At 44.9% G+C, this 125,290-nt stretch overlaps 6 protein-coding genes across 8 annotated transcripts; 2 read left to right on the forward strand and 4 right to left on the reverse strand.

Annotated features, from left to right (window-relative positions):
* Positions 1-20,398: 20,398 nt before the first annotated feature.
* LOC136493949 (peroxidase 16-like) lies at positions 20,399-24,401 on the reverse strand. Its single transcript, XM_066490076.1, has 4 exons — positions 23,972-24,401; positions 23,660-23,857; positions 22,146-22,311; positions 20,399-21,057 (listed from the first exon to the last, which is right to left on the reverse strand). The coding sequence occupies exons 1-4, from the start codon at positions 24,215-24,217 to the stop codon at positions 20,651-20,653; spliced, it is 1,017 nt and encodes a 338-aa protein (XP_066346173.1). The 5' UTR covers positions 24,218-24,401; the 3' UTR covers positions 20,399-20,650.
* A 21,617-nt stretch (positions 24,402-46,018) lies between these two features.
* Positions 46,019-53,476, reverse strand: LOC136493950 (probable phosphoribosylformylglycinamidine synthase, chloroplastic/mitochondrial). Its single transcript, XM_066490077.1, has 3 exons — positions 53,322-53,476; positions 50,291-50,399; positions 46,019-50,209 (listed from the first exon to the last, which is right to left on the reverse strand). Exons 2-3 carry the CDS (start codon positions 50,354-50,356, stop codon positions 46,019-46,021), a joined length of 4,257 nt encoding a protein of 1,418 aa, XP_066346174.1. The 5' UTR covers positions 50,357-50,399; positions 53,322-53,476.
* Positions 53,477-56,372: 2,896 nt separating this feature from the next.
* LOC136493951 (farnesyl pyrophosphate synthase-like) lies at positions 56,373-59,966 on the reverse strand. The gene is made up of 12 exons (XM_066490078.1): positions 59,640-59,966; positions 59,013-59,037; positions 58,657-58,772; positions 58,481-58,567; positions 58,248-58,364; positions 58,068-58,156; positions 57,947-57,998; positions 57,423-57,518; positions 57,302-57,346; positions 57,130-57,219; positions 56,989-57,060; positions 56,373-56,784 (listed from the first exon to the last, which is right to left on the reverse strand). Exons 1-12 carry the CDS (start codon positions 59,928-59,930, stop codon positions 56,656-56,658), a joined length of 1,209 nt encoding a protein of 402 aa, XP_066346175.1. The 5' UTR covers positions 59,931-59,966; the 3' UTR covers positions 56,373-56,655.
* A 13,137-nt stretch (positions 59,967-73,103) lies between these two features.
* On the reverse strand, positions 73,104-73,409 carry LOC136492457 (uncharacterized). The gene has a single exon (XM_066488466.1). The coding sequence runs from the start codon at positions 73,407-73,409 to the stop codon at positions 73,104-73,106; it is 306 nt and encodes a 101-aa protein (XP_066344563.1).
* Positions 73,410-100,191: 26,782 nt separating this feature from the next.
* LOC136492628 (putative glucose-6-phosphate 1-epimerase) lies at positions 100,192-106,009 on the forward strand. Of its 3 annotated transcripts, none has more exons than XM_066488614.1 (9): positions 100,197-100,521; positions 102,549-102,623; positions 103,245-103,301; positions 103,378-103,538; positions 103,684-103,824; positions 104,030-104,132; positions 104,214-104,313; positions 104,420-104,681; positions 105,247-105,569. In XM_066488614.1, the coding sequence occupies exons 1-8, from the start codon at positions 100,390-100,392 to the stop codon at positions 104,656-104,658; spliced, it is 1,008 nt and encodes a 335-aa protein (XP_066344711.1). In that variant the 5' UTR covers positions 100,197-100,389; the 3' UTR covers positions 104,659-104,681; positions 105,247-105,569. The 3 variants fall into 3 exon arrangements, with proteins under 3 accessions (XP_066344712.1, XP_066344711.1, XP_066344710.1); XM_066488613.1 differs by lacking the exon at positions 105,247-105,569 and adding an exon at positions 105,589-106,009 and having other exon boundaries at positions 100,200-100,521; XM_066488615.1 differs by lacking the exon at positions 105,247-105,569 and having other exon boundaries at positions 100,192-100,521; positions 104,214-104,318; positions 104,420-104,650.
* A 3,382-nt stretch (positions 106,010-109,391) lies between these two features.
* Positions 109,392-111,975, forward strand: LOC136493952 (uncharacterized). Its single transcript, XM_066490079.1, has one exon. It carries the CDS (start codon positions 110,072-110,074, stop codon positions 111,344-111,346), a length of 1,275 nt encoding a protein of 424 aa, XP_066346176.1. The 5' UTR covers positions 109,392-110,071; the 3' UTR covers positions 111,347-111,975.
* Positions 111,976-125,290: the final 13,315 nt, after the last annotated feature.

Consider the following 125,290-nt stretch of genomic DNA (forward strand, 5'->3'; position numbering starts at 1 on the left):
CATAGAAGACATACAAGGTCTAGCAAAGTCCAAGCACGAAGATTGAAACCAAGCCGGACACACGATCGTGAAGAAACGAGCCCGACAGAGGTGGCCGGACGTGGCCCTATGAGTGACTAGACGCTCTGATCAAGTGCCAGGCAACACCAGGTGTCGGCAACTATGACCGGACGCTGAGCAGTACTGACCGGACACAAAGCAAAGCAGTGACCAGATGCACCGGTGACACTATTCATTGTCATGGCAGTGTTTTTAGCGTGATCGGACGCATCAGACTAGACGACTGGACGCACGAAGTGCAGCTTCCGATTGAGTCCAGAGAGGTTCTAGAGCGGTGCCAGCGTGACCGGTCATGTCTGGTAGACGATGACCGGACTCTGAGTAGAGTCCGATCAACGCACGCGCTTCAACGGTCAGGACGACCGGACACATCCAGTCAGGAAGTGATCAGCATTCGGTCAGTAGCAGAAAGTTCGGTTTCATCCCCAACGGCTACTTTCCCCATTTGCTTGGAGGAATTTTGGAGGAATCTAGATGAATCTAGAGAAATTTATGAGAGGAAAACACTGTTACGGATGAAAAAAGTGGATCAAGCCAAGTTTAAGGACACGCGAACGGGGCCTTAGTGGGGCTTATAAATAGACCCCCCAACTGGCCATTTGAGTAGAGTGGGGCTGAGGAAACATACCAAGAGTGTTGATACACCATTTTAGTGTTCTCCACTTGCATAGTGCTTAGTGATTCATTAGGTGATTATCATAGGTGCTTTATGAAGTGCTTAGGTTGATTAGACCACCGCTCATGCGCTTGCTCTAGGTTTGGGTCTAGTGTTTAGTGAGGTTTGCATACCTCTTACCACTCGGTGCTTACATGCACCATTGTTGTACATCGGAGGGGCTTGTAGTCTTGCGAGATCACACCAACCGCGTTTGTGGTGTGGCCATCACCGTGTACCGAAGGGAACAAGGCCCGCGGTGGTTTGGCTAGAAGCCTGATAGTGAAGACGACGGGGAGCGGTATGGGAGAGGCTTGTCGGAAGGCACACCGGAGACCCACTTGCGTGTGGGGAAGGCCCAGGGCTATCCACGGAGTTACCCGACCGGGAGCTTGGCCCTTGCGAGAGATTCCTTGCGAGGGGCTCCAACGAGGACTAGGGGGAAGCTTGCGCGCTTCTCGATACCTCGGTAAAAATACCGAAGTCGTCGATGAGAGTTTTCATATCTCTACCTTACTCTTTAGCTTCTGCAATTACATTATTTGCATAACTCCTTTTGCGGTAGAGATAGCAATACACCAGCAAAACCGTAGTTGCATATTTAGATAGTTTATCTTTTTTGTATAGGTTTTGCTAAGGTTAGAAAAAGAGGCCATAGTTTAGAGTTAGACTTTTAAGTTGCCTAATTCAACCCCCTCCCCTCTTAGGCATCATGGTCCCCTTTCAACTATCTTGTCGAAACTGACGTGGTTGAGCTTGCTAGTCTTCTGCCTATGAACCCGGTTGACCATAGCGACGAACTCACTATCGTGGCGCCTCCATGAAGGGACCTAGGATGCCGCCTAGAGGGGGGTGAATAGGCATTTCTGAAAATTGACACCTTTAAATGTGAAAAAGATTAGTAAAGAGAGTTTTCAAAATGGAAACTCCAAATTAAGTGTAGTACCACCCCTTACAAGTTTGCCACAGTGTAAACAAGGTTTAAAGAATATATATAGAAGTTACAACCCTGCAATACAAAGATAGAACAGAGAATAAATATTTTCAGTACTGGGCTCTAATACCGGACGTGTCTGGTATGACTACCGGACGTGTCCGGTATGCACGATTTCTGCAGATCAGCCCCAAACTTGCTCATTTTGATTTCTATCTTCAAACCAAACTACAGGCACCTACTAGAGATGACAATATACACAGAGAGCTTGCACAAGAGCTGGAGCAACACAAATATCAAATGAAATGCGAATTGAGACACGATATTTGTTTTACCGAAGTTCGGACTCGTTCGAGTCCTACTCTTCGTTGAGGGGGCTGCGGTTAACCTAGCGAAGGTCAGCCCTAGAGGATACCACAAAGGTCACTCTAGCCAGTGTCTTTTCCAACTCCTTTTCGTCCTTCCACTAGTTGATTCTGAGGCAGCGAAATTGACCGTTACAAACTTTCCGTGGCACACTATAATCTCTCGAGTGCTCTCCAGCGACGTCCAACCGTCTAGGACCGAAGAGTCCAAGAGTAACAAATGCGAATCATGAAATAGACAATATGCACAAGTGCTTAAGTGGTGGCTTGCTCTCTTTTTCAAATTCTCCCTTAACCCACAAATGGATTTTGCTATTTGGATCACACACTCACTAAGAGAGGGTTTGGGAGAGTTGGCAAGGCTCAAAAACGTGTAGAAACCAGCAGAATCAGTAGCCTCCAAAGGTGGAGGCTTGGGAGTATTTATAACCCCCTTGGAAAAACTAGCCGTTTTATAGTCGTTGCCATATCGGACACGTCTGGTATGACTTACACTGCGCCAACGGTAACTAAGTTACAGTGATGTTGTGAGGCGTCGGAACTCCCGATGAATGCCGAAACTCCCGACCGTCGGAACTCTCGACTCACGTCAGAACTCCCGACCCTCAGCATATTTGAAAGCCATGTAACTAAGTTAAAGTATGTGAGGTGTCAGAACTCCTGACTCATGCCGGAACTTCCGACCGTCGAAACTCCTGACTCTCAAGGCATTTGAAAACTAGCCGTTGACCTCTGGTCGTCCATACCGGACATGTCCGGTATGACCACCACAGTGAAGTCTCCAAGTTAGTTAAAGCGCGAGACATTAGAACTCACGACTATTGCCGGAACTCCCGATGAACCAACCCGAGAACAACAATTTCACCATTGCTGGGCAAATACCGGACACGTCTGGTATGAATACCGGACACGTCTGGTATGAATACTAGACACGTCTGGTATGAATACCGGACACGTCCGGTATTGCCAGACCAGCAAGAAATCAGTTAGCTCTTTTGTCTCTCAAATACTCAAAACTCACATGGGTTGGCTTGAGCACTTATGAAACATTATCTATCAATATGATGCATCCCTCTTAATAGTACGCCATACCTATTAAACTCAAGATTAAAGGACAAATGAATTTATACCGCTTGAGTTGACCTCTTTTGAATTAATGCGTCTCTTTCAATCTTCATCAAGCAAGGGTGCCAACATGTTGATATTGATCTTGTCACTTGAGCATAGCCATCTTGAGCACATGACTTGATTCCATTCATCAAATATGAATAGCTCCAAATGCATCAAGTCACTTCAAACACTTTGTCCAATATAGATTTGATCCTCCACATCAATATGACCATCGTAGCTTGATTAGTACCTCAACTAAATGCAAGTACTTCCTTCTTCACCCTAGCTAGGTTCTTTGGCCGCCAAGCCGTCGCTTTCAATTCACCCTTGCTTAGTACCTCGAAGCCTTTCCTTGCTATCTTCACCATCTCAAGCCATCAAGTCACATCTTGTGTTGAATCAACCATTCATTTGTATTGCTATCTTTTTCATTTCAATTTAGCAAGCTTCAAATATGAGACCATTCTATATGCAATCCATCATGTCTCATTAATTAATTCTTATGAGCTTGCTTTCACATAGAACATGGAAATCCCACAATAAATAAGCCTTTGCATGAATTCCATTTGCATTGTTGTCTTGTGCTTGAACTAGATTGTTTTATACAACAACGCATCATTTTGGCTTTCATTAAGTACATGTGAGATAACCCATTACCTGTCCACACTTAGCAAATGGGTTAGACCTTTAAACACGCTGTCATTCAACCATCCAAAACCCACTAAAGGGCTAGATGCACTTTCAATCTCCCCCTTTTTGTTAATTGATGACAACTTGATTAAAGCTTATAAAAGAATATAAACATTTAAACTTTTGGGTTCAATGATTTATGAGAGGCTCCCCCTTAATATGTGCTTGTGATTAGAATTCATGAAATGACCTCAAATATCAATTGCACATACTAAAACATATAGGAGACTCCCCCTAAATCATTGCATCTGTGGAGTGCATGTGTGTGTGACAAAGTAAAACCATGGTGCATATGTCAAGATATATCACACAAGAATAAATATAAAGGCATCACATCAAATATTTTCATTCTAGCATGCATGGTCCTTATGGAAATAAATACAATACATGTATGTCACACAAAGCACTCATTACACATTTTTTCAAGTCCACAAGCCACTAATATATAAATAAAGATCATGTCTCAAGAGATACATAGATAAAGCATAAATGAGTCTCATCTCTCATAGGATACAATCTATCTCAAATCCAAGATACATCAACCCATAAATGATTCTCAAAAACAAAAACTACAGCCTGCAGTACATATCTTCAGGTACAAAGATAAGCAAATGAAACAAATATTCTAAAGCTTTAATCAGTCTCTCTCCCCCTTTGTCATCTATCACCACAAAGGTCTAAAAATGACATACTAAGGACAAAGGGGCTGCAAGCTGTAATCACTCATCATCATCTTCATCTCTACCAACATCCTCATCATGGGAGCGTGTAGCACTGGCTGGACAAGAACCACCCACACTAGACGGGTCATAGAAACTACTCGTGAGGTCACTCCACCAATCTGAAGCATACTCGTCTACAGCACTAGGACATGGCTGAGAGTAAGTAGGCACCCGACCTATAGTGGTAAAGTGTTAGGGGGCTCTGGTGCCTACTGCTACTGTTGCTGTCGCTGAAGGAACTCAGCAAACTCTATGTCGTACCTACCCTACTGCTGCTCCTCAGTCTTAGGCTCACTAGCTGCCTCATCTAATAGTGGATACCTAGGAGGATCAAGCTCAAGTCTAGAAGCAATCTACTTTAAAGTCTAAGTATCCTTCCTCCTAGCCTCCCTCTCCTTCTGCTGATAGGTCCATATGTCCTTGCACATCCTAAAGATAGCAGTGAACATCTTGCAAATAGGAGAAGGAGGACTGTGGTGGTGTGAAGAAGAATGTGAAGGAGCATGTGGTAGAGGAGAAGCTCGTCCCGCTGCTGCACCACCTATAGGTGCATCTACCTCTGGTGCTGATGCTCCTCCTCCTGGTCCTGCTAGAGGTACCCCAACCTCAGGCAAGTCTACAACAATCTTCAGGGCCTTATGTACCATGTCATACTCAAAGGTATGCCCTATGACCTGCTCAATCATGTGCATGATGTAGGGAGCAAAACCACAGCCCTTGAGGGGCCTCTCACCGACACTCCTGATCTCGCACCAAATGAAGTCAAATACACTGAAGGGTCGTGCATCAGGTGTCATCCTGTGGAGCAGGTTCCTGGAGTAATCTACAATGTTTCCTTATCTCCACCATTGTAATCAATGGTCTTCCTGAACATCCCGTCCAGGTATCTGTAAGTAGAGTGAAGACCTAGAACCTTCCCCACTGCTCCTCTCTCACCCCCTGGTGGGTACATGTAGGCAAGCTACTCTAGAGGCAACACCTACTCTGTGTGGATCCTATCTTTCTGAAGATCATCATCTAAGAAGCCAAGTAGTGCTACAAAAGCATCATAATCAACACTGTACCACTGGCCCTCAAGCATCCAGTGCATATGCCTCTCATCCTCCTCAACATACAGGGTGGCATAGAACTGAGCTACCACCTCTGTGTTCCAGTCATGCTGGAACTCCATAATCTCATAAACCCCTATATGCTCACAAATGGCAATAGTGTGATCAATGGAGGCCTTCTGCAAATCTCTGACATACTACCAGTCAATCCACTTAGACCTAGCAATCACTGGGTTCCTAGCGAGGATCACATTGGTGTAGAAGTCCATATGAAAGGCTATCTGAAATCAATGGTCAAATTGAATCCTTGACAAGGCCCTTGGATCAATTCTTCTTTCATCTCTGGCCCTTCTGGTCATGCCTTTCCCCTGATAGTCAACTCTGGCAACATAAGAGGGTACACTAGGTGGATGTGGCTCAAGTAAACCATAGTGCATACCCTGACCTAGCTGGTGCTGAGCTAGAGGTACTGTCTGCTCCTCCTCAATCTCTTGCAAATCATCTGAGCTGCCACCATCTGAATCTCTATCAGTGCTTTTCCTCTTCCTGGTACTAGGCTCCCCTCTATACTCTTCTGTATCTGTATCAGAGGAAGAATTGTTGTCTCCCTCTTTATACTATGGAGCACCCCTAATAGCCCTAGAGAGTCCTCTGCTGCTGCCCTGCTCCTACTGACTAAATCTGGGATGCATTTCTTGTCTTGCCTTCTTGTGTTTTTCTAGTGCTGGATCATGCCTATGCTTGGACCTAGGCTCCTGTCTTCCACTCATAGATGTTGTCCTGTATCCAAAGATTTACAATGAATTTTAGATACGTGCCCAAACAATAGCTTATTTTAGTTGAAATATAGAAATAAGAATAATTATCCTATGCTTTGTAATCACCTTAACTAACCTAGGTCAAAAGGTTCACAAAACACAATAGACAATTAGACTTAGTCCTAAGAATCAACCACTGAGAGGATTGAAATATGGAGCAAAATTTGCTCTGCTGTCCCATACCGAACACGTTCGGTATGCATACCGAACATGTTCGGTATGAGTGGACAGCAACCCTAGCCGGGGTCCGTGGCTCAATCTTCAACCAATCCAATCCAAACTCTAGGCATTGCTTCTAGATAGGTAATGTAGCATCTCTACCAAAGGGATTTCAAAATCATGCCCTAACCGCTTAGATCGGATGAGGTCTGGGATTAGGGTACCTTGTGAGAGTGAATGAGGATACGATTGGAAATCCCAGAGTCTTCAATCTTAATGCAAATCTCCTCCGATCCAATCTCCCTCTCTTCCTTTTCATGGTGGAATCACTCGATCGCCAATATGGTGGAATAGAGGTGGCGGCATTGGCTTGGAGGAGAGAAAAGAGATATAGAGCATCAGGGTCGAACGTCCGGTAGGCATACCGGACACGTCCGATATTTGCGGGCTGGCTGATCTTTTTCCAAATTTCATTCACTTAATTCCAATCCCCTTCTCTATCATTTCTTGATCTAAAAACATGTATGTCCTTGATCCAAATTAGGTGTAATTACTTTTCTTATCCAAATGCCATGAGTATTATTTCTCTTTTCCAATTATTTGGCATATACAGATTTTGATTACTTGAGAGAGATAATGTGAGACATAGTAGATTATGGACTTAAGAAAGCCATGTCATGTGTAATTAGCCAATCAAACAATCAAGGGGAGCTATAATTATCACATCACAAGGCTAGGTCACAAAGACCAAGATTCAAATAGTTTTTCAAATTCACACCACCTACACATGTTAGTTTTGGATTTTTAAAAACATCTATTCTATGTCACACAAATGCACATTCTAACATATAAAGGGCCTTAGATGCACTTACAATGCATGTATGTAAAGACATACCTTTGCCTTGAGGCCACAAGAATACCACTAAGAAGATATATAGCATGATAGTCTTTATGTTGACCTTAGTTGCCAAATAATCATGCTAGACACTAAATCAATTTTTCATCCAAATGACTACAAATAATGCTAGATAAGTTTGTTAGTCCACAAGGTGCAAAATAGAAACTGAGCTCCCCCTAAATAAGCGCTTTAAGTAATTTAAATGACTTTCAACTAACACTTCATTCTATTAAGAATTTGGGAGTCAATTTTCTATTTTGAACCATAACCAAATAATTTGTCATATTTAAATTTGAGTTCAAGAGATGCTCACAATCTACTTAGATTTGATAAACCACAAGCTTTTGAGTAAATTGAGGATATATGAAAATATATGGATTAAAGACTCAGTTGCAATCCAATTAGTGTTCTGGTTCCTGCAATACTGGACACGTCCAGTAGGTATACCGGACACGTCCAGAATACGCAGAACAGAAATACTTTCTTTCTGTCCCTGGCCATACCAGACACGTCCGATAATAATACTAGACACGTCCGATAGGTGCATGACAGAAACAAATAATTCGTTGCTTGTGATTCTTCGTTTAGCTCTATTATTTATTGTATACTTGCATCTCAACAAATGAATTGCTCTACTGGAGAGCTATTAAAAACATCATATGGCAAAATAAAATATTTTTCAATTAGGGACTTTCAATATTTCACAAATATGCCTATTTGTGAACTATTGAACACAAAATGAACAATGTGGCTATCCTATAAGGTTTAGGCACTTGTTACCAATGGCGCAGATGAAATATATGATATATTCATTGAATTATCTTCGGGTCAACCATATAAGAGATTATGATAAGAATTGGTTGATAGATTGAGTGAATATTATCAAATTGCTCGCTCAACCACTCCAAAGCCTTTATCTCATCACCAAGTACCTACATCATTAACCTAAGCACACTTTGATACCCAACTCTTGTTGGATCCTTTTCGGTTAGTCAATAAGTGCTTAGGCACCCAAATGGCTTTAGCACTAGTTTGTGGTGAACACATCACCTTGCTAGTGCTAACTCTATTTGTGGTCTTCATAAGATTATCATCATAAACAAATGTGTTCGGCTTAGGAGCGTTACCATTTGGGCATTCATAGCTTAGATGCCCCTTTCTTCTACAAGCATAGCATATGCGACCTTTGTTTGCTCTATGCTTGTTTTGCTTATATGGACATCTATCAACCTTGTGGCCCATCTCATTGCATCCATAGCATCTTCTTGTTGCAACTTGGGCTTCCTTTCTTGACTCTTTGTACATTGGGTATTTCTTTGTAGGATGCTCCAATTTCTTGCTCATGAGACAAGCGCTTTGTCCATCACTTTTCTTTTGGTTGGCCAACTTGTTTGAGGCCTTTTGTTCAGCCACTTCACACTTGTCGGACCAACTCTTATGTGGACACATTGCCCACTCATGTCCATATAATCCACAACCATAGCATAACCTTTTTTCATGTTTCTTGCTCTTGGTTGTGTTGGCCTTACTTGAAATGGGATTCTTTTGTTGGGCTTTGGAGGAAGCAAGGTTTGAACCCTTCTCAAGCTTCTTCACCATGTTATCACGGTTATCTTGAGAAGGTTGTGCTTTCTTCTTACCCTTCAACCGAATCACATCTTTCTTTAATCTTTTCACCTCTTCTTTGAGCTCTATGTTTTCTATGAGATTTAGCTCAATCGAAGATTGGCTTGCTTGAGTAGCACACTCATTAGTACAAGAAATATTTAATTGAGATGGTGTACTACTGAGTGAATGTGTAAGAGGTTGAGAAAATTTTACCGATGTCATCACAACCTCATGAGCTACCTCAAGCATGATGCTTGATTCTACTACTTCCTCATGAGAGCACTTTAGATGAACATAGTTTCCATGTGAGATGCCCCAATTTCTTGCTCATGAGACAAGTGCTTTGTCCATCACTTTTCTTTTGGTTGGCTAACTTGTTTGAGGCCTTTTATTCAGCCACTTCACACTTATCGGACCAACTCTTATGTGGACACATTGCCCACTCATGTCCATATAATCCACAACCATAGCATAACCTTTTTTCATGTTTCTTGCTCTTGGTTGTGTTGGCCTTACTTGAAATGGGATTCTTTTGTTGGGCTTTGGAGGAAGCAAGGTTTGAACTCTTCTCAAGCTTCTTCACCATGTTATAACGGTTATCTTGAGAAGGTTGTGCTTTCTCCTTACCCTTCAACCGAATCACATCTTTCTTTAATCTTCTTTGAGCTCTATGTTTTCTATGAGATTTAGCTCAATCGAAGATTGACTTACTTGAGTAGCACACTCATTAGTACAAGAAATATTTAATTAAGATGGTGTACTAGTGAGTGAATATGTAAGAGGTTGAGAAAATTTTACCGATATCATCACAACCTCATGAGCTACCTCAAGCATGATGCTTGATTCTACTACTTCCTCATGAGAGCACTTTAGATGAACATAGTTTGCTTGTAGCACAATATACTTGCTTGATAGTTCATCTAGCCTTGCTTTGAGCTCAAAGTTTTCCTTCTCTAGTTGTGAAACACTAGAAGAGGAGTTAGTAACTAAAGTATGCTCAATTGATAATTTTTCATACCTTTCACTTAGAGCCTTTAGTTCTTCCATCTTGCAGATGAGAAACAATTCTTGCTTTTATAGTGATTGCTCTTGCTTCTTAATCTCTTCTTTAAGCTCATCATTCTTTTCAACTATCTTCATGATGATGAACTTGTCTTTGCGGTTGAGATGATCAAGGTTGTAGTTGTCTTCAACTTCAACATCACTCTCATCTTGATCATCTACTCGTACTTTCTCCTTTTCTTGATCTTTCTTGTTACTCTTTTTCTTGCTTTTCTTGGCCATGAGACACAAATGATGAGTATCATAAGATACTAAGGTTGACTCATCACTTGGTCTCCACTAGGCTTGAGCATCGTTGCAAATAGCTGCTTGATGGTCTGCTGCCTCAGGCCATACCATACCGGACACATCCGGTATGTGCAAGCAGACAGCAAGTCATGCATTGCTTGCACTTCTTGCTCTGGCTCGGTGCTCTTGAGGTTTTGTGAGGCTTCTTCGCTGCATGAAGACACAACGGACATACTTTCCATTGACACGATCTCAAGTGCATCATCACATTTGGATTTTTCATATAAATCAAAAAGTCTAGTCCAAATGAGATGAGCACTCTCCGAAGGTGGTTGTCCATTGAAGATTGCCTCATCTTGAACCTCTACACTCAATATACTCAACATGACATTAATAGCTTGAGCATTGAGTTGCACGTATATCTCTTCCTCTTTTGATAATTTTTTGTAGTTGCTCCAATCAACTATAGGAAGAGGTATGCTTGCATCCACAATATGCTCAACAAAAGGACTAATATCCCTAAAAGCATTGAGTACATGAATTGACCAAGATAGAAAGTTTGAACCATCATTTTGGAGAAGCACCGGCTCCAACTCGATAGGCGTCGACATCCTTTTCTCATGGTGGTGAAGCTTTGGGTGAGAACCTTGCTCTGATACCAATTGAAGGGACGGGTGCCGCCTAGAGGGGGGGGGTGAATAGGTGTTTCTAAAAATTGACACCTTTAAATACGGAAACGATTAGTAAAGAGAGTTTCCAAAATGGAAACTCCAAATTAAGTGTAGTACCACCCCTCACAAGTTTGTCATAGAGTAAACAAGATATAAAGAATATATATAGAAGTTACAACCCTACAATACAAAGATAGAACAGAGAATAAATATTTTTAGTACTGAGCTCTAATACCGGACGTGTCCGGTATGACTACCAGACGTGTCCGGTATGCACGATTTCTACAGATCAGGCCCAAACTTGCTCCTTTTGATTTCAATCTTCAAACCAAACTGCAGATACCTACTAGATATGATAATATACACAGGTAACCTGCACAAGAGCTAGAGCAACACAATTATCGAATGAAATGCGAATTGAGACACGATATTTATTTTACCGAAGCTCGGACTCGTGCGAGTCCTACTCTTCGTTGAGGGGGCTACGGGCGACCTAGTGAAGGTCAGTCCTAGAGGATACCATGAAGGTCACTCTAGCCAGAGTCTTTTCCAACTCCTTTTCTTCCTTCCACTAGTTGATTCCGAGGCGGCAGAATCGACCGTTACAAACTTTTCGTGGCACACCACAATCTCTCGGGTGCTCTCCGGCGATGCCTAACCATCTAGGACCGAAGAGTCCAAGAGTAACAAATGCGAATCACGAAATAGACAATATGCACAAGTGCTCAAGTGGTGGCTTGCTCTCTTTTTCAAATTCTCCCTTAACCCACAAATGGATTTTGCTATTTGGATCACACACTCACTAAGAGAGGGTTTGGGAGAGTTAGCAAGGCTCAAAAACGTGTAGAAACCAGCAGAATCAGCAGCCTCCAAAGGTGGAGGCTTGGGGGTATTTATAACCTTCTTGGAAAAACTAGCCGTTTTATAGCCGTTGCCATATCGGACACGTCCGGTATGACTTACACTGCGTCAACGGTAACTAAGTTACAGTGATGTTGTGAGGCGTCAGAACTCCCGATGAATGCCGGAACTCCCGACTGTCGGAACTCCCGGCCCTCAGCATATTTGAAAACTATGTAACTGAGTTAAAGTATGTGAGGTGTCAGAACTCCTGACTCATGCCAGAACTTCCGACCGTCGGAACTCCTGACTCTCAAGGCATTTGAAAACTAGCCGTTGGCCTCTAGTCGTCCATACCGGACACGTCCGGTATGAATATCGGACACGTCCGGTATGACCACCACAGTGAACTCTTCAAGTTAGTTAAAGCGCGAGACGTCGAAACTCACGACCATTACCGGAACTCCCGATGAACCAACCCGAGAACAACAATTTTACCATTGCTGGGCAAATACCGGATACGTCCGGTATTGCCAGACCAGCAAGAAATCAATTAGGTCTTTTGTCTCTCAAATACTCAAAACTCACATGGGTTGGCTTGAGCACTTATGAAACATTATCTATCAACATGATGCATCCCTCTTAATAGTACGGCATACCTATTAAACTCAAGATTAAAGGAAAAATAAATTTATACCGCTTGAGTTGACCTCTTTTGAATTAATGTCGTCTCTTTCAATCTTCATCAAGTAAGGGTGCCAACATGTTGATACTGATCTTGTCACTTGAGCATAGCCATCTTGAGCACGTGACTTGATTCCATTCATCAAATATGAATAACTCCAAATGCATCAAGTCACTTCAAACACTTTGTCCAATATAGATTTGATCCTCCACATCAATATGACCATCGTAGCTTGATTAGTACCTCAACTAAATGCAAGTACTTCGTTCTTCACCCTAGCTAGGTTCTTCGGCCACCAAGCCGTCGCTTGCCCTTCACCCTTTCTTAGTACCTCGAAGCCTTTCCTTGCTATCTTTACCATCTCAAGCTATCAAGTCACATCTTGTGTTGAATCAACCATTCATTTGTATTGTTATCTTTTTCATTTCAATTTAGCTAGCTTCAAATATGAGACCATTCCATATGCAATCCCTCATGTCTCATTAATTAATTCTTACGAACTTGCTTTCACATAGAACATGGAAATCCCACAATAAATAAGCATTTGCATGAATTCTATTTGCATTGTTGTCTTGTGCTTGAACTAGATTGTTTTATACAACAACGCATCATTTTGGCTTTCATTAAGTACCTGTGAGATAACCTATTACATATCCACACTTAGCAAATGGGTTAGACCTTTAATCACGTTGCCATTCAACCATCCAAAACCCACTAAAGGGCTAGATGCACTTTCACTCCAACTATCTTTCTTGCCCTTTGCCCGTCGATTGCAGTCTTTAGCCTTGTCCGCGGGTTCGGCTTGAGCCTTACCCTTGTATTTGCAGAAGATTGCACGAACGGCCTCCTCACCGGAGGTGTGGATTTTCGTGAGGTCGAGCAACTCTCGCATTGTCCGTAGTTTGCAGCGTTCGAGATCGTGAATGAGTGCTTCGTTGGTCATGCTGGAGATGAACGCTCCGATCACATCCGCATCCGCAATATCGAGAAGCTCATTGCACTGCTTGGAAAAGCGATGGATGTACTCGCGTAGAGTCTCTCCCACTTTTTGTTTGTAGGCTTTGAGATCCTAGAAATTTCCTCGGGGGTGCCACACGCTGAGGAGATATGTACGAGGCTGGCCTTGGGATGCCGCCTCTCCGCAGAGCTTTGAGTCTACTGTATCGCTACGGTTTCTAGCAGGTCTCGTAGCACTTGATGGATGTGCTTTCCCTTGTTGGTCGAGGGTTCAGGGGGCATCTGCATGATCATGGAAGCTATCGCGACATTCTAGCTGGCTCAAGGGAAGACGAGCGTCTCCCTCTTGCCTTGCTGGATTTGATCATACACACGGCGCGCCCGTGCTCCCTTGGCATCAAGGTGTTGCGGGGTAGGGCATCCATCATCATAGCACTCGTTGGCCTGATCGGCTTCATGGGCCCTGGCTTATTCTAGGCATTCCTTGTCATACACTGCCTGTTCTCTGGGGGTGCATAGAATTGGATAAGCGTTATCCTTTGCGTCTCTCGTCGGCACTACCCAATCCTTCGAGAGGTGCAACATGTTGCATTCCCTCAACGGATGGTAGCTCCCTTCAAAATCAAACTCGGACTCCATACCCTCGAGGGTCACCAGCAAGAGACCCTAGATAGACTTCGGATCTTGTACCATCATCCCCATAAACCTGGAGGATGCTAGCGTCATCGTATGGCCGTTGTGCTTGGCCAGCTCTTGCTCGAAGAGTGCAATCGCGTCCCTCATTTTGGAGGGTAGTGTGGTGTTGGGGTTCTAGAATTTGGCCTCTGGCGGTAGGGACCTGCTCCTAGAGAGCTAGGCGAAAGCGTCCGCCAACATGTAGAAAATGTGTCGGCTGATCTATGCATGCTAGCGCATCAGAGTCCATGATCGTGGGACCAGCGTGGGCCGGTCTATGATCAAGCATCGAGATGTGTGGTGGATCCGCATTCTCTTCACTAAGCCGCACCTGACCCAGGTGGTCGGCTATGAAGTCCAAGTCCTCAAAGCGCAGACCTTGATCGGGGATAAGACCATCAACGGGAGCTGGTCCATTGATGTCGCGAACTCGAGGCTTCTGAAGCAGATGCGGCCGCCGGGGGCCACGCCAAGAGCAAGTCCGATGTAGGTGCAGGGAACCATCTCTTCCTTCTCAACAACGAGAGTACGCGACTGTCCCCTACCTGGTGCGCCAACTATTGGTGTTTTATAAACCAGACTAGTGAATTTATACGATTGTCGCACTGCTGTAGAAAGACGATGGTAGCATCCAAAAGACATGAGGATTTATACTGGTTTAGGCCGGAGCCCTAAGTCCAGTCTCAAAGATGATTGAGTGCGTGTTCCTCACCTAAATGCTATAAAGTTCTTACAATTGGGGGTGCAAGAATGGTGGAAGAGGTAGGAGAGCTAGAGCTAGGAGACGGGCTGCCTAAAGGGAAGCTTCAGGAGCTCTTCTACGATGTAAGAATGAGTGAATGAGAGTCAGATCCCCAAGATGGGTGCCTTGGCTACCCTTATATAGAGTTCGGGGCCAGGGTGTGTACAAAAGAAGAAGGTTCTCCTGACCAAAGGGTCATGAGCCTGAGGGAGGACCTAGCTAACTTGGCTTGCAAGCTACGCCATCTTGTGGTGCACGTGTAACACCCCGGGTGTTTAAATATTAAAAACGGGACATGTCATCATATGCATTGCAAGGCATTTGGTCATATTGCAAACTTTGATATACATTCACTAAAACAAGTTTACATTTGTGTTATGAGTGTTGAATTGAATTGTTTGAATCAAGTCAAAATTTGGTTTGGATTTGAATTTTCATGAAAACCCTGATTTTCAGTATTTAAATCCTACCCTGAAAACTCATTTAAAAATCTAAGCATATTTTGGGGTTGAGCCCAAAAGCAAAAGTGTAGAGCTTGTCAAGTTATACAAAGTTTGTTTTTGGAGTTTTCAAAGTTGTTATGAAAAATTTGGAGTAATTCAAAAAGGCGTAATTCGTTAAATATTCCCTATTTGAATTCAAAAGTTCATTTCAAAATGTAGACTGAATTAGGGGTTGGTTATAAAAGTAAAGTTGTAGAACTTTTGATTTTGAACAACTTTTATTTTTGGAGATTTTTGAGTTGTTATACAAATTTGGGAGTAATTTGAATTTGAAAATGAATGGCAATTCTGTAATATTGATGAACAGTGTTCACCGCCTTAGCTACACCGCCGACGACCTTCGGTTTGCTTCCAGGCGCGGTCGTGGCCGTCTTTGGCGTCGCACTGGCGCGGTGAAGGCCACAGCGTAGCTTCCTTGCGCTTCTGAGCCGCTCTATTTAGCCTTGGCCGTCGCCGTTTGCCCCGCTCTCTTCCTCTGTTTTCTTCCGTCGCCACCGTCCATCTCCGGTGAGCTTGTGCCGTTGTCTCAGCGCATTCCAGTCACCGCAAAATCTTGCTACAGCTCCGCCTTATCCTTACGCGCCCAGCCAACCCACCAATTTAGCTTGATTTCGTCGGGAAATTGCTATGCGCGCTCTTCTTCCTCGTGGCCGGCAGCGTCGCCGTCGCGTTCGCCTCGCCGTGGCCAGAGCTCCACGGTGCGCCTCTGCCCCTGCTGAGTCTTGCTTCAGCTTCGCCACGATGCCGTGGTACTCTATGACCCATTGATTTCTCATTTTGACCACCACAGCTACCGGAGCATCGCCACCGACGACGGTCTGCTCCGCCGTGCCTGCTCGGAACGTCGACCCACCTCTCCGTTGCTCCTCCGGTCTTGGTCTTTGCTCCAACGTATTCGGGGTGAGCTGCTGATACTTCTCGTGCACTTTGTTCAATCGCTACCGGGCTCCTGTCGCCAGCGTAGCACAGCCATGCCACCACGTCCGCCATGGCCGGCGTTGAGTTAGGGTAGAGCCGTAATCAGTGCGACTAAGGACGTCTGTAGGTGCGCATAGTCGTGGGGAGCACGTTGGTGCGTTCGCCTTCGCCGGTAACCTCATCGTCGGCGAGTTATCGCCGGTCAGAACCGTCGCCACCGTGGTCAACGTCAAAGGTTGGGGATGACAAGTGGGGTCCCTTTGTCAGTGACTCAGCATTCAAATGGAATTTTTTTTCTATTTTCAGATTTGAATGAATAGTGATGTAATTTGTTATTTTTGTGTAGATTTATTTAGAGCTCCAAAAATTATGAAAAGTTTTGTGTGACTTCTCTGTGATGTATAGTATTTAAGAAAAATATGAAATAATGTTTTTTAGTACTTTTAAATGTGATGAAAATTGCTCAATTAATTAATAAATCAATTTCCATGATTTTTCTAAGCTTATTTATTTATCTAAAAATTATGAAAATTGTTTTGCCACTTAGTTATCATGTGATAAACATTTACAAAAATTTTGAGGTCAATTGGAACAAGTTGATTTATTTCATAATTCTTAATTAGTTAATTAATTCATAAAAGCAAATAGTAACCTTTAGCAATTTAGGTTTTGTTTGAATTTTTGATTGAGTGATGTCCTTGGGTCATTAGTTGGTAATGATATTTGGCAATTGATGTTAGTATTCTGGAAAGGTTTAATTAGTTTGACTTGTAACTATACCGCGAAGGAAAGTTGTATTCCAGTTGTTAACTTTTGCATCCATCATCAAGCACCATGTTTCGTATTCTGCATCATGTTAAACATGGTATTGCTACTACGTGTAGTGAACGAAGGTGAACACGTGATAGTTAACCAAGTTGCTGAGGAAGTTAGTCCATCTGTTGAGGTCGGATCGAATACTTGTGGAACATCGCAGGAATCGGACTTTTCCATCAACGAAGGCAAGCCCCGGATGCATTTAACCTACCTTGTGATTTACAAATTGATTTCGCTTTTGCTTTTCTTTACTGCATTAAGTGATTAGGAGTTGAGTGCAAACCTAATTGGTGCATTACCAACCTTGTTTTTCCATATCTACCTTGTTACCAGTTTTAATTCGTATATGCCTAGTTATGCTTAGCTATGCTTAGAACGATGAAAGTAGGGTGATTACCTGTCACCTGCAAGTTTCAAATGGATCTTTGGTTACTTATGTTATCATGTGATATGAGCATGTGGAGTAATAAATCTAGACCAGACGGACTCAGTGTGTGTGAGCCACAAGACATGGAGGTCTTGTGAGCGGATTCTTTCCATCTATGTCGGTTAAGGTCCATACCATTGTTGAACTGTGTGTGGTGAGACTTTGTAGTACTAACCACATACTCTGGTAAGCCTTAACTTGGCGATTCTATTACGAGAATGGCTACTCACGCACTAGGAGTGGAGAGATGGCGGGAATAGCGTGTACCCACGTGGCAACGGGCTGGATTGGTGGAGTACTGTATTCTCGGGTGGTGTGGACCCGTTCTTATTTTAGAGGATCCGAGAGTAGGTTGATATATGTAGGTCGGGGACCTGCATATGTCGTGTGGTCTGGAATCCCCAGCTGGGTCATAATCGGTTCGAATCGTCGTTGCTCCTCGGTTATGGAGACTCACTTCTCTGTTCATCATCGTAGTTTAATAACTGGAACTTGAATAAGGTTTGAGAAAGAGATTGATATGAAGTTCATGATCTCATTACGGATCATGGCAGATTCATATGTGTTACTTATAAAGTTTTACCTTTGAAGTAAAGAATTTTGTTAAAGAGCTTTTACGCAAAAGAACTTTGATTATTGTTAAAGCCATACCTTGAATCCTAGAGCCTGCATTCCTGAGTTCTATCAGTTTTATTTCGGTTAAGTCTTGTTGAGTACTTTTGTACTCAGGGTTCGTTGACCCTTGTTGCGGGTGAGGCTCATGAGCAGATCTGTTTTGGATCGTGCTGCATGACGGTTGTTCCTTGTGATGACGATGAGAAGTAAATGTGTGGCCCTTGGGCAGGGCAGTTTCATTGTGTGTTTTGTATAATATTATAATGCCACTCCACTATTTCGTTGTGTAATAATCATCGAACTTAGTTGTGAGGTTTAAAACTACTGTTTTGTAAATTATGTTATTGTAAGACTTCCACTGTTTTTACTCTGGTGTAGATATTTGAATAAATGTTGTAATACTGCAATGACTCTGTAATGTGATCCTGCTCGGAAATCGTGGATGATTTGGGGTTCCCCGAGGACACCCGACAGTCTTCTTAAGTTAACGGAAACATATGCATAGATGTCAAAGGTCGTCGGACAGTGACAGGTGCATGTGGGCCCTATAATTTAGGAGGTTCTACCACAGCACGTCTGGGTGTGGTTGTCGTCACCGTCCTGTGGCCACGATGTGGCATGGTGTGACGTGGTGCTACTGTGTCGGTCGTGGCGGCACTGTAGGCACGATGGTGGTTCACCTACCGTCCTATGTGACGTGGTCTCCGCCGTGGTCTTCATTATCGCCTCCTGGTTTCCTAGGACGTGGTACAGGAGTTGGTAGCCCGCCCTCAGGTCGTCGATCACCCAGTTAGCTTGTGGAGCTGAAGGCCATGATCTCGAGCATCGGGTCGTGGCTCCCGCCGATCTGGATGGCCTCTAAGTCAAGGCCTCCATCGTGTATCCCATCCCATAGTGGGTAGAATTGTACATGTGTCTTGTTGGTCCGTATTTGAACGGTGGATCGCCGTACTGACAGCTACCGCCGTGCGGTGTTGTCTTTGTCCGTGCTGCGTGGCGCAAGGATGACGTCTGACCGGACCGAGGTGACTGTTGTCCCCTCGATCCTTGCGGGGTCAATGTGGCGTGCCTACTCTTGTCAGAGCGGGCACGTTTGGCTGTGCTTGACCTCTCCCCGTTCCTCCCTAGGGTCAGGACGACGGAGAGGTCATGAGTCTCTCGCGTGTCATGCGGCTAAGGCAGAAGGAGGGGTCGCGGCTGACCCTAGCCTTGGCGTTAGGCCTGTTGTGCTTAGCTTAGCTGGGCCTCGGTCGTTCGGGCCTTTGCTAGCTGATGTGTCGTGGGCCGCTCGGCCTGCTAATTAATCGGTGCCTTGAGACACCCGGGAGATTATAACTCCGACAGTACTGGGCGTATATAAATAGCGAGAGATATATATCTAGAAAATCAATAGTTTATAATTTAAAATAAATGGAGTAATAGATACTTCCTCCATCAAAACATCTCAAGTTTCACCAAATTTATATAATAAAATAATATTAACATTTATGATACCAAATAATTATCGTTATATTCTTCATTAATTATATTTTTATAGTATTTCTATTTGATGTCATAAGTCTTTATATAATTCTCTCTATAATTTTGGTTAAACTCGAGCTCTTAAAAAAATTAAAACGGCTTATAATTTGGAATTGAGTGAGTATTATATACGGTGGGTGGCTGTTGTGGGAAACACCATGTCCTGCATGATGAGGGTGGGTTTCGACGGTGACCATGAGGCGAGAGAACTAGCTAGAGAAGAGAGTGCAGCACTGCGCAGTTGGTGTTTTCAGGATGGGGAAGTGTTATACAATACGAAACAGCGTTGCACTGGCTGATTTTGCCTGAGGTTCAGGAAGAAGGGAATAGCAACCATCAGCATGTACAGAGTTGAATCATGCGCCGCTACTTCTGCTAGTGGTAAAAAAACTGCTGCATTTGCTAGTGTTGCCTACTACTGTTATTGGATCACAACCAACTACCAGTGAAACTTTTGCACGTGTAAAGCTTGTTCAGTCAATCCTGTTCCTAAGAGGATTAGAGGGAATGAACGGGACCTACTTCCCTTATTTTTTTTAATCCCACTCCAATAGTATAATCCCATCGAACAGAACGAACTGATTCAATTGGAGTACATATCCTAGAAAGGATTAGACTTAGACATGCATTTGACCTGATCCAAGCGCGCTTAGGCGTAACCATGTCAATGGAAACATCCATTAGAATCAGAATTTGGAACATCTGCATCAATTTCTATCCATCGGGCAGCTAGCTCAGAAGAAGAATCTCATCTCATTGCTAACAAAATCCATCCCACAACGCCAAACGTACGTATATAAACAAAAGAAAGAAGAAATGAACCCACGCACGTCTACGCCATCGAATGGAAGGAACCCCCAATGCAAGCTACAGTGCCAGCAACCAGCTAGCCTACTACTGATCAACTGATGAAATACAACGGCTAGTTGACGGCGGTGCAGACGCGGCGTATCTCGCCGTCGCTGCCGGTCTTGACCCCGATCCTGCCGAGCTTTGCCATGGCAGCGACGAATGCCTCGTTGAAGGCGGTGCTGTTGGCGGCGAAGAGGTTGACGGTGGGGCGGGATCGGCGGTCGGTGAAGAGCACCTGGTCGGACGCCAGCAAGCCCTTGTTGTAGCGGAGGTTGTTGAAGTAGGCGTTGTCGAAGACCTTGGGCGTGGTGACGTCCAGCATCGCGAACGCCGTGGGGCTGTAGTTGATGGGGCACACCCGCCGCAGCGACCGCAGGAAGTCGAGGTTCATCGGCGGGTTCCACGCCAGCCGCTGCTTGAACGTGTAGATCCGCCGCACGAACTTGTCGCAGTGCGTCACCCCGATCGTGTGCGCGCCTGCAGTGTAGTATATGGCAGTGCATTGCTTGCTTGGGTTAGAACATGATGATCCATTGCCTCACAAATCACAATGCATGTCTTATTTTTCGTGTTCAAAAGCCTGTGGAATTAAAGACCGGAGCTGGCTTTTCTTGTCATCCATTCTTTGTAGTCTAGCAGTAGTAGTCCTACTTTGCATGGACAACATTGGGTGGTTCAGTCAAAAGTAACTGCTGCTCGTTTGGATTTTGTCGCTGGGGAGAAGGCTTCGTGTGTTCAAATCTGAATCAAGAGGTTATTTTACTACTGCTAAACACTAGGATCTGACAGGAACCAAAAACATTCAGACAAAGGTGTCCCCTGTTCTCATGTACTATAAACGTCGTTTTTTTTATCATTCCCAACACCGAATCAAAAGATAAAACAAAACCAAAACATGGTAGCCTAAACAATGTAAACCCCAACGGTCAGTAAACAACACACTAAAACCCCTCAAAAGTTCACAAGGAATAATCTTTGTTTATACGAACCAATCAACCAACCTCCCTAGAAATGAGCCAGAAGCCAGCAGGGTTAACTTTTTGCAAAGCTGTAGGCCGGCGTCTGTTATTGCGGGATTACTTTACCACTTTAAAGTGTTGGCTTCTCACCTCTCTCTTTCTTGCAGCACCAGCACAGAGTACTCTGCACTCGTGTTTTTTCTATTGTGTACGTACGTGATGGTTTTCCCAAATCACACAAGACGGGGGAAAGTTTTCTGGCTTTTTACGAAAAGCACAGAGCGGTTGCAGTATAGAACAGCGAACCACTTTGTCTTGGTGCCGCAAACAGAGGATAAAGTCACGTGAGCCACAGAGAGCACGAGAAAGATGCTTCGTACTGCGATCAACCAACCTTGTTACGGTAGCTGTTGCTACAACCAAAAGAAAACAGTAACGAGGAGGCTCACTCCCACGGTTAATTTAATTTGGTTTTTTTAATCTAATTGACAGCCTAGGTTGTCTTGTGAACTCAGGATTCGTAGACGCCCAATGGTCTCGACGGACTAGACCTGACAGCGCTGTGGAGAGGAATACAGATACAGGGTGAGCAGGGCAGAGACGAACCTGAGAGGGCGATCATGTCCGTCTGGGTGAGGCCGTTCTGGGCGAAGAGGGAGTTGAGCTGGTCCAGGTTGAAGCCGGGGCCCGGGAGGACGTGCTTCACGATGGCCCTGTTGAACGTCTTGCCGTCCAGCCGCCCCAGCTCCACCGCGTAGTTTGGCCCGCCCAACTGCAAACGCAAGTACAGGGTGAATTTCTCTGGTCTTTCAGGGAAGGTACCGTCTGTATACAGGCACGGAGCTAGCGGTGGGGCTAGGGGGGCTTCAGCCCCCTCCTACCGCTCGCGAGCGAGCGAAGCCCCGTAGAACCGTCGTCTGAAATTTCAGCTGTAGATGTACAAGTAAGAGGGGCTGAGATTTGCTGAACTTCTTTTCTTGCTAATTGCCGTTGTTTAGTTTCTCATAAATTTTTTCCTAGCTTCGTCTCTGTCTGTATACCATAGCAGCTCTTGGCCGAACTAGTAGCTAGTAGTAGTGGTGTGGTAGGAGTAGTGTGCATGCATGCATGGTCGACACTGTTTTTTTTTTTTTTGGGGGGTGGGGGGGGGGGGGGGCGGCGGCTGTAGTAGAGGAGTACTGGATGAGTGGTAGTATAATAATAGCCTGCATACAATTGTCCGCATCCCGTGGCTACAGTCTACGGAGTGGAAATTTTTGTCCCCTGCTGGCCTCTCTGTCGAGACGCTTGCAAGAGCGGACATCGCGTCTCGCCGTCGTCAGTGCGTCACGGACCTACACCTACGCTAGCACCGGGCGTCACGGGCAGGATTAGGAATAGGAACACCCCAGACACGGCCTACGTACACGGCTGCTACCGTACTAGTAGGAAACTCTTTGCTGTTATCCATATTCTACTGTACAGTACTCTCTAATGTCTCATGTGATGTCATGTCACTGTCTCAAGCCAGCGAAGCCGTTGCCCAAAGCCCCGGTGCCCGCGCATGCTCTCGCCCCGTACGCGGAACGGCGCGGCAACAGGCAGGCACTGCGTCAGCGCGGGGCGCGGGTGCCTTTCCGCCTTGGCGTCCGCGTCCGCGGACCGCGGGCCAGCGGCGGCTGACACGCAGCACATGTCCCTCTGGGCGAATCGGGGTGGTGCGCCGCGCTGTGCAGGCCCCCCGGCGCCCGGTGCTACGGGACCGCGAATCCGCGACCGGCTGGCTGCGGCCGTCGAGGAAAAAAAAGTCACTGGCACGCAGGCTTGGAACAGTGCCGGTGCGTACCACGGGGCCCGCCTGCCATCAGACGGACCGGCGTGGTGGCGGGCCTTGCCGCGACTACTCTGGGTCACACAGCTTCACAGGTCACTGGGATATACGTACGTACTAGTAGAATGGTAGTAATGCACGGGACGGTGAACTGAACCGACCAGCACGGCGAAAGCTTGGCGTGGGCCCGTGCGTGCCTGGCCGCGGACACTGACACCGGTGTGGCCCCCTACGTGACGCGGTGAAGCCGGTAGGATGGCTGGTGGTGGAACAGGCTAGAGCCAAGAAAGAGCAGGATAGGAAGGTTTACCAGGGAGACGACGTCACGTGCGGCCATGGCGAGGATGTCCGCGCACGAGACCTTGCCGGCACACCCGGGGAGCGCCTCCACGGCCGCCTTCGCCTTGTTGATGGCGTCCACGGCGTCCGGCGACAGCGTCGCGTCCGCGCCGCTGTGGCTCTCGTCGTCCCCGTTGGGCGACATCAGCATCACCGACGCGTCGCATCCCTGCAATATAATGCAATACCCCCACGGCACAAGGCATGCAAAAGCTCGGTCAGGCTGAGAGACGAACAGGCACGGACCAAGCGGCAATACCCCGAAGCTGCCTTAGTGCCTTACTCTGACGAAGCAGTCGTGGAAGAAGAGGCGGAGCGTGCCGGGCCCGACGGCGAAGCTCTGCTGGAGGCGCTGCGAGATGACGGAGCGCACCGTGGACTCCGCGCTGGGGCACGAGCTGCCGTAGTAGTTCTGCCGCAGCTGCGCCCTCGCGGCGCCCACCATGCCGCCCAGCAGCACGGCCACCACCGTCACCAGCGCCGCGCCGCGCAGGAGGAGGAGGAGGCCGCCGGCTCGAGCTCTCGCCATTGCCGCCTGCCCCTGGCCTTGGCCTCGCTAGCTAGCTCGGTCGCCTCGCCGCCCTCGGTGCGCGCGGCTGCGTGCCACTGACACTAGCGTGCGTGCGTGGGCAGGGGCTCTGACGCGAGGAGAAAAGTGCGGGAGCTGCCGTGGATATATAGGAGAGAGGACGGCTGTTGGTGGTGGTTACAAACGACGCGCGTGCAGGCCAGGGGAAAAGGGGGCTAGAGGGAGCGGGGGTGGCGCCGGGCGCGGCGCTATGGGCTGCTGCGGCCTGCGGCAGTGCGAGTGCGTCGTGAGGGATCAGCCTCGGCCTCGTCAGTCGTCACGGCGGAGATCAAGAGAGAGGCTACACAAACACAATCTCGGCGCGGCTTTTCCGGTTACCGATGCCCCTTTTTTTATAGTGTTGTTAATTTTACGCAGGGATGAGACGATGGCGCAGGACGGTTCATCAGCAGCAGCTCAGCTCATGTACTGCTGCTTAGGGGAGAGCTAGTCACTTCCTCTAAGCCAATTTATTCAATAGTAATAATTTTTAGTATATAATTTTTAATAGTACGTGTAAGAGTTTTGCTCTTATCAAGAGCTAGCTTTTCTACCTCTTCTATTAAAATATAAGAAAAATGATAAAAGCTAATTGTTGGAAAATCCCTAAGAGCAAGGCTAAGAATATCGGAAGGATTAGCGCCCGCAAGGCTCGTCCAGACGCCATGGTTTAGGACGGTCCGAATTTTTTACATTTTAGCTCTTTTTTGAAAGTTTCTCATAAATAGACCCCTGATGGAAAGAATTAAGAAAATGGATCTTTAGCTCGACGCCATTGATGCTGGCGCCGAGCTAACACATCTCGGCGCCAGTGTCTCTGGCGCCGAGCTCGGTAGATGACATGGCAGTGAGCTCGGTGCCGTAGATCTTGACGCCGAGCTCGGCGCCAGAGTGACTGGCGCCGAGCCTTTAATACCTATGGGCCCCGCGCCTCTCTTCCTCTCCCTCTCTCGCCCGCGCCCTTGCCTCCACCGGCCACCCTCGTCCGCGCCGCGCCACCGCGCCCGCTCGCGCGCCCCAAGCCCCGTGGCCGCCCCACGCCGCGCCCCGCGGCCACGCCGTTGCCCGTTGCTGGCCGCCCACGCCGCGGCCAGCGGCCCTCCTCCGCCCTCCACCGCCGGCCTCGCCTTAGCCTCGTCTTGGCCTCCACTGCCGGCCTCGACCGCGGCCGCCGTGCCTCCCGCGCCCGTCGAGCCAGACTCGCCACACGGAGCCCAGGGCATCCCGTGCCCGTCGCGCACCACCGCCGACCCCGCCACCTGCAGCGGCCGACCGTACCACCGTCAACCCGGATCGTCGGCCTGACCCTCGCCCATCGTCCGCTGCAACTCCGTCGACGTTCGCGGATCAGTCGTTGGAAAAGGTAAAAATTATGAATATGCAATGTACCTACTTAGTTGATATTTGTTATTTACAAGTTAATGTGATGACTCAGGTAGTTGATTTAGTTAGTGATCTAGTGAGATATATATGTCGATAGATAGAAACATAGATACATAGGTACATAGATATAGTTAGATAGCTACTTAGATATGTAGTTACATATTTAGTTAACTACATATGATCTAGCTATTTAGTGAGTATACTGTATATATATACGTAGTTATTATCTTATTTACTTAGTTTGTAGTTAGAAAATACTTGTAAGGTACTATCTATCGTCTAATTTGGACTAAATGACATGCGTTTCGTTACGTGTTTGAACTAGATGGACAACCTAGTCACCATATATCATGGAGGCACCGTTGAAAATGATCGCTATGGATATGTTGAGTTTGTTGACATACAAAGCGTGCCTGTGCTATTCAATGATAGGCCTTCATTTAGTGAGATAGTTGCAAGGGCTCGGGAGGAGCTGCATTGCCTTAGAGATGATGGCATTGCAGTTGATGGTGTACTGCACCTAGGTTCTCCTCCCAACATATTCAGGCGAATGATCTCAATTGGTTGTGCGGATCAGTGGGAGAACTATGTGAGATCGGCTATAAAGAGCTATCTACAATGTTTGGACGTGGTTGTGCATCGGATGTTAGTTGATCCCATCCCTCATGGGTTTACCCCAGCAATGAATCATCAGGCAAACATCGACCCTCCCGTTCCAGAACCTTATCTGCATGTACAGATTGCACCTACGGTTCCCGATGCTCAATCTGCACCCAATGCGATAGTTGGAGATGGTTGTCAGACTCATGTTTCTGTGGTAGATCCTCCTTATGAGATCCCTTTGACACAGAATCATCCGAGTAAGTGTCTTAACTGCATGGTTTTTGGGAGCTTACCCCATTCCTTACATCTATTTCTTTTATTCTTTCCTCATTTCTCTACTGATGTTGTAGGAGACATTCCTGAGAATGTAGATGTGCCCCCTGTTGCTGCGCAAGTGCACTTTGAAGATGGATTCCGTGGCTCCAATAGTGTTGAAATTATGCATGATTCGGAGCCATATGAGATGGCTAGGGCTCTTGATTCTGATGATGATCGCCCTGTTGGAGAGCTGATGGAGAGTGATGTTGAGATGATGAGGCGTATCTTTCCCGACCGCCGTGATCCTAGAGTTCACGAGTTCAGCGATCTTGCTCATTCCGATCAGACGTTTGTAGAAGGACGTGATGATAAGCTCCTAGAAGCTCCTGAGGCCAGTCCTTACATGGTAATTGAGAATGGGAGGGTGTTCAATGACCTCACTGCTTTGAAGAGGTGGTTGCAGGCTTTTGCAGTGATACGAAAGAGGCCTTACAGGGTATTGCATTCATATACGGAGCATCGTTACATAGTTGTGTGTGACAAAGAACATTGTCCATGGAGAGTTTGTGCAAGGAAGCAACAGGTAACCAGAAAATGGAAGATCACAATAGTTGTTGGGCCACACAATTATGCTGACTATGAGCTGACACTGAGGCATCGGCAGTTGACATCTACCCTCATTGCCAAGCGGTTGATGGGAATTTTGCAGGGAGAACCCAACATGAAGGTGAGGACAATTATCAGGACCGTTGAGGCGTTGTATGGAGGATATGTGATAACTTATGGTAAAGCATGGAGGGCTAAGCAGTGAGCGTGGAAAATGATATATGGGGACTGGGAGGATGGCTATGAGCAGCTGCCGGTTCTTTTCAATGCAATCAAAGCAGTGAATCCAGGTATGCATTATGAGTACATCCCAAAACCTAATGCATGGAAGGATGGGAGGCAGATATTCTTTCGTGCCTTCTGGTGCTTCCCTTAGTGTGTCGAGGCCTTTTGAAAGCTCTAGTTTGGTTTTGGTTAATTGATGAAACCCTAAGTGCTAACCTAGTTTATCATAGTAATCATGAGATAGGTAGCACTATTCCAAGTGATGAAGCAATGATGAAGATCATGACAATGGTGATGGCATGGTTATGATCAAAGGCTTGAACTTAGAAAAGAAGAAAGAGAAAAACAAAAGGCTCAAGGCAAAGGTATAAAATATAGGAGCCATTTTGTTTTAGTGATCAAGACACTTAGTGAGTGTGATCACATTTAGGATAGATAGTCGTACTATTAAGAGGAGTGAAACTAGTATCAAAATGCGGTTATCAAAGTGCCACTAGATGCTCTAATTCATTGCATATGCATTTAGGATCTAGTGGAGTACTAACACCCTTGAAAATATTTGTGAAAATATGCTAACACATGTGCACAAGGTGATACACTTGGTGGTTGGCACATTCGAGCAAGGGTGAAGGAGATAGAGATGATAGAGAGTCAGTCTTGTTGTTTTACAACTGACCGGATGCTGGTCTCGGGGGGACCGGCGCGTCCAGTCAAGCGTGGCAGTAATGACCTGGCGTCGGTCATGTGACCGGACGCTGGGCCTCTGACTAATCGGACACTGGAAGGATGTGTCCGGTCAGAGCTGACGTAGCTGCACAGATGTCAGGGTAACTGACCGGACGTTGGATGTGTCCGGTCAAGGTCGACTAGACGCGTCCGGTCAAGTTTTGCCGTCTTTGGGAGCTTATTGGAAATGACCAGACTCTGGGTGTTCGGTGTTCGGTCACTTATGACAGAGTGTCCGGTCATGTCATGACTGTTGAGATCAGACGACTCCTATTGAACACAGGATGACACGTGGCCGCCATCGGGCGACCGGACGCTGAGGCATGCGTCCGGTTAGTAGGACCAAAGCATCCGGTCACCCCGACCAGTTCTCAGTGAAGGGTACAACGGCTCTATTTTGTGGGGGCTTCTATTTAACCCCATGGCCGGCTCAAGCTCACTCTCTTGCACATTTGCATTGATATAGCAACCTTGTCAGCTTAACCAAAGCACTCTCACTCATCTCCATCATTGATCCATCATCTTTATAAGATTGGGAGAGAATCCAAGTGCATTGCTTGATTGATTGCATCTAGAGGCACTTAGTTTTTGTGTTGCGCTGTGGATTTCGCTTGTTACTCTTGGTGGTTGCCACCACCTCAACGGCTTGGTGCAGCGGTGGAGGATCAGCACGAGTTGGTAATTGTTCGTGGCCGCCTTCGGTGATTGTGAGGGGAGTTGTACCTATAACACCTCGGTGTTAAGCATGCATTAACATTTTGCAAATCATGAGCATAATCATTATTATGCATTCATAAGCATGACATGAAATATAGAATTGAAACATACTAATGAAACATGTATGTTGCATAGTTCTGTTTTAATAGATTGGATGTTATGTTTGTTTTGCCATGTGTGTACCTTGGTTGATCACTTAGACCACTTAGAAGTAATTAGGATGCAATTTGGAGCAAGGTGTATATTCAAAGTTTTCTCAAATTTTGCTTTTAAAAATAATCTTCTAAAATAGGGTTTTTGATTTAAATTAACATTAAATCTATAGTTCAAAATCTAATTGGGTTTTGACCTTACTCCTTTTGGCAAAGTTGTAGAGTATATTTTTCTGAACAACTTTTATTTTGGGTCCAACTTTTGAAATTACTTTGAAAAGGTTTAAAAATTCATTTGAATGAATTTGGGGAAGAAAATAAAAAGGAAAGATCACATTTTCACTTAATAGGCCGCCGCCTCCCTTCTGGCCCGCTCGCGGATTTGGCCCGCGTGCTCCCACGCCGTGCCACGCCCCGCGTCTGGCCCAGCGTCGCTTCGCCGGCCTAGGCCCACGCCGTGTTGCTCCCGCGCGCGGACGCGCCGCGCCCGCCTTCCCCGCCTGCCCGGCCGCCACGCGGCGTCCGTACACCAGCGGCAAAGGGCGATGCTCCGACCAGCGCTCGGCTCAAGAGCCGACTAGACGCGCGCTCCACCCCATGCTCCTCTCACTTGCTGCCTTGTCCCCCTGCCTCTCGCTCAGCAGCAGCAGTGCAATGGCCGTCTGCCACCGCACGCGCCCGCTCCCTCACTGGAGTTGGCTCGTCCAGCCACTAAAGCTCGCCGTCGACCACTCCATCTCGCCCTGAGCTCCTCCTCCACCTCGCGCACCCCGTGCTCGCCTCGGTAAGTCATGGGAAGCTTCCCTTCCTCAGGAATCCCTCGCCGGAGTGCTCCGCTCCATGGACATCTCCTCTCCGCTTCGCATCCCGCTCTCTTTTCTCGCGCACGAGCACCACACCACGTCACTGAGGCTTCCGAGCGCCTCCACTCACTGTGCCGTGGCCGGGGACGCCCCACCGGCGACGACCCGCGCCACCGCTCCGCCATGCACGGCAGCGGCCGGCTTCCCGAGCTCCTCTGGCCCCGATAGATGCACCGGTAGGTCCGCCTTGGCCCGGTGGTCACGTGGGTGGTGACCTCGTCGCCGGCCACCTCGCCGGTCAGCGCTGCCTCCCCTGCAGCGGGTGGCTGGCAGTTGGGGCCGGCTGACCCGTGGGGGCCCGCTGTCAGCACCTCGGCGTGAACCTGGGTGCACTGCACCGGGTGCACCCAGCGTTTTCAACGGCTGGATTTTCGTTTTAAAAGAAAAAGATTTCTGGAAAATGCTTTTAAAGGATTCTAAAATACATAGTTGCTGCTGTGGTGCCCCAATTTTGGTGAAACAAATTTCTATATGCTTCTTATTCTTAGATCTACAGTAGAAAAATATTGCATGTGGTTTTTGTGATACTTTTGTATAGGGTTTTATTTAATTCTTGTATTTGCTGTTATCTTAGAAAATGTCTAGTAAATAGAATAATTATCAGAAAAATATGGTTCTAGTTTTGTTAATCTCCTTTAGTGATGTACTTTGTAGGAAAAATATATGTCATGCATGTTCTATAGAGGAATATTGATGTGTAGTTCAAGTGCCTTTAATTGATGATTTTTTTGTTATTTTGATAGAGAGCAAAAATTGTATAAAACATGTGTATGATAATTTTTGTGCAGTGATTGTTTACTGTGTAGAACATAGGAAAAATATTAAATCTGTTGTTTGATACTTTTCATAATACAAAGTATTTTCATGCTCATATTTATGCCATAGCTTGTCATTTTTGTGTAGGCTATTTTACTTATCCAAATGCCATCAAAATTTTATGGTAGTCTACTTAGAGTAGTACTATGCTACTGTAATTTTCTCAGATTTTTTTGTACTACCAAAATAGGTGTTGCTGTTCAAACCTAGTTTCAATTAGGGTTTAATTAACCTTTTTAATGCATGTTTAGTTAATAATGTTTGCTTTGGTGTATCTTTGAAGCATCTTAGCTTGCTATGGTGACTTGGCATGTTAGTACAGTGGTTGTAGTAGTAGTATAGTAGTACATGTTCTTGGATGATGTTGGCTACCTTGTATAAGAGCTTTACTTCTACGATGTCCAATAAAGTTAAACATGTTCATCTACATTCCATGCATCATGATCATTACATATCATCTCTCCGATGCACCTATGTATGAGCACTTATACATCTGCATCATATAGGATCATAGGAGGAGTTGCTAGTAGCAGTTCAGGAAGAGCAGACCAGGACAGATCCATAAGAAATTCAGGCACAGGAGGTGCCAGAGGAAGAGGAGCAAGGATAGGACTTGCCCGAGTGCGTGGATCATCAACCTAGTTCGTTCGAACGAGGCAAGCCCCAGAGTATTCTAAGTCTCCTACTTTATAAAAACAATTCTTTCTATATATGAGTTTATATATTATTGCATTAAGTTGGAGTTGATTGAAACTGTTGATGCATTTATTACTATCCTTGCCTACCTTATTACCTTTTTACCCTGTTAGGTCAGGATCGAATAACTACTTAGCCTTGCTTAGACCGGTAGCGATCAGTGATTTCCGGTCACGTACATTTTATAGGAGGTTACTGGAAGAATTTAGCTATGGAAAGAATGATATCCTGGAATTAACCATGTGTGATGGATAATTGGAGACCGGACGGAAAAGTTGGAGGCAACCAGATAGGGTTCTGAGGTGCTGTTAGTTTTCTGTCTGTGTCGATTAAGGACCGATCGTTGCTCGTCCCTCTTGTCATGTTGAACGTATGCCTCACATTTAGCTGGCCGAATAAAGTACCTTTCGACCGCGAAGCTAGTGACACTATTCGAGCCGGGATAAACTCGGATTGGCAGACTGGTGCTGAAGGGGGTATGACGGGGACGCGAAGAGTGAGCCTAAGGTGCGTCCTGGCTGTCGGGCGGTCCCTGGGTAGTGCGGTCCATGACTGTTATCCCGCGGCTACTTGGAAAGTATCAATAGTGATCTGTAGCTCACTTAATCGGTGAGTGTGGTTTGTGTGAGGAATAAATCACTAGCTGGTTAGGAATCGATTCGAATCGCCATCGCTCCTAGATAGTGAGCACTTGACTCGAGCTACAACATCGTAGTAATTATGATGGAACACTGATGGTTATCTGGATGGTATGGGAGATGCTAAATCTAAGTTGGTAACTGGATGTTATTGGTTAATCAAGTGATTGCTATAGTATAGGTGCTTACCTAGATGGATAGGTCATAATTAAGATGATGCAAAGTACTTTAAATGGTTTCTTCATGATAGCTTATGCTTTTCGCAAACGAGTCAGCTAGCCCACTAAAGAAAGCCTTGCATAATCCTTGGTGTCACTTTATTTTAGTTTAAGACGGGTAAGTCTAGCTGAGTACCTTCTCGTACTCAGGGCGTTGTTCCCATTGTTGTTGCAGATGGTCAAATGTACTACGGCTATTGCATTAACCGTCTATACCCGGCGATGGGCGACAACTAGGACCAAGGGCAATGGTCACTCCGTATCTCTCATCTGATGCTTTTGTTGGAGATGACTACCTACTGGCACTGTATCTGAACCAAAAGCGTGTGTGTGGCTTTAAAACTATTTGCTTCCGCTATTTCAGTTTGAACTTGGGTTGTAATAACTTTATGTTCTAAACTCTAATGTATCCAACTGTCATCGCGAACTTTATGTAACATGTGACGGTGATTGCTAAACTTGTACGATCTTGGTTTGTATGTCGATTGGTTTGAAATCCTTCATGGTTTCACGAACTACCGGGTTATACGGGCTTAAGTTTGCTAAATTATCTGCTTCGGCGGAAGATTTCCTTACTTAATCTCGTATAATTGGTTGGTTCTGTTACAGTACCTTCCCTGGCGGAGTGCCAAAAGGTAACTCTAGTGAATTGCTCGTGTCATTGAGTTACCTCACTTATGAGTAGGTTCTTACGGTGTCCAATTGTGTGGACGAGGTTTGTGAAACACCTCTTAGTCGCCGAACCACCAAGTGTTGGTCGACACAACAGGAACTAGCGTGTTGGCAAGCACGTGAACCTCGGGAGAAAATCGGTTGTCTCTTGTCATTTGTATTCTCCCGGTGATTGGCATAATCTTCATCTTGTGATTGATTTATTCGTCTACACGGCGGTATAATCATCCTACTCACTCACTCACATTCTTGCAAACTAATTGTAGCAAGCTCTTTAGTATAATTAGAATTGAGAGCTTGCATTGTTATTCTAGTTCCTCTAGCTAGTAGGATTGCAAGTTGTGTGACAAGTGATCATTGCTACTAGAGTTGTTGGATAGGTGGCTTGCGACCCTTGTAGAGCTAGAGCAAGTTTGTATTTCACCATTTGCCATACTAATCAAATTGTTCTAGTTGATTTGTAGAATTTAAATAGGCTATTCACCCCCCCTCTAGCCATATTAGGACCTTTCACCTTTAGGCAGTGTCGTCACGTCTTCTCCATTGATGGTACGTTCTTGATTGGCAAATACCAGGGCACACTTCTTATAGCCATATCCTGTGACACGAACAATAAGTTGGTTCCTTTGGCATTTGCTTTGGTTGAGAAGGAGAACAATGATAGTTGGGGATGGTTCTTGAGGCAAGTCTGGATACACGTGGTTGGGCCTGGCAGGGAGGTTGGCATCATATCTGATAGGCACCAGGGCATACTTAATGCCATGCGAGAGTAGATGGATGGGTATACACCTTTGCATCATTATTGGTGTACTCGGCACCTTGTCGAGAATCTACTCCGGAAGGATGGTGTGAAGGGTAACTTTGATTTGTTCTAGGAGGCTGCTCGACAGCTTGAGGACAAGTACTTTCAGAAAAAATTGGACCAGGTCAGAACCGCATCAAATGCAGAAGGTAGACAATGGATCATAGGTTTGATGGGGGATTTGGAGAAATGGACGAGAGCTCACGATGCTGGTGGATGGAGGTATGAGTTTCAGTGCAGCAACATGGCAAAGTCATTCAATAAGTTGCTACTGGGGATACGTGGTATGCTCGTGAATGCAATCGTTCAATTCACCTTCTATAAGCTTGTTGCCTGGTTCAACGATAGACATGCTCATACATTGCAGTTGCGGAGTGATGAAGAGATATGGGCTCCAAAACCAAAGGCACACCTAGAGAAGGCAAGAGAAAGGGCTGGCACACATGAGGTTACATGCTTTGACCACGCCACAGTGACTTATCAGGTCGAGCATAGGGTGGTACAACGTCCGACGGTGAGGTCCGAGAGTCGAGGATACATGTGGTTGTCCTCCAAGATTTCAAGTGCACTTGTGGTAAACCAAGGCAGTACCACTTTCTATGTTCTCATTTGGTGGCAGTAGTTAGGCATCACAACTATAATATCGAGAGGAGGATACCTCACGAGTTCAGTGTCGACACGCTTGTGCACACATGGAGCCCCCCCCCCCCTTCATGCCTTTCTAGGACCCTAGAGAGTGGCCTCCATATGATGGGCCGAACTACATTGCGGATCCAGCTTACCGTTGGAACAAGCGTGGATTAAGGTAGAGGACGAGGTGCTTCTCCTTAGCCGTCATTGGCGGAGGGTTAGGAGGGGGGTGGAACCCATCGCTTGAAGTGCTCACATGGATGTCTCCCTCTAAACCAATTGTCAAAAAGGAGGTACCTAGGATCAAACTTGTCTGCACCATCGATCCACTGAAAGAAAAAGCACCTCTCATGGTCCTACACAACGAGATTCCAACAAAATATTAGTAGCATACTTGCACAAATAAAGAAAAAGAATAGTGGAAACAATTTCTTACATTAAAACGACTGCATGTGTAGAAGCAACGCGCCGCTGTGTCCGGATGTTTCGATTGAAAAACATGGTCCGGGAAACCACAGTCATAGTTAGGGACAGGGAGGTCAGGAGGGACGGGGGCATCTTTGCTAGACACGTTGGGGTATAATTCTTAAGGATGACCCCGTTTTCACCAAAACTCCTCCCAAAACATTTCTTGCATCTAACAAAACGGATGTAATTTAACAAACATAAATCAAAACATCACAAATAAATGTCAATGAGAACCATAAATACAATACCACCAATTTCGTTCTATGAACCCAAAGCAGTTAATATTAAACCATAAACCTAGGGTTTTTCATTTGATGCACAACAATGAACCAATAACATAACTACATGCGCCTAGGTTTGCTAGTTTTTTCACGCCTTGGCATCATCCTACGGTTGTATAATACATATATTGATGGATACAATGAAACCCTAAGTGATGACGATTATTACGTTCAAAAATCCGACTAATACATACCGAATCGATGCGAAAAAAACTAGGAGGAGAGCGAGGATACCTTGCTCTCGAAGATCTACGGATCAAATTAAAGTTTCTAAGGTTCAATATGTCGATTCATGAGGTAGGGTGAAGTGGGGAGAGAAAAAACCCGAGAGGGAGGAGAAAGAAGAGGAAGAACGCTCAGACAGTAAGGTTGCCCAGGGTTAAATGGCAATGAGCTCAGCACCAATCACTCTAGCGCCGAGCTCGGCGACAGAGTGACTGGTGCCGAGCTCACTACCATGTCATCTACCGTGCCCAGGAGCTCGACGACAGAGACGCTGACACCAAGACGTGTTAGCTCGGCGCCAGCACCAATGGCGCCGAGCTAAGGGTTCATTTTTTGAATTCTTTCCGCCAAGGATCTATTTATGAAAAACTTAAAAAAAGAGCTAAAATGTAAAAAATTCGGTAGGACAGTTCATCAGCAGCAGCTCAATTCATGAACTACTGTTAAGAGCAAAGCTAAGGCTCTGTTTGGTTCTCTTCTCAGGTGGGCTGCATCGTATTTAGGCGCCCAGGCCAGTATTAGGTGGTGTTTGGTTGTCCCTCCTAAATTTTAGTCGTTGTCTCATCGAATATTTGGACACATGAAGTATTAAATATAGACTAATTATAAAACTAATTGCATAGTTTATGACTAATTTGCGAGACGAATCTTTTAAGCCTAATTAGTCCATGATTTGACGAGGTGGTGCTACAGTAAACATATGCTGATGACGGATTAATTAGACTTAAAAAATTCATCTCGTGAAGTACTGATGGATTATGTAATTTATTTTTTTATTAGTATGCAATATTCTCTTAATACATCTTCTAAATTTTAATCACTAAATCTGAACACCACCTTACTCGGGATGTGGCCATGCAAGCCATGCTTGTTTGGTTGCCTTCTTCGGTAGAGCCTGGATGCAATGGGAAGCTATTTGGTTGCCTTATATCTGCGCTCGTACATGCATCGCTGCTCTCTCGCGCGTACGTGCACATGGCTCATGCGAGCCAGGCTGCCAGAAAACAGATTCCAAATCCGTTTTTTGGGAGCTAGGCTCCGGCGCCTAGGCTGCATGACCAGTGACAGGCTCAAGGACGAGTGCAGGAAACCAAACACCGGCCTGGTTTAGATTGGGGTTAGGAATCAGTATTTGGCACTGTAGCACTTTCGTTTGTATTTGATAATTATTGTCCAATCATAGTCTAACTAGGCTCAAAAGATTCGTCTCGTAATTTACAATCGAACTGTGTAATTAGTTATTTTTTTATCTACATTTAATACTCCATACATGTGTCCAAAGATTTAATGTGATGGAAAAAGAGTGAAAAAACTTGCAATCTAAACAAGGCCACCGTGAAGTTGCATCACAGGAGCGAAGGACGACTGCATTAGGACAACTAAACAGACCCTAATAATATCGGAAGACTCATCCTGACGCTGCTCTCGTACCTGCACCTGCATCATATCCCATGCTCCGAGGCCCCGCATCGCATCCCATGACCCCACGCCCCATATCGCATCGCACGCTGAACGCAGCACTCTCGACGACCCCTGCTCCAACGCCAACGCCAACGCCAACGCTGAGGCGAGACAGAGGGAAGGGAAGGGAGGGGAGGGAGAGGAAAGGGCGAGGCACGTCTCGTGAGGTAGCAGCAGAAGCTCTGCCCAAGCCGCTGTCGCCAACCACAAGAGCCATTGCAACATATACGACACCCACTATACTTTTGAAACATCGAGATGAAACATTTGCAACATACGTATATAAATAGATGAAACACTTGAAACATGCATCTGAAACACTTACAAAAATACCTGAAAACTCATGAAAAATATTAAAATATGCAACATCCAGATAAAACACTTACAACATATGTGTAAAACATATGTAACATCCAAACAAACATACTTGCAACATACGTTTGAATAAACAAACGAAACATTTAAAGCATACACTTGCAACATACGTGTATAGCCATTACAATATGTGCAACATCCCGATCTACTTTTCTAACATCCAGATGAAGCACATGCAACATCCAGATAAAACATCTGAAACATTTGAAACATTCAGTTACAACATGCGCTTTCAACGCAATGTGACCTTAGCCTAGAGGAATGGAGGCTCGTCGTTGCGGTCGGCGGCGGCACATGGAGCTCACCGGCGCAGCAGCGTGCGCGGGAAACTCGCCAATGGGACGGCGTCACGCGAAACTCCTCTATCAGCCAGGGGAATGACGACGTCGGCAGCACCTCGACGCGACGGGGTACGGGGCGCACAGTGGCGGCGGATGGGCTCACCGCAACGAGCGAAGCGAGTTGGAGATTTTCTCAGCTGTCGTAGTGTAGAGACGGAGGAGAGACCATAGATGGGGTAGGCCCGTCGTTGGCTATTGGACCGGTCGTTGCGCGGGCCCAAGTACGAGGCGCTCGGACGAACGTGCCTGGACAGAGCCCTCACCAGGGTATTATCGTAATAATATAGCCAGTTGCTGACTGTAAGGATCTTAGAAGCCTATCTCTTAATTAGCCGATCCATATAGTAGTTAACTCTTCACTATTAGTACCTGACTCACTTGTCTCTCTAATAAAATTTTTTGGTTCTCGTGTCTAAGCCGGCTGGAAGTTTACAGTCTGCTTCTTCTCTTTCTCCTCTTCTCTCAACTCTATGTCAGCATTTAACCTCTTTCTCCTCTGTGACAACATTCAGCCTACTTACATCCACTTATTATACTTGCTCTAACCGATAGGTTTTGTGTGTGTGACTTGATATGTTTCCACTGCAGAGTTTTATTTGGTGTTGTGTCGAAAAGAACAGGAGTCTAGTAGTGCACAGAACCGGGACCAGCTACATGCTTGCTTATCATCAGTCTGTTCGTTGATTGATTTTTAAATAAATAAGCTCGATTAGTACTTAGTTTATTGTGAAAGAAAAATACCGTTAGACCGGCTGTAACCACGGTGACACGGTGCGCATGCACACCACACAGCGCCACGCACTGTGTCGGTGCGCGCAGCTAGCTAGCCGCGTCCCCTCTGCGCAGAGCTCGGCATGCACGCATAGCCAGTCTCAGCAGTGCCCAGCAGCTAGCCTATGCCTAGCTACTACCATCCAAAGCTCCTTCACATGGCCTCGTTGCGTCCAGCTCGTGGCCAGCGGCACCCATAGGCATGGTGGCGACTGGCCACGCAGGTAGGCAGCGCTCCGCTTTCGTGTGTCCTCTACCCAAGGCCGCAAGGCGCCAGGGCCGACCCGGGGACAGAACAAGATTCACGGACATGGCCGGTGCAGAGAAACACGGGGCGCTTTCCGTTGAGAGCTTGTCAGGATCAGGATCACCCCACCTGCGACTGCGAGGCTGTGACCGAACCCGACCGAACCGAGGTGCATGCCTCGGCACGGCAGCGTGCCATCCATGCCATGGCATCCATGGTCTCTCTTCCTGTCCCTGTTGTGCTTAATTCCCTTTCGATCGGGCGTTGTTGTCATGGTAAATGGTTTGTACCATAGCTGTTAGCCCATCCATCAATCATTGTAGCCGATGATTGTTTCAGAGAGGCATGAGAATGAGACCGGAAAAAAACACCATCTTTGGTTGGGACCAGGACTAGCAAAGCACATCATTCAGGCATTCATTCATCAGACCGCCATGAACATCTATCATTTTCATTTCATCCCACAGGCACCAAAACTTCTTCACTCTCCTGCAGCCTTCCTAGTCCAGCCAGCGTCATCCAAACGTACTAGTAGTAACCTGATAGGTAGTCAAAATGTTGTGCTACACATCTGCTGTTCTTTGTGCTGGAAATATTCTAGCGCCCCAACCAATCTGTGTCAGCTGTTGCTATTGGCCCAAGAGCAGAGCTAATCTTATTCTAACAATGGAAGTACAGGGCAGTGACACTAACCCACTAGTAGTGCATGCATACTAGTATTTGCATAGCTAACAAGGCTACTTTTACCAGGCCGGGGCCGGCCATGCATCGAACGCAGGAAGCAACTCCCCCTGCTCCGAGTCCGAGTGTTTCAGGCGACCAACATGCATCGCTTCTGCCGTATTTTCTCGGGGAAACGGGTGTTTTCTGCAGGTCGCGGTGCGCGCCTACGTTGGATTGGCGAATGCTGAACCATGGAAGCAACTTGACAGCGTGTGTTAACCCTGCTTCGAGAGCCGCATAGGGCGCGGTGTTTTGTAATGTCCAGGGCAGGCGCATCTGCCTGCCGTTCTGATCGATCGCGACGAAAAGCGAAAGAAAACGCTTTTGTTTATTTCGGCCCATTAGAATACGAGGGATCTTGGCCATTTCTGCCTGAATCGTCTCGCGGCAGCTGGTGTGGTGTCCATGCGCACCATGCGTCCATGCCCCCCTGAGCCCTGTGGTCAGTGTTATCCAGTATTCTACTGAAACTGTCGAATTTTTGTCCACTCTTTGTTTGAGGGAAATTTACTGCAGCTGTGAAACCATTCCGTTTCCGTAGTGTAGGATATACCAGAAGTACTACTCATCGTCAGGATTCTAACTTGTCTCACCAGTATACCAGTTTAACCAGCCATGTGCAAATGCAACCCCTGATTTGTTACTGCTCGGTAATTTCCCTTAACCGAGCCGGCGGAGGCTGGAGCTATACGTAACCCGTATTGGCTGTGTGCCGTAGGTAGTACTAGTCCCCATGCGGCCGGGCCATGCCACTGCTGGGTAAGGGGAAGGCTAATAATACAGCCGGTTTGCTGGTTGTAAGGCCAGTCTCAGTAGAGGTTTTATCTTTTAGTTTCTAACACATCCATATTTTGGAAACAGTGTAGAAGAGTTTCATCCCCATGAAACTCTCTTTACTCCCATGAAACTTTTATCTTCTCTCTCTTCATCAAGACAGTGCCATGTCAGCATATTTAATGCCCATGAAACTCTATGAAATCCCCATTGAGACTGGCCTAAGGTTCCTTGTAGCCTTCTCTCAGCTCACTCATATAGTAGTTAGCTCTTTATAGTTAATACATGACTCACTTGTCTCTCTCACAGACTTTCTTAGTTCTTGTGCTCAAACCGGCTGTAAGCTTACAGCTCGCTTCTCCTCTCTCTCCTCCTCTCTCTCCTCCACCTCAATATTTAGTCGACTTACAGCCTACTATTATACTTGCTCTAACTGTGAAGTGTACTGTACTGTACTCAGAGCTGTATGCCTCTGTCATGCAAAGAGTGCAACATTCAGCAAAAAGGAAGGAACATTCTTTGAATAGCTATAGCTATAGCTCTTCCCCGTATCAATGCCTTGAAACCAGGCGAAGGTTGGCTCCTTCAATCACGGAGAAAATGTAGCACTAGGCAACCTAGTTTGGTCAGGAATTTGCAGGAACCATATAGGCTCCGTTCGCTTGTCTGAAAAAATAAGACAAAACACTGTAGTGGCTGTTTGTGTGAGAAAAAAATGCTGTAGCGGCTGGAAGATACACTGTAGCAACATGAGTAGAAGCAGCCGGGCCAGCCGGCTTTCTTCTGAGTTCCGAGAGAAAACGAGAACTGGATTCAAACGGAAGGAGACGTAGCTAGCACGGCCATTTCCAAAGATCAATAATTGAGGCACCCAACTCTATGCTACAGTCGCGTTCAGAAGTTAGGACCCGTGATAGAGCTCAACCAAAACAATTTCAGCTGTGGTTTCTTTTTTTTCTTCAGTTTCTCTAATTAGAAAAACGGTTTTTCTAATTGTTAAAACAGTGAAATGACTATAATATATATTTTTATTTTTTTTATTTTGCTGAGCTAAGGGTAGTTCACACGTCTGCCGAGCTAAGGCTCTTCTATTTCTTTCTTTCTTTTTTCTTCTTTTATTTGTTTTTCTTCTCTTCTTTTATCTCTCATGTCTTCCCTTCTTCCTCTCCCTGATTTAGTTCACCAAGCTCCTCATCTCCTACAGGCGCAGGGACATCGATGTCCAATCGAGCATCACAAGAGGAGACGGTAGAAGCTATAATTTTCAGCTCCTCCAACTCCTACAGGCGCATGCCTCTCTCAACGCATAGCTATTTTGTCATGACCCCTCTGATAGCCCTGCACGTTCAAGTACTTCGGAAGCCACTGAAGAAGCACAACTAAATGGTCCCTTACTTGATATTTTTCTTTCATATAGATTGGTAAAGACCAACAAGGCAACAACTATACAATGGTCCCGTTCGCTGGTCTGAAACTTGGCTGAAACTAACTGAAACTTGGCTGAAACTAACTGAAACACTGTTCCGGCTGAATTGTTGTGAGAAAAAAACACCGTTCTGGCTGAAAAAAGAAGCCGAACAAGCTAAATATGGAGTAAGCCGAACAGGGCCAATAGCTCCAACTTGGCAAGGACATGTTCAACATCGGCAACGCTCTCGCTGCCTCGAATGTTGTCATTAACTTCTCCGGTGCTCTCGCCGCCGCCGCTACCATGGTACTTCTTTTAGGCCTGTCTCAGTGGAAGTTTCATATCTTTGTTCTCAAGACTCTCTATCAAAGGCAGTATCCTATTAAACTTTCATCATCTCTCTAAATCTATACTTTCAGTTTATTTAATGCCCATAAAACCACATAGAGATTTGGCCTTAAAAAACAGAAATGCTATACAATACATATGTGTTTTAGCACTAAAAAACATATGGATTTTTTTATCTATGACGTCTGGGACCCACATGTCATAACGAACACATAAACACCTCTGCGATTTGTGATTTGTCCTTCTATAGGAAAAAATTATTTCTTGTGATCTGTGATCTTGTGATTTGTGATTGTCTGGAGGTAGAAGAAGGCTGGAGGCTGGAGATAGAAGAAGGGTGGAGGTTGTTGGATCTTAATCCTATGGTGCTAAAAAAATCATGTGTTGTAACTGCATAAAACATATGGTTGTGTAGTAGACAGACTTGTGATCTGTGATCTTGTGATTTGTGATTGTCTGGAGGTAGAAGAAGTCTGGAGGCTGGAGGTAGAAGAAGGGTGAAGGGTGTTGGATCTTAATCTTATGGTGCTAAAAAATTCATGTGTTGAAACTGTATAAAATACATGGTTGTGTAGTAGACAGATCTAGGGCACCTTCTCGTTGATGTACAAAAAAATTATAACGCATGTATTATTCTATTGCTTGTGCTTGCTGATGCTAATCCGTTCACCGAGGTGTCAAAAGAGGAGTTTGGTAATAATGCGATCCAAACTCCAAGGTCTAAGGACAAAGCCTAATCATAGACAAAGAAAGGAGCATAGCACTACAACAATAATCAATTGTGTGGATGTCAAAGATATGCAACAGCAAGAAAATCCATCCATTTGGGGTGAGTGCTTGCCTTCATTCACGGAGGAAAATATGGACAAGCATACGTCAGTACAAGTATACAACTCATGTGAACCAACCATGAATGTCTGTATACAAGCTAGCTGTGTAACAGCTGTGTTCATGCTTAAGCATGCCATTAGACAAGCAATCCGTAGAGATGCACCTTGCAGCATCTTTGAAATAGGATGCCCCTTATTCGTCAAGTAGACCTAGCCTCGCTACAAACCCCAGCCACCAGTTATTGTCTGTTGATAGGAGTCATATATGTTGATCTGTCCCCTGGCACCAGGTTCTTTTGAACTGTTAGAAGCTCTGAATAATACATAGTTCACTTTTATCGCCTCAGGCACTATGACACAAAGCATGGAAAAGTGAAACGCCAGTGGAGTAATATGGGATTCTAATAATTTGCCATAGCACCGGAGGAATTATCTCAAGCTATTTACAATGACTTGTTTGCTTGCGACTGAGTTTATACTCACTCATCATGAGGCATATAGCACAAAAACTTAAACATCACACTATTTTTTTGAGGAACAACTTAAACATCACACTAGATCAGGAAACCAGATACTAAATAACTCACTCTAACTCCCAACTATACTAGCACTACTACTACAACTTAAACATCACACTAGATTAGGAAACTAGAGACTAAACAACTCACTCTAGCTCCCAACTATACTAACACTACTACTACATCCTGAAAGAGTGGAGATGTTTGCTCCTTAGGATGTGTCTTGAATGAGAGGGAATTTATAGTTCTAGGAGGTGCCTTGGGGGCGGAGTGAAGATGCTTCCTTGATCCTAGTGAATATTCCATTTGGTGGGCCCATGGATCCAAGTGCTCCAAAACATCATCCATTGGATCAAACCATCATCAAACCAAGTGGAGATTAACCATAGTTGTGCTTATTTGCATGTTTACCGAAGAGAAGTAGTGGGAGCCCCCTAGGGGTCAGCCAACCATGGGGGGGGGGGGGGGGGGGGGGGGTCGCCCGACCCTCCCCTGCCTGTGGGCCCTCCTGCTCTTGTGGGGTGCTTGGTCCAATGTCATGGTGAGGTGTAGGTTGTGTTGGAGATGCGTGTGCGCTGTCTAGAGAAAACACAACATGCATCTGATGATTGAAAATGTTTAGAAGTGTGTTTCCTTGCTTGTCACGTGGACTGAGGGAAAAGGGGGTCATAGGGTCGCACGACCCCCCTAGGGTTACCCCTCTTGGTCCCACCTTTTTCCTATATTTCACCTACATACTCAAATAGTCCATATACATGTAGAACCATGTCATTTGTATAAAATATGCTTATGCAATGCTCATTTCCTTTTATTCCGAGGCACGTTGACAGTATTATCAAGATATACCATCATGTCATTTTCACCGTCAACAACGGACCACCACATATATATCAAACTTGACCGATATTTCGGTCTAGTTATGCATGTATATCATATTTGTATCGGTTTAGCATATAACAATTATATTATAATTGGTAATTCAGCAAACAAATGGTACATGAGAACATTAAAGATACCTCTCACATGAAAAGCATATAAGAAGAATTTTTCCCGTCGTCCATATAATTTATCATAGATGATACATCGAATGATCAAAACCAAAAAACACATGCATAAAATAAATTTAGTAAGTAATAACTGAGTGAATATACAATTAAAAAATGTTAGACGTAGTAGGAAAACATACCAATCTATCAGCACTCAGAATTCAGATTCACTAACACCAAATCACCAAAAAAAATCTCAAACAAAATCCCTACGACAGGGGTATGCCAACAGTCGACCACACCACACGCAGCAAGGCCCTGGGGCCAGGGGCACCGGCACACCGCACGCGGCTGCTGCCTGCTGCTCGCCTCCCGGCCTCCCCCTGACAGCTGACGCCCTGAGCCCGTGGCTAGGCAGCCGCGCAGCCACCCGCCATCGGGATTTGGGACTGGGAGGAACGGAGGACGGGAGGAGAACCGCCGTTCGCCGCCCGACGCACCAGGCACCGTCGCACGTCAGCCACAGTGCCCGAGGGGCCGGACACCGGACGCCGCCGCACGCTGGAAGCCCCGAAGCCGCCCCTACACGCTGTCGCCTCCGAGCGGATGTGCCCTGCCTCCTGGCCCTAGAGCAGCAGCGTGAGGCTTTGGGATTCTTCTATCGTTGGAGGTGTAAACAGAAGGCAGATTAGTGGATTGTTTCCATCGTAGATCGGACTAAACGTCGGCATGGCATCGTAGATAAGCATTTAATTCGGGTAACACAGCAAGCATTCTCTGCGTTGATTGGGATATATCACTGATGAGGGATGACAGTTATTGTATCTTATCTTTGGCAACCACCAGCAAGACAGATACTCAGATCCGGCGTCCTCACAGGCTAAGCGACAACCAGACAGTTTTCCATTTTTAAAATTTCAAACTTGAAACTCGTTATCAGCTACGTATTGGATAACGCATGCTGGTCAAACACCTTTATTCCGCAAAAAAAGGGTCATCGAATGAGAACAACCATCCAAACTCGTAACAGCCGATACCGCGGTGATGACCACCTCACTGAAGCCAGACACTACCCTGCAAAATCATATAGCCAACTAGTAGAGTAAGCACAATACGGCAAGCTGCACCGAACTGAGAACTAACTATTAAGCATAATACGGCAAGCTGCACCAAACAGAGCACGGAAACGAACAAGAAAGCTCAAAGTCCAGCTGCAACACAAAATTCCATAACCAAGCGTGTATGGGTGTATGTTGTAAGGGTTCTTGCCCCCTTTTCTTCTTAATATAAAGATGCACAGCTCTCCTACGTGTTCGACAAAAACACACACACACACAAAATTCCAATAGAACATGAAGAGAATAAAGTGCTTAGCAACTTTATAGATCATACACAAAGTAGCAGATAAAGTTAAATCAAGATTAAATGTTGCTTTGACAGAGACTCTGGAATTTTTAAATCTATTAGGTAATTTGGACTGATTGATTGTCTTGCTAACTTGTCACTGTCTGACAGCTAGGCTAACTGGGTAATTCAATCTATTTGAAGAGTTCCAACAGACCAACACATGGCTTCTCTATGTATCCCAAAGTTCCATCAGTGTACTTTGTTAAAAAGAATAAGGTTCTTCTTTGACAGAAAACTGGCAGGAGAGAATAAGGATCTACGAAATGAAACTTAGGGGCTGTTTGGATTTTCTCCTCTAAACTTTAGAGCTAAAACTCCAAACAAGTGGTCTAAAGTTAGCTCTAAACTTTAGTCCACCTCACATTAGAGCTTTAGAGCTCAAAAGTGAGCTGAAGTGCTCTAAAGCTTTTAGAGGTCTAAAGTTTAGAGGGGATCCAAACAGCCCCTTAATAACATGTCAATAACATTCTCAGTCCTAACCATTGGTTCTACAGAAATGTATCGGTGCACAGGAAGTTAAAGGTTCTACTAAAATTGATTTTATAGTGCCACAAACAGAAGCAGAAAGCAGTTAATAAGACTAATTTACCTGCACTATGAACACCATTCCCTAGCATTCTGGAACATCCGCAGCCAAGGGCTGGGGCCACTCTTCTCAACCTGCCATTCCTTGGGATACCATGGGTATTGCCACATCATGAAGCAACGCTCCGGATGCGGCATCATAGCAAGGTGCCTCCCATCAGGGGAGCAAAGGGCTCCAATACCTAGTGGAGAACCATTAGGATTGAAGGGATAGGTCTCGGTTATGTTGTTAAAATCATCGCAATATCTCAAAGGTGCCAGATTAGACTTTACAACAGTAGCTAGAACATTTTCATCTGGGAAGAAAGCTCTTCCCTCGCCGTGAGCACTCCAAACACCCAAGGTAGAACCTTCCATCCCCTTGAACATGATAGCAGGAGAATCCCCAATGGACACACTGGTAAACCGGCACTCGAAACGACCGGATTCATTGTGAATAAACCTGGGCTGGGACATATCTCCACCTTTACCAAGAGAACCTCCAACATCAGATCCTGGCACCCAGCCAAGAAGAGCCATAAGCTGCCAACCATTACATACTCCAAGGCTGAACGTGTCTGGCCTATGGTAGAAATCCTGAAATTGCTGAATGAGGGGTTTGTTAAACCTGATTGATGCAGCCCAACCTTTCGCTGAATCCAGCACATCTGCATAGCTGAAACCGCCAACAAACGCAATCCCACGGAACTCTGTTAGAGAAGACTTCCCAGCCAAGAGGTCTGACATTGTGATATCCCATGGTTCAAATCCAGCAGCGTGGAATGCAGCAGCCATTTCCCTGTCCCCATTGCTCCCTTCTTCACGAATGATAGCGACCTTTGGTTTCGAGGAAGCAATCAACAGTTTCTCATCTGTGAACTTGGGAGTGAATAACAGAGACCATGATGGCGATGTTCTGCATTTTAATCCTTGTTTCTCAAGTTTGACACAAGATTTCAGACGTTGTAACTCCTCAAGCTGGAAGCTCGTTTCCTCCCAGAGATCCCTGAGATCTGAAGTTTTTTCCTTGAGATGTAGATTGCCATCAACAAAAACTTCTATTTCTGGTGAGCAAGTAACTTCTCCAATTACATTAGCAGAAATGCCTGTTGCTTCAAGCTTTTGCTTCACGATATTGAGATATTTCGAGTGCACTTCAATAACAAGGCCAAGCTCCTCTGCAAAAAGTCCTTCAAGAAGGCTCCTATCTTCCAAGTCTATGTCGAGCTTAAAACCACAATTACCAGCAAATGCCATCTCAAGAACACTCACAATAAAGCCACCATCGCTTATGTCATGGCCTGCTGAAATAAGACGTTGACTGAGCAATTCCTGAATGGCCCCGAATACCTTCTTCAGGTACATAACATCATCAATGTCGGGGCAATCATTTCCAATTTGATCAAATGCTTGTGCAAGGGCAGAACCACCAAGACGGCGGTTTCCTTTAGCGAGGTCAATATGCAGAAGGATTCCATCATTACCAAGCTTCAAATCAGGGGTTACCGTCAATGTTATATCAGGACATGTCACATAAGTACTGATGACCAGATTTCCAGGAGCCTTGACGACTTCACCATCACATTGGGCTGCCATGGAAAGACTGTCTTTCCCCCCATCTATTGCAATACCAAGTTCAATCATGCAGTCAGCCAAAGCGACAGCTGCATCGTACATATCTGCACCTTCGCCATCAAGCTTTGCAGCGTACATCCAATTCCCACTTGCTTTGACATCAGCAAGTGATGTAACCTTAGCCCAAACAAGATTAGTCAAGGCCTCCCCAACAGCAAGTCTAGCCATGGCCTTAGGATTAAGCAAACCCTTTATTGGTTGCTCTCCAATGCTGCAAGCACCACCTGTTAGGTCTGTGTATGTTTGTGCAATCACAGCCACATCAGCAAGCGAAAGTTGGAGAGGCCCAACTGTCTGCTGTTGTGCAACAAGACCTGTCACACACCTATCAACCTTTGTGGTCAAGAAACGCTTTGAACACACAGATGGGAGCCTTAATACTCGCTTTAGAGCATCCAAAAGTGTTACCTCAGGTGCTATGTCTAAAGGCTCTGTGACATGAGAAACACGCTTGAACTCGAAGGTCTTCTGAGGCATGTCACCTAGAACTTTTTGAAGCTCAAGTTCTTCAACAGGGGTTGGAGGAGGGAGGCCGTTCAACTTGGCATGCTCCACAGCAGCGCTATCAATCAACACAATTTTTCCACAGCCATCAATTTTCCCAATGACAGCCATTGGAACTCTTTCCCTCTCACAAAGCAACTCTAACAAGCTTCTGCTCTCAGGTTTTACAAGTAGTGCATCCTGTTCCTGGTACTCAGCACCCCATATCTCCAAGACCGACAATGTATTATCACCAACAACGATTGAACGGATATCAATTTCAGCACCTTTTGGATATATTATTTCCTTAACAACAATACAGTTTCCTCCTGCACCCTGATCATGAATGCTGATGATAGGGTTATTCTCTCCCATTTCTGCACATGCCCTGACCACACGATACAATTTCTGTGCCATCTCAGCATCTCCACGCTGTACAGCATTGAAATCAAGCTCTGCATCGTTCTGGCCACTGACCATACTCGAGGCAGCACCACCGCCAATACCAATTCTGTATGCTGGACCACCAATCTTCACAACTAGCATGCCAATTTCTGGATCATCCTTCGATATGTGTGCATGGTCAATTTTCCCAATAGCTCCACTGAACATTATAGGCTTCAACCATTCACGCCGTTCCCCATTTAGCAACCTCATCCCAAATGTTCTGGTATATCCCTGAATTAGAGGCTCACCAAACTTGTTCCCATAGTCAGACGCACCATCACTAGCATCGACAAGAATTTGCAATGGAGAGGCCAGATTCACTGGGTAAGAAAATGTAGGGTCCTCCCAGGGTGCATTTGAATTGTCAATTCGAAGATTACCAACACAGTAACCAGCAGTGGAAGCAACAACAAAAGAACCCTTTCCAGTGGCATGCGTGTCTCTTATACGGCCACCTGCACCTGTCTCAGCTCCCGGGTATGGTGCAACAGCACATGGAAAATTGTGGGTTTCTGCTGTGAATAAAATATCAAGCTCACGCGTCACAATGAATAATGGTGAAGTGGAACCTGGAATTGTTGGGCGTAGATGGTTTACTGGGAATCCTTTTATTGCACTTGAGTTATCCTTGAATCCGATGACAGAGTTATTGGGGTTCGCTTTTAGGGGGCTCTTCACTAACTGGAACAAAGTGGCTGGCATGGTTTCTCCATCTATAACAAGTTTTCCATTGAAAAACCAATGTCTACTATGTTCGCTATTGGATTGTGCAATATCAAAAAGTTCCACTGTAGTCGGATTGCGTTTAATATCATCTCTGAAGAGGTGTGTATAGTAGTCAATATCTTGTTTATCAAAAGCAAGCCCCATCTTCACATTTATTTCTTCCAATGCTGCTTCTCCTCTTTCCATGACTGGAACAACACGGACAGGTTCAGGAACTGCATCTGAATGAAATGATGTGAGCTTTTTGGGATAAATGCACTCTGTCATTCTATCATGAACCAATGCAGCAAATTCTTTGAGCTGACTTTCATCAAGTGGACCACTACCAGGCTCAAGGCGCAAAAGGTATCTTCTTGACCTCTCCAGTCGAGTCACTTCCACTAATGAGAGAGACTTACAAATTGAGACAGCATTGGTCGAGAATGCCGTCGAAAATGTCATCCGGGGACCAACCTCAACAATGACAGTACAGGAATTGCTAGATACTTCCTCCTCCAGAAAGCTCCTACTTTGCAACTTCTCTGGTTCATAAGTTTCTGCTAAGAGCCAATGAAGCATTGAAAGCTTCTCAGGGGTGAGTGGATTATCCAATTGAATGTTGAAGCACTGCTCGGTCAGTATATCAACAATATTAGCAGAAACCTTCGCCTTCACTTTCTTGAGCAGCTCCATGGTTTCACTTTCTTGAAGAAATGGTATACGGTATAAGTGAATAATTCCAACATCCAATGAAGTATCAGGTTTCTCAACTAATGGGCTATCAAACCCCTTGGATACCACAGCCCCAGGAGATGACGATGATCTGATATTACGAACCACACCTCTTTGTACATGCCACCAACAAAGATGCTGTTGATGGAAGCAATGTTGAGTCATCCGCAACCTTCTTGATCCAAGACTTCTCGCAGCAATTAAACCATATCTTTGTCCCTATGTAGAGAAGAAATATAAGAATAAACTAGTGCCAGCCATAAAAATGTTGTGTTACTTCATAGATGATAGATTGCATACCATATTTCCAGAAAAGCCTTCTGTGCGTAATAGATTGCTTGCCGTCATTTGGACAGGTGATGCCATCCCAAACCCAAGGATTTTTAATACAAAAAAATGAATGGGAGATCTGCACCACATCAATCAGGAATGAGTGTTCTGTTAAGTCTACAGTGAAACTACAGAAGTGGTGTAATGGTATTTATATAAATGTGCAGAGAGATTGAGCATGGGGAACCAAAGAAGATCAAACAATCATGATAGAAGAGCATTTCTTTTCAACATAACAACATTTCATCTGTTTTACTTGTGATCTCATAGATTATGGTGCCATTATTTCAAATGTCAGGAAATGTCAGGAAGGTACTGCTACTAATAAACTTATGCAAAACAGTTCACAAGTGAAGTACAAACATGTTTTTTTTTTTTTAAAAGTGACTTTTTTCTACGAGTTCGCTGTGTTAGTGTGCTTTATAGGTAAGTTCAAACTTAAAAAACTAGGACAGGGGGAACATTTAGTGCAAACGTTGACACTTCAAACCCTAATCCTGTTAACTAAACATTGAAACGCAATAAGTGCTACCAACGCTGCAACGCAGCTATAAAGTTGATTATTACTGCAAAATAACGATACTCGATACAAACTCTGCCTAGTCAATCAAGCTACTTGCCATCCAATAGTCCAACATACATGTGATGCTAAAACTTGTCTTACAAATCGCTGTAACACAGAATTGATGTAGTAAACAGTGCTGTCTACACTGTCTACACACATGCTGTCAGCAAATAGCTGTTCCTAGATATACTGCATATACTATATTGACTTATTGGTAGCTTGCTGAACAGCAAGCACAAGTGACCGAGTGTTGGTCTCACGACCAGGAGGACATGGGAGGACACGAGACATGTACATCCGATATTTTTTTGCAAAACAGACTCGAAGTTAGCAGGCATAATACATGTATACACTTGCGATTAGATCAGATCCGATTACATATAGACAAATAGGTTAAGTTATATTTTGGGTGTTCGGTTTCGCAAAGCAGCAGTGAGGGAAGTGAAGCGGGGGCTTTTTACATATTTACCATTATTATGATCGTCACTTACAGGAATCGCACTCTTAGAATGACGCTTACAAATTTAACCGTTTTAGTTTGCGCTCCTTTCATTTTTACCACTTTCGCCTATGTGGCACGCCAGCTCGTGCTGACACGCTGGCACCGGCACGAGAAATGACCCCGCTGCCCCCGGCCATCTTTCCCTTGCTCCGTCCGTCCGTCCCTGGCTCCCTGCATGCGACCCAGCCGATGAGCGCGCTGCGTTGCGCCGCCTTCAATGCCCCCCGCCGGCCCGCCCGCCTCCCCCGCTATAAAGCACCTGCCTCGCCACTTCTCTCTCACGACCACACACCACAGCAGCAGGCACAGCAAGAGAAGAGAGAGCAACAAGAGCGAGCAGGCAAGCAAGAAGAGAGAGCCGAGAGCGCGATGGCGAGGTCTTCCATGACGATGGCGGCGGCGGCGGCAGCTCTGTTGGCCCTGGCCCTAGCCCTGGATACGACCGCCGAGGCGAGGAACATCAAGACGACGACGACGGAGAAGAAGGCGGACAACGACGCGGTGGTGCAGCCGCAGACCTTCCCGCCCTTCGACCGCCTCGGCGGCGGCGCGTCCCCGGCGTTTGGCGGCCTCCCCGGCACCTCCGGCGGCAGCAGCATTCCCGGGTTCAGCCTTCCCGGCAGCGGCAGCAGCCTCCCTGGGTCGTTCTTCCCCAGCGGCGGCAGCATCGGCAGCATGCCCCTCTTCGACCTGTAGCAGTCGGCGACGTGCAGCGCCCGGAGGCCCGGCGCGTCCAGCTCCAGCGACGCCATGTCGCTGACGTGCTCTAGCCGGACCTCCTCGAGCGTCGCGGCCGCGGGGGCGGGGGCGGCGCAGCGGAGTGCGGAGAGCCCCGCGATGTGCGCGAGACGGAGCCGACGTAGGCGCGGGCAGCAGGACGCCGACAGCAGGCGCCCGAGGTTGCGCTCGTCTTCGACGTCGGTGCCGTTCCCGTTTGGCTCGATCCGCGCGTGGCTGAGCAGGAGGCGACTGAGTCCCTACTGGCTATATATATATATATATATATATATATATATATATATATATATATAGACACACACACACTCCATTGTAAACTGAAAACAGAAGAAAAAAGAGAGAAACAAAAACAAACAAGCAAAATTAAAGAAAGGAATCTAACCATTGGGATGAAACACCCACACACCCACTAAAACTGGACTTGCGTTATGATATACTCCATAGATGACTTTTAGCTCTGGGCATAGGAATCAAGAGGAGTTGCACAGATGAGAAAGAGAGAAATAGAAATAAAGATATATTGGAAAAGACAAAGTTGCGTTGAAAAATACGAATGATAACTAATTTAGGGCATGTAGAAGGCTAGAAGGTCAACTACTATGAGATGGAGGGAGTGGATAAGATTTTTTAGTGGAGCTAAAGCCATTTAAAAAAAAACATTTGGCAAAAACGGCTCCAACAATAGTTTTGTAATATTTTACGTTGAATTTGTGAGAAGCCGAAAGAAGTCACGCTTTTGCGGCTCCGGCTCCTCGGCCCTACATCTCAAAATAGAAAGCGAGATTTGACTTATGTGGATGTGGTCATCAAAATCACACTTTGGCCGTTAATTTCTCTTATAATATATAATAATTTGTGTCAACAAAAGTATCATTAGAAAGTATTTCTAAATATAAATCTAATATTACTGCTTTTGTACTTTAAACACATTTTTTTCAGGGACGGACGCATGCAGAGAGCCAGGGACGGACGGACGGAGCAAGGGAAAGATGGCCGGGGGCAGCAGGGTCATTTCCCGTGCCGGTGCCAGCGTGTCAGCACGAGCTGGCGTGCCACATAGGCGAAAGTGGTAAAAATAAAAGGAGCGCGAGCTAAAACGGCTAAATTTGTAAGCGTCATTCTAAGAGTGCGATTCTTGTAAGTGGCGATCGTAATAATGGTAAATATGTAAAAAGCCCGTGAAGCGGCAAGCATACCTGGTGGGAGCTCGCTGCTGGCGAACAGCCCGATGAACACCTGGGCCCCTGGCGTAGGGCGACGGCAGCTGCGGCGGTAGCCCAGTCGTCGGCTCGTTGCCGCGCCAGAGAAAGAGAGCGCACCCGGCGGCGGCGGCGGCGATACCGCAATAGCGCAGTCGGAGCTGTTCAGCCGAGGGGAAGCGCCGTCGCACGGGCTTTTCTAGTGCGACATGGGCCGGTCCTTTTTCAAACAAATTCTTTTGCAGTTTTTTTTTCTTTCTCCTTTTCCAGTTTTTATATTCTTCCTGATTTGTGTTTATTCTTTTCATGGAACACTGCCAGTGACTAGTGGAACACTGCCACTAACTTCACAAATATGTGTAAAATAATTCCAATTAATTTTACTGAAAACCAAATTCTAATTAAAGATGGTTTTTGTTTATGTAAATATTTCCAAGGCGTTCTTCTAGAAGGGAACGGTTGTGAGTTTTCAGAATATTTTGGTTTCAAGGCTCTTTAATTTTAGCCAAGAGAACTTGTCCAGATATAGTTTGAAAATAATATTATTTTAGAGTAAGTGTTGATTCAAACAAATATTGTTTACACAAGTATTAGTTCAAAACCTAAAACCTTCTAGAGGTTTGGGTTTTGTCGAAGCATTTTCGAATTTTTAAAATAAAAACTTGAGGTGGGGTTTTGAATTAAGATAAGAAGGGATGTTTGATTAGATCTACATGTAACCACACAGTCAAGTAAAAAAAATTAAAAAGTTTTATTTTTTCTACACAATAATCTTGGTACAAAAATTTGATATGTTACACATTAAAGTGACCCGAACGATACAAGCCCAAAGAAGGTTCCCACATAAGGGGCTCCGAATTGGGGCTATTGAGACCCATAGGGCTAGTGTAGCATCAATTTCATCGTGATGGCGTTGTGGGGTGGTATTTATGGATCTGACATCATTGCTCTAGTGTTTGCAACTCCTATCATATAGTGTCCATCGTCGAGTGGATGTAGTGCCTTTTGGTGAGTCTCAGGGAGCAATATGTGAACAATTTGTAATAGTTAAGGGGTTTAGAGGCATTATTGTCTCACATACTTCATTCGTACAATATAATTACAAGACTCACTCATGTCTTATGAGTGGGGTTCTCACTACAAGTACAAGACTCATGTCTTGTGAGACAGGTTATAAGAGTTCTCACCACAAGTTGATAGCTCTCTTGCCCTACTTGCTCCTTCCTAAGTTCTGATCCCCATTGTGTGAGGTTCTTACCATGATAGTTTAGGCAAGCATTCTTTTTTCCAAACAAAGGTGTTCTCCATGGACCATCGGGATACAACTCATGAGTAACTGAGCGCGAACATGCATGATGATGTTCACATCACCATCAATAATGCCATGAATGCGGAATAGGACGGAGTCATCAGGCCCTTGGGTGGATTACTGGTAGCAAGACCCCAATGTACAAACTAGGGCATCAATGGACATCATTGCGGTTCTGCAGTTGTAGGTGGACGAGGTATGTGCCAGGTACCCAAGAAGCAACCTTTTTATTAAAGTGTATAATTGTATGAGCTTAGCTCTTTACGAAGAGCTAGTTTATCATTCTCTCTCATTTTTATATTTTTTTAGAGAACGCGTTTAGGCGTGTATTTCATTAAGAGAAGTTAGAGTAAGTACAACGCTAGCTGGACTGACGTCGAGCAGCCAGAAAACCGGCCGACGACGCACTCTGAACAAAAAAGAAAAAACGCTTGGCACTGAAGCTTCCTATTACAGGGCAAGAAATGAGCGGCCGGGGAAGTGAGACGTAGTCAGCCAGCGAGAGCAAGCAGGAGCGCCAACGCGTTGAAGCCCGCAGCAATCCAGGAATTGCCCTCCTGGACAATGTGCTCCAACAGCACCGTGGTCTGCATCATGGTTACAGTGAGTTGTTCGACTTTGGTCTCCTGAAGACACAAAATGGAGGCGCTGTTGGATCACGAGATCCCTAACTACGCAGCGACGGGCGCGGCTATTAAGCCCACACACAATCCAGTTCAGGATGCGTTCACTCATTGGCGGTTTGTTAGGCGACGGGTGGTGGGCAGAGTCAGTATAGAACTGACTCATCCACAGCAGCACACTCAGCCGAAGCGGCGAACAGCTCGCGCATTGCTGCCCGCTTGGACGAAGAGAGTGGCTCAGCGAAGGTCCGGTGGAACTTCAGCACGATGGTTTCATCAGGCGTCTGCAGCTGCGGGGAAAGAGATGTCGGCTTCCACTTGTTCAGCATCACCCAACCTCTTGGCTTGGATTTTCGGCTTGGGGTGGCGCATGGGCGACTTCCCAGCCGGAGTGGCACCACCGAGGTGTCCCTGCGAGTGTATCGACGCTTTGGTGCTGATTGGATCAGCGGGGTTTGCAACGGCAGCTTGAATTGGATTCTGGGACTGTCGCTGGCGGTACCGTAGGCGACCCGACAACGGGACGGGAATCGCTGCCCTGTTTGGAAAGAACGTCGTTGGTGGGGACTTGGGTCGCAGAGCAGGCGATGTGGGCTCCTGGATGGCCCGGGCAGCGGAGCGCAGAGGGGCCGCCTGGGACCGACTTGCTGGCATGAATGGCCATTCCTGCGCGTCGTGGTCCATGGCCACCCATTGCGTCGCCCGGGGCGGTGACGCGTCCGGCATCCCCCGCAGATCGCGGCGAACCGCGCGGACCGGGACGCGTGGCCTCCGACGCAAAGTAGAACGGATCATTCCTTGGCGGTGGGGGCGACTGATCTTGATGGACTTCGAATTCCAACTTGAGATGCTCCGCCGGTACTGGCCGTTCCTTGTCCTCATTACGGTCAGCAACCTCCGTCAGCCGTGCGGCAGAGGACAGGCATGCTTTTGCTTTGCGACTGAAGGACCAGGTGCCATTAAATAAAATAATTAATCTATGAGCTAGCTCTTAAGAGACTGTTGGAGCTGCGCCTTAGATGCACATTTTAGCGGCCCTCACTACAAAAACTAGTTTGTTAGGCGACTAGTCCTTTACCACAAAACCATAGTCCATAACCATTGTCATTTCGTCGTGGTCCATGCTATGCATGTAGCTGTAAGGGATGGCACCGGACATCCGGCTGACGCCGGAATTCCGAGTCAGGGTCACACACAAAGCGCACAATGTTTGATGCGTGGTACAAGCTGCACATTTTCACATCGACCACAAGCTAGCTAATCAATCTTCTCTGCGCATGGCATGGATATAACCTTAATGAATGGAAAAAAGGGATAATCGCGCCGATAACATAGGTGCATGCAACGGTCTTCCTGGGATACAGGTCACTGGGAACTAGGCAATCTTCGTCATCTTCATCTACTTCTCCCGACGGTGGATTTTCTTCAGGAAGGATTTCAGGATCTCTTGCACCGCACGGTCATGTTGAGCTTCAATAGACGTGACTAAGTGTTTGTAAGCTCGATCTTCGAACTCAGAGAAGATGTCCTGGGACACCACAAAAGAGTCATGTTGAGGCAAAAGCAATTTCAATACCCCCCTCATGTCCCTTTTGCAAAGCGCGCGAACGACCAATTTCTTACTAAAAGTTCAAACTTCAAATATCAAGCATGATCATTATGACTTAAGTATAAAATAAGTTGGACAACTGCATCCATGTGTTGACGTGTGCAAGATCCTCAATCCAGTTACCTTCAAATCAAGAGTCAAATAAGTGCTTTTCACTTTAGAAACTGAAGTTGAATCCTTCTTTCCGTAGTTTTCCTGAAAATCAATGTATGATGCCATTTTTCATTGAACTATCAGCTAAATGATTATTAACAAATTACTTACCAGCAGTACTTCTATCTCGTCACTGTTGGCATGGCCAAGAGCTTGTACAATTAACCAGGAACACTTGTGATCTTCAATATCGGTTCCAATCTATAATGGAGAAGAGCACAACATGAACATACCTGTCCTGTCAAAAAATGAATTTCTGGTAATATTTTGACCTCTATTTTACCTTCCCTATTGTATTAGGATCTGCAAAGCAATCCAAGTAATCATCCTGGAAAACGTTGGGAGCTGTCAAGGGAAATGTAAACTAGCAGCAGCCGTAATATTTTCCATAAAAATTGACATGCCTGTGCCTGAAAATATATGCCCATTTCAATAAGCACATCCCTTAGCCCACTGAAGTTTTCAAGTTTTGCACCGTACAACAGCAATGCACAAGCCACCTAAAGCCATTGTAGAGGACAAAATGTGAGTGTCTGAATTCAGAAAGTTATCTTCATTCAAGAAATATCATTATTGTGGAAGGGTCGGCGTGGAAACTAGGAATGGGTATGAAATTCAGAAGTCAAAAGGTAAATCAATTGGGAAATTGCTAGGTGTGCCAACGATGTTTAATTGGGGCATGCTTGGACAGGGGGGTTTTGTGTTCAAATCATTGTGATTCAGTTCACACACAAATTTCATATTAAAAATATCCCAATAAATCCACCTGGCAAGTCTACTAAGAATATGTGCTGAAAAATAGCTTTTAGACAACATTTATATATGTTACGATATGACTTTTGATTAGAGTACAACAGATAAATATTTTCATATGCATGTTTTAGCAGCATGACTGAGGATAGGTAATTATTCTGAACTTCAGACTTACAGGGAGATAAAAAGAGTAGTAAGACGTCTTGTACTTGACAATACGACGGTACCTGTGTAGCAAAAGAAAAATACATTAGCACAGACATTGCAGTATTTAACCAGTAAGATGAATCGCATACACTTCAATATTGTATTTTGCAACGTCATTCGTCCCATTATGTGTGCTGATAAGATCAAGCATCTGTCCGAGCGAAGTCTGCAAAGCTACCTAAACAAGAGACCCAAATAGTAGTCATTGACTTGTGTTTTTACGAAATTTGCCGATTTCTGTAATGTTTTTTTATCCAAAGGAGACTGACCTCGTTCCATAATTCACAGATGTCTATGTAGTAAGGCTTTTCTCTAAAGTACCTTTTTATCAAACGTGCGATGTGACATTTCAGTAGAATACCGTCGTTTATGCCCTGAAGACCAACCTATAAAAAAGAAGAAAATGAATATACTTTATAGCTTAATTGAATAGACAAATTCTGGACTCAAATGATAAAAGTGGATACATATAGAAGAGAAAGTGAGATGTCATTTGAAGGACCTCAGGCCGTCGGTACCAACAAATCTGATCTCTCCTTGTATGAGAATCATCCATGATATCATCAAGTAGCAATGCACATGCTTGAAACTGCATGTATTTTATTGCAACAAAATAATCAAATATTCCGTTCTTTTGTACAGAATAATCATAGTGAGAAGGGTCATTAGAAATATTACCCACTCCGCACACCAACCAAGAACACAAGCGAGGAAGAATTCATCTTCAGCAACCTCGCTTCCTTGTTTCAACAGCAAGTAACTATCGACCACTGACAGACCTCGGTTCAGTTTCCCTTCAAAAGAAAAGGTACAGTTTGCGTGTCAGAGAGTTTATATAGCTGCAGAGATTCACTCTGGATTTTGCTTGAGATTTGAAGGCTGATCATAAGTCTTTTGTTTTGTACTATATAGTATCATCAGCTTCTACTTTGAATATGTCCAAATATATGAACTCGGAAACTTTGCTCTGTTGTGTTACAAAATGAGGTTCTGGTGCTATGTAGTGGTCTGATCTCTGATGGATGCCTTCTCACCTCCAGGCACGTTGTAGTCAATCATCTGAAAGAATACAATAGAGAATGGATGAGACTCGCACGGTGCATGTACAATGACTTAACTCATCTCGATTTCATGGATCAAATGAATATATTTTATACCGCATCAAACGTTCAGTTTCTGCAGGTTTTTTAAACACTGTGTACGTATGCTATTCTTTTTCAAAAAAAAAATTGAGAGGAACACGTCAGGGAAGACAGGGATCAATGGTGGTTAGGCATGGTTTGTCTTTGTCACTACTTTGTCCTATAGCCTCCTAGGGCGTTATTTGTACTTTTGTACATACCGGCCTAAAAGGGCCGAATTTAGCAGAGAAACGTGGCAGGGTCAGGCTCTTAAATGGCCAAAATTTGCCGTGTGCTTAAGTGGGCCAAAACGTGCAAGGAGTTGAGGATTTATGTTTGTGGTTTAAAGCATGTTCCGATTGATCTTTCGATTTGTGCTCAAATAAATACGTGCAAGGTTTGCTCAAAAAGAAAAAAAATATACGTGCAAGGTGACGCTGCATTGTGCATGCATATGCAACGTGCATGCATGCACCAGGAGCATTTGCGTATGTACGTGTGCACGGTACCGTACGTATTTTGTGGACCACGTGTATGTACCTGCGCGACCCAGCGCCTGGCCTCGTCGGTGAGCTCGCACGAGTCGTCGTCGAGGAGCTCGTCCCTGAGGCGATCGTACGCTCGGAGGAACCTCTCGCGGTGGTCACCGACGACGTCGGAGCCGCCCTCACGAGGCTGGTGCGGCCGCTCCCCTCGCTTGGTCTGCGTCGGCGCTGCCGGTGGCGGCATGTTGTCGTCGTGCAGGAGGAGCTTCCCCTCGAGCTCGCCTTCGAGGGTAGGGGTATTAGGAGCTCCACTGGATGACGACGACGCCGCCTGCACCTGCGACATCGCCGCCGTCGTACGTCTACCTCGCCTCTCTCTCTCTCTCTCTCTTGCTGCTTCGCGCGGGCTCGGCCGGCCGGCGGTATAAATACGCGTGTGCAGGCCTGCAGGGCGCGCCGCGCGGGCAGAGCTCGCTCGGAGTCCCGGCGCGGCCAGCCCGTGCGCGTCCAGCGTCCTGAAGCTCATTGACACGTCAGCCGTTGTGTTTCTATTTAAGTACAGTGCAGGAAGCTGTTCGTTGGTTGTTAGACAGAATTAAATTGATGCCCTAAAAAAGACAGAATTAAATAGGTGTGTTTCGGCGTCTAGATTTTCACATTGCTGCTGGTGCTTACATGATCTGATCTGATCGAGTAGGTAAAAGGTTGAACAGGGCGTCAGTCCTTCACCCCTTCAACCTGTTCACGTGTTGGTTTCAACCAGGGCTTATTAGTCAGCCAGCGACGTTTTTCTCACACAACAAATCAACACCAGCCGAACTTATCAGTCCAGAAACCAACCAGCGAACAGGCTCCCTACACCCCAACTCCCAAGGCGTCCTCCTGCATCACCGATTATTCAGGCACTGAAAGCTAGTGCAATGTGTAGAATACACTGCTGAGCAGACTCTTATTATACCCACAGACATCAGTCCAGTGACATGCCCGTAAAATATACTACTACTGCTGCAACATATCTCTCACAACTAAAAAGTGGAAACCATTTTGTTGCGACATTCTCACGTGGTCCGTCATCCTGCCTGCTGCGTTCCCCCGCAGCCTCGCTCCGACACCCGTCCCTTGCGACAACATTCAAAAGGAAATAGCTAAAAGGAAAGCGCTCCCATGATTCAGCCTCGATCCTGCGATTTATCCGCCCGCCTCCGCATCGGAGCACCCCAATCGTCGCCCTCACGTAGTTGGCCGCGCCGACGCGCCCCCCCCCCCCCCCCCCCCCCGCCCGGAGCTGGCTGCGACGCCGCCCGCGCCCGCCCGTAGGTGGCCGTGCCGACGCCGCCCGCGCCCGCGCCCGTGCCAGCCCACAGGTGGTCGTGCCGCCGCCACATGCCCCCGCCCTACGCTCGTGCCCGCCCGTAGGTGGCCGTGCCCACCCTCTCCGGTTCGCCTCCGCGACGAGCTCCACCCCTCCAGGCACCCCGCTCTCCATCCCTCCCTGCAGCGCGCCCCGCGGTGCGGCTCCTCCCTCCCCACAGTGGCGCAACATCCTTCATCCCCGCGGTGCGCCCCATCCGCTTCCTCCCCGTCCACCTCGTCGGAAGCCGGCGACCATGCATCCGCTGCGCAAGGTCAAGCTTCTCTCGGATCTGGGTCGCTGGAGCGTCACCACCAGGTACCTGAATCTCCTCACCGCTTTGTCCTCCCTCCTATGTCTCCATCTCCATCTTTCCTGGATGTTTTGCGACCGAACTTGAGGGTTAACCATAGGAAACCGAGGCTGCAGATTTCTGATTTCGTCTATATTCTATATACCTCATAACTAGCTTGCAACACTTCTGATATGACTAGCAAAGTAGCAGCATACTGCTTTTGTCAAAGGTGTTGTTTAATGATTGAGAAGCTCATCCAACTACCCCTCCTTAAAAAGTGTCAGCATTTCTATCTAAAATGTGGAAATTTTGTATACTGTGCAATTAAAACATTCTATGACTTTTTCAACATATGACTCGCGCTTGGACTGAATAAAGCACCTGATGAGGGTAGAAGTTGTTGTTCCTGAACCTTTGGTCGGGTATTTATGATCTTATCTGTTACAAAGGAGTTTGTGATTATTTGTTCTAGCCACAACACCGCATCCCGTTGAGCGAAACTAGAGGAAGCACATCCTGCTCGCGGAAGAGGAAGCAGCAAGAACTAGAGGAAGCAGGTGGAGGAGGCCTCGCACATCTTGCACGCCCTCGCGATCTGCAACTGCTCCGAGGACTCCATCACGGCGGACCCTAGCTTCTTTAACGCCTCGTACACCATCGCTCGCTGCTCCCACAAGGTGTGCCAACCCCTTCCTGCTGCCATTTATTTTGTTACTTGTCTCCTTCAATCACATGCCTTATAGTTTTTACACTCTACACAAGCAAAATTGCCTTATTGATATGAAACATTAGGCATAAGTAATTGACAAATTATACAACTAAAAATATTGTTGTGTCCACCAAGGATGCTTTCACCAAGTACTCCTTGACGTATAAGAAATAGCAGTATAGCATAACCACCGTGCAACGAACTTGACAGGAAAGACCCTACGCTATCATTTCTTTGCAATAGTTGGCCTCAACAATCACAAAGCAGAAGCCTAATGCTAGTGTTTAAATGACAGGAAAGTACATGGATACTAAAAGGAAAAACTATTATTCCTTATCTGGTGCCTTTGATAATTTAAAAGGTTATTTACAATCAATAAGTTTAGCAATCGGAGCATCATCCATACTCTTCTATCAAAAAGGAACCAGAGTATTTCGAGATGGACATGCTATCCAAAGCAAATCTCAACTAAATCCATAGACACAGTCGCATCCTGAAAAAGATAAAGAGAATAGGTTATTGAGTTATAGCTATTAGAATGAAGAGGCTAGGTGATTATACATGTTTTTTTAGCAAAATCTACTACCAGCTCTCAGATATTTTTATATGAAATAAACTAATGAAGGTGACATACTTGCAACTTTGCAAGTCTAGACTAAATGTTTAGGCACATAGTTGCATCCTGATAAAAGACCAAGAGAACTCACCTAAATAAACAATTAGCTCAGTAGTGCAGACAAAACCTGGGCATCTAGACAGACCCCATGCTACTTCACGCAGATTGGACACAAAGCTCATGACAATGTGTCAATATTACACAGGCTGACATGCACTTTATGCTTTTCACATTTGCCATGTGGCAAGGGAAAGTGGATAAAAAAGACGTGTATAAATGAGTTTGTGAAGAGGAACATATCGTATCATGCGTAGGAGAGAGGTCAGTAGCATTAACAGGTCTCTCTGTGACATGGAAAATACACGTCTTCATCAGGGTTAGTGTTCTTGCATCCCATAGCTAGGCATGGAAAAGCTGTGATCTCTGTTCCAGGTCAACTAGAGGCTGACTGGAGCTGTGCAATAGTCATGAGTGGATAAATATCTGAATTTAAACTTTATTTGATTTCTTGTTTTTTTTGCCAACATGAAACCCATCTCAGTAGTATGATGTACTCTAATGAACTCACGTACAATTACTTGGAGAAAAAAAATATTGTGGACTGCAGTGCCGTGTTCTTACCATCATAGCTAATAATAGGGATTTTGTTTGTACAAATTTGTGCAATTTAATTTGGTTTTGGTTGATGATCCGTGTTCAGAATTTTGCACACAACAATAGTCATTGAACAAGTTCTCAGCTTCAGTTAGCAAAAAGGGATAGTCAATGCCAGTCATTCAACTCTTGTTTGATTTGGTTCAATGTTCCGACATTCACATTATTGCATCTTTGGAGAATTTTGCTTTGTATCCTGGTTATTCCTTCTGCATTTTGTAATGTCAGTGGTAACAAGAATATGAAAGCCAAAAATACTTTCTAAATATATTGGGCATTAATTTTAATAGTTTCCAAAAATTCGTTTCAGGGGTGCAACATGAGAAGCTACAGAGTTTATGAGTTTAGATATATACAGTACAGAGAGTGCTTGGTTAAGTGGTCACTGTTCTGATTTCTTTTTCTTTCTCCAGAACAGATAAGCCAATTGTGTGTATGTGAATTGCAGGTTACAGAGAACGAGATCGTGGATATGTTTAGTTCAGCAGGGTTTGTCTGGATGTGTCGATTCCACATAAGGCTGGTGAGGGGTATGTATGAAGAAAAAAAGTGCCACAGATTGACAAACAGGTTGCCCAAGTTTACATTGATTTTGCATTGTAGCTGTTTGCTTCATCTCTATCATCTAACCCTACTGTTTTTGTATGGAAATATCAAATCGTATGTGTCAGTCTCCTGTATATTTTTTCATTGTTACCCAAATCCATCACTAAACTTAGCTCATTCGTGTCACTTGGTATGGTTAGTTGGACTAGGCTCTTGCATTATGTCATTTAGGCTTCGAAAGAAAGTCCTGCTCTCTCACTGTATGGATGACTAATTGCTAGCTGTTTGAAGAATCAGTTTTCCTGTCCCAGTTTTACTTATATGTTATTTTAGGAACTCTCATGCCCTTATCTGATTCTTCTCTATTTAGTGCAAATGGCTAACATTAATGCGTCTCAATTGCAGTTAAGCTAGCTGACATATCTAATTTTGATACAACACTCTGGAAATTAATTAAGGATGACCTCAATGTCATCGATTTGTAAGTATTTATAAATTGGCTATCCAGATCAGGTAAACCCGCTCCCTCGTCGAGATCTCTGCGTTCCTTCTCTCCTTCTCGCGGATCGCTCGCCGCGGAGCCGGGATCCCTTCTGTCCACGCGGATCCCTGGTCTCGTCCCATGGTGTCGGTTCACTGACGTGTTCCATGGATCCCAAATCTTTCTCGGCGGCTACTGCAATGCGTGCTGAAGATTCCATTACCTTGTATCAGATGTTATGTTCGTGGATAAGTAGAGAAGGCTCCTGAAACTATATTAAGAAGCAACATGTAGAGTTATTTTGTATATCTGACTATATAGTTACGAAGTATCAATTTATTTCTAGAAAAAAAAAATGTTTCATTCACATTGCCATTAAGTGTATGTTCCAATCAAACCACACTCATAGATGACATCAAGACTATTTTCTATTGTATTTGCAGGAACAACATTCTTTTTTTTGTGATTTGCAGGAACAACATTCATTACCCAAACTGGAAGCTTGGACATAGCAGCGGCAAAGCCACCAAAACCAGCACTCTGTCCATGACATTTCTGTAAGTTCCATTGGACAAATATTTTGTAGATAATAATATGTTAGATAGAAGTTAACCCTTTTCTCCAAAATCAAACTGTCATGTTTAGATCGCTTAATGGACAACCACTTCATGTCCCCACGGGCTATTCTTGGTGGCACACTGCCACTGCACCAAGAATTTACTTGTACTGCCCCCTGCTCTTATCTTAGGAATGAATGTGGCTTCCTGAAGAATTTACTTTTATACACATTGTCCAGTCAAAAAATCAGTTCTGCCCCTGCTTCCAGCTTAGGAATGAATGGGGCGTCCTGAAGAATTTACTTGTATGCGCATTGTTCAGTCATTGGAAATTTAGCTTTGACATGCATGTGGTTCAATCTCTAGCAAATTAGATTATCTTTGAGGCTCAGTTTGTGATGGTGAATATTCATTCAGAAGTATTCTTTGGGCTCTAATAAATTTTGTATCTAGCGGTCCATGCATTGACATTGTATTGACATGACACTATTACATAAGTATATCTACTTTAAAGGATGCTCACATGTCACTTCCAATTTGTTGTACTGAATTTTACCTTTGTAATGTGCAGTGGTGCTACTGTAAGCATGAACAATTTTGTGTGTTTAATTTTTGAAAGTTCTGTTGTAGTTAACTGAAATGGAATTCATAACGGGGGCAAATATTATTGTGTGATGTTCCTGTTCTGTAAGTGTCACCAGCAGTTTTTAGTAGTATTTATCAAACTGACCCAGCTTACACAACAACAATCAATTGATTAAGGGGGTAGAGCATGATATGATCATGCATTTCTCAGTGGCATTTTAGGGATTTGGAACAAGGGCGTATAGAAAATTATCCTTTTAACTTAGGTCAACTGAACTGATATATATACCTGTCTACAATTCATGAATGCTAATTTGCTGAAAAGACCATGGATACTTGAATTTTCTTTTATTTAACATTATTTCTTAGGTCTGATATTCTTTTTGGGCTTCATTGGCCAGGTGGTTGTATCTGATCTGTATATTTTTAGCCTTACTGTATTTTACACATTAATTTTTCAGTGATGTAGCTTGAAAGGGTTTTTCTCATGGGTGCTACATATATACAGATATGCCTTAACTCGAACCAATTAAGATAGCTATGCAGAAGAAGTGTGCTAGCTACTTGGCATTACGATCTTTGTAGATTCAGTATCTTGTTTGACTTTTCATGTCTGATTAAAGCACTACTTGATACTTCACCTGTAGCATCGCTTTCCTCTTTTTTCTTCTCTCTCATTTAGCTAAAAGGTTTGATATGCTGCAGGGGACACTCACTGATGGATCAGTTTTTTATTCTAGCTATGATAGCGGTGACCCGTATGAATTTGCTCTTGGAAATGGCCAAGAGATAAACGGTTATGCTCCTTTCTTATAATCACAATAAAATTTCTATGTTTATCTATGGTCTAGTGTCTATACTAAAAGCGGTGTGTGTCAAAATGGAAGGTATTAGATGCTAACCTAACCTTAGGATTATGAAATATTTAGTCTACTGAGTTATTATTGGTAACCATGTGAAATTTATGAAGGTGTACTCATGCAAAGTATACATATGATTCAAGTTCTGCTCGTCCACTTGTGTGCTAATTTTCTGGATTTCCTTCTTATTTGAAAGAAATAGATTTTCAACCCCAATCTGTGTTGGTTTTGGATAGAAACATATAAGCTTACAGTCAGTTTGCAATATAGCACATGTTGATTTTGTTTCAAAACTGAACACATAAGAAGCAATGCAGTATTATCAAGTATGTGGCTTCAATTCAGTTACAATGTTGAGTTAAAAAAACAGTTACAATGTTGAATGTGCAGAATTGAACATTCTCTGTTTTTCTTATCCGTGTCCATAAAATTTCAGACCGTCATTATTTTCTTAGTGTTGTGCTATTTATCTCCTGGTCATCTTGCAATCTGAATTTCCAAGTTTCAGTTTTAAATCTTTTATCAAGTTTTCAGTTTTAAACAATGTAATATGTGCAATATGAGTTTTTGTTGTGCTCATACATCCTCTATTCTCTAATATTTTTAATTTTCAGTTTTAAACAATATAATATATACAATTTGAGCTGGGTATCGCTGCCTGCTATAATTTTATATGTGGAGCATTGGTTGCATTTTTGCAAAGATTTTGACTGGTAGGCCTTTATTCCCTGGAAAAAATCAATGACTGGTCTCTTTGTCACGCCATTGACAGATACTATTTTTGCAGGTATGATGCTACTATTCATGAAAATATTAGCACGATCATCTAAGCAAAGAGAGAAATCAAAGAGGAGGAAACAGCTAGGTATCCTTTTTAGAGAACTTCCATGCACATTCTTCGGTGCTCAAGCTCTTTGCATTTTCAGTTTGCATTGCTGTAATTTGTGTTACTTTGAGCACTTGACTTTGGACAAGTTGGTCGAAGGGTAGCTTGTCATTGTCAGGTCAGCATATCTTACTGTGCAATATATGTCTAATTAGCTACTGAATACCAAAGAATGAGGATCCATGGACAATTTTTCTTTTAATTATTTGTATAAAATATACTTTGCCATCCAATCACAAAAACTAGTCATTGGGTTGTTTGGAGCTATATTAACTGGCATAGAACCGCTAAGTTCATTTAACAGAGAAGAATATCTATTATATTAAAAATGTTTGAACACATCACTCATAAAATATCACTCTTCAATTATGTCAAACATGCCTGATATATTATGTTAGTTTTTAAGTTTTTTTTACGCAAATATGTTAGTTTTTAAGTTGATTGTACTTTTAATCAGTGAGACCATATAACTAATCTTGGGTGTTGGCTTCCTCCTTTCAGTTTCCATTCTTTGTATTTGCTTCCATTAGGAATATACCAACAATACTATAAATGCATACCTTGATGATTGCAAATCATCAATGAGAATATTAGCCATGCAAAAATTTCAATTTGTAATATTGACATTCCGAACATCACGCTCGTATTATCGTTTTTTTAACAATACAACACGTTCTTGCTTAAATTATTAGGGCATTGTTTATTTCCGTTGCAACGCACGGAAAATGTCTATATAGTAGAGTTGGTGAACATACGACGCCACGATCTCCGTGATGTGACTGTGTTAATTTTACAAACTTTGCTTTTTGATTAAATATTACTTTAACGTTGATATTTAATTTCACTGTATTGTTATCTTATCGCGCGATCCTATGTTTTTAGTATAAAAGTTTAGTTGTCCCGTAGCAACGTACGAACACGCTACCTAGTATGTAAAAAACGAAGAAAAAAATTGAAAATGAAACTCTTCCTGAGTTTTTTTTTGAAACAATAAACTCTCTCTCAGTTTGTCCGACGTGGTAGTACTAGTTTGCGCGCAGAACGTGCATGATGCCTGCCCTTCCTTAGCATGCATGCATGCTTGCACAGTGAGAGCCACAGCCACTGAAGGTCTGAAGCCCTGACCGATCCGCGTCGCAAACTCGCAATGCAATCGCATAATCCGCTTTCCGATGCTTCAGTAAAGATGAAATCGATCGCGGAAAAGGATGTCAATCGATCTAACCCCTGCTGCCCTGCACATGAGCGAACATGCGGGTGCGTGGCCGGCCAATTCTTCCTCGCTCGACGACGCAGGCCAAGCAGCATGCATGCATGGGGGCATCAGGGCATGGCGGTCAGCTCCGCACACGCAAGAGGCCAGGTGGCGGACTGTTGCTGCACCTGTGGACTGCAGTGGGCAGCGGCGAGTTTGCCACGCCATGGTGCCGCGCGCGCGACGCAGCATCGGCAGCCATGGCAGGGCAGGACAGGACAGGACTACGTCGTGGAAAGCTGGAAATAAATCACAGCCCGATTAATTTGGCACTCCACCTGCTAGCTGCAAATCTGCCTGGCGGTGTGTGTGGCCGGCCGCGGCCGGCGTCCAGTCGGCGGCACGCGGCAGGAAAAGGGAGGATTGTCGTGTCCAGATATGCGCTAGTCGATCCATCTCGGCCGATAAAACAGGGGCCCGCTGTGCTAGCTGGAGCTGCACTACATACAGTGTTACAACTTACAAACTGTCAAACACGTTGGAAAAGGTGCAACAAGTTTCATCTCATGAATTTTTTTATCATCTCTTTCTTCATTTATATATGTCATATCTGCTTATTATTTATTAATGCACAAAAAAAATCATTGAGACTGAAGGGACAACCGGAATAATATTTCTCCCGAATTTGAAAATACCCTGTCATATTTATTGTTTTTTTCTTGAGGGGAAGTCATATTTATTGTTAAGTACCTTTTTATTGGTATTGTTAAGTACCTTTTGAGGCCACTGTACTTGACGGGTATAGGTGTTGGTACGAAACTTCACCAGCGGATACTAGATTTGAATAAATCGGGTTGAGCCTTCGGGCTTGGTCCGGCCCATGAGGCTTAGGGTCCATTTGATGTAGACATTGGAGACCCTGGAATTGAATTGGTACCAATACCAAATTAGACTGGTATTGAAAATATATTGTAATACCAAATCGAGTATAAATAGTCAGCTTATGTAAAAGATGAATTCGTGGGGAGCTCCCGTGTGAACAGTTTTACATTCGTGAATATTTTAGGTTCGTTTTTTTTTATGAAATCACTTGTGAGAAGCTTGTCCCATCCGTCCTTGTTTTTATTCTGGCGTAGCTTAGTTTTTATCCTTTCTTTTTCGCACATGCCCGTTGACCCGTAGGCTGCAACCTTAAGAACCCAGGCGTGGCCCGTGAGGCTCAGCTGCTCGTAACCGTAGGTCGTGGCGGGATGTGATCGGTCAGGAGGCTAAAAGCGCAAGTTACGTAGGATAATCAAAGGAACGGAATGCCCTTTCATTTGGGCAACGCCCTTTTGTTTGGACGAAAAGTGTTAATATATGATAGTAAAAAAGCGGTGGTATCGCACCCCCGTGGAGCCCCCGAGCGCCCCAGGCCGAGAGTACTCGGGCTGGGGCGCTGTAAGAGCAAGCATTGAATGGAAATAAACGGTAAAACCGAGCTTTAGGGAAAGAAACGACGTAACTGTTCGATGTTCCATGTGTTGGTGAGAACGTTGTCGTTGTCGTCCTTCAGTCGGTAGGCACCCGGTCGGATTACCTCGTTCACCGTGTATGGTCCTTCCCATGGTTGAAAGAGCTTATGTTTCTCCTTGGTTGACTGGGTCCTTCGGAGTACGAGATCATCGACCTCGAGGATCCCCCTGATTATTCTTTCATGGTACCCGTGGAGAGTTTGCTGGCAATGAGCGGAGCGGATGACGGTCGTCTCACGAGCCTCCTCGAGCAGGTCGACCACGTCCTGCTGAGCCTCTGCGGCTCGGTCTCGGTCGAAGGCCTTTACTCTTGGGGCACCGTGATCGAGATCGTAGGGCAACACTGCTTCGGCTCCGTATGCGAGGAAGAAAGGGGTGAACCTTGTGGACCGGTTTGGGGTCATTCTTAGGCTCTAGAGGATTGTTGGGACCTCTGCAACCCATCGCCTGACATACTTTTTGAGTTGATCGAAGATGTGGGGCTTGAGTCCTTAGAGGACCATGCCATTGGTTCACTCGACCTGACCATTAGTACGCGGGTGTCCGACCGAGGCCCAATCGATCCTGATGCCATATCCATCACAGAAGTCCAGGAACTTCTTCCCGGTGAAGTTTGTTCCGTGGTCGGTGATGATACAGTTAGGGACACCAAACCGATAGATAATGTCGAGGAAGAACTTGACCGCCTCTTCCGAGCGGATATTGGTGATGGGCTTTGCCTCAAACCACTTGGTGAACTTGTCCACTGCCACGAGTAGGTGAGTGAAGCCACCCGGGGCCTTTTTGAGGGGTCCGACCATGTCGAGGCCCCAGACCGTGAATGGCCAAGTGATGGGGATGGTCTGAAGTTCCTACACTGGCAGATGAGTCTGCCAAGTGTAGAACTGGCATCCTTCACACCTGCGGACCATGTCCTCTGCATCTCGCAGCGCAGTGGGCCAGTAAAAACCTTGGCGAAAGGCTTTCCCGACCAGCGACCTTGGGGCCGCATGATGTCCATAGATTCCGGCATGGACTTCGAGGAGAAGTTGTTTCCCCTAGTCGACCGAGATGCACTTCATGAGCACTCCCAACAGACTTTGCTTGAAAAGTTCATTACTAATGGTGACGGACGTCTTGGCGCGTCGAGCGATTCATCGTGCTTCAGTCCTTTTCGGTGGGATAACATCCTTGAGGAGATAGACGAGCAGTGGTGCTCTCAAGTCGACCGGATCGAGTGCCATTACAGCGATATCACCGGGCGACGTTGCCATGGAGGCGCCAAGGTCCGAGCCTTTGAGCACTCGGTCGGGGTCGGGGCACGTCGAGGGGTTGGAGCCCCTGAGTGCTAGATTGGTGTTGGAGCACGTCTAGGTCCGATCCTCTCAGATGCGGGCAGACGACTCATGGAGGTCATTTACAAAGACCCCGTCAGCGGGTAGTTCTCGTCTAGCCACCAATTTTGCGAGGAAGTTGGCAGTGTTGTTGTCCTTTTGAGGGACATGATGTAGTTCGATCCCTCAGAACTTGTCCTCGAGCTTACGCACCTCCTGGCAATACGCTGCCATGAGAGGGCTCTTGTAGGACTCCTTCATGACTTGGTCGATGACCAACTCTAAGTCACCACAGACATACCACCGCGTGGCGTCGAGCTCGACGGCGATGCGCAGTCCATTGATGAGGGCATGTACTCCATGGCATTGTTCAAGGCTAAAAAATGGAGATGGATCACGTAGCGGAGCCTGCTCCCATTCAGGGAGATCAGAACCAGTCTAGCCCCTGAGCCATGCACCATGACCGACCTATCAAAGTACATCGTCTAGTACTCGTGGGTGACGTCTGGGGTCGAGAGCTGGACTTCCGTCCATTCGGCGATGAAGTCGGCAAGAGCCTGAGACTTAATAGCAGTACGGGGGACATACCTGATGTCGTGGCCCATGAGCTCAAGAGCCCACTTGGAGATTTGGCCGGTGGTGTCACGGTTACGGACGACCTCCCCGAGTGGGTACGAGGTGACGACCATGACCTCGTGATCGGTGAAGTAGTGCAGGAGCTTCCGGGTTGCCATCAGCACGGCGTACAGAAGCTTCTAAACCTAGGGTAGCGAACTTTGGCATCGATGAGTACCTCACCGACGAAGTACACCGGTCGTTGGACCTTTAGGGGATGTCCTAGCTCCTCCCTCTCGACGACGAGGGCGGCGCTCACAATGGGGTTGCTTGTCGTGACGTAGAGGAGGAGGGATTCTCCCCGTTCGGGAGCGACGAGGATTGGTGCCGACGTCAGCGATGCTTTGAGGCTTTCCAAAGCCTGCTGTGCCTCCTTTGTCCAAACGAATGCATCTGTCTTCTTGAGAAGTTTGTAGAGAGACATCCCTCATTCGCCTAGTCAGGAAATGAACCGGCTCAGGGCGACCAAATAGCCAGTGAGCCTCTGTACGCCCTTGACGTTGCGTATCAGGCCTATGTTGGACATGGCCGTGATTTTTTTGGGGTTGGCTTCGATGCCGCGCTCGGATATGATGTATCTGATCAGCTTCCCCTTTGGAACCCCGAAAACACATTTTTTGGGATTCAATTTGACGCTGAACCTTCGGAGGTTTGCGAATGTTGTGGCCAAGTTTGTGATCAGATCGCTAGCTTGAGCCGTTTTCACCACTACATCATCTACATAGACGACGATTGCTGGTTTCGGCCGCTTGACTTGGTCAGGTTGGTCGAGCGGGTCGATTTGGTCGGCAAAGCATTGCTATATGCACCGTTGATAGGTGGCGCCAGCGTTTTTCAGACCGAAAGGCATGGTTACATAATAGTACGAACCATACGGGGTGATGCATGAAGTCGCGACCTGGTCGGACTCTTTCATCGTGATCTGGTGGTAACCTGAGTAGGCATCCAGGAAGGAGAGGATTTCGCACCATGAGGTGGAGTCGACTATCTAATCTATGCGTGGTAAAGGGAAGTGATCCTTTAGGCACGCCTTGTTGAGGCTAGTATAATCAACACACATTCTCCACTCCCCATTCTTCTTTTTCACAAGAATAGGATTAGCTAGCTAGTTAGAGTGGTATACCTCTTTGACAAATCCGGCTGCCAGAAGTTTGGCGATCTCCTCACCTATGGCCCTGCGCCTTTCGTCGTCAAAGCGACGCAGGCGTTGCTTGGTGGGCTTTGAGCCCGGGACGACGTGTAGTGCGTGCTCGACGACCTCCCTCGGTATGCCTGGCATGTCAGAAGGCTTCCACACAAAGACATCACGATTTACATGTAGGAAGTCGGCGAGCTCGCTTTCCTATTTGGCCGGGAGCTTGGTCTCGATCCGCACCATCTTGGTCAGGTCGGTGGGGTCGATCTCCACCGCCTTGGTTTCCTTAGTCGGATGGAAGGCACTCGAGGAGGCTAGACCGTTGCAATCGAGGACTACTGGAGTCGTCGAATTCCCGAGCTCTGGGAGCTCGGTGGAGTTGATGATGGTAGTGGCGAGCTCGTAATGCTCGCGGTCGCACGAGTAGGCGTGCGAGAAGGTACTACCAATGGTGATGATGTCGTTCGGCCCTCGCATCTTCAGCTTGAGGTAGGTGTAGTTGGAGATCACCATTAACTTGGCGTAGCATGGCTGCCCCAAGATGGCATGGTAGGACCCTAGAAAGTCCACTACCTCGAAGGCTAGCACCTCTGAGCGAAAGTTGGCACGGTCACCAAACGTGACGGGCAGGTCGATCGACCCGAGTGGATATACCTATGCCCCTAGGATCATGCCATGGAAGAGAGAGCTCACTGAGCAGAGTTCTGACCGGGGGATGCACATGGTGTCTAGGGTGTCAACATAGAGAATGCTGAGGCTGCTGCCTCCATCCATCAGCACCTTAGTGAGGTGCTTCTTATGGATGATGGGGTCGACGATGAGCGGGTAGCGACCCGGTCGAGCAACGTGGGAAGGATGGTCTCTCTGATCAAAAGGGATCGAGGAGTCTAACCAGCTAAGGAAAGAGGGGATGGCCGACTCGGCGACGCATGCCTCTCTGTAGCGTATCTTGTGCTGGCGCTTGGAGTGGATAGCGTCGGATCCCCCAAAGATCATGAGACATTCCTTAGGGTCAGGGAAGTCATCTTCATCCTTGCTCGCCACACTTGCTTTCGTGGCCTCCTCCTCCTTGCCTTTCCCTTCCTTTGGCTTGGCGAATTGTCACAGGAAGCGCTTGAGGAGCTCACAGTCCTTATAGAGGTGTTTAATGGGATAGGTGTGGTTGGTGCATGGACTCTCTATGAGCTTGTTGAAGTGGTCGGGCTAGCTCTGTTGGGTCTGCTTGCCCGCTCGGTCGGCCGTAGTGACCAAAGCTAGGTTGGTCGGTCGGCGCCGATCCTTCTTGTTCTTCTTGCCCTTTTGTGTGGAGGGGCACTCGTCTTGGTCCTCACGCTTGGCCTTGCCCCTATGCCGACCGCCGCTGAAGACCGCTGCAACCGCCTCCTCACCAGAGGCATGGTTAGTGGTGATGTCAAGCAGATCGCGAGTGGTATGGGGCTTCACATAGCCGTGCTTATGGATCAAGGACTCGTAGGTTGTCCCAAAGAGGTACGCGCTGATGACGTCTGCGTCAATGACATCAGGAAGGGAGTTGCACCACTTTGAGAACCTATGGATGTAATCCCGCAGGGACTCATTGGGCTCCTACTGGTAGCTCTTGAGGTCTCAGGAATTCCTAGGACAGACATACGTCCCCTGGAAATTTCTGATGAAGACCCTCTTGAGATCCGCCTAGTCGCGGATGCTATCAGGTGGAAGGACTTTGAGCCATGCTCGAACATGCTCCCCCACACAGATGGGGAGGTACTGGATGATGAAGTGGTCATCATCCACTTCTCTGGCTCGGTAGGCGAGCCGGATGTCTTCGAGCCATGTACCAGGGTTTGTCTCCCCGGTATACCTGGCGATGTTGGTGGGTGGTCGAAAGCGCTGTGGGAATAACGCTTTCTGGACACGACGACCAAAGGCCCGTGGCCCTGAGCCATCCGGGCTGGGGCTCCGGTTGTTTGGTTGGCATCCATGCATGGGGTGCGTGTCCTCGCACTCCTCGATGGTCAGGCCAGGGCCTATGCCGCCTGCTCTCACCGCCATTCGATGGGCGTTATCATCATGCCAGGTGTGGCATCGATTGTTGATGACACTACGAGCATCATGGTTCGGCCAGAGTCGTTCATGCACAGGTGGTCGATGTGGAGCGGGTGCCGGGTTGGGCTATAGTGCAGCTGTGGCTTCCTGCTCCACGCTCGGCATTTGCAACGGTGAGTGGACGGAGCGATTCAACTGGTACAGCCCTAGTCCCTTGGTTGGGCAAGAGGCCGTGAGTTGGTGTCGTGACGTGGAGCATTCCACCCTTGAATGGCGGTGGTCTCCACCCACGCCCGGAGGTTCCGGTGGATTACCTGTTCCTGGGGGTCGGTAGGCTCGGGGAGGCCGCACAGAAGCATCGCCGCAGCAGCGGTGTTCTGGCCAGCCTAAGAAAATTGAGGGCAGTCATCCCCTCCGCCATGTATGTTATGCTGGACCTGATCCCACATGACCCCGAGCGTCGCTTGTCAGGTTACACGCATGTGGCGCAGCGTGATGCGCCGAGCACTCCAGCGCAGGCGACGGCTGGCTCTGTTGCCTTTGCCGTAGCTCCTCGCCATGCTGTTGCGCACGTGCCAAGGCCTGCGTAGGGGGTCCGGAGGGGTGTGAGTTTGCAAAGACTCCACTATCTCTGGTGGCTGTCCCGGGCGTCTACCATAGTGCACTCCTAGGACAAAGGGTGGCCAGGTGCCATGACGTCGCCGATGCTAGAGCCATCGCTTTCGACCTCATCATCGACGAGGTCGTGGAACGAGGTGGAAGCATAGCCCGCCATCCACACGAACTCGAACATGAGAGGGGCGGCATCAGCATCCTTCGGAGTATTGCATATAGGGCTTGTCTAACATGGTTAAGATAACCGCCGAAAAGCATGTGAAGAAGCTTAACCTTGGATCAAACTTGACAAGCAACTAGATTTACATTCAAGTATTGCATATGCATGAATGTTATTTTGTCATTTGTCTTCAAATCGCCCTCTTTTCGCCTATTTTCTTAAAAAGAATTATAGCCAAAGGCAAAATATTTTGAAAAACTTGAGGGTTTGAGAGAGGTCACTCATATCAGTCCCAATTGGTGTTTATTTGGATCTTATTAGAGTTGGGACTTGATTGGGAACAGGCAGCGCGAAGGACTTTGAAGATTTGCTGAAGGAGTGACCGGACACTACACCGGACTCTGAAGTCCAGTGTCCGGTCAGTTAACAGGAGGTGAACCTGCTGTCGAAGGAGTGACTGGATGCTGAAACAGTGTTTTCCAGTGTCCGGTCAGTAGGTGCTTCAGCGTCCGGTCGACCATGAAGACATCAAGGCTAGGTGACCAGACTCTGGCTGTGTCCGGTCGGTGTTCACCGGACGCGTCCGGTCATGATTCCAAAGGATTTGGACCTCTCTGGAATCGACCGGGCGCTAGGTGGTAGCATCTGGTCGCTACCACCAGAGGGTCCGGTCAGTAGAAAATGTGCGGCTTATGAACTCTTTTTCGGTTTCCTTCTTTATCTCGTTTGGGGCCACCTTATAAGCCAATCTTCGTCAGGGCTTTGACCTAATCCGCTCGCCGTCGCCTCCCGTGCTCCAGCTCCGCCGCGCCTGCCCTAGCACCGAGCCGCCGCCTCCAGTGCTCGCCATCGCCTCCCGTGCTCCAGCAGCTGCAAGTCGTCGCCCCAGCCGCCGCTGTTCCACGTCACCGCCTGAGCCGCCGCGCCACCGCTTGCCCGCGTGAAAGGTCCTAATATGGCTAGAGGGGGGTGAATAACCTATTTAAAATTCTACAAATTAACTAGAGCAATTTGATTAGTAAGACAAATAGCGTAATGCAAACTTGCTCTAGCTCTACGAGGGTTGCAAGCCACCTATCCAACAATTCTAGTTGGAATGATAGCTAGACACACAACTTGCTATGATACTACTCACTAAGAGCTCTCAATCTTTCTTCTCTAAAGAGCTCCACTAAGCAAACTTAAATAGCAAAGCAAGCTCTCAAATCTAATTACACTAAAGAGCTTGCTACAACTAGTTTGCAAGAATATAAACGAGTGAGTAGGATGGTTATACCGCCGTGCAGAGGAATGAACCAATCATAAGATGAAGATCAAGCCAATCACTAGGAGAATGCAAATGACAAGAGACAACCAATTTTTCTCCCGAGGTTCATGTGCTTGCCAACACGCTAGTCCCCGTTGTGTCGACTAACACTTGGTGGTTCGGCGGCTAAGAGGTGTTTCACAAACCTCGTCCACATGATTGGACACCACAAGAACCTACCCACAAGAGAGGTAACTCAATGACACGAGCAATTTACTAGAGTTACCTTTCGGCACTCCGTCGGGGAAGGTACAACTCCCCTCACAATCATCGGAGACGGCCACGAACAATCACCAACTCATGCTGATCCTCCACCGCTGCACCAAGTCATCTAGGTGGTGGAAACCACCAAGAGTAACAAGCGAAATCCGCAGCGCAACACGAATACCAAGTGCCTCTAGATGCAATCACTCAAGCAATGCACTTGGATTCTCTCCCAATCTCACAAAGATGATGGATCAATGATGGAGATGAGTGGGAGGGCTTTGGCTAAGCTCACAAGGTTGCTATGTCAATGAAAATGTGCAAGAGAGTGAGCTAGAACCGGCCATGGGGCTTAAATAGAAGCCCCCACGAAATAGAGCCGTTGTACCCCTTCACTGGGTACTGATCGGGGTGATCGGACGCTCCGGTCAAGTTGATCGGACGCTGGATCTAGCGTCCAGTCACCCAATGTAAGCCACATGTCATTCTGAGTTAAACCTGAGCTGCCAGATCTCAACGGTTATTAACTAACCGGATGCTCTGGTCCAAGTGACCGGACGCTCAGACCCCAGTGTCCGGTCGTTTCCACTAAGCTCCCAAAACCGTCTTTTGCCGACCGGACACGTCCGGTCATGCTTGACCGGACACAGACCAGCGTCCGGTGCTTAACCCTAGTCATTGTGCCATCTGTCAACACGACCGGACACAGCCCTTCAGCGTCCGGTCACTGGGTGATCCAGCGTCCGGTCAGTTGACCGACGCGCGGCATCTTTGCGACCAACTCCATTTCACTTCAAACTTCTTCATCCTTGCTCATGTGTGCCAACCACCAAGTGTATCACCTTGTGCACATGTGTTAGCATATTTTCACAAATATTTTCAAGGGTATTAGCACTCCACTAGATCCTAAATGCATATGCAATGAATTAGAACATCTAGTGGCACTTTGATAACCGCATTTCGATACGAGTTTCACTCCTCTTAATAGTACGGCTATCTATCCTAAATGTGATCACACTCACTAAGTGTCTTGATCACTAAAACAAAATGGCTCCGACATTTTATACCTTTGCCTTGAGCCTTTTGTTTTTCTCTTTCTTCTTTTCCAAGTTCAAGCATTTGATCATCACCAAAGTCATGATCTTCGCCATTGCTTCATCACTTGGAGTAGTGCTACCTATCTCATAATTACTTTGATAAACTAGGTTAGCACTTAGGGTTTCATCAATTAGCCAAAACTAAACTAGAGCTTTCAATCTCCTCCTTTTTGGTAATTGATGACAACCCTTATACAAAGATATGAATTAAAGTTCATTTGAATCCATGTTGCTTGCCCAAGCATATTTACCATGTATAAAGGATATGGACAAGTTTCATAAACTCCATATGATAGCAATTGCTCCCCCTACATATGTGCTAAGAGTTTGGATTGAAGCTTTGCACATATGATTAGATAGGAAATATAGGAGATAATTTCTACCAAATGATGCTAAGGTATAAGAGATGGACCTTTGAAGCGTGATACCAATTGGAGTGCACCAATATACCATCCTTAGCACCATTAGTAACTAGACATACACAAAAACTAGAATACCCCATGAGATCAATATTACAAATAAGGGTCTAGTTTCCATAGAATGAACATAGGTCTAGTTACTTTAGCCTATGCATGCTAGCTTTTTATTTCAACATTCAAACCTACAACTAGCATACACCACACAAGCATGGATATTAAAATTAAAAATGTATGCCATGCAAGCAAACATATATAATGCACATTCAAATTCACCATACAAGTTCATGAATTTGCTCCCCCTATTTGTATGCTCAAAATTTTAATTGATCCCATTCCTTTGTCATATTTTATCTCTCCCCCTTTGTTCCTTTGTTGTCTTTTCACTATCTTTGTACAATATTTATCCCCCTTTGTCATCAATGACCACAAAGGCTTAAAGTATAGATGGGGTAGGATTATCAATGTCAATAATTAGCACAAAAGGTGACCTCAAATTATAGATATGTTGGGGTGAAATCATATGAAATGAGGATCATTTTCCCAATTTGGTTCAAACTAGATTACTTGCAAAGATATTTAACTCGGTTTGATCCAAGGACAAGCTTCTTCACATCTCCAATTAAGGGTTATCTTGTACCATGTTGAGTTAAACACTTATAGCTCATTTTCTAAATCAAACACTAGGTTTACAAGCCCACAAACATGTCATATGCTACCACTAGATCATTTCAAACATACAAGCAATAGTGGTACCATATAAGCATTAAATTCATTTGATTTTCATGAATGAGCCTAGGACATGATAGGAATGACTAGATGCACTAAACAAGTCCTTAGCAATGGATGGATGACATGTCAAGCAACTTTACCTTGCTTGGCTCGAAGGAGAGGCACGTCATATAGTGGGGGTGCATCAACACATATTGGAGAAGTCAAGTATGTTTAATTCATTCCTTAGCTTGCAAAACCTCTTCTCATCAAGTGGCTTGGTGAATATGTCGGCAAGTTGATCTTCGGTGCCCACACTCTATGCAAATATCCCTTTTTTGTTGGTGATCTCATATGAAGTGATGACGGACATCTATATGCTTTGTTCTTGAGTGTTGAACCGGGTTGTTGGTGAGCTTTACGGCACTTTCATTGTCACATAGCAATGGCACTTGCTTGAACTTGATTCCAAAGTTACTCAAGGTAGCCTTCATCCAAAGTAATTGGGCACAACAACTACCGGCCAAAATGTACTCCGCTTTGGTGGTTGAAAGTGCTACACTATTTTGCTTCTTTGATGACCAAGATATAAGTGATCTTCCCAATAGTTGACATGTGCCCGATGTGCTCTTTCTCTCAACTTTGCATCCCGCATAATCGGAGTCCGAATATCCAATCAACTCAAATCTTGCTCCTTTGGGATACCATAATCCAACATGTTGTGTTTGCTTCAAGTACCTCAATATTCTCTTAGTTGCCTTCAAATGACTTTCTCTTGGTGAGGCTTGAAATCTAGCACACATGCATATACTAAACATCACATCCGGTCTTGATGCGGTCACATAGAGTAGGCTTCCAATCATAGACCGATACATCTTTTGATCCACCATGTTTCCACTAGCATCACTATCTAAGCTTCCACTTGTCTCCATTGGTGTACTAATAGCTTTACTCTCATCCATTTCAAACTTCTTGAGCATGTTCTTGATATACTTGCCTTGACTCACAAATGTGCCATTCTTCATTTGCTTGATTTGAAGACCAAGGAAGTAACTAAGCTCTCCAATCATAGACATCTCAAACTCACTTGCCATCATCTTGCCAAACTCCTCACAAAATTCTTGATTTGTTGATCCAAAGATGATATCATCAACATAGATTTGCATTACAAATAAGTTATTTCCAAGCTTCTAGGTGAAGAGAGTGGTGTCAACCTTTCCCATCTTGAATCCCTTAGAGAGTAGGAAATCCCTCAATCTCTCATACTATGCTCTAGGTGCTTGTTTCAATTCATACAAAGCCTTTCTCAACTTGAACACATGGTTGGGTTTCTTTTCATCTTCAAAACCGGGAGGTTGCTCAACATACACAAGCTCATTGATGTACCCATTGAGAAATGCACTTTTCACATCCATTTGGTACAACTTGATGTTGTTGGCACAAGCATAAGCTAGCAAGATCCTAATTGCTTCCAATCTTACAATCGGGGCATATGTTTCCCCAAAGTCAAGACCTTCAACTTGAGTGTAACCTTAAGCCACTAATCTTGCTTTGTTCCTTATTACTATCCCATCTTGATCTTGCTTGTTCTGAAAGACCCACTTAGTTCCAATCACATTATGATCCTTAGGCCTCTCTACTAGCTCCCATACTTGGTTTCTTGTAAAGTTGTTTAGCTCTTCATGCATAGCATCGACCCAATCAACATCCCTCAAAGCTTCATCTATCTTCTTAGGTTCAATGGATGACACAAATAAGAAATACTCACAAAATGAAGCCAATCTTGATCTTGTTTGCACACCTCTTGAAATATCACCAATGATAGTGTCCAATGGATGATCTCTTACAACATTGGTTGGTTGAAGCACTTGCACTTGATTGCTTGCATTAGATTGATCACTTGGTTGAGATGATGAACTAGCCATTTGTTGATCTTCCACATTGCCATTACTAGAGTCGGTTGCTATAGTAGCAAGCCATATTGATTGCTTCGGCCCAAAATGAATGACTCACATTGTATTCACTCAACATTGATCTTGCCATATCAATCAAGGTTCTATTTTTTCTTTCAACTAGCCCATTTGATTGAGGAGTATACTTGGCCAAGAATTGATGTCTAATTCCAAATTCATCACATAACTCATCAATTCTAGTGTTCTTGAATTCACTACCATTGTCACTTCTAACTTTCTTGATTGTTGTTTCAAACTCATTGTGAATGCCTTTGACAAATGATTTGAATGTTGCAAACACATCGCTCTTGTCAACAAGAAAGAACACACATGTGTATCTAGTGAAATCATCCACAATCACAAATCCATATTTGTTTCCACCAATGCTAGTGTATGTGGTTGGTCCAAACAAGTCCATGTGCATCAACTCAAATGCCTTAGATGTGCTCATCATGCTCTTCTTAGGATGTGTATTACCAACTTGCTTTCCGGCTTGACATGCACTACATAGCTTATCCTTCTCAAATGTGACATCTTTCAAGCCTCTAAGTCATGCTTAATCAATTTGTTCAATTGTTTCATTCCAACATGACCAAGCCTTCTATGCCATAACCAACCCATGCTAGACTTAGTGATCAAACATGTTGACAATTGAGCTTCTCTAGCATTGAAATCAACTAAGTATAGATTCTCATATCTAAATCATTTGAATATCAAGTTAGAGCCATCTACACTTATGATCTCTACATCATCCACACCAAATATGCACTTGAAACCAAGATCACACAATTGAGCTATCAACAATAAGTTGAAGTTCAAGCTCTCTACTAGTAGCACATTGGAAATGCTCAAATCATTGGATATTGCAATCTTACCAAGCCCTTTGACCTTGCCTTTGCCATTGTCACAAAATGTGATACTATCAAACCCATTGCTCTTGTTTTTATTGAGTGAATTGAACATTCTTGAATCACCGGTCATGTGTTATGTGCACCCACTATCAAGCACCCAATGCCTTCCTCCGGCTTTATAATTCACCTACAAAAGAAGATTAATTCCTTTTAGGTATCCAAACTTGCTTGGGTCCTTGAAGGTTAGTCACCAAGGACTTTGGTACCCAAATAGCCTTCTTCTTTGGGCCCACAATTGGTGTACCAATGAACTTAGCCTTCACACCATTGGCACCCTTATAAAGCATGTAATAAGAATCAAATTTGATTGAGGATACATTAGGTAGCTTGTTCTTGTTAGTCTTGCAATTTTGCTCTATATGCCCAACTTGCTTGTATCTAATGCAAAACCGACCATTGCCCTTCACAAAGCTAGATTTGGGAGTGACAAAGGCCGACTTGTCTTTCTTAGAGGTATAGCCTAATCCCTCTTTATTGAGAGAGAACCTTTGGCTACCCAAGCACTTTAGCAAGCGGGCATCACCACCATAGACATTGCCTAAGGCACGAGTGAGCTCATTCACCTCCTTCTTGAGGGTCTCATTTTCCACTTTTAGTGAGGCATCACAAGTGATTCCATCACTCAAGGGTAAAGTAGAAGTGGTAGTGCTACAAGATGGGTTAGTGGGAGCAACTAAAATTGACTTATTAATAAGATCACATGTTAGTCCCACATCACATGATATGATCACTTGCTCCTTCTTGGCTTCCTCCACTTTGACTTGCTCAATGAGAGAGGAGTGAGCCTTTTCAAGCTTAGAGTGAGCTTTGCCAAGCTTCTCATGGGCTTCCATTAGCCTCTCATGAGTGGCATTGAGCTCATCAAGGGATTGCTCAAGAAATTTGACTTTCTTGTTTAATTCCTTGCACTCCTTTCTCTTCATCTCAAAGCAAGTGTGCACTTGCTCATACATGTCCATGAGCTCCTCCTTGGAGTACTCCTCATCATCATCATCATCATCACTCCTACAAGCATCACTTTCATATTCATCATCATCACTCACATCATATTTTACCTTGGTAGGTTTTGCCATGAGGCATGTCGATGGAGTGTCGAAGATGGAGAGTTTCTTGTTGATGGCGATGCTTGCTAGTGCTCTCTTGATAGATTTCTTGTCATCATCACTAGAGCTATCACCATCTGAGGAACCATCACTATCCCAAGTGACTACATAGCCTCCACCCTTCTTCTTCTTTTGGAAGGTCATTCTCTTCTTCTTCTCCTTCTTTTCTTTCTTATCCTCCTTGTGCTTCTTCTTCTCATCCTCATCATTGTCACTATTATATGGACAATTTGCTACTACATGATTAGGGCTCTTGCAATTGTAGCATCTTCTCACATACTCTTTCTTCTTGGTGTGATCTCTTCTCTTTCTTGCGCACAAAGAGAGCCATAGCTTCATCATCAATATCACTAAGATCATCATCATCACTTGATTCTTTCTTGGACTTGCCCTTGTTCTTTGATGATGATGAGCTAGCCTTGAATGCTATGCTTTTCTTCTTCTTGTCTTCTTCTTCCTTCTTGTCATCCTTGTCATCCCCCTCCCTTTCCACACGGTGTGTCTCTTGTGTCATGACATCACCTAGTACTTGGTTGGGGGCAATGTCCTTCAATCCTCCTCTTATGATGAGCAATCTCAACATCTCAAATCTTGGAGGTAAGCACATCAAGAATCGATGAGAGACATCATCATCCTTGATCTTCTCTCCCAATACCTGCAAGTCATTGACAATGACTTGCAATCGATGGAACATCTCTGGAATGCTCTCATCATCCTTCATCTTGAAACTTGTCAACTTGTCCTTGAGGATGTACAACTTGGCACTCTTCACCGCCGGTGTGCCCTCATATGTTTCCTCTAATCTCCTCCACACCTCATTTGCTCTTTCACAATCTTTGATTTGCTCAAACATCTTGGAATCAATAGCATTGTATATGGTGTTGAGAGCCATTGTGTTACATTGCTTGTTGATCTTGTCTTGGTTGGTGGGATCATCGGGATTGATGATAGCATAGTCATTCTCAGTCACTTCCCATACTTGATCATTTATTGAACCAAGGTACATTCTCATCTTTCTCTTCCAATAACCATAGGATGTGCCATCAAAGAACGGTGGTTTGCCCCCCACATGGTTGAACACAACTTGAGCCATAATTTGACACTGAGGTTGTTAAGCCTTCAATCAAACGGTGACCACGGCTCTGATACCACTTGAAAGGTCCTAATATGGCTATAGGGGGGTGAATAGCCTATTTAAAATTCTACAAATCAACTAGAGCAATTTGATTAGTAAGACAAATAGCATAATGCAAACTTGCTCTAGCTCTACGAGGGTTGCAAGCCACCTATCCAACAATTCTAGTTGCAATGATAGCTAGACACACAACTTGCTATGATACTACTCACTAAGAGCTCTCAATCTTTCTACTCTAAAGAGCTCCACTAAGCAAACTTAAATAGCAAAGCAAGCTCTCAAATCTAATTACACTAAAGATCTTGCTACAACTAGTTTGTAAGAATATAAACGAGTGAGTAGGATGGTTATACTACCGTGTAGAGGAATGAACCAATCACAAGATGAAGATCAAGCCAATCACCGGGAGAATGCAAATGACAAGAGACAATCGATTTTTCTCCCGAGGTTCACGTGCTTGCCAACACACTAGTCCCCGTTGTGTCGACCAACACTTGGTGGTTCGGCGGCTAAGAGGTGTTTCACAAACCTCATCCACACGATTGGACACCACAAGAACCTACCCACAAGTGAGGTAACTCAATGACACAAAAAATTTACTAGAGTTACCTTTCGGCACTCCGCCGGGGAAGGTACAACCCCCCTCACAGTCACCGGAGACGGCCACGAACAATCACCAACTCGTGCCGATCCTCCACAGCTGCACCAAGCCATCTAGGTGGTGGCAACCACCAAGAGTAACAAGCGAAATCCGTAGCACAACACGAATACCAAGTGCCTCTAGATGCAATCACTCAAGCAATGCACTTGGATTCTCTCCCAATCTCACAAAGATGATGGATCAATGATGGAGATGAGTGGGAGGGCTTTGGCTAAGCTCACAAGGTTGCTATGTCAATGAAAATATGCAAGAGAGTGAGCTAGAACTGGCCATGGGGCTTAAATAGAAGCCCCTATGAAATAGAGCCGTTGTACCCCTTCACTGGGTACTGATCGGGGTGATCGGACGCTGGATCTACCGTCCGGTCGCCCGATGTAAGCCACGTGTCATTCTGAGTTAAACCTGAGCTGCCAGATCTCAACAGTTATTAACTGACCGGATGCTCTGGTCCAAGTGACCGGACGCTCAGACCCTAGTGTCCGGTCGTTTCCAGTAAGCTCCCAAAACCGTCTTTTGCCAACCGGACACGTCCGGTCATGCTTGACCGGACACAGACCAGCGTCCGGTGCTTCACCCTAGTCACTATGCCATCCATCAACACGACCGGACGCAGCCCTTCAGCGTCCGGTCGCTGGGTGATCCAGCGTCCGGTCAGTTGACCGACGCCGGCATCTTTGCGACCAACTCCATTTCACTTCAAACTTCTTCACAAATATTTTCAAGGGTGTTAGCACTCCACTAGATCCTAAATGCATATGCAATGAATTAGAACATCTAGTGGCACTTTGATAACCGCATTTCGATACGAGTTTCACTCCTCTTAATAGTACGACTATCTATCCTAAATATGATCACACTCACTAAGTGTCTTGATCACTAAAACAAAATGGCTCCTACATTTTATACCTTTGCCTTGAGCCTTTTGTTTTTCTCTTTCTTCTTTTCCAAGTTCAAGCATTTGATCATCACCAAAGTCACGATCTTCGCCATTGCTTCATCACTTGGAGTAGTGCTACCTATCTCATAATTACTTTGATAAACTAGGTTAGCACTTAGGGTTTCATCAATTAACCAAAACCAAACTAGAGCTTTCACGGCGTGTCACCGCAAGTCGCTGGATCCGCTGCCCCGCCCGCGCGCCGCCGCCGCAAGCCCGTGCGCCGCCGCTCCTTGCCATGCTGGCCCACGCGCCGCCACTGCCCCTGCTCCAGTGCTACCACCAAGCTGCCTCTCCCGCACCGGCGACCCACTGTAGAGCCACCACCATCGACGAACTTTCACCGTAGTTGTGCCATCCATGTCCAGCGTCGGTAACGCCCTGCCCTAACGCCGTCGCACTTGACCTAGCTCAGCATCCTCATTGCAAGCACTATCTTGAATTGCATCCAGGGCCATCGATCCATCACCGCAACCCTAACCCTCGATTCGGTGTCCCTCGATCCGTTCCTCCTCTCGCCATTTCGCCGTTTCATCAGGTAGCCAGCCCATCGTTTCAATTCCATACCTAATTTCTTGCTTCCTAGGGTTTCGCATCTATTAGACATATCGTATTTATTTGTATATCCATCTATTCCATCGAGCAGCGAGTCGGTGCTGTTGAGATCGTGTGGCAGTTGTCAGTTAACTCGGGGCTAAGCTCGCAAGTAAGGATCGAGGCCAAGCCTCGAAAGTGTCAGCGGTAGTTGATCTTCGACAGAGGCTGTTGTTTTCTTTATCAGCGGTAGTTTTTCCTCAGATCTTTCAGATGGCTCGGACAAAGAACGTCAGAGGTGGTCCCAGTGATGAGGATTGGAGGCCCCCGCCTCGCCAGCCTGCAGATCCTAAAGGCAAAGCAACCAAGAAGCTGGCAGTTAGGAAGCACAAGTATCCAGATGCAGATACAGTGAGGGCCGTCGTAGTTGCAGAGGCCACAGAGCGTGCCGAGAGAGGAGGCGCTCATAGTGGAGTTGTCATAGCAGATCATCTGTCACCAGAGGCGCAGGGCAGACTTGAGCGTATTGAGCGTCTTCATAGTGGTCCACCTAGAACTGTCATGATGGCAGGATGACGTCTTGCCATTGAGGAGCCTCAGCCTTAGGGGGAGTCATAGCAGGAGCCACAGTAACAGCCCCCACCAGCAGAGCCGATAGAGCAGACTCAGGAGGGCCAACGGGCCGAGGAGACAAAGCAGGCACCTTAGTCTCAGCTTTGCCGCTCTGGTCGTACTCGTGTCCCAGTCACGCCGAGGGCTGACACACAGTGGAGGGGTTCTCGTCCACCACCTCGTCCATAGGGTCCGCCTCCAGTGACCCATCTTGACTTGAGGGACGCCACGGCCAAGCAAGTTCAGCAGCTGAGATTTGTTGAGTTTGAGGTATGGTTTCCGCCGAGAAGGGATGAGAGAGCTTCAGAGGGCCTTTACACTCCACTACAGGAGGATTTCTAAAATGCCTATCTCAACAGTGGGGTAGTTTTTAGATCTCAGAGGGTGTGCTACATTGACTCTATAGTTGCAGCAGCTGGAGAGCACATTCACCCCAACCTCACATATCTGCCAGGGCTATCAAGTTTGATTGGATGGACTGGACTATATGTTCCATCTTGGGTTTGGCTGTTCTATGCTTCCCTCTGGATTGACCCGCGGCATAGATATATTCACTTCGCATTCGGAGGAAGAGACTATCGCCTGACAAGTCAAAGGGTCAGGGAGATACTGATACTTCAGGAGCAGCCAGTCAAACTTCACGAGGTGTGCTATGGCCAGACAGCACTCCCCAGACGCCCTCATGGTGGCAATGTGCCCCCTACGGACTTGGTTCGCCACTGCTTCACTGAGCCCTTTGGAGAGGGATCACGCAGGAACCCCAGTGACCTAAATCCCACTACTCACATACTTGAGGCTATTATGATGAGGACACTGCTTCCTAGGATGGGATACAGAGAGGGCTTGACTCGGATACAGCTTTGGCTTATCAACTCTCTGATGCAGCAGATAGTTTTTGATATTTGGGATCTTCTGTCAGAGATGGAGGATACTATAGCTGAGGGCTTCAGAGGTCGTAGGCAATTGCCCTATGCTCACTAGATCACCTGGCTTATCCACAGAGCAGTCACCATGAGGCCACCAGAGATGCTTGCTGAGTACAGTGGTGCCACGATAGAGTTTTCTGCCTATAACAGACACAGATGATCAGGCACAGTACCCCCACAGCACCCGGTCAGCCACGTCAATGTCCTGATGTGCTAGAGTCTACAGCCCAGTAGGATGAGATCATCAGGGGTATTGCAGCTACTGAGGAGGAGGAGCTTGAGGCTCAGCAGGAGAGGAGTGATCCCAGTGACAGCTCAAATGATGATTATCAGCCTATTCCTCAGATGCCTGCGTGTTAGAATGATCATGAAGCCGGTAGCTCCAGTTCAGCGCCACCTGCCCTGCAGATAGACCCCGCTCTCCTTGCTATACTTGAGTGGATGAGGCAGGACCAGGCATGACAGGCTCAAGAGACAGCTGCTACATTTGCTCAGTTCCAGCGCTAGCAGTAGCAGATCCAGCAGTAGTAGCTAGCTATACATCAGTAGACGTAGGCTCTACAGCAGCAGCAGCAGGCCATGCATTAGCAGCAGATCCTTATGCAGCAGCAACTCCTTGGATTTATGCAGCATGTTGTGACTGCTATTGAGGCTCCACCGTCACAGCCTTCACCCCTTGGTCAGACTGCCACTACCTCGATGACTCCAGCATTACAGCCTAGTGGGCTTTAGAGTCAGGGACAGCCACCAGCACAGTATGCTTCTCCTACAGAGCAGGTGTCCCAGTGGTTTGCTTCGCCAATGGTAGCCCCGTAGTTCACTCCATTTCAGACGGGCTTCAACCGGCACAGACATTGTCGCTGCTTGAGCCAGATACTTCAGTCTCCAGGAGTCTTGGAGCCTCCTTCAGTGAGTTGATAGGGCAGTCTACACCGCCATATTTGTATGCCCCAGGTCCTTCTATAGCAGCTCCCGTCGCCATGACTACACAGAGGCTTCCTTCCTCAGTTGCATCTTTAGATCCTACTATAGGCATACCAACAGAGTCACAGGCAGCACCTGTCCTAGCTCAGACCCAGACCGCTTCAGCGACACTACCAGCTACAGAGGGTCAGACAGCCCAGAGTTCTGGATCAGACGATGACGGCACCTAGTTCCACCTTGCCCCTCGTACCTTAGCGCCCGGCTCATCCGCTGCAGTCCCACCGACCGACCCATAGGTTTTGGTGTTTGACACCAAAGGGGAGAGGGTTCGAGTATGTTAGGCTTAGGGGGAGCTACTTATCTAGAGGGAGCTTAGTTATTATATTAGCTTATATATTACATTTGGAGTTTTTATGTGTGATACACTATTATGCATTCATCGTGTGTTTACTTTCATGCATTGAACCATATATATGTGATAGTGTTATCTACGTGATCGTGATATATGACATGTGTTCTCTCTACTTTGAATTCTTTGTATGTCATATCACTTGTGTGTTGCTCATTTGCCTTTGCTTCCACGTTTTACTCCGATGCAAATGATCTTTATTACTTGTACTCATGCTTATTTTATATCTTTTGAGTACATCATGTTGGCTTGGTTCATATAAGCTTGACTAACACCTTTGTTCTTATTGACAAAAGCTTAGATGATCCAAGCATGTTAAAAACCTCAACTCTTTCACATACTCGAGGTGGTATTGTCATCAATCACCAAAAAGGGGGAGATTGAAAGCATCTAGGCCCCTAGTAGGGTTTCGGTGATTAATGACAATACAAGATTACTATAACTAACGTGTGTTTTGCAGAGACAATTAAGTTAGGTCATGGTAATGGAGATCGATTGGGCAATCAAGGTGGTCATGCCCCTATGATGGAAATCATTTCGGTTTTCAAAGGATGGACGACAAGGTTAAGGATGGACTAGTTCTAAGTATCGATTGGAGTTGAAGAGACACTTAGAGTAGTTTAGGACTTTGTTTTTCCTTTGGCCGTACTATTAAGGGGGGTATGGACGAGTAGCTTGACCTAGGTGAGTCTAGTGAGTTAGGTGTGGTGCACACTTGTTAAAACTAGCACTAGGTAGCTCCACAACAGCCCTATGATCCAATGGAGCAAACTTCATTCACGTATGATCGAGAGTTGGAAGTGAATGGAGGGTCAAATACTGACCGGACGCTGTATTCGGTGTGACCAGACGCTGGCGCAGAGTCCGATCAGTTCATTTGACTGAGGTGAAATCGTTCGGTGTGACCGGACGCTGGAAGGTCAAGTGACCGGACACTGAGAGGCAGCGTCCAGTCGACTCCAATAAGGTTCCAGAGAGGGAAAATCATGACCGGACGTGTTTGGTCAGTGCTGACCGGACGCTGGCAGCGTCCGATCATATTGTAAACTCTGGAGTTCAGGGTATACTGACCGGAGCGTCTGGTCACCCCGTAGAGGCACATAACGGTTTGTTTTTCAGCCCTTGTTATAAATAGAACCTCCACTCGTGTGTGGGGGTACTTTTGCTCATTCCAACAGCTGAGAAACACCTTAGAGAGTGCTAAGAAGAGCAAGGTCCTAGTGAGGTGATTGAGATTTGAGAATCCAAAGAGAGACCTCATTAGTGAAGATCAAGAGTAGCAAAGTATGCATCCCAGAGGGTTTTATTCCTCTAAAGGTGGACAGTATGTCTTGGTGTATTTTTTTTTCATTTTTTTTGGATCCACTTTCTCATCAGGCTTGTCGTGGTCAAGTGAGAGTTCGTACTTGTTACTCTTGGTGATCGCCATCACCTAGACGGCTTGGTGGTGATTGGGAGTTCGGTGATCATCCGGCGGAGCTTGTGGGTGACCCAACTCAAGTTGTGAGCGGTTGTGGGTGATTCACCATGACAGAGTGTCGAAGAATCAACCCGTAGAGAGCACTTGATCCTTGCGCAGATCAAGGGGCAGCTACACCCTTGCGCGGGTGCTCCAACAAGGACTAGTGGGGAGTGGCGACTCTCTGATACCTCGGCAAAACATCGCCGCGTTCTTTTCTCTCTATTTACTTTGAGCATTTACTTTGTGCAATTCAATTCATGTCTTTACATTCTTAGAATTGCCATGCTAGAGTAGGATTGGAACTTAGGTTGCAAGTCTTTTGTGCGGTAGAACAATTAGAAACACTTTTTAGGCACAAGGGGTTAATTGGGCTAACCATAGGACTTAATTATTACGAAGAAATTTAGAATTAGCCCAATTCACCCCCCCTCTTGGCCTCTTGGGCATCTTGATCCTTTCAGCCTTCCATACCTCCCTAGCACCCAAGAGGGATGATATGCCAAGGAAGAACGATCGGTAGGACGACGAAGCCGAATAGACGCCGTCCGGAGTCTAGCGCCATACGAAGCGGTCGCCCACGAGCGTCCTAAGCTGAACGGACTCAAGTTTCTCCCAAAGGTCCAGGTATTCATACAGCACTGGCATAGTGTGAGCTCCAGAGATGTGGCGCACCCATCTATGCTAGAAAATGGCGTCATTCATCGAAGTCTTGAGGAAACGTTTGCCCACGGGCCGGAACAGGTGCAGGGCGAAAGCCTTGATCTATCTAGCCAGCAACCACGCATTTGTCCAGAAGCGAGCTAAGACCCCGTCCCCTAGCTCAACATGTACCGAGCAATTGAACATGGCATCCACCAACCTCTCAGGCTTAGAGGGCAATTGCGTCCATGCCGGTGCACCGGGCTCTCTCTTCTGCCACTCCCACCTCAGCCTGAGTGCAAACCCAAGAATTCGAAGGTCCAGGACCACCATAGCATTTTGGGGTACACACCACCGGCCAAACCACCTTGCAGCTTCCACCGGTGACCGCGTCTGTGCTGCTCCAAAGGAAGGCACGCCGACGCCTGTCGATCTGCCTGATTGCCCATGCCGAAAGGGAGCACGTGATGGACACGTGCACCGATATGGCAGATAGTGTGGCGCGGGTCAGCGTCGTCCTTCCTGCCACATTCAGCAGCTTGCCCTTCCAAGTAGGGATATGACTGGCGATGGCGTCGACTAGCTTCTGCTCATCCGAGCGCCGCAGCCTCTCGACGGAGAGGGGCGCTCCAGCTAGCGGCATGGTAGGGGCGAAAGCTGGCAGGGGAACGCCTGGTGAACGAGTGCGATGTCCTCCTCGGAGCACCGGATCGGCGAGATGAGACACTTATCCAAGTTTGTGATCAGGCCGGATGCGCCCGCGAAGAGGTCGAGGATGGCGCGGATGCAACGGAAGTCCTCCAGTGTAGGGGCTAGGAACAGCACCAAGTCATCCGCGTAGAGTGACATACGCTGGCCAAAGTGGCTCCCGGGTAGGGGGGATAGCAAACCCCGCTGGTCTGCCTCTGCAACCATGGCGTTGAGCACCTCCATAACGAGCACAAACAGTAACGGGAAAGCGGGTCGCCCTGACGCAAGCCCTGTGCATGATAGATCCTCTGGCCGAGGCGGCCGTTGACGAGCACCTTCGTGCTTGCCGACGATAGAATCGTTGCCGTCTAGTCCCGCCAAGACTGTGGGAAACCCATATGCTCCAAGACCTCCAAGAGGAAAGGCCAGGCCACCGAGTCAAATGCCTTGGCAATATTAACTTTTAGCAAGATGCAGGAGTGGTGCTTAACATGCAGCCAGCGGCAGTAGAGTTGCACAGAGCGGAAGTTGTCGTGGATCCGCCTCCCCTTGATGAACGCCGTCTGGTTCGGCCGGACCAGCGAGCCCATAAACGGAGCTAGGCGTAGCGCCAGGCCCTTGGACACCAGCTTGCTGAAACTATGGATCAGGCTAATGGGCCGGTAGTCCCTCAATCCGTTCAGCGCGTCGTTCTTCCTCAGTAGAACCATAGACACGTCATTGAGGAGGTAGAAGCTCCTCCAGTCCTGCTGCCAAAGGCAGTTAAAGGCATTGCAAATATCATCATTGATGACAGCCCATGCAGCCCCATAGAATCTGCCGGTGAACCCGTCCGGGTCAGGCGCACGGTCCGGTGGGGACTCCAGGACGATCCTGGTGACCTCGGCCTCCGAGAATGGTTCGGCCAGCGCCTGTAAGTCGAGTCTTGGCAAGTTGTGGCGTTCCAGGTCGATCCAATGACTGCGACGAAAACACGTACCCAGAAGGGCGTTGTAATAGTCGAACACCGCCTCAGACTTAGCCTCCTCAGAGGTGAAGGTGTGGCCCTCGTGCACCAACGTGGGAATATAGTTCTTGCGCTTTCGATGACAGGCTTGGGGATGGAAGGATTTGGTGTTCGATAACGACAAAATTTTAATAGTATTTTCCGGATGTCATGATCTTTCGATGCTATAGAACCAATTTTTCCTAAAATGAACGAATATTAGTAATTGCATCATCATTTTCGTGGCGTGTATACGAATGGAATCGTCGTCGGGCTCGGGCCGCGGTGCGCGCATGGCGCCGTCGTTAGCTGGTGGCCTAGCCTACCTGGCCGCCTGGTCTCCATAAGCCCGCCGGGGCGCCGCACGCCGCGCCGATCCCGCCGCCGTGCATGGCCGCACAGACGAGGATGGCCGTCTGCGCCCTTGGCCCTTGCGCTCCGCTCGGGGCCTCGGAGCCGCACGCCGATGCCCCTGGCTGGGCATGGCGCACGCCGGCCGGGTAGCTAGCCCACCGCACTCTGGTCTGTGGTCTGGGGGTGGGGAGGGGGGACGAGAGACAGGAAGAGAGCAGAAAAAGGAGCGCCTCGAGGCCTGAGCAGGCTACGGGGATGTGCGGTTTTGCCGTGCGCCCGTGCCTTGCCCGGCTGAGGGTGGCGGAGTTGGTGCTGGGTCTTGTTGGGCCTTCGAATGGTGAAGTAATATTTTAGGCTGAACTCTAAACAGGATACTTATTTTGGCTTCATTTTTTTTTTTCATTTTTCCTTTTTTCCGATACACATGCGCGCTGTATATATATATATATTGGATAAGGCTTGGGTCAAACATCGAGAATATAAATCATGAATAACTTTTAAGTTGTTGAGTTTGGAAATGTGAAAACCATATATATAGATTTGTCTTGAAAAATACTTTTACAAAAATTTACATATATCACTTTTTGATAAATATCTTTATAAAAATAAGTAGTCAAAGTTATGCTTTGGAGATCATGTCGCTGTCCAAAATGACTTCATTTTTTAGTATTGAGGGAGTACAATTTTTTTACAAAACTTTTGGGTATTCATCTGAATACCATTGAATTCAAGTGGGCCCAAAATTTTGTGGTATTGTGTGTATATATATTTTTATTTTAAATGAAAGATTTCTCCGCTTTATTGATTTAAAGCGACAAACAGTTTTAAGTTCAGGTTATGTCGCAACCGCGCACAAAAGCCATAAGGCCAACACAGGAAACAGTCTTCGGAACAAAGCTAAACTAGCCCTGTTACATTGATTCATAATCGCATTGCTGGAGACCTCCAAAAGAAGAACATCTGATTGAGCCAACTCTAATAATGTATCCACTCTCCATCGGATCAGCGGCGCCGAGCTTGCTTCGAACTCCACTTGCTGAATAATCATCTCCACCTTCTCCTGGACGTAAAGCTTGAACATGGCCAACCATCTTCTTAGCATTCTTCCGATTATTGCAAACACATTCTTCATTCCACTCCAAAGCATTCCCTGAAAACAAATAGAATTGCATAATTTCCATAACACCCAGAGAATCACTGAGATAATATTACAGATCATTTGTTTCTTATTAGCTATCCATAAGGAAGCTACAGAATCAAAATCTTCTCCAATCTTCAGATTCAACAAACCTGAGAAAATCTCCCAAACATTTTTAGCAACACAACACTGGAAAAATAGATGTGTATATATATTTTTCTTTTTGGATACTTTTGTTTGACATGGCGCATGATGCCATGCAACAGATCAATACTTCTGAATTTTAGCAATTTCCATGAAACTCTGCAATCTTGACTTGCGTTTTCATCTCCTCGCATTGCATGCAGGTGTTGAAGGAGATCCCGGGCGAGAGACCTCTTGGATGTACTATGGTACTCTTTTTTTTTCTAAATTATAAGTCGCTTTGATTTTTTGGACATCTATTTTACTATATATCTAAATATAATAATATATCTAGATACATCGTAAAATGGATAAACCCAAAAAGTCAAAGCGACTTATAATTTGGAACGGAGGAAGTAATAATTAATTAAGCTTCCGTGTGATCATTTCATGTACTTTCTGAGCAAGCAAGTGCAGAAGCTAAATAAAGTATGTGCCCATTAAGCATAATCACCCTGTTCGTTTATACTGAAATTTAGCTTATGCTGATGTTTATGCTAAAATTTTGTGAGAGGAAAACACTGTTCCATGGTTGAAAAGTAGACCAGAATCTCAGGCTGTGTTTAGCTCCAGGAAGTTGGAATTTGGGGCTACTCTAGCACGTTCGTTTTTATTTGGCAAATAGTGTTCAAACATGGATTAATTAGGCTCAAAACGTTCGTCTCGTAATTTCCCATCAAACTGTGCAATTAGTTTTTTTTTCGTCTACATTTAATGCTCCATGCACGGGCCGTAAACATTCGATGTGACATGTACTGTAGCACTTTTTGAGATATTGGGGTGGAACTAAACCAGGGCTCAAATGTTTTATACTGTTATTGCCTGCCGGTATAGATTATGCAGGGCCGCTTTCCTTCTGTGGCAAAAACGGTCCCATTGTGATGTGGCCACTGGGCACTGGCCTGAGGCTGCTTGGGCTTCCGAAAGCCCATCACCTGTCACAAGAAGGCCGCACAAGAGGTACTGGGCTGTCCAGGCCAGTCCGTGCCTGCGGTACGTCTGGGCCGGATCGCATGTGCTCCTTGGCAATACGCAAATCTCCTGTTGTTAAAGGGGGCGCGTGCAAAAACACATAAAGCGAGATGTGTATCTGGATAGGGCTGGCACCGATTGGCTCACGACTCAGGAGATTACGGCGTGGCGTAGTTCAGTTGAGTCCGCCATGGAAGGTGGAGCTGCCCAAATGGTCATCCCGATCCTCGGCATCGTTGCCGCGGCCGCCGTGACCTTCTACACCGTCAGCTTCATGGAGATGCGAGACGTACGCTTCGCTGTTCCCTTTTTATATATTGCCTGCCTGCTAGCTGTTGGTTCCCCTTTCAATTACACGAACGCTGCGATTACGTTTGGGCATGCTCCGCGGCCAGATCCACGCATGACGGATTGACGGTCACCAACTTGCGATTTGCAGAAATCTTTCGAGGAGCTCGACGAGAAGTACTCGGAGTTCGACGAGTCAGGCGAACGGCAGCGCCGGTCACGCCGGAGGGCCGAGCGCGACAGGAAGAGAGCCAAGTGATTTGTGTCCCTGCTTTGAGAGAGAGGGCTGAAGAAGATGCAGTTGCTACTTACCCCCTCCGTCCCATTGAGTTTGTCGCTCGAAAATCGGGATTGTGAGGGGGGCATGGTTTTCCAATGACAAACTCAATGGGACGAAGGGAGTATGAATTTGTTGATCTCGAGATATGCCGGTTGAAGTCTTTCGTGCGTGTGCGTGTGCGTTTATAGGTGAGTTTGTATAAACGACTACGTATATGTACCCTCTCCTTTTTCAGTTCTAAATCACCGGGACTTGTAAAACAAATTATTAATCCCCCCCCCCCCCCCCCCCCCCCTGAATTGCTTCTAAATTGCGTATTCTCAACGGCAATTTGTCTTTGCATACATGCAAAAGCGAGTTTTTATTGTACAGGGATGTCACAAATCGATATTTACGCTGGAGCAATCGGACTTTATTTCTGTTGGCTTGGCTTTTGTCAGATGTATGGTTCGACGATAACGCTGGAGCTGCCCTTACAAGACGGTCTCCAACAGATGACCGTAGAGACATCAAAATACAAAATGAGTTTTTGACAGTAACGTATCGACCTTCAATAGAATACCTATATAGGAGTTTTTGGTGTCAGAAGAGGTACAACCTAAATCTGAGTATCCTCTCTCCTCAAGACCCATTTACCAAAATGATTCCCAATTTTTGAGATAGTCTAACAACAACCAATCGCGAGACGCTCGAGAGTAAAGGTACGATGAATAATAAGGAGCTAAATTGCTAAACTCTTTTCAACTGCAAATAGGACACGAGTCTTCTCGCTTGTCAGGTAAGGAATTTTACGACCTACTACTTTTACTGTGATTGGTAACAAATTCGGTGGATTATCGTCCCGTTCCCTTAAACTTATCAGCTATGATACAATATTTTTTTCTCACAACAAAACAGCATCAGCCGCAGAAACCATCAGCCGAATGGCCAATAGTTGAAGGAGACGAGAGGCATTTTTCGGTATTGCTGGCTATTGGTCGTCCGTCTACCTAGACGGTGCCGATGGTGGCCGCTACGTAGCCTAACAACCGCATCTTATGTGATCATCCAACCGTTCTAAAGAAAAAAAGAAGAAAATACTCACCTCACCGCAGCGCCGTGATAGCTCTCTGCGACGGTGCTCTGCCGCGCCGCCTGGACGACGGCACTCTTCACTGCGCCTCCGCTCCGCCGGTCGGCATCTCCTCTGTGCCAAAGCATGGCAGCCCGTCTTCCTCCCTTTCCACCACGCCTCCCGCCTGCCGCGGGCTTCTCTAGCGCACGGATCCGCCGCAGCCTTCTCCACCGAAGCAGCGAGCTTCGCCACCAACGAGCTCTACACCGGTGAACTCTACGCGTCGATGAGCCTCCATTCCCAAGCAACCCAAGAGATGTTGTGCTGAAAGCGTATATTGCAAACGTATGTTTAAGTATTTCAGATGTTTTAGAAGTATGTTGCAAGTGTTTTATATCGATGTTGCAAAAGTAGACTAGCATGTTACATATACTGCAAGTGTTTAATAGGCATGTTGCAAGCGTTTGTTCAAAGTGTTTCATCTGTTTCAGACGTACGTTGCAAGCGTTTTGATTTCGATGTTGCATATGTTTCACACATATGTTGCAAGAATATGTTCGGAATATTTCACTTGTTTCATTATTATGTTGCAGTAAGTATTTTCATGTTGCAAGTGTTTTATCTGGATGTTGTATATGTTTCACACATATGTTGCAAGTGTATGTTTTTTTCAAATGGTTCATCCGTTTCAGACTTATGTTGTATTCAAGTGTTTTTATGTTGCAAGTGTTTTATGTTTTAGAGGTACGTTCAGAGAGTCATGGAGCACGGCCCGAGCGCTGGGGAAGGGGCGCGGCGAGCTGGGAGCCGGCAGATGGGGCGCATGGCGTGCCTGGCGTCCTGCGGACGTGGCGTGCTCGTCCTCATCCAGGCTCCTGGGTCCTGCCCGCGCGGAAGGAGAAGGGTTAGGGGGGAAGGAGTGGCGGACGCAGCGGGGTGTGCGTGCGGGGTGAGACGAAGCGGACAGCGCAGTGGCAGGTGTGGGTGGGCGGGCTAGGACAGCAACATGTGCGGGACGTCGGGATGCGCTCCTATGCTCCTCGTGTACGGGCGCTAGTAATAAGTCCCCTTTTTTTCCCCTCCCAGCCCGCGGAGCATCTATCAGCTTTGGTGGGCTAGGAAAGTGCGACCACGCGTGTGACAGCCCGAGAGAATCAGAGAGCTTGGTCAACATCGCCGCATATTTTTTTCTCCGTTTCATTAACGTCACGTAGGCTTCACGCTCACACAAAGGTCGGCGGCGGCGGCGGGTGGGGAAGAGGCAGCTGTGAGACGATCGATCGATTCCCACGGCTCTGAGGCGCACCAGCGAGGTGCGGCGGGGCTGCGACGGTCGGTCAAGCGCCATCGCCAAGCCAATCTCGAGTGCGAGTGGGTGGGTCGGCGTCGCACCGATTGGAATCTGATCCGGGGCGAGCGCGAGCAGCTGAGCACGGCGCATCCGGTCGGACGGCGTATTGGCGCGGCGCGAGTGTCGAGTCTGGTGAGGGTTACGTCAGCCAGCGCACACCTTGGCCGATGGCCGTCGCGTCGGCCTGGATCCTGTGATGGGACTCGAGATCTCAGCCCAAGCTCCCATCTTTATCCATTTATTATCCTGCTGCTCGATCGACTGGTCTGGACCGTCGGATAACAATTAGCACAAGCCAGCTAGTAGGATACTACTGATTTGCTGGCGCGAGTTGACAGATTTGGGACTATAGGATAGTCGACAGTTTCCTCAGGATCATCGTCATCGACGGAGCTGTAAGCGTACGTACACTTTTGGGGTCAAAACTAGTGGCCTGTTCAATCCCTTTATCTACTTATTCATTTATTTACAAAGGACAGATGAAAATCAGTGGTCTGTATCTTTTTCTCAGGTACTTCCTTTCACAGCTGATGAGAAAGAGAGTTGCTGTTTGTATTTACCTTGTTTCTATCTGTCTTGTACTTTTGTCAAAGCAAATCCAGGCCACATAGTGTGCAACCTGTGGCGCTGCCCCCGTCCGTTAAAGAAAAACACATCCCACTTTCAAAATGTCAAACTAGATTAATAGAAATAATTTTCTCTCCAAATAGGCCTACGAAAACTTCATTATATAATCAATCTAATGTTACTTATCTATTACTCAATCCGTTCTAAATTATAAAACGTTTTGCCTTTTTTAAATTCATGATTTTTGCTACGCACTTAGATATACACTATGTCTAGATGCATAGTGAAAGCAATGTATCTAGAGAAGCCAAAACGTCTTATAATTTGGAAATAGAGGAGTAGTATCATAAATATTTGTACTGTGTATACTTGAATCGAAATTTATTGACTACCAGTAGAAGGTAAGATGTGCATTTTTTATGAACACCTCACTATTTTTTTACCCATCGAGCTCCTCACAGTGATAAAAAGCAGCGAAGTGTTCTCATCCCAATCCCAATCCTAATTCCAATCCCAGTCCCAGTCCCAGTCCCAGTCCCAGTCCCAACGTTGTTGCGTCTCCACGTCTGTATGTATTCCGGTACTACTCAGAACATGCCCGTAACAAGTACGGAGTAGTGTGGTCTGCATACCGTGCAAAACACAAAAAATGTACAAACACCGAAGCAAGTGGAACGCCCGCCAGCAGCACAGCAGCAGATCGCGATCGGAAAAAGGCACACGCACGCACAGCGGCGCTGTCCGGAAATTCCCCAAATCGACCTCGACCCCATCTGTGCCTGCCTCTCCCCACTTGCGCTCCCTCTGCCTCCAGGCTCTCCAGCTACCACTGCTCCGCTCGGCCTCGGCGTGCGGTGGTGCTCGGTGCTGCACGGGCCGGAGGAAGGACACCATGTCGGCCTCGGCGTCGTCGCCGCCGGCGGGCGAGGAGAATAAGCAGGAGGCGGCGCCCGTCAGGCACTGCAAGGGCGTCAACGACCTCGACAAGGTCGTGCTCCGCGAGGTCCGGGGCAGCTCCGCAGAGGTTCGTTCCCGCCTGCCACTCCCGCTCAGTTGCGTGCGCCCGCTAGGTCGTGTTCCGGCTGCCGGATCCCGGCGCAGATCCGTGGCGCCTGCCATGGTGCTGTTCGAAGCCGGATTTCTCGGTTGCTGCTCCTGTCGCGTAGTCGGTAGTCGGTGATATAGTACTCCGTCCGTCAACGGGTTTTCCATGCTAGATCAGATATGCTTCGTCGTAGCAAAGCTCTACGGCTCCTGTGAGTGACAGACTGACAAGGTGTACCAGGCCAGTGTGCTGATCCGAGTCCAAGCATGTCCCATGAATTCAGTTTTCATCCTTTGTCTTCCCACAAACAGTTGCTGAACAATGACGATCCGAGATTCACGCAACAAGGGAAGAAGTGGCTAATGTGATCCGTCATGGTGTCTCTGTAATTCCTGAACACGGGGCTAGATTCCCTTGTACTGCAAGTAGCCAAGGACTCTGAATTACAGGGACTGTTCTCCACTCGGGCTAAGCCACTCTGACCACCATTACCCGGCAATTTTTTCCATACAGATATACTAGTACAAGTACAAACAAGGCATCCAGTCGTGCACACCCTGAGATATTTTTCGGTTGCTCTAAAATTGTGAGGAGCTGGGGACATGGCAGACATGGTTTTATTGATGGTTGGATTAGGAGGTAAGCTATGTAACCTGTAAAGGATAATAGTCGTTAATCCTTTGTGTAACTGCTAGAGCTGTGGAACATTTGTATTGAAGGGAATGTTGAAATGTGTCGTGCAATGGTGAGCGGCCATCGCAGAGGCCATCCCTTTGTATGCTTGGGCTCATAGGAATGGAATGGTTTTAACAGTGACATAAAGTTTGGATATATCAAAGCAATTCCATGGAAAATTAAATTTAATTATTCGGGCAACTTCCACATCATTTGAAATCTCAATCTTCATGCTTCTTTTTTCTTGCTTTGGCATCTTTAGCTTGGCATGGATGGTGAATAGCTGGGCGTTCATTTGGGTGCTTCTCTGCTGTGACACAGTTTCTGCTTAAGCATATTGATGATTGTGAAATCAACATGCAAACCATTGTTGAGAATGCCATAAGATAACTTAAGATGATGGGTAGAGGACAAGCTTGTTCAGGGTGCACTACTGCACTACCTATCTGTGATATTTGGTCTAAGAGCATCTCCAAGAGTCCTCCTAAACTTAATTCCCCTATATCCTTGTATAGGGTGCATTCTAACAAAAAAATCCCGCTTCTCAAACATTTTACAGTTCCCCTACTCAAATAACATACAGGGTGGACAACAGTCACCCCAAATTTAATTTGAGGGAGACGGAGGGTGATTTGGGATACCACTAAATATAGGATGTTGGACAGGGGGGACTATTGGAGGGTGATCTTTGTTGCATAAACCTTAGTTTTGACTAAGAGGTTGGACAGGGAAGCTCGTGGATACTTGCCTATTTCAATTATTGTACCAGGCACCCAGCATTGCTGAAAATTGTCGTTTATTATTTTCATGCCAGTTGTTGTACTTTTAGTTACAAAGCTCACTTGACTTGCTTTTACTTGCACCATCTGGTTGACTTTGTTAACTTACAAGCACAGGCATTCTATATTTGGCGAGTCGAAACTTGAAATGAATAACAAGAAGGTATATGGGGCTAAGTAACCATAGACTAAAATGTTATTGCATAAGGTTTTGCTATTAGAAACTCAAATGCTAAGTTGATCGTAATAACCTCATATATCCCCTCAGAATTTTGACACAGAGATTATATTGTACTCATGTTTGAACTTGGGTTATCAAAAAAGTTGTTACCATGGGCTCTATTATTTGTCTAAACAATTAGCAACATGGTTTCCAGTACATAGTCATGGGAAAGAACAGCACTGAACAGAATTATACAAAGTTCACATGAAATTATTTGATTTTTTTGGTATCCTGTATATGCTCTTCTGATTTCTTTTTCTGTTTTTTTTTTCTTGAAACCTACTACAAACATTTGATCTTTCAATAATAATATAATTCATTGCTTGTAGGTGTACTTGTATGGTGGGCATGTGACATCATGGAAAGATGAGCATGGAGATGAGTTACTTTTTGTTAGCAATAAGGTGCTATTTTTTTGCCTTTATAATCTTTCAGCAGTATATCATTTATAGTGAACATTTTTTGGCGGGTTTGATTTATTGAACTGTTAGAATTTAAGTCTCATCTCTGTGTGACTGCATATGTCCTTTATTTGCTTGATTTGATCCAGTCTACAGTCTGTTCTATGCCTGAAATTATTGCTCTGCAGCTGTTTTGTCCATCCAAAAGCAGTACAGTATCTTCCTTGTAATGAACTTTTTAGGATTGTTGCATGCATGCTAACAAAAACATAGACATTGTGAAATGTAGTCTACCACTTGTTTAGTTCATTTCTAGGTGAAATAAGTTCTGTAGCCATCAAGTTCTATCTTGAGTTATGGACTAATGGTTGATTGTTTAATTCAGTAAGTGAAAGAATATCTACACTAACCTTCACTGCTAGTATTTCACGTACACCTTTCTCTCTTTATCATATTGGCAGATGTTGTGAAAATAATGTTAATGTTACTGGTGCTTCTCTGGTGCTCTTTTGTGCTTCTTGACATGCAATATATTTGAATCTGGGGAAAAAAAGCAGCTGGAGTATGAGTTGCATTTTGTCTTGATCGCTTGATGTTTGAGTGTTACTATTGCTATTATATCAGGCTATTTTCAAGTCTCCAAAAGCTATACGTGGAGGAATACCAATCTGCTTTCCACAGGTATGCCATTATCCTTCCAACAGCTTTTGGCTTCTCTATATCTTCTTCTATGGGAATCTTAATTCCACTTATGTAGTTTTCCAACTTTGGGAATCTGGAACAACATGGATTTGCAAGGAATAGGACATGGTGTGTTGATAATGATCCTCCACCATTTCCAGTGCCAACCTCCAATACAGCTTATGTGGACTTGATCCTCAAACCTACTGAAGAGGATTTGAAGATCTGGCCTCATAGGTGAGCTTATTGTCACTTGCTCGTAATGATTTAATGCTACCGTAGGACGCCTGAAAGGCTTATCTTTGTTATATTTCTTAGTAATTTTATTGCAGTAGAAGGCAAGCATGTCCATCTGTATATTTACAGATATATTATATTGCAGTTTTGAGTACCGCCTGAGGGTTGCACTTAGTCCTGGTGGTGATTTGATGCTAACTTCACGTATAAGAAACACTAATGCAGATGGGAAGTCATTCTCTTTCACTTTTGCATACCACACATACTTCAAGATTTCTGATATCAGGTACATTGGTTCAAATCATGGTCATCATTTTTGAAATATTCAATTTGCCAGCATAGCTTTTGAAATAATCTTGTGGCAGCATGTTTATCCCCAGTCCCAATTCGTTTGACCAAACTCTGGTATTCAACCATAAATATCCTTTGTAATTAGTCTTCTTAAGTACAGAAGTGTTTAGTGTTTACATGACTCCATGCTAATATTTCAGTGAGGTGCGAGTAGAAGGTTTGGAAACTCTGGATTACCTAGACAACTTACAAGATAGAGCCCGTTTCACTGAACAAGGCGATGCAATTGTTTTTGAATCCGAAGTGCGTCGACAAAGCATTTCATTTACCCTTTATCAACTCTCTTTCTCGTTATTACTCAAGAAAGCATATGCAATTTTGCAGCTGGACAGAATATATCTGGGCACACCGTCAAAAATTGCCATTATTGATCATGAGAAGAAAAGAACATTTGTTGTGAGGAAAGGAGGCCTTCCTGATGCTGGTCTTGTGAATGCTCATCTTTACTTTGCTTGCTACTGCAATAGATTATTATCATTGAAACAATTCAAGAATGAAGTTCATGAGGTTTCATATATTTTTCGTTACAGTTGTTTGGAACCCCTGGGATAAAAAAGCAAAGGCTATGTCAGATTTTGGGGATGATGAATATAAACGAATGGTATGCGTGGAGGCGGCTGCTATAGAAAAGCCTGTCACTCTGAAGCCTGGTGAGGAGTGGACTGGAAAGTTGGAACTTTCTGCTGTGCCATCTAGTTATTACAGTGGTCAGCTAGACCCTGACCGTGTGATTCAGGATTCTACTGTCCCGGAGGACTCAATCAGCTAGTCCTTAAGTCTATTTTTGCGCAGGTAACATTTCTAGAACTACTGTATGCACTATAAGTCTGTGAATTCAATCAAGTAAAAATCAACCGTAGTACTATGCACACTTCATATTCTATTGGAGTCTTTTCTATTAAAATATGACAGGTCAAATACATTTCTTGTACATGTACTGTGTCAGAACATGTGTGAGCAACACAAATATGATCATTCTCAGTCACGTCCTAATATTTAAGGAAACCAAGTTTTAAATTTGTTGATCAACATATGAAGTAGATTGCCAAGAATTATAGCAGATAACGAGGTCAGGGCATAAGGACACTTTCACGGGCCTAAATAGTCCTGGTAGGCCACTGAGGTGTTAGACCCAAGACAGGCCAATATGGCCCGGCGTGAACAATACCCGTGGATAATATAGCACTGGTACTATAGCGCAGCACAAAACCCATCTAGATCTAGGATTGGGAAGAGTCCAAAAAATTGGAATAGGTTGGGTCCTCCCTATAAATGTAAACGGAGATGTATCTATTGAGATTAAGCAAGAATAATCTAGGGGAAACCCTAATCATCTCTCTCCTCTCCTCTCTTCCAGCTGCCGGCAGCCATGCTACCCACCACCATGCGCCATCAATTCTACTCCAAATCAAGGATCATCACAGACACCCGGCAGCCATGCTACCCACCATGCGCCATCAATTTTACCCCAAATCAAGGATCATCACAGACACTTTACTTGCCATCATACAGGATGACTGTTAAAGTGGCAACCACATTGAGGAAGATTAGCTAATGCGCAAATTGTTTTGTTTGTCTCCAACTATCGATATCAACATTATCTAAAAAAGACTATCGATATCAAATATTATGAACCACATTTGTTGTAAATTCTTAATTACTGTATTTGATTCACACGGATATGTTTTCAACGATGCAGGTAGAGCATTATATCATATGCATAAGAGATGCTGGTAACAAGGATTCTCCACATATTTCTTCCATTCTATTCAAATCTTTGGTGTTTTCTATTCGGAGTACATATCCGAACCAAGGAATGTGAAAATGGACAAGTTGGTGTTCATGTCTTGAAACGAGAAACATCATCCATGAGTTGTAAAATAAAAGAAAAATCCTCTTTATATTTGATCATTTTTTGTCTTAAGACGTATAATCAGTTCTATACTGGACCTAGAAAACAGAGATGGTATGGAAATGGACACATGTGGTGTGTGAATACAGAGGGTGTGGAAATGGACACGTGGTGTGTGAATGTTCCGCGCTCTGTAACTTTTTCAGTTCTTGTAGATGCATTACAAAAACTTATCTAAATGCTTCGCATACGGGTGCATTTAGCCTCACATGGTTGTTAAACTTGCATTTATCTTCACGTGGTTGTTAAACTTCCCAAGGATTGTTCGTGGTTGATGTAACATATCACCAGATCACATGTGCATTTACTTTCCTATGATTATCAAGTAACTACAAATCGAAGACTTGCTCATTATTAACGTAACATATTATCTTCGATTCTAATACTCTATGGCCGTTTTGTGTACTGGACGGTGGTTTGGTCCTCTCGCTTATTGAACTGGCTTCTTCAGGTAACTATAATTTGTCGCCGTAGTATCTAGCTATCAAAAGATTAATTGTCTGACAGCATATTTGGAGTATTCCAATTAGTTGGATTGATGGGACTAACAGTATGCAGAGCCTATCTAAAAAATTAGCTAAAGTGGCTAATAATTTGCCAGGTCTTTGCTTAATGTGTGGCTAATAATTTCCCAGTTAGTATATCTTTGGGAAAAAAAAAGCTAAAAATCGGCTCACTGACAAGTGAGGTTTAGGGCAGAAAAAATGTGACAGTTTGTCAGCTATGACATGGGCAAAATTTAGCTAAAAAGCAAACCTATGTCAAGTGGAGTCTATAGCCAAAAAAATGTGGAATGCCATAACTATGGCATAAACCAAATAGTTGTGACAAAATGTGTGGTGAGGTTTAGAAAATTGAGGCAGCTAACTGAACATACCCTATCAGTGATCTTGTTCCACACCGAGAGAGTGAGAGTGACTTAGAGCGCATTCGGATTGAAACCAGTAAGAGTGAGACAATATTAGCCATTGACCATTGATGAGGCATCATTTTTACGGTTACTACAATTTGTCAGGACACTATACAAGTAGCTGACGTGTAGTCCTATTTTAGCTGATGGCTGGCCAATACGGGGTGGCTAATTTATGCACCAAAGTTTGTCCAGCCAAAATTGTTTTGGCAGGATACGTATAGGCACCAACCAAACGTGCCCTTGATCTTGTTGGTTGGTTGATCCGTAGAATGATTTATAAATTTTATAATTTTTTATTATTAATTTATACTGTTTTTTTACTTTGAATTCATAGGCAAATATCAGGTGATGACATGACAAGGTTCATTCAGGTACAACATGTATCAATGAAGGTTCACACAGTTTAGATCTGTGGCTTATAGATTTTATACATGAATTGATAGCTGAATCCTAAAGTGGTAACGAGGCCCCGCTCGGCTTACTGAAACTTGACTGAAACTGGCTGAAAAATACTGTGCTGACTGAATTGTTGTGAGAGAAAAACACTGTTCCGGCTGAAAAAACAAGCCGGTTTCTAGGTAAACCGAACGAGTATGTTTAGATGAATTATTTGTTCCTTATCTATGCCCTGTTATATTTTGCATGACGATTGTTGTGCATTCAGCTCTTGATACTCAACTAACACTTTTAGTCCTACTCTCCACGTGGGAGAACGGAACATGAAAACTAAAGCTTACCTTTAAAAAAACAAAGCTTTGTTTTAATGATTATGATCCAATCAAAATGCAAATCATAAGATATTTTCTTAAATATAAGTTTTATCTTTATTCGTCCATAATCAAAATTTCTTAGTTTAACTAGCCGTCTATAAAATAGTATTATTTTCAATAAAAAAGATTGTATCTTGTAAAAAACTATTTTCATAACAAACCTAGGAATATCAGTGTTGTGTTATCATCTGTTATATATAGATCTTTATACACATAAAAGTTTCATCCTTCGTCTCTCGGTCCATCATCTCTTACTCCCACCCATCTTCTTTCATCACTCATTTTGACTCTTCTCGCTTTCACGACTGTCTTTCATTCCCACCCCTTCTTTCGTCCATATTTGTCCACTTAGTTGGGAGTTATAAAATTTTCAAATTGTGTCGCACCACGCACTTGGTCTGACTGGCCAAATCCGAGTCCATACGTGTCGCAACTTGGCATACACATGTGGCTACACTTCCATTCTTTTAACTTCACAACAAACATAGACAATAGCTATATATTTAAGCTGAGTTAATCTTCATTTAATTTTCTATACGAGAGTAATCCTTTATTACAAGTACTCCATCCGTTCTAAATTATAAGTCGCTTTGACTTTTTTGGTTCATCCATTTTGCTATGTATCTAAACATATTATTATTATATCTAGATGCATAGCAAAATGAATGTACTAAAAAAAAGTCAAAGTGACTTATAATTTGGAACGGAAGGAGTAGCATTTTCCTCGCAAAAAAAAAGGGAAGGAGTAGCATTTATTATGCGTCTTAGGATTTAATTAAAATAAAACTATCAGCCTGTTCGCTTATTGGTTTCAGCCAGGGCTTACCAATCAGTAAACAGTGTTTTTCTCTCATAACAAACTAGCACCAGTCGGACTTATTAGCCTAGAAACTAACCAACGAAGAGGTCGTATGTCATGTCCAATTAAATCTAACAAGATAGGTTAACTTTACATGTTGTTTGTTGTAAGTACTTGCAACGTTCCAGCAAATGTTCATGCATAGTGGCAACTGGCAATCAAAGGAGGGAAGAGATAGGCCGGGAAGCCAAAGCCCCCTCTTCGCTGACGAGTGACGCCGAGCGGAGATCGTCCGGCCTGCTGGCCTCCTCTTCTCTCCTCTTCGAGACTTTTCGCTGTGTGTCATTATAAAAGATCGTAATTCTCTGTGTGCTCCTGAAAAAATTCAGCGGTCTTCAGCGTCACTACTCCAACTTTTTCGTGTCATCCATGCCACTTCCATCAGTTTGGGCTCTAACGCCATTAAACTGCAGGTGTGAAAAGACGAAAATATCTTTAAGTTCAAATATGTTATTAATTTTTTTTGAGCATCTTAACGACTTTAAATGAAAAAACTCAAAACTAGAAAGTTGTAGATCTCGTCGAGATCTATAATTTTCATATAAATTTTTTTTCATTTAATTTCGCAAAAAAAATAATATGATTTTTCTAAGATATATTAATTATATCAAATCATATTTTTTTTGCGAAATTAAATGAAAAAAAAATTATATGAAAATTATAGATCTCGACGAGATCTACAACTTTCTAGTTTTGAGTTTTTGAGATCTACAACTTTCTAGTTTTGAGTTTTTTCATTTGAAGTCGTTAAGATGCTCAAAAAAATTAATAACATATTTAAACGTAAGGGCATTTTTGTCTTTTCACAACTGCAGTTTAACGGCGTTAGAGCCCAAACTGATGGAAGTGGCATGGATGACACGAAAAAGTTAGAGTAGTGGCGCTGAAGACCGCTGAATTTTTTCAGGGACACGCACAGGATTACGATCTTTTATAAAGGCACAAAGGAAAAGTCTCCTTCTCTTCTGGGCACTCCTGCGCGATCAAATCCGATTCAACGGCCGAGAAAAAAGCCTCGAAGCGGAAAACAAAAAAGAAAAAGAAAAAGAAAAAGGAAAAAACAGGGAGAGCCCAAGCCTGAGACGAACACGAAGAAGCAAGGAGCAAAGCAGACACGAGCGAGCCCATCCCAACCCACGAAGCAGCAGCAGCAGCAGCAGCCAGCCGCCTCGCCACGCGCCCGAGCAACGACGCCGAGAGAGCAGCCCGCCCGCCCGCCAGTGAGCAGCGAGGGCAATTCGTCTTCGGCTGGTCCCTGTCCCGCTTCCGCCCGCCAACCCCAATTGCTCCCCCTCGCGGAGGTCAGCTCAATTCCTGCTGTTTCTCGGATTCGATTCGGTTCCGCCGGGCGCGTCGTCTCCCTCGCCGGAGATCCAGCAGGTACGAGCTCGCCGGAGCTCGGCGGGGCCGGGGATCATGCCTCCATTGCTCTAGGGTTTGGGCGGGTAATCCAATTGGCTCGCCAGGCCCGCGGCCTCTATGCTCGATTCGGGCCTGCCTCGCCGCTCCCTGGGCGGCTCCTTGATCTCGCGGCGGTTGGTGCGGCGCCAGCGGAGATGAGATCCCCTCCATGGCCGGCGAGCTGGGAATTGGGGTACGGGCTCGCGCTCTGCAGGAAGAGGCGCAAGCCCTAATGGTTTGATCCTAGCTGGGTGCGGCGTGCTATCCCCAATTCGTTGGTTTCTCTACTCCGGGTCTGATATTGGGGTTTGCTGCGGTGGTAACTGCATGGACACAGTAAGGGAGGAGGCATGGCCAGTGACTGCACAGCAGCAGCGACAGCAGCCATCAGCTCCCCAACCGCAGCAGCAGCAGCAGAATGGCCGTATCGATCTCAGGGAGCTCAAGGCTCTGATGGAGAAGCGGCTTGGTCCGGATCGCTCGCGGCGATATTTTGGCTACTTGAATGGCTACTTATCGGAGAGGCTCGGCAGGCAGGACTTTGAAAAGCTGTGCCTGCAGACCCTGGGGCGGGAGAACCTCCAGCTGCACAACCGGCTAATCCGTGCAATTCTCTACAATGCCTACCAGGGAAAGTGCCCGCCTCCTCCATTGGAAGCAGGGAGGAGACCTGTAGGGGCATCAGTAAAGAAGGCTTCTCAGGCTGCTGAAGTGTTGAATGCTTGCAATGGTGATGCCAGGTTGTTACAGGTTCAGGGATTGAGGCCTGTGGCTACAGCACAGGATCATACTTTGAAAGACAGTATGAATAACATGGGCCCAAATTGTAGGGTGACGGCTGCTGTCAATCACAACCAAGTTACCCATGGTGCTTCTGGATCTCTGGAGAATGGTACTCTAAATCCACTTGAGTTGAAGAGGTTGCATTTTCAACAATGCGAACCTGTAGAGCCACTGGCAAAGCATCCACGCGTGGAACAGTTGCCACCCAATAATATGCTTTTGCAGAGAAGTATGAGCAGCACTGCAGACCGGTCTGCAGAAATATTGAGAAGTCCTGTACGAGCTCCACTAGGAATTCCATTTTGTTCAGCAAGTGTGGGTGGTGCAAGGAAATTTCCACCTCCACCAATTGTTGCAGGTGAGGATCACTTTAACAGCTGTCTTGATCATGGTGGGATGTTCAACACTGAGCTGCTGCACAGACGGATGGAGAAAACAGCAGAAACGCTGGGTTTAGCTGGTGTCACAATGGATAGTGCCGAGCTTCTGAATATTGCTCTGGATAAGTACATGAAAAACCTGATTAGGTCATCTGTTGAGTTAGTAGGAGGTAGTGTTCAGAGGGATGCAAGGAAAGGGACACCACCATACAAGCAGCAAGCTTATGGAAAGCAGATTAATGGTGTCTGGCTGCCAAACCATGTTCACATGCAATCAGGTAGTGGGCCATCAGGAGCCACAAATGAGATCGGAAGTAACCAATTGATCTCCATCAATGATTTTAGGGTAGCCATGCAGCTAAACCCTCAACATCTCGGGGAGAACTGGCCAGTCCTTCTGGAGAAGATATGTCTATGTTCTTCAGAGGAAAATGACTGACAGATGGTGCTTTTTTACTTCATATTGAAGTTTTGTACCAATATGCTTCTTGGTGCCCATCCAATGTACATTTGAGCTGGAAGTGGCAAGATTGCAGGCACAACACAATATGCACATGTGGGGTCAAGGCAGAATTCTGATTTCGCGTTCAGCCGTCAGAGTTGTAGTGAAAGAAAGACATTCTTTTTTCCTGATAAATCATGCCCAAATAAAGGAAAACATCTTCTGGCCATGCAGCTTAGGCCTCATTAGCACTTACCAGGTGGATAGTGTTACATCCAAAAGTCCCAACTTCTATGTAACATCTGGCATAAGGGACTGGGGGCAGCAAAATACAAGTGCTGTCTTGTAACTTATAGGAAAATGTTCTGTAAGTTTCTAGGTCAGGATGTACATTATTGATTGCAAAATTTTTCTAGGTATCTTCAGTACTAATTTCAGGGATCTCGAATGTTAATTTCATTTAATTCTTTTGTAACTGTGCTATGAGAATTATATGTTAGATCTCTACCTTTGTATCTTGATGTGCACGAGTGTCTGTCTTCGGGATTAGGTTGGTGCCCCCATACACTTTTTGGTGTTTATTATACTCAAGACAAGAAAAAAAAAGGAGATGCATTGGTGATCACACTGTGTTCTGTGATCTCAACATGTCTGAAACAGATGGATCCCCAATCAAAAATTTTGTTACTTTGGTTCTTTCTGTTGTCCAGCTTTTATTTTTCTTTTTGAACAATTTCAATATTTTGTTTCAGAGATAAGAAAAGATATCTGGTCTCTGGTGTCATTTTAAGGCTGTCAAAAGCATTTTCAGTTATTATTATACTGTTATATACTTATATATCGCAAGTATGTTGTATCTGAACTATTGCACTTATTGATGTTGGAGAGGATCAGAGAACCCTGGATGCTGACTGTCTGAATTCTGAATGTTCTCTGCATTTTATGTCTGCAGCAAAGAGGCTCGCCGGCAGTCCAATACATCCTGGTTCAGCAAGACAAACAGGACTGGATACTTTGATACTTTAAATATCTACTACTAATACAAATCCATAGCTGTTGGTGTTTAAGATTGCTCTGCAAAATACTTTGTTTGCTGCTGGGACATTATTGGCTAATTTTTACCTGGAAGACCCCTCATTTTGTTTCTCTCTGAAAAGTACCTGGCTTCGATGTACTTCGTTACAGTACTGTATTAACTTTCTGCAGGATACCTGTGCCGTTTTCTTTCTTTTGAGACACCCTACAAGCAATTTTAAACTATAAATAAACAGTTCATATTTACTAGCAGTGTTATCTTTTCAGACAGGTAGCAGTTAGCCTCAAAGCTAAGGAACAAACCTTGCTGTTCATGTCAATGTCTGTCTTCAGCTACATATCTATACGATCATCAATTGCGGGAGTAGGGTATGTATGCCATGACCATCAAACCTAGTCATAAATCCATGGTGTGCAAAACCAGTAAGTTGGCCACTGTGTACTGTATTGTCATCAGGAAGTAGATAGAACTACAGGTGATTTGTTTGCAGTTCTCTGTTGTCAATGGACGACTGTTTTTGAATGTGTAACTGTGTCATATGAGTAAACTTTACATGAGCCAAATTTGCTGGGATTTCTAGTGGTTTCAGTAAAGTAAAATCAGTAGAAAACATGCATTGAACAAGACATATTTTGGTATTGATGTTTTCTCGTTCTTGGGTCTGCTTGCTGGGATAGTTGGTTCTCTTGTAAGGCCCTGCTTGGACATGAGAAGCTCTCGCCCAATTCCTTCAGAAATCGAACTGTTTCCCACGAGGTGGATGGTTGCGGCACCGAGCAAAGTACAAAACTGGTAGTATGGATCTCTCTCTTCTCCTCTTTCTCCAAAGGTGAGACTCTGAATATTTACATCCGGGCAAAGGAAACGAGGGCACAGCAGGGCTGTAGCCTGTATGTAATATATACACAGGAGCAGAGTGACTCTCACACACAGATCTCATCACAGGGCAAGGCTGCACAGGGAGCCGGGCAGGCGAGCGAAGCCGAAGGCCGAAGGAAGTATTAAATGTGAATGTAAATGAAATGACATTTTGGGAATAACTGTTTGTTTCGTTGATATCTTTGGATTATATATAAGTGAAGGGTCACGTTGTACGAACGTCATATGAACATCATACGGATGTGACTGTTTGGGAAAAGGCAACTGTTCACTAGAACAGTCCACTACCGAAGGGACATGCCCTTCGTAGTGCTAACTGCTTATACTAACTAACTGCTAATCCTCTTCCTTTATTGATGAGATCACTGAGTATAAAGAGGTGTCTGTTAGGAACAGACACCGTTTCGTAACACTTTCCTTGATCGAATCTTCTTTGAGATCAATACAGCTGTATGTTTGGATTCCTCGAAAAATCCTGTGGGAAAAATCTGAGGAATATGTATATATAGATATGCCATAAAAACTCCTTTAAACCTTATAGAAAAATAAGGAGAAAATAGCATATGTGTGTGTGATTTATATAAATCACTATGTCATTGGTATCCCATTAAAAATTCCAGTGGAAAAAAATATTGGAGATACGACATATGGATTACCCCCCAAAACTATTTCAGGAAAAATATGAGGAGCAATATAAAGTGATATGTCGCTAAAACTCCTGTAAAAATCCAGTGGAAAAATTAGAAGAAAATCTGACGACATATTATTGGTATTGCCTCTTGGATAACTCACATGAAAAATCTTTTCAGGGAAAAACCATAGATGAGTTGTGAGGGCAATGTGTCTTTGATATTTCCCACAAAAATCCCGATAGGGAAAATAAAAAATATGACACGTGCTTATGTTAATATTACCTCATTAAAAACTTTAACAAGAAACCTTGTAAGTAAAACTTGTGAAAGAAAAGAGTATAATATGATGCTGCTACAGATCAACATTTAGGAAATGTCTCCCACTGATTCTAGCAAATCTCGAAGTCGCCGCATACCAATTCTATGTACCAATTTTTGAAACACAGAAGTTGGTAAGAACTTACTCCCTCCATCCCAAATTGTAAGTCATTCCAAGAATCTTGGAGAGTCAAAGCATCTCAAGTTTGACCAAGTTTATATAATAAGATAATAACATTTATGATACCAACTAAGTACCAATAGATTCTTTGTTAATTATATTTTTATAGTATACCTATTTGATGTCATAAATCTTTGTAATTTTTTTTATAATTTTGGTCAAACTTGAGAAGCTTTGACTCTCCAAGATTCTTGAAATGACTTATAATTTGGGATGGAGGAAGTAGTAAATAGGTCAGCGAGATTATCACATGACTTGATTTGCAAGATGTTTATTTTCCCGCTTTCTTGTAATTCATGGGGATAAAACAGTTTAGGAACAATATGCTTAGTGATATTGCTCTTTATGTAACCTGTTTGCATCTGTGTAACATAAGTAAAATTATCTTCATAGATAACTGTAGGTGATTCAATTGAACCAATACCATATAATTATTGTATGTGGTTAATCATTCTGTGAAGTCATACACACTCTCGTGATGTCTCGTATAGAGCAATAATTTTAGAATGATTAATAGAGGTCGTTGTCAGAGTCTGCTTAGAAGACTTCCATGAAATAACTGTACCTCCATGTAGGAATACAAATCATGTTTGGGATTTTCCGTTACGAGGATCAGATAAGTAACCAGCATCAGTATAACCAATCATACTGGGATCATGATTTTTCTTAAAGAATAAACCAAGATCATTTGTGCCATTAAGGTATCTGAGGATACACTTCGCTCCCGTCCAATGACGGCGAGTTGGGTCCGCACTATGCCTAGCCAGTAAGTTCACTACAAATACGATATCAGGCCTGGTGCAATTTGTAAGATACATAAGCGCGTCAATGACACTGAGATACGAGATTTCTGGTCCCAATACCTTTTCTCCAATATCCCGTGGTCTAAATAGATCTTTCCCTATTTCTAAGAAACGAATAACCATCAAAGTTTTATTAGGGTATGATTTATCCATATTGAATTTATCCAATATTTTCTGGATATAGGCTGATTGATGCACTAAAATCCCTGAAGGACGGTGCTCAAGTTGTAAGCCTAGGCAATACTTGGTCTTACCCAAATCCTTTATCTCGAATTCCGTCTTTAGATGTTTGTGTGCTTTTTCTATATCCTTTGGGCTGCCAATGATATTTAAATCATCAACATACACGGATATAATACAAAATTCCGTTCGAGATTTCTTAATGAAAACACATGGGTAATCATCATTGTTAGTGTATCCTTTCTTTAGAAGAAATTCACTTAGTCAGTTGTACCACATTCGTCCTGACTGCTTCAAGCCATATAATGACTTTTGTAGTTTTACACAATACATGTTGCGATTTGTGTTTGGATTCGGAATTTGGATTCCATCAGGAACCTTCATGTATATGCCCGAATCAAGTGACCCATATAGATATGCTGTCACCGCATCCATCAACTGCATAGATGGATAATTTTGAACTGCTAATGATATTAAGTATCAGAAAGTAATTCCACTCATTACTAAAAAATAGGTTTCATTGTAATCAATGACTGGTCTCTGCGTGAAACCTTGTGCTACTAGCCTCGCTTTATATCTCACCACCTCATTGTTCTCATTCCGTTTCCAGATGAAAACCTATTTAAAGCCTACAGGAAAGACTTTGGAAGGTGTAGGTATTGTAGATGTCAATACCCCTCTTCTAGTAAGTGAGGCTATCTCAGCTTGAATTGCTTCTTTCCATTGAGCCCAATCCGAGTGCTTTTTACACTCTGCTATGGTCTTGGGATCTAGATCATTGAGAAAGATTTCTGCAATTGCTACGGAGAAGTACATATCGACAACAGTAGTCTTACGATCGTATGATTCTCCAGAATCTACGTAATTGATGGAAATTTCTTTCACCCCATTATTGACTCAACATTTCCCAAAACTATGGAGTCAGGGTGTTCCGATATCCCAAGATCAAAATTTGGATGCACCGTAGATCCAGGTTGTGGATTTAGTCCTGATGTTGAATTTTTATCCACTATTGGGTGTCTACCAACTTGAGGTTGGCTTGGATTTACTGATTTGGAGGATTTAGACATCGATATCCTTGGATGCTTACTTAGAGCATTATCCTTAGGAGCGGCCGTACTTCTCCCCTTCTTCTTTGAAAGTGGGCGTTGAATAGTTTTTATTGGTACCTCCACTCTTTCGGGCGCATTACGAGCAGGATAAGAGGATTTAGTGACACCCTTATAATTAGTAAATGCTTTTGGCAGGTTATTTGCAATATGTTGCAAGTTTATGATTTTCTAAACTTGTTGTTCAGTTTCTAGAGTACGTGGATCTGAGGGGGGGGAATGCCTTGGGCATTCCAGATGATTTCCTAGCATTCGTTTTGGTACTTGAAGTCTCCCCCTAATGCCGGGAAATGGTCCTCATTAAATATGCAGTCAGCGTATCAGGCCATGAATAAGTCCCCTGTAAGAGGCTCGAGGTATTTAATAATTGATGAAGATTGATATCCCACATAGCTATTAAGTTTCCTATGTGGGCCCATAGAGGTACGCTTAGGCAGTGAGATCGGTACGTATACAGCGCAACCGGATTTTCGCAGATGGGAAATATTTGGCATATTCACACATACTAATTGTAATGGAGAGACTGCGTGATATGCAGTTGGTCGCAATTGAATTAAGTCAGCAGCGTGTAAGACCGCATGACCCCAACATGAAGTTGGTAGGTTACAATTTTGTAATAACGGTCTTGCAATGAGTTTAATTCTCTTAATAAGAGATTCTGCTAAACCATTTTGCGTATGGACATATAGGACAGGGTGCTGAACTTGAATTCCCAAAGCCATACAATAATTGTTGAAAGCCTTTGAGGAAAATTCAGTAGCATTTTCCATTCAAATTGATTGAATTTGATGTTCAGGATTATGTGCTCTAAGTCTAATAACTTGAGCAATAATTTTTACAAATGCAAGGTTATATGTGGATAAAAGACACACATGAGACCATCTCGTAGATGCATCTATTAGAACCATGAAATACATGAATGGTCCAGACATTGGTTGTATGGGGCCATAAATATCTTCTTGAATGCGTTCAAGAAATTTTAGTGGCTCATTTTGGATCTTAACGGGCCATGGCCATACGATTAATTTTCCTATAGCGCATGAAGTGCACATAAAATCTGAAGATTTGAGGAATTTAACAGTATTTAACTCATGACCATTAGAATTGCTGATAATTTTTCGCATCATCCCTATACCAGGATGGCCAAGGCGTTCATGCCAAGTTTTGAATGAGTCAACATTCTGAAAAATTACCTTGTACGCAACATGCGGTACGGGTTTGATGTATGTGTAGTACAATCCGGACGGAAAAGAGGGAATTTTCTCAACAATTCATTTGCCATATCCGCTGTTTTTAGTAACAAGGAGAATTTCCTCATTATTGTCATCACGGGTTTCTATATGAAAACCATTTTGACGAATATCTCTATAACTTAACAAGGTACGCTTTGAATCGGGATACAATAATGCATCCTCAATTGTAATTTGGGTACCCATGGGGAGTACAATAGTGGCACGACCAGAGCCAACTATTGTAGCATCGCGCTCGGCGATTGTCAAAATATTTTCTTGTTTTTTTGTAAGAGTTTGGAAATACTTTGTTTCTCTAAGTATAGAATTAGTGGTACCACTGTCCACTAGGCATAATTTCTCCTCCATCAGATTGACCCCCGTAGCAACTATATATAAATAAAGAATTTGATATGAAACTCTTTGATGATATATAGAATACATACTTTATTTATTGAATATCAAATATGTACAATACATTTATTGGGTATTCAAACTAAATAGTGATGACATTATTAAATATTTACAACACATAGGACATAAATTATTTTAACTATTATAATCACTAGGACATAAAGACAATAGAATCTAAGGGATTGGGAGCCTATTCAAAGTCTCCAAATGTGTCGTTGGATGCATATTCCACGATCATATTCCCCGTATCAGCAAGATCCTCGCCTCCTCATATTTTGTTGTTGCTTGGTTCCATTGGAACTTGTTGTGAACAACCAGCCTCATTTCTGGTGGTGTCAAGTCGAATGTTGAAGTGGGCTTCATACTTCTGTCCTGGTGCAACACGTCCGTGACCCACAGACTTTAAGTAGAGATCAACAAGATGACTTGGGATACGACATTTCTTTGTAGTATGGTTATAATAACTATACTTCTGACACATAGGTTTGTCATTCCTGTGTTTGGAAATGTTCTTACCATTGTTGGAAACACGAGTTTAGGATTTCTTATTGCGTCTGCGTTGTTTTTTACCTTTCTTAGAATTTCCCTAAGGATGGGTCTTAGAAAGTCCACCATCAAATTTGGGTTTATTCTAAGTGTAGGCATGTACTTTAGGCAATGGAGCAGACCCTACGGGGCGCTGCTGATTATTCCAAACCATAAGTTCAGAATGTTTTTCGACCTCAAGTAAAGTTTGTATAAGCTCAGAATAAACCTGGAAATGCCTTTCACGGTATTGTTGTTGAAGAATCCTTTCAGAGGGAAGCATAGTAGACATAGTCTTTTCTATTTTATCCACATCTGTAGGTTTTTTCTCGCAGAATTACAACTTTGAGCAAATCCTATGAACAGCATGGTTATAATCACTCACAGTTTTGAAATCCTGTAAGCGAAGTTGCGTCCACTCATAGTTGGCCACAGGCAGGACAAATGCCTTTTGTTGTTCATAGCGTTGCTTAAGAGAATTCCATAGATTTTGTGGGTTCTCTTCCAACAAGTATTTAGCCTTAAGATCAGGATGAATATGGTTTCTAATGAGATATAGGGCCGTGTATACATGTTAATCATCAAGTGGTGCAACACCCTCTTCGGGTGGTAACACAGCTCGATAAAGTCCACAGGACGCAAGACTAACATTTACGTCCACAGCCCATGTGGGATAATTTTGGCGTCTAGAGCAAGCAAATCAAACTCTTTGACAGTCATTGATCCTACACGAGGCAAACCATCAAAACATTTTAAGTTATTAAAATATTGTGGTGTGTTGTAATTATGGGATGCAAAATAGAGACAAGATAAATCTTGTATTATTAATGGTGTAAAGATCTCATGTGCATAATAAAATAATGGAGGTAGTCACCATAAAAGTGTAGACCTTAAATTGGGCATAGTCTGTATTAACAGTAGATGCCAAGTAATTATGCAAGTTGTATAAACACGTCTTAAGGTAGTCATCAAGAATGATGTAGACCTTAGTCAATTCGCAAATAAATTAGGTACGCACGTTGAGGATAGTCACTAAGTTGTGAACTTAGTGTAAATCCCACATTAGCAACTATGGTGCTACCTTGTGTATGGCCAATAGGAATACGAATTAATGGTAGTCATCTTTGTGAAAAGATATAGAACAAATGTTCTAATTTATGATGTTGGGTACGCACGTTGAGGATAGTCACTAAGTGTTTACTTAGTATAGATCCCACAGTAGCAATAGTGGTGCTACCTTGTGTATGGCCAATAAACAAATAGAGAACATACGCGTTATATAATTGATGAGAAAATATACATAAAATATCGCATCCATTATTTAAGCGCGTAGTGCTTTAAAGTCGAAAAGCATAAAAGGGGCTTAAATAAAATGATCGATTGCAAAAGTGATAAATGAATAAATAATTTGCAAGATCATGGTCGTAATAACAAGGATATTATTTATTGGATTTGCCATACATGCATGGACAAATACTTTGAATAATATCATAAATGGATATTTTACAATGATAAAATGTCACAAGTACAACTATAGTTAAAGTCAGCGACTAAACATAAGAGTACTTAATTTTACAGCACATAATTATAAGAGACTAACAGAGTCTTATACGAATTAATGCTGAAAATATTAAATAAAATAACAAATCATCTGGACTAATTGGGACTGGTTTCATCACATTCGGGCCCATGGAAATTTGTTCGTGCGTGCACAGTAGAGTGGGGACAAAGGAGCAGGTAGATTTGGGCCATCAGCCCAAGTGTGCAAAGGCCATTTAGGCCGGTCGACAGGCTTGCAGCAGGGTGGAACCCCTAACTACTACCTATAGAGTCGCAGCCGCTGCTCCCGATCCCCATCCCACCGTACCGCCGCCGATGCTTGCCTTCAGATCAAGGACTCCCCATCGCTGGGGGAGATGAAGCCACCACCGTTGGTCGCCATGTTGAGCACCTCCGTGCTCGGGAGGCCGAGCACCGCCGAGCTCCAGGTTCCCCTGCGGATGCCGAGGCACCTATCCACCGCGGCCACCCTGCGACCGAGGAGACGCCGAATCATGGGGGGGTGTGGTGGCGCTGCCCTCAGCAGAAGTTGGAGGAGCCGCCGGGAGAGCCTTCTCCTTCATGCGGGCCGCAGCCTCCGTGAAAGGTCCTAATATGGCTAGAGGGGGGTGAATAGCCTATTTAAAAATCTACAAATCAACTAGAGCAATTTGATTAGTATGACAAATAGCGTAATGCAAACTTGCTCTAGCTCTACAAAGGTTGCAAGCCACCTATCTAACAATTCTAGTTGCAATGATTACTTAGGCACACAAACTTGCTATGTAACTACTCACTAAGAGCTCTCAATCTTGCTACTCTAAAGAGCTCAACTAGATGAATGTAAATAATAAAGCAAGCTCTCAATTCTAATTACACTAAAGAGCTTGTATCAACTAGTTTGCAAGAATATAAATAAGTGAGTAGGGCGATTATACCGCCGTGTAGGGGATGAACCAATCACAAGATGAATATATATAGCCAATCACCGGGATAATGCCAAAGACAAGAGACAATCGATTTTCTCCCGAGGTTCATGTGCTTGCCAACACGCTACGTCCCCGTTGTGTCGACCAACACTTGGTGGTTCGGTGGCTAAAAGGTGTTTCACAAACCTCGTCCACATGATAGGACACCGCAAGAACCGACCCACAAGTGAGGTAACTCAATGACACGAGTAATTTACTAGAGTTACCTTTCGGCACTCTACCGGGAAAGGTACAACTCCCCTTACAATCACCGGAGATGGCCACGAACAATCACCAACTCGTGCCGATCCTCCACCGCTGCACCAAGCCATCTAGGTGGTGGCAACCACCAAGAGTAACAAGCGAAATCCGCAGCGCAACATGAATATCAAGTGCCTCTAGATGCAATCACTCAAGCAATACACTTGGATTCTCTCTCCTAATCTCACAAAGATGATGGATCAATGATGGAGATGAGTGGGAGGGTTTTGGCTAAGTTCACAATGTTGCAATGTCAGTGAAAATGTGCAAGAGAGTGAGCTTGAGCCGGCTATGGGGCTTAAATAGAAGCCCCCATAAAATAGAGCCGTTATACCCCTTCACTGGGCATAACGCGGGCTGACCGGACGCTGCAGTCCAACTGACCGGACGCAGCACCAGACGCTCCGGTCGTGAATACCGGACGCGTCCGGTCGGCATACCGGATGTGTCCAGTAGCCCCAGACTGCCACGTGTCCGGTTCAAATCATCATAGCCGTTGCCGCGCATACTGCTGACGACTGGACGCTCACACCGGACGCAGAAACTCAATTGACCAGACGCAGCACCGCCGAGTCCGGTCGAGTCTAGTAAGCCACCAGGGCCAACCGGACGTGTTTGTTAGAAACTGACCGGACGCTGAGCCTTAGCGTCCGGTCGAGTACAGTAAGCATCCACTCATGACCGGACGCGTCCGGTCGTATCGGACCTGACGTTGTTAGCGTCCGATCAACACAACTGCCGAACACTGTTTTTTTGAGTCATACCGGACGTGTCCGGTCATCATACCAGACACGTCCGGTCACTCTGTAACCAGCGCGACTACCTCCTCTTCAACTCTATCTTCTTCACCCTTGCTCAAATGTGCCAACCACCAAGTGTATCACCTTGTGCACATGTGTTAGCATATTTTCACAAATATTTTCAAGGGTGTTAGCACTCCACTAGATCCTAAATGCATATGCAATGAATTAGAGCATCTAGTGGCACTTTGATAACCGCATTTCGATACGAGTTTCACTCCTCTTAATAGTACGGCTATCTATCCTAAATGTGATCACACTCACTAAGTGTCTTGATTACTAAAACAAAATGGCTCCTACATTTTATACCTTTGTCTTGAGTCTTTTGTTTTTCTCTTTCTTCTTTTCCAAGTTCAAGCATTTTATCATCACCAATGTAATGATCTTCGTCATTGCTTCATCACTTGGAGTAGTGCTACCTATCTCATGATCATATTGATAAACTAGGTTAGCACTTAGGATTTCATCAATTAACCAAAACCAAACTAGAGCTTTCAATCTCCCCCTTTTTGGTAATTGATGACAACTCTTATACAAAGATATGAATTAAAGTTCATTTGAATCCATGTTGCTTGCCCAAGCATATTTACCATGTGTAAAGGATATGGACAAGTTTCATGAACTCTATATGATAGCAATTGCTCCCCCTACATATGTGCTAAGAGTTTGGATTGAAGCTTTGCACATATGATTAGATAGGAAATATAGGAGACAATTTCTACTAAATGATGCTAAGGTATAAGAGATGGACCTTTGAAGCGTGATACCAATCGGAGTGCACCAATATACCATCCTTAGCACCATTAGTAACTAGACATACACAAAAACTAGAATACCTCATGAGATCAATATTACAAGCAAGGGTCTAGTTTCCATAGAATGAACATAGGTCTAGTTACTTTAGCCTATGCATGCTAGTTTTTCATTTCAACATTCAAACCTACAACTAGCATACACCACACAAGCATGGATATTGAAATTAAAGACTTGTGCCATGCAAACAAATATGTGAAATGCCCATTCAAATGCAACATATAAGTTCATGAGCTTGCTCCCCCTATTTGTATGCTCAAAATTTTAATTGATCCCCTTCCTTTGTCATATATTATCTCTCCCCCTTTGTTTCTTTGTTGTCTTTTCACTATCTTTGTACACTATTTCTCCCCCTTTGTTATTAATGACCACAAAGGCTTAAAGTATAGATAGGGTAGGATGATCAATGTCAACAATTAGCACAAAAGGTGACCTCAAATTATAGATATGTTGGGGTGAGATCATGTGAAGTGAGGATCATTTTCCCAATTTGGTTCAATCTAGATTACTTGCAAAAGATATTTAACTCGGTTTGATCCAAGGACAAGCTTCTTCACACCTCCAATTAAGGGTTATCTTATACCAGGTTGAGTTAAACACTTATAGCTTATTTTCTAAATCAAACACTAGGTTTGCAAGCCCACAAACATGTCATATGCTACCACTAGATCATTTCAAACATACAAGCAATAGTGGTACCATACAAGCATCAAATTCATTTGATTTTCATGAATGAGCCTATTCAAATGTGAAATATGTCTAGATGCACTAATCATGTCCTTAGCAAGGATGTATGCCATGCCAATCAACTTTTACCTTTGATTGCTCGAAAGAGAGGCATGTCATATAATGGGGGTGCATCAACACATATTGGAGAAGTCAAGTATGTTCAATTCATTCCTTAGCTTGCAAAACCTCTTCTCATCAAGTGGCTTGGTGAATATGTCGGCAAGTTGATCTTTGGTGCCCACACTCTCTATGCAAATGTCCCCTTTTTGTTGGTGATCTCTTATGAAGTGATGACGGACATCTATATGCTTTGTTCTTGAGTGTTGAACCGGGTTGTTAGTGAGCTTTACGGCACTTTCATTGTCATATAGCAATGGCACTTGCTTGAATTTGATCCCAAAGTCACTCAAGGTAGCCTTCATCCAAAGTAATTGAGCACAACAACTACCGGCCGAAATGTACTCCGCTTCGGCGGTTGAAAGTGCTACACTATTTTGCTTCTTTGATGACCAAGACACAAGTGATCTTTCCAATAGTTGACATGTGCCCGATGTGCTCTTTCTCTCAACTTTGCATCCCGCATAATCGGAGTCCGAATATCTAATCAACTCAAATCTTGCTCCTTTGGGATACCATAATCCAACATATTGTGTATGCTTCAAATACCTCAATATTCTCTTAGTTGCCTTCAAATGACTTTCTCTTGGTGAGGCTTGAAATCTAGCACACATGCATACACTAAACATCACATCCGGTCTTGATGCGGTCACATAGAGTAGGCTTCCAATCATAGATCGATACATCTTTTAATCCACCATGTTGCCACTAGCATCACTATCTAAGCTTCTACTTGTCCCCATTGGTGTACTAATAGCTTTACTTTCATCCATTTCAAACTTCTTGAGCATATTCTTGATATACTTGCCTTGACTCACAAATGTGCCATTCTTCATTTGCTTGATTTGGAGACCAAGGAAGTAACTAAGCTCTCCAATCATAGACATCTCAAACTCACTTGCCATTATCTTGCCAAACTCCTCACAAAATTCTTAATTTGTTGATCCAAAGATGATATCATCAACATAGATTTGCATTACAAACAAGTCATTTCCAAGCTTCTTGGTGAAGAGAGTGGTGTCAACCTTTTCTATCTTGAATCCCTTAGAGAGTAGGAAATCCCTCAATCTCTCATACCATGCTCTAGGTGCTTGCTTTAATCCATACAAAGCCTTTCTCAACTTGTAAACATGGTTGTGTTTCTTTTCATCTTTAAAACCGGGAGGTTGCTCAACATACACAAGCTCATTGATGTACCCATTTAGAAATACACTTTTCACATCCATTTGGTACAACTTGATGTTGTGGGCACAAGCATAGGCTAACAAGATCCTAAATGTGCGGTCACTCTGTAACCAGCGCGACTACCTCCTCTTCGACTCTATCTTCTTCACCCTTACTCAAATGTGCCAACCACCAAGTGTATCACCTTGTGCACATGTGTTAGCATATTTTCACAAATATTTTC

This window comes from Miscanthus floridulus, chromosome 11 (assembly GCF_019320115.1).
Source record: "Miscanthus floridulus cultivar M001 chromosome 11, ASM1932011v1, whole genome shotgun sequence".
In the NCBI taxonomy this organism is placed as follows: domain Eukaryota; kingdom Viridiplantae; phylum Streptophyta; class Magnoliopsida; order Poales; family Poaceae; genus Miscanthus; species Miscanthus floridulus.

Excerpts from the sequence above, each read along its gene's own strand:
- LOC136493949 (XM_066490076.1), bottom strand. The coding sequence starts at position 24,217 with ATGGCGAGAGCTCGAGCCGGCGGCCTCCTCCTCCTCCTGCGCGGCGCG. Across the intron at positions 22,312-23,659 it reads CACGTGACGTCGTCTCCCTG|TTGGGCGGGCCAAACTACGC; the intron begins GTAAACCTTCCT and ends TTGCGTTTGCAG. Across the intron at positions 21,058-22,145 it reads GGACATGATCGCCCTCTCAG|GCGCGCACACGATCGGGGTG; the intron begins GTTCGTCTCTGC and ends ACTACACTGCAG.
- LOC136493950 (XM_066490077.1), bottom strand. The coding sequence starts at position 50,356 with ATGGCATCACCTGTCCAAATGACGGCAAGCAATCTATTACGCACAGAA. Across the intron at positions 50,210-50,290 it reads AAGGCTTTTCTGGAAATATG|GGACAAAGATATGGTTTAAT; the intron begins GTATGCAATCTA and ends TTCTCTACATAG.
- LOC136493951 (XM_066490078.1), bottom strand. The coding sequence starts at position 59,930 with ATGTCGCAGGTGCAGGCGGCGTCGTCGTCATCCAGTGGAGCTCCTAAT. Across the intron at positions 58,568-58,656 it reads TTGGTTGGTGTGCGGAGTGG|TTTCAAGCATGTGCATTGCT; the intron begins GTAATATTTCTA and ends AAATACATGCAG. Across the intron at positions 57,220-57,301 it reads ATCCTAATACAATAGGGAAG|ATTGGAACCGATATTGAAGA; the intron begins GTAAAATAGAGG and ends TCTCCATTATAG.
- LOC136492457 (XM_066488466.1), bottom strand. The coding sequence starts at position 73,409 with ATGGTGATCTCCAACTACACCTACCTCAAGCTGAAGATGCGAGGGCCG.
- LOC136492628 (XM_066488614.1), top strand. The coding sequence starts at position 100,390 with ATGTCGGCCTCGGCGTCGTCGCCGCCGGCGGGCGAGGAGAATAAGCAG. Across the intron at positions 102,624-103,244 it reads TACTTTTTGTTAGCAATAAG|GCTATTTTCAAGTCTCCAAA; the intron begins GTGCTATTTTTT and ends CTATTATATCAG. Across the intron at positions 104,133-104,213 it reads CAATTGTTTTTGAATCCGAA|CTGGACAGAATATATCTGGG; the intron begins GTGCGTCGACAA and ends GCAATTTTGCAG.
- LOC136493952 (XM_066490079.1), top strand. The coding sequence starts at position 110,072 with ATGGACACAGTAAGGGAGGAGGCATGGCCAGTGACTGCACAGCAGCAG.